Raw genomic sequence first — 144179 nt, 5'->3', positions numbered from 1 at the left:
AGATTCATCATGCAAAATCACGACTACTGGTGCTTGGAAAAGAAATTTGGGCATGATTTGAGTCTCTAGGAGGTCAAAAACACTCAAAAAATGACCTCTCTGCCCCTATTTTGACACACAGGAAGCAATATTGGGAGAATGAAGATTTTGAGGGGCAAATGAGCACCAAATTAAGAAATTCCACTTGGGTTGGAAAGTAGTCAGGCCATGCTTTCCAGCAAGCACACTTGGGCACATTTTGGACTCCTGCAGGTGCCTCAAAATAGCCTCCAAAGTGGCGTGGCACATATAGAATTGGGAGCGGTGCATATAGAGAAAAGGGCCAAATTCACCTCTGTTTCACGACATTTCGATTCGCGACTTTCTCCAAGTGGGCCTGCCCATCTACACTATACTTATTTCGGCACCTAAGGAAAAATTTAAAGTATTTCCACTAAAGTTTGGCTTCTATCCAAGTGGGAAAGAAAGGAGAGCAGTCACCCAAGACATTTGTCATTTTTGTAACGTTGCACCTGTAACTAATGGTTGGCTTTCCATTTCCAGTTTGTAATCATTTGGAAAACTCCCCAACTCTAGGTCATTCTATTTCCCAATGGCATAGTCTATTTATTGTATGCAAACCATTTGCAAAAGGTGGCTTGTAATTTTTGGGAGACTGTGGGAGAGAAACTCAGTTCTTCATTGTATATTTTGACAGAGGATTAATGAAAGGCAGCGGCTCTGTTTCATGAGATTCATGTGGTTGTGAGTGTAGAAAATGTGTCTCTTATGTTTCATATGCATTTCGTAATGTTTCACACTTCATTTCATATTCATTTCCAGTGAAAGTTTCTAAGTTAGATAAGGTAGAATTCATTTTTATTGCTCTACTTGTGGGAAAATTTCATGTTCAGTGTTATTCTTCTATTGAAAAGGATTCATGTACTTATGCCCTTTTCACCCTCCTAAGCAATTCCTCCATTCCGTGTTATTTCAAACTAAATTGCTAGACTTTCCGCCTGTCTTGCCTCACGAAGTAATCTGTGCCTTTGTATTAAATTCTCTGCTCATTGCTGTCCGTTGGTCCCATACCATCCCAGAAACTCAGTCGTTCATAAAAAATTGCTGCTTGTATCCATATTTACTTACTAGCCTAAGATCAATATTTCACTGTTAGTCATCTCAGACCATTTCGTTTACTTATTCGCTGAGCATGACTCGGAGAGAGCCCTCTCCTGTTCTGGTAGGGCTAGCTACCAGACTGAGCGTGGTTTGTGGTTACCTTGAATTTTGCCTTCCTTCAGCCTAAGGCAGATTTAGGTGCTAACACGGTATCCAAAATCGATGCATTGGTCTTGAAAAATAAGCGACTGATTAGTTATAAGGTGACGCAACTGAAGCCCATCAAAATACTTAGTTCCTATTAATGAGCCCTAAGGTTTCAGTGGCAACCAATTCAGAAGAAACATGGATTAGAAGTTCTAGTTATTGCGGTAAGAATATAAAGGATGGGATAGCCCAATTTTGATGATTGGTCAATTTTGAAAGGGACAAATGTAGGAGGATATGCATTCCCTCTAGCATGGGCGGATGTTAGACCCTACTATGGTCACCCCTTTTCAGACCCTATCCTACTATTTTTACCATAACCATTCCTAATTTACCTTTTTTGACATCGTGAAATCACTCTACACTGTCTAAACTGTATTATTTTATAGTGGAGGTAAGAATCACTAATAAGGATTGTTTTCATATATCTTTGGTTAGTTTAAGTAGGTGTTAAATGAATTTATATTTCTTGACTTATTAATTGAATGATCTATAGATGGGATTCTTAAATATAGGGAAGACACTTGAGTACATGGACAGGTCATCAAAGGCCCAACACCCAGTTCAACGAATACATCAAGCAACCATTTTGTACTTAGTTTGGTACTCGATTCATTACTCTATTTTAGGTTCAGTATCAGTCAACCAGTCAACTATTGACACCCCGAATATAGCTTCTCTTGTTCGTGAGCATGGTGTTAGTTTTCTTAATCCAAAGATAGCGTCACAAATGGAACAATTTAGTTACGATGTGGATGAAGTGATCATGGGGATTTAGCTTAGATTAAATTAGTCCAGATCACATATTTATTTACTTTCCTCAATCATTTTGTTGTAACCATTTTTTTAGGCCTGAATTCTTTAAAAAGGTCGAGTGTTTATATGAGAGGTTACACATGCACACAATGAACCAGTGACAAGGAGATTGTGACTAAATGTCATTTGACTTTGTTTTGTTTAAGGTTGAAACTCTTTGAATCATGTTCTATTGAAGGTTTTTAATATAATCATTTTGGCTTCTATATATATTTTTGGATTTATGTCTTCTTGATCTGTAAGTTATTGAGTTAAGTTAGACTTGTTCCAAGTTGTGGCAAGGGCCCACCACAAACCTCGACCAAGTTTTGTAACAATTTTGGTTACATAGAAGGTATGTTTTAAATTCATATAACAGAATTGTACTTGAATATTCATTTCCTTTCATTGGTGATTTCCATAATTTCTGTACTTAAAATCGTACTTAAATTTCATTTGAAAGCTATTGTCAATCTGAAAGTTATGATAACTTTTTGCGAGCCTGCGGATCATTGTCATAGGTATACTCTGTATCTATTGAATTCTTTGATTGATCTCAAGATTTTGTAGGCATTGAATAAGAAGGCTTCAGTTTGGGACGAATTTCTAAGGAACAAGTTCTTGCAATTTTAGGTTGAATCCTCTATTTTGAATGAAGTGACTTAACCATATGTGGATCTATATAATTTTGGCAATAAATCCTTGTAGATGATGTTTAGTTTGAATTCTTGTGAGGATTGATTAGGAATAGTGTGCCATTTGCAATGTGTTGATTATTTGATGAGCGATATGTCATTCATTTGATTTCAGAGTTAATCCTGAGTTACATTTATTGATTTAGAATTGGTGAGTCTTTTACTTACTTTCCGATATAATTAGAAAATTGCGTGTTATTTAATTACTTAGGTTTTTTTGAGTTAGAAAGCCATATGTTATCTTTTCATATGTTTAGTTAATTTTGAATGGATTTGTTAAATAGGAAATAGTGTGAATTATTTTTCAGGACATTGAGCATACTTTTGATTTCTAGCACCCTAGGGTTAGTTTGGTATAATGGTTTTTTAATGGAATGAATTGTTAAATTGATTTAAGAACATTGTTTGTGATGATTGCTAATCTTATGTCTGGAAGAGTCTTTAGCTAGTTTCACCATAATTGAGGATAAATTAGTAATTTGGATTGTGTAGTGTAATAGGTTTCTTAATTAGTAATTTAGATTATGTAGTGTAATAGGTTTCTTCACGTCAACAAATTGTGGTGTTATTATTTTAAATTAGGAACAACATTTGGTTATTCTGCACTTAAATTCACACTAAGTTGACATAGGGTAAGTATAGATCTTAATCATAATGCCTTGTAACTCAAATCTTATGAACTCTGGTTGACAATTTTAGATTTAGGGAATCCAACGACATATAAAAACCCTAATAATCACATGCTACTAAATATTTCCCATCATTAGCAGGGTTGAAGGCAGTTTACCAGGGAGCAATTCAAACACTGGGACAATCATGTTATGCAGTTCAAAGAAGACCATGGTAGTCTTGTCAACTCAGTATGATGCAAGGTCCTAATTCACAGTATCAAGGTTATGCTTAACAATCTCAAAGTAATTGGAACACATCCTTGCCTTGGGAACCTTGACAACAAGGTTAGAAAGGGCCTTACAAAAGAAATCCACCATATCCTAAATCTTTTGCTCACTATCCTCAATATAAATCTCAATGCTATCCATACCATTCACCTCCACCACAACCTCATTTTCACCCTAAATGGACCTCAATTCAACCTTTCCCATTACCACTTACACAAGCACCCCAAAGACCCATTCCCACTCAACTACCTACACAACCATTTTAAATCCCCAACAATAAAATACCACAATCCACTTACAATGTTGAGGTACAAAATCTTCAAACAATTCCTCTTTATCTAAATGATATTCAACTTAGATAAAGAAGAGTACTGCAAAAAATAGATTCTTCGACTATCTTTGAGAAATAATGTCCATAAGAAGAAGAATATTCAAAGAAGACTAAATAATTGTGGACTACATCTGATGGAGAACAACTGTTGGAACCTGAGATCGGGGAATTTCTACTATGTGTGTCATCAAATCCTTTATGCATCTAAGATATGGACCATCTTAGAGTAGAATATTTGAATGGCATGGCCGAAGAAGACATACAAAATGATCTAGATGAGCAAGAGAACCAAGGGAATCACAACTATATTGAACTTTGGTTTCAGACTACCACTGAGCTAGAGCACCACTCACTTCTTTAACAATTCTTGACATCATCTCAATCAAAGTAGTTGGTTTCTCATATTCTAATATATATCAAAGTGTATCTTTCAAACCTGCATATGACTTTATTTGTCATCATGTTACACACATGGTTTAATTGGAAGTATTCCTATACTTGAAGGATATTTCCTTTTTCAAAGTAGAGTAGGACATATATATAAAAAAATAAGTAAAGAGAAAAAAAAAGTCTTATTTTGAAAACTAGTTTATTGGCGCAATTGGACATGAGATTTACTTGAAAACCGTCAATTGGCGAGAAAAGTTCATAATAATTTTTGCAATTTCATGACTGTTTCAATATTTTATTATGGTTCTTCAAATCATTTTTGGTTCTATGCTCGAGTTGGCTGATGTGGAATTCCTTAAGGTCTACCTTCCAATGGATCTCGTCCCATTGAATTCAACACCTTAAATGGGACCAAGATTAGAGTTTATTTTGAGGGCCTTGGAACTTGAATACATTGATGGAAAGCCTCCTAGTTGACAATAATGGGAATACAACAATGTCTCTTGATTTTCAGATCTTGTAGGTGACTTGACTTCAACACATTCATTCGTCCTTGTCAAGATGCACTCAGGTACTTTGACACTCATTTGCATTGTCGGTGAGTTGTCTCACATTGGTTAATGATTTTCATCAGTGTTGGGTAATCCAATGATTTCTTTCCATGCTCGACTTTGGCATATTCATTCGCATGGTAAGAATTGTACCATGGATTTAGCTTTTGATGAATATTATATGGTTTAATGGAATCAATAATAGCTTGTGGAAGTTCATTTTATGATTCTAAAAGTTTCTTGTAGCAGTATGTTTGTCATTTTGTCATTCAACAATCGCATGATGAGCACTACTACAACTCTTCTTCACTCATTTAATTTTCCAATCAAATCAATAAAAGTACATCAATTTCAGTCAACATGCATTATGATTCATGGTTTCTACTTCAACACTCAGCACAAAGTCGAAATCAACAGATTAGACTAAGAGAAAACAAATTTGAAAAGAAGAATAGAAATAGTTGCAGAAATTGACATTTTCTACAACAACTACAAAAAGTTGCATTGTTTGTAGCTATTGTTATAGCAACCTGTTTTTATGGTTGTAACAGCCTATTCTATGGAAATTTTTGCATAGATATTGCAATAAAATGGAGCAAAAAAAAAAAATGAAACGTGGGGTTTTCTCAGAGTATGATAAATTGAGTAAGACGAAAGCAAAATTCTAAAAAAATGAAATTTTGAAGGACATTTCAATGGGTTTTTAAGGTAGATTCTTTCTTGTCATCATTGTGAACAATTTAGGACATAATTTGGGATTTTTACACAACAACCCCTTTTCTTTATCAAAAATGGATTGCGAAGGCATGTTGTGGTGAAAAAGGTGAAAACACATTGTTTCCCTTTTGAAGCACTCAATTTGGCATTAAAATGAGTTCATGACAAATGCTTTTTTGCAACATTGGATGGCGTGAAAAGTTGTTTGAGAATTTTTCAAAGCTCAAGATTCAAGAATTTATTCACTGATAGAATGGTTTTATTCCAACACCTACAACCCTACTTCAACATTTCACGTTCTTCCAAAAGCAAAATTGAGGTAAAATCATCTATAAAACTTTTTAATTTGTTAAAAGTTTAGGAAATTATAATGAGAAACCACTATAACATCCCTTCACCATAATTTCATTTTTCCACCATCTCTTTCATTATTGCAGACCGCCTAGTATTATCAACCATCCCTTTCATTTTTACTTATTTTGATTGTATTTTATTTCCACCATAAACTTATACTCCGTTCAAAAAGGAATATTTATGAAAGTACTAAAAAATCAGAATACAAGGTTGCCAAGTGACAATTTTGAGAAGTAGCTTGGAAAGTTTTCTTGTTAGAAATTGATTATGGAATCAATAAAGCTAGTGAAACCAAGAATTTGAAACATAATACAATGGCTTGTAATTCCTTAATCTATACTTATGGTTTTTTGGAATGCTTGGAAGAGGCTTTGAAATTATTCAAGTAAATCTGAATTTTTGTTCATGAGGCATTCACAATTATTGAGGATGACAGAAAAAAAAGGTGGTCACATCTTTCTTTCTACAAATAAGGCAGTTGAGAGTCAAAAGTTAGAAGAGTTGCGAAAATCAAGATACTATTTCAAGTAATTGAGGGAAATCAAGCAACAACTCTTGAGGGTCAAGTTCTGATTTAGGTTAACTCATTACTTTGAAGGTTGAAGGTATGGCATAGCTAGAAGTTGAATGGGTGATTGAATATTGTGCTTCATTAAGATTTCTCAGGCATATTCTAATTCTCAGGTATTTCATGGTTATCATAATTCAATTGTAGTACATATTGAATCATTTATTAGAATTATGAAACATTTTCATGAGGATGTTAGCATGGAAATGTGTGTATTTACCTTTGAGAATGAACTATTGGAATGGTTTGAGTCTTGGAAAGTGACACATATATACACTTGAACATCAAGTCCACAACCAAATAGAAAGTACCAAAAAGATTCAACAACATCGTGATCAACCACATCAAGGCAACTTACATCAAGACCATTTTATAAAGCATAATCTTCAAATTTTGTCAAAGGTAAAAAGGTAATATTTTATTTGTTTATTTGAAATAAACTACAAAACATAGAATTTATGGACATTAAGAATATATCTCATTTTTTGGGTGTGGAGCCTGATTATCTTCTATATTCAAAGGTATCGCCACATAGGACCCCAGTTTGAAATGGGGGCGGCAACACCGCCCGTAAAATATTCGCTGCAGGGGGGGTCCAGGGGGGGCGGCTGCGACCTTTGGGAGCCCCCCCCTGGCGGGAGGTTTCGGGGGCAGCGCCCTCGAAGCTAAAAACAGCTGTAAAATTGCCTTGTAAAAGTATAGTAATTTCTAGTCAATCTGGGCCGTTCATTAGGCGGATGATCTGACGGTAGAACTTATGTTTAGTTTAGGGTTTTGTGCCCTAGAAGGCAACCCCTCTCTTTGTATGAGGGTATTGTATTTCAGGCTGTGTGATAGATGTGTATTCTGTGAGTGAGAAACAGAGAGGTGAGACTGTGAGATAAAACAGAGGATATTACAGCGGATTTGCTGTAAGTTGTGTCTCTTCATTTTGCTGGATAATAGAAAGGAAGGACTGGCTATTCGGGGTGGACGTAGCCCAAACTGGGTGAACCACGTATATCTGTGTCTCTCTTGTTTTGTGCGTTTTCTGTGTTTATATTTCTGCAATATTTTATGTGTTCCATTGCTCCGTAATATATAATTTTCTAACATCATTCAAGTTGTATGGCCTCCCAAATCTATCATAGCCCATTAAAACCTATTATATCTCATGATATGCCATTTTTCAAATGACGAGCAGACCTCCATCCATCCTTTCATATCAATAATACTATCATTTGTGCATGATCCAAAATGGATCCTAAAACCTCTAAGTCTTCATATATCTTAACTATTGGAAACACTATCAGAAGGGAAAACAATGAAAGAATGGCATAAAATAGAGCTAAGCGCAGGCGAAAGTAACGCTGCACAGGAGCCGTCGGATTGAACCGATCAACAGTCCAAATCAAATTGGGATATCGCAATCGGGAGAAGTCATTGTAGTACATTGGAGACATCCCTATGGAAATCGCGATACCGATCAACACAATTTAACAAGGACCATTGATCGAGCACGCAGATCAACGACCCAGATTAACTCGCGATATCACATCGCTAAAACACAAGGGAAGACTTACCGGAGGCCCGAAGACCATGCGATATGCGATTGTGATATATCGCATCGCTAAAACACAAGGGAAGACTTACCAGAGGCTCGAAGACCATGCGATATGCGATTGTGATATATTGCATCTTAATATCGCATCGCAATGATACCGAGGAGTGAGGTCGACATAACAGACGACTTGCGATAAACCAGACTCGAAAGGTTTATAAATGCACTGTTATATTATTTGATTTTCGTGGTAAGTGGGATTTCGGGCGGGCCTCAGGTGGTAAGTGGTATTGGATGGGCTCCGTCTGATCCCATACACTGGCCGACATGTGGCTTCGTGCAGGAGAAAGAAAATCACCTTTTCGGGTGGGTAATCTCCGTGCACATAAGCCACTCGAAATGGATATTAGATGTTGGATTGGAGATCATGTAGATCAATGGTGGGCTTGCAATAACGATCAAAGGCGGACCCGAAAGGATTATAGGGTGGATTCGATATTATTTGAAGTCTGATAGAAAGCGTTTTGTCAGAGTTTCCAGTGTTTTCTATGTATTTCTCTGTGTAAATAGAGAAACGAATTTTTGGGATTTCACCCTCGCCAATGGTCCTTTTGGTTACAAACAGGTGGCCACCATACCTTAGGGTGTTTAGCAATGATTAATAAATGCTCCAGAAGGAGAGGAAGAGACAGCGGCCGGGAGCCAGAGAGCCCGAAAGGGGAGACGAACACACAAGCGCTAATAGGCTTAAAAGCCATTCAATGACAGAGACAAAGGAGGCAGTTGCTGAGACAGAGATAAAGGAGAAGACAGAGAGCAAGAGGGTGAGTCTATGTACTCTTTTAGTCTTGAGTATTTCAAGTAAATCCCTATTGTTTTGTCACCGTTGTGTTGAGACTCGGTTTGAGCTCACACTTGTAATAATTTGCTCTTGAAGACATAATATAGAGGTCAACACTGAAAGCTGGACCAGGAGACGTAGCCAGGAAGTCTGGTGAACTCCTTGATTATTTTGCTGTGTTAATGTGTGTGACTGTTATGTTTTCTAACTGCTCATTCTCTATATTATTCGCAATCTTTTCGATCCATTGCACTAAGTAATATAGGAATTCCTGTACATGAGTATGTAATACCTTTATATTGATTTAAGATCTCATTTTCAGATGAAGTGGTATCAGAGCTTTAGGTTTTGTTAAGGTTAGACAAGCTTGTGCTGGATTTTGAATGCTAACTAGATTAAAGCTCATATTAGGAGAAGGAGAACTTGTTGAGGCTAATCTAGAGATTGGAAGAGTCTATTCTCAGAGGAGAATGGCAGAAGAAACTCCATTGGGATCAGAATCTTAATTTATGGAAGGTTTTAAGGCACTCCAAGCCATGGTGGAAGAGATGTACATGGAATTTAAAAAGGGTCGAGGTGAAAGCCCCTCAACACCTAAAACAGACAAAGGAGCAGAGAAACCTTTCGTAGTTGCCTCTCTAGAAGGCAAACAAAAAGGAGAAATTCCTCCTCCACCAACTCCTCCACCATCACCTTCATCATCCTCATCATCTTCTTCACATAAAACTAGCCCTGAAAAGAAAAAGAAGAAAACTTCTTTGATTAAATTAGATGTGAAGTTTGATTTGCCAATTTATGATGGAGAACTTAATGCAGAGAAGCTAGATAATTGGATAAGACAAATTGATGTATATTGTAGGGTGCAGAACATTGATTCAGAAAGGAGAAAGATTCAGTTGGCTAGCCTTCGACTTGGAGGAACTGCACTAGTATGGTGGGAAGGCAAGACACAAGCTGATCTGAAAAAACATGGTAAAATCCTTTCTACTTGGAAAGACTTTGTTTCTACTATCAAAAAGCAATTCTATCCTTTAGCTTACATGCAGCAGGCAATGATGAGTTGGCAAACTCTTCGCCAGTTGAAGGGTCAGAGTGTACAAAGTTATACTCAGGAATTCAGGAAAAGAGCTTTAACTCTAGGAATATCATTAGACTCACCTGAGACTTTATTGAAGTATATAGGTGGTCTACATGGTTATTTAAAGCATACTATACTCATGTTTAATCCCACTAGCTTAGATGATGTATCAATTCAAGCAACACATCTAGAAGCTAGAGGTAAGAATGTAAACACAGAGGTTGGGGGAACATCTAAATATTCTGTAAGAAAGAGAAAGGAAAAGAAGAAACTGAAATGGAAGGAGAGGAAAGCAAACACTGTAAAGAAGGATAAACCTTCATGCACTAATTGCAAGAAAAGAAGGACACAATGAGGCACACTGCTGGTCTTTGCATCTAGAACTAAAACCCAAGAAGTTCGGTGGTAAGGAGAGAAAGAATGTTGCAGCTATTCAACAGGACTTGAGATTAGATTCAGGTGATGAAACAACAGTTACAACAACAGGTTGTCAACTTTGGAGAATGCAGAGATAGAGAAGCAGGTATAGGAGTTGCTCGAAAAAGGGTTGATACGACCAAGCACATCACCATGTGGATCTCCAATCGTGCTGGTGAGAAAGAAAGATGGTTCGTGGAGAATGTTCATTGATTATAGAGCACTAAATAAAATAACGATCAAGAATCGTTATCCTCTTCCTCATATTGATGATCTATTAGATCAATTGAAAGAAGCAATTTACTTTTCTAATTTAGACTTGCGAAGGGGCTATCATCAGGTCAGAGTTGCAAAACAAGATGCATGGAAGACTACTTTCAAGACAAAGCAAGGACTGTATGAATGGTTGGTTATGCCTTTTGGCTTAACTAATGCTCCTCCTACGTTTATGAGAGTTATGAATGATGTACTCAGACCTTTTATTGATGATTTTGTAACTATTTATTTAGATGACATTCTTGTTTTTAATAAGACATGGGAAGACCATGTAAAGCATGTAAAGTAGACTTTAGATGTTTTAAAAAGAGAAAATCTCTATGTAAAACTGTCAAAATGTGAATTTGGCAAGACATCTTTAAATTGTTTGGGTCATATTGTAGAGGGCGATGAATTGAAGATAGATCCCTCTAAGGTTAAAGTCATTGTGAACTGGCCTAAACCCAAATTTGCTACAGAGGTTAGGAGTTTCCTAGGGACAACACAATACTGGAGAAAGTTTATTGCTAACTTTTCATTGATTGCAGCTCCATTACATGCTTTAACAGGATTGAAACAGGTGTTTAAGTGGGGAGGCAAACAACAAAAAGCCTTCGACACCTTAAAACAGAAAATTAGTACAACACCAGTACTAGCACTGCCAGATCTTCAACATCCATTTGAGATTGAGACAGATGCTAGTGACTATGCCATGGGAGCAATGTTGATGCAACATGGTAAACCCATATGTTATCATTCTGAGACATTTACTTCTGCAGTAGTTAATTATCCCACATATGATAAAGAATTGTATGCATTAGTACAAATTGTGAAAAAGTGGAAACATTACCTAATGGGTAAGGAAACAATATACATACAGATCATCAACCACTTCAATATTTGCACTCACAAACTAAATTGAAGCAATCGAGACTTTATAGGTGGATGGGTTTTCTACAACAATTTCATCTTGTCATCATATATAAGAAGGGCATACACAATAAGGTTGCAGACATGTTATCAAGACCAATCATAAATGCATCTACTATACTTAAGCATAACTCATTAATGCATGAAAGTTACATTGAACAATATGCTCAAGATGTAGATTTTAAAGATGTATATGCAACTTTAAGTCATGGCAAACAAGTAGAAGAATTGGATTATTATGTAAAGGACCAATTCTTATATCATTTGGGAAAGTTATGCATTCCACAAACTGAAAGAATTAACATAATTCGAGAAGCATATACTTCTCTAATATCGGGTCATTTTGGTGTAAGTAAAATAGTTGCACAATTGCAAAGGTTCTGTTATTGGCCAAGAATGCATGAGATAATTTCTAGATATATCAAAGGGTGTACTATGTGTGCTACAAGCAAGACAAGTAATAGAAAATTAGGATTGTACACTCCACTTCCAATTCCTTCTTGTCCGTGGGAAAGTGTTTCCATGGACTTTGTTGGGGGATTGCCAAAATCTAGAAAAGGTCATGATTATTTGTATGTTGTTGTGGATAGGTTCAGTAAAATGTGTATTTTGATACCTTGTGACAAGTAGGTTATAGCTGAACAAACAACCAAGATGTTCTTTCAGAATGTATGGGTTCATTTTGGTTTACCCAGTTTATTGTATTTGATCGAGATTCTCGCTTTATTGGGAAGTTTTGGTCAAATCTATGGGAGTTGATGGACCCCAGGTTGAAGAAGAGCACAACATTTCATCCACAAACAGATGGTCAGATAGAGGTAGTCAACAGGACAGTGATCCAGTTGCTTAGAGGCTATTGCAGCAAGCATCCCAAGCTTTGGGATGAGCATTTGTGTTATGTGCAACATGCTTACAACTGTGCCAAGCACTCTTCTACTCAGAGATCTCCTTTTGAGACTTGTTATGATTTCATACCAAAGTCTCCCTTGGATTTTGTCTTTGGAAAAGACATAGCAGTTGATGGACACAGTGATGTGGAAAAAGCAACCAAGTTCATTGAACAAATCCAAGAAATTCACCAGGCAGTACAGGAACATGTGGAAAGAAGTCAAGCCAAGTACAAGGCAAGACATGACAAGCATCAGTTTGAGCATAGTTTCCAAGTTGGTGATCAAGGTTGGCTATACATCAGCAAAGACAAAATGCAAGGTGAAGGTAAGAAGCTAAAACCAATAAGGTATGGACCTTTCAAGATACTTGATAAAATTGGTGAAAATGCTTTTCACCTTGATTTTCCAGCTTATATGCAGATCTATTCAGTCGTTAATGCAGAAAACTTGAGATTGTATGAACCTTCATTGATTGAAGATCTTGAAGAGCAAAGTTAGTTGCCTTCTATTGAGGATCTGTTGCCTGAATATCTCAATGAGTTACAGGAAGATATAGTTCTGGACAAGAAGGTGAGAACTATGCGTGGAGGGGATGTTGAGTACCTGAGAATAGGGCTCAAAGGTTCAAAACCAAGCAAAGCACGATGGATAAAAGTTAAACAAGTGAGGGAGTTGTATCCTCACTTGATCGATGCCTAAAAACCAACTTTTGGTGGTCCAAAATCTTTTCAGTGGGAAGGCGTGATCCAAAATGGATCCTAAAACCTCTAAGTCTTCATATATCTTAACTATCGGAAACACTATCGGAAGGGAAAATAGTGAAAGAATGGCAGAAAACAGAGCTAAGCGCAGGTGGAAGTAACGCTGCACAGGAGCCGTTGGATCGGGCCGATCAACGGTCTAGATCAAATTGGGATATCGCAATTGGGAGAAGTCAGCGGAGTACATCAGAGACATCCCTATGGAAATTGCGATAGCGATCAGTGCGATTTAACGAGGACCATTGATCAAGCGCGCAGATCAACGACCCATATTAACTCGCAATATCACATCGCTAAAACATAAGGGAAGACTTAGTGGTGACCCGAAGACCATGCGATATGTGATTGCGATATATCGCATCAGAATATCAAATCGCAGCGATACAAAGGAGCGGGCCCGACACAACGGGCGACTTGCGATAAACCAGACCCGAAAGGTTTATAAATGCAACTTTATATTATTTGAGTTCCATGGTAAGTGGGATTTCGGGCGGGCCTCAGGCAGTAAGTGGTATTGGACGGGCTCCACCCAATCCCATACACTGGCCGACACGTGGCTTGGCGCAGGAGAGAGAAAACCGCCTTTTTGGGTGGGTAATCTCTGTGCACATAAGCCGCTTGAAAGGGATATTAGCCGTTGGATCGGAGATCACGCAGATCAATGGTGGACTTGCGATAGAGATCAAAGGCGGACCCGAAAGGATTATAGGGCGGATTCGATATTATTTGAAGTTTGATAGAAAGCATTTTGTTGGATTTTTTAGTGTTTTCTGTGTATTTCTCTGTGTAAACATAGAAACGACTTTTTGGGATTTCACCCGCGCCAGTGGTCCTTTCCGTTACGAACAGGTGGCCATCATACCTCAGGGTGTTTAGAAATGATTGATAAACGATCCAGAAGGAGAGGAAGGGACAGTGGTCGGGAGCTAGAGAGCCCGAAAGGGGAGATGAACAGACAAGCGTCGATAGGCTTAAAAGCCATTCAATGGCAGAGATAGAGGAGGCAGTTGCTGAGACAGAGAGAAAGCAGAAGACAGAGAGCAAGAGGGAGAGTCTGTGTACTCTTGTAGACTTGAGGATTTCAAGTAAATCCCTGTTGTTTTGTCACTGTTGTGTTGAGACTCGGTTTGAGCTCACACTTGTAATAATCTGCTCTTGAAGACATAATATAGAGGTCAACACTAAAAGCTAGACCAGGAGACGTAGCCAGGAAGTCTGGTGAACTCCTTGATTATTTTTCTATGTTAATGTGTGTGACTGTTATGTTTTCTAACTGCTCATTGTCTATATTATTCACAATCTTTTCGATCCATTGCACTAAGTAATATAGGCATTCCTGCACATGAGTGTGTAATACCTTTATATTGATTTAAGATCTCATTTTTAGATCCATGCATGTAAGTGTTACACAAGCAACAATGTTACACAAGCCAAACTTTTAAGTTAAATGTCCATATTTCTATCATTTTTGTGTGTTTCTTCATTGAATAAGTAAAATGTGTTAAGTTGCACAATTTGACATTTTCTGTAGCATCCTCCAAATTCTAAAGTGAAATCACAAGTTCATGAACTTTGAGCAGTGGCCCTAGCAAAATCAGAAGATGGATAATATAGAAAAATAATTATTAAGGATATCCACCCATTCAGCACAACAAAGGAACACTCTTGTTATTTTAATAGCTCAGTTAATGCATTGGTCAATAAGGTGAGCTAGTGATAAAATACACAACAAATCCAAGTGGCAGGGCATATCAGATAGTTATTCAAGTTTGCTAAGAAATGGAAAAGTAAGCTAACTCATTCCCAAAGAAAGAAGGATACATTTTGGAGCAAATATGCTGATTATTTTTGTTAGTTTCCTTCATTTGCACGAGGAAATGTAAATATCTCAGTGTGGGGAAGATATTGGGCGGATGATTTGTGGTCATTTCACCATCATTTGCAGACATCATTTTAACCATTTTTGTCATTCTTTCATATGTTGACTACCCTATTTTCCACAATTTATCGAAAAAATATCACAAACAATTCCAATGCTCAAAGTGGTTAATGAACTAATTAGGATTTTGCTTGGTTTTACTAAAGACAGTTTGGCCAGTTCACATTTTGTAGCTCAATTCAAGTTTTTGTAGCTATCTTCGTGATCAAGGTAGTAGAACCATTCTAGAAGGAAATTGGGCACATGGAATTTGTTTCTAAAATCTCCAAGATGGAATTGTGTTGGTCCAAGTTCACCCAACTTGCACGTGTGAACCTCCAACAAAAGATCCAAGGCAATACACAACAATTTTGACCAATCAGCTTTCTATGCATTTTATGAGAAAATGAAAACAAATTTTGAAAAACGAAAACATGGGTTTTCTTTAGAACGAGGCCAGTTACACTTCACAATAGTGATTTACTCAAATTTGTTATAATTTGGGATATTTTCTGGTTCTTTCGACCCTTGTTTTGCATATTGCGTGGGCAAATAGTTTGATAATGTGTCATTCAAAAGCACAGTCAACAAGAGGCAAGCACTAGTTGTTCTATAGAAAATTCATGGTAAGGAGATGTCACTTTAGATTCTATAATTAGGCAATGAACCCTTGGGTTGCTTCATTTGAAGCAAAACATAATCCAGAACTTGATATATTTGTGTTGTAAAAAAACTATGTTGGCATAGTCTAGTTAATACAATCTATATCATGGTATTATGACTATCATTTGTTGATTATTTTGCTTTCATGATATGATTTTTGAGCACCACATGCTACTCAAGAGCCCCCCCTGAAGTTGTGTAAGATTAATAGTTCAATTGTTTCCATTTATTTACTGTCTGCTTTTAATTCTTACATTTATTCTGATACTTTGTAGATGCTATATTTTATTTAATGCGATTTGATTACTTCTTGTTCATTTGTTTTGTTTTCCTATTGGTCAAGCATTTGAGAAAATAAATAAAAACCACCAAAAATAATTGCTTTATTTGCTTAGTCTCAATTCCATGGTGGACAATTAAGATTGGTTTTAGTTTTGCATGCACACATTAGTAATCTTGATATGCTTTCTACTCTTTGATTTCAAGTATTTATTTCTTTCATTAGGATGAGAATAAATTGCTTTCTAGATTAATTATAGATTAAAATTAATTTCAGAAAAATTAGTAGATGAGAATTGCTTTTAAATTCAATAGATTAATTTTTTCTTTCCAAGTGTAATAAGCTAGCGGTATTCTTCAATTCAATAGATTAGATTTACTTCAATATTAATAGAATAGATTTTGCTCAATTAAATTTAAAAAGTTTCCTTAGAATAATTTTGCTTTGAATTCCTTTATTTTTCAAGTTCTCATTTTGATGCTTTATCAAAGACAATCTTTGAGAAAGAACATGTGTATGTGCCCAATTAGATATTTTCATGAATAGATTTCATTTTTATCTTGCAACCATTTTCATTCTTGCCTCGGGATATTTTTCTCTTGAAAGTTATTTTCCTAACATATATAGTGCAAGTATGCTTCACGAGGGTATGAACCCCAGGTTTGACAATTAAATGCAAGTAATTTAAATGACAATTAAATTACCCAACAATCACATTTTCTGATATATTTTTTCATTTGATATTATGTAAACCTTCAAATGCTTACCAATTGCCTCATGAATTTTCTTTGATGTTAGCAACCCAAATTGTTTGGAAGAATTTTTTTTCAAAAAACATGCTTTAATTTATTAGCAATTATTCATCAATTATTTTATACATACGATTACATCAACAACCATGCTTATATTCATTAAATGAAGCTGGGGAGACCTTCTTGGGTATAAGAGCAATGAAAGATGATTTAAAGGCTCCTAACATTTTCCCCAAGGTCTTCAACTCTTTTATGACCTTCATAAAGTCTTCTTCTAGCATAACATAAAATCTCAAGATTTCCATGAGGCACCCTTCAAATACCTACACTCTTGTCCATCTACAAAGAGGCTAGGATAAAATTTAGATCCCCCTTTGAGATCTATTGCTTCAACCTTGCATTAGTCTCTTCATTGAAAAAGATAGTAAAATAAGTATATAATTTAATAACTTCTACAATAATTTTCTTTAATGAGCTTTGTATACATATTTTGAATGTGAGACACTTTCATATTGGATATTTTAGAGAATTTTCTAAAGATGCTTCCATCCTCTCTGTAAGTCCCAAATAATATTGGTATTCATCCTATGCCTAGCATAGTAATGGAAAAACTTGGTATTTTAATTTCTTCTTGTTGATGAACGTAACTAGTGTCGGTCTTCATAATTATATTTGTCAAAAGAAAGAAAAATAAACTTTTATTGTAAAAGTAAATTGACTTATTGGAGCATGGGTTGTAAAAGTAAATGGAAAAACAATCTTTCAAAGGTATGTAACCTTGAAGTATGTAAATTTCTTTTGTTGCAAAAGTAAATGGAACAACAAGTCCAATGGAACATCAATCTTTCAAAGGTATGTAAGCTTGAGGTATGTATAGCATGTTCATCTAAATTGCTTTAGGATTCAATTTCTTGTATGATTCTAGGGGTTTGAAAGTTCTCAATGTATCTAGGGATTGTAATCCCTAGATAACATATATGCGGGCCCCCGTTAAAAATCCTATCCCATTATAGGGTTTTTAAGTAATCCAAGATATATGACAATACTTGGCAAAAATAAAATTAAATGATGTCTAGTTTTTATACTCAAAATTCATCTTCCAAAAGGTTAATAATAATAATAAAAACCCTATATCATATCCTTGGATTTATATAATGTTGAAGGTATTTGCCAAACCAATGTTGCAGGTATGTTCTAAAAGAAATGATTATGGCTAAATTTAGAGGGAGCACTTCAATAAGTAAACTCTACAAGGTTTGTAAAAGAAGCCACTCTAGGTATGTATGAAAGTACAATCATTAAAAGGTACGATCATTTTGAATTTTTCTTTGTATTACTAACTCTCTCATATCTAGGTTTTTGAATCATCGAGATTCTTATTTAGGGTGATTAATATTTGAATTAAATCAACCCTCTCTTTACTATTTTTGTTCACTTTGGTAAATTCCTAACCTTGAGGATTCATTGTAAAATCCTATCCTTTTGATGCTTAGGTTTTTTTGATAGAACATATGATAAATTCTCTTGATGTTTAGGATTTATTGATGTTATAATGAAATCCTAGATTTTTAGGCTTTGTTGAATTAGGGTTTATGACAAACCCTTGTAAAGTTAATATAAGATCCTAGGAATGAAACCCTAGGTGAATATGCTTCTGTTTGATTGAAACCCTAACTTGGTCGAACTATTGTATATCTAACATCAGAGTTTTTATGTTTGTATCAAGGGTTTATGATAAAACCCTAGTAGAGATTGCTATAAGATTCTAGGGAATGATAATGAATCCCTGGATGTAAAAATTATTTCGCTATGATTAGAATGCTAACTAGATTTATTTATTATCTTAATTATTGAATCTAGGGTTTGTTACAAAAACCCTAGCAAAGAGGTTGTATAAGTCTACGGCATGAAAGGTGCAACCCTTGTTGATTACCTAACTAGATTTACGTTTTGGATATCTAAAGTTTAATTGTTTCGATGCTCCCATTATAGCATGATAACGTTATATTAATAAAGTTGACTTCATGTTCTTGTACATATATATTTGTGTTTGGTTGTACTTGTTGTTGAAGGTTTGCAGGTACATAGTCTTCAAGATGATGAAGATGCTTACCTACCTCATATTTGATGATGATTATGGAAAGAAGGAATTGTAAGAATGATGATGGCATTAAAATGAATAGATGGCCCTGTTGCCATAGAAATATTGATGTTCCTGATAGGTTGAAGTTTCTCCCATGATATGATGATACAAATAAAAGAACTTGTTTGGCTGGAAGAAAGAGGTTTATGTTATAAAAGAAGAAGGTTGGATAAAGAAAGGGTATATCTCCCGAATTAAGAGGGAGGCCATATTGTGACAGCTATAAGACCTTGAAGAAAGAATGATATTGGAGAATACCTAAAGCACTACAGATGGTTATTCATATAAACAAGAGTTAGATGTTTTGGAAGAAGTGTTGACGTTGAGTTTGGTGCTGTTGAAAATTAGGAAAATTTTGACGAGATATGTTTGGATAATATGATGATCAAAATATTTAAAGACCTCAAAAGTTTGTGCTAATTTGTATATATTTGAAAGTTTGTTACTAATTGGGGTTGTGATTATACAGGTAAATCTCTCCATAAGAAGGTTGAACATTTTGAAGCATGCTTGGACTAGTGGATATATCTGATTTAGTTGATAGGGAGAGATGAAGCATCTTGGGGTGACAAGATGTTTGGGAGGACATCTGGTCGAGTTGTGACGATGTTTAGATCCTGAAGAAGGGAGGGTATTGCTAGTCTTGTGGAGTTCTGACCTTGGATATGATACCTAAGTCCATGGGTTGGTGTTAGAACTGAAGCCCAATGGTACCTATATTGTCTAAAGCTTGGAACACACCTTAATCCAAACCAGTTAGAACATATAATTTTGAGTTCATCCATGTACCTATGTATATATATATGTGTGTGTGCGTGTGTAATTATGAATACCTCCCTAGTTAAGAGGGAGTGTTGAAGAATGTAATTAGTGTTAATCGTCATAATTATATTTGTCAAAATAAATAAAAATAAACTTTTGTTGTAAAAGTAAATTGACTTATTAAAGCATGGGTTTCATGCTTGGGTCATTGGTAAATAGGTGCAATCACCCATTGTGTGCTCTAGGATTTTTTATATTGAATCAAAGTCAAAATTATTATGAAAAGACCCTTCTTGGGTTCATTAGGTCGAAGAAAGATTTTTTTTTTTTTTTTTTTTTTTTTTTTATGTCTAACATTATGTATTATCCTCCTCCATCAAGTTAGTACTTACCTCCTATCAAGTCATCGCCTTCAACTATTCATATCATCCTATTGGTGGAGCTTCCAACAATTATATATAGAAATGACATCAACCCATTATGAGAACAATTAATCATGATATTGATCTTCAATTTCAAGAGAAAAAGGAATTTCGAGGAAGACATACAAGGAAGGGTTATGAAAGAGCAGAACTGAAAGTTTGATAAGCATTTTAGGATTGAAGTTTGCCAAGAAGGATTACAGGACTTAAGTTTTCCAAGAAGGATTCCAGGACCAAAATTTTTCTAGTAGGATTACACGAGTCGAAGGTACAAGATGATAGAAAGGGTCAATTTTCTCGAAGAGTTGCTTGATGTTGATTCGTGAAGAAATGAACCAAAAGATGTCTGATCTATTTGGAAGGTTGACTTGATGGAGGGAAGTCTTGGTTAAAGGGTCTTGGATATGTCTCAACTTGATTTGATTCTATTGAAGAAGAAGTTTGACTGGGTTTTCTCCTCAAAGAGGGGCTTTTCCCTGGCTTGGAGCATATCTCTGGTTTCTCTATTGTTTGAATTTTGATATTATTGTTTGGAATTTTCCTTGACGATGTACAAAGCATAATAATGATGATGAACTAATGTAATAAGAATCACAAGCACTTGTCAAAGTGTAAGAAAAATCATTAATAAAACCCTAATCATGAACTATCCTAGATTTCTCAACACTTCTTGACAACCAAATAACTATGCTCTTCATCCTCAAATTGGATTTTTCCCAATCCAATAATTTTCCTTTAGTAGATTCTTATGCCTCGAGCTTGATATTTTCCTCGTGCTACTCAAGAGCCCCCCTAAAAGTTGTGTGAGATTAATAGTTTAATTGTTTCCATTTCTTTCTTGTCTGCTTTTAATTCTTACATTTATTCTGATACTTTGTAGATGCTATATTTTTCTTAATGGGATTTGATTACTTCTTTCTCATTTGTTTTGTTTTCCTATTGGTAAAGCATTTGAGAAAATAATAAAAACCACCAAAAATATTTGCTCTATTTTCTTAGTCTCAATTCCATAGTGGACAATTATGATTGGTTTTAGTTTTGCATGCACACATTAGTAATCTTGATAGGATTTCTACTCTTTGATTTCAAGTATTTATTTCTTACATTAGGATGAGAATAAACTGGTTTCTAGATTAGTTATAAATTAAAATTACTTTCAGAAAAATTAGTAGATGAGAATTGCTTTTAAATTCAATAGATTATTTTTTTCTTTCCAAGTGTAATAAGCTAGTAGTGTTCTTCAATTCAATAGATTAGATTTACTTCAAGATTAATATAATAGATTCTACTCAATTAAATTTCAAAACTTTTTTTAGAATAATTTTTCTCTGAATTCTTTTATTTTTCAAGTTCTCAATTTGATGTTTTATAAAAGACAATCTTTGAGAAAGAACATGTGTGCGTGCTCAATTAGATCTTTTCATGAATAGATTTAATTTTTATCTTGCAACCATTTTCATTCTTGCCATATGATAGTTTTCTCTTGAAAGTTAATTGTCTAACATATATAGTGCAAGTATGCTTCAGGAGGGTATGAACCCTGTGTTTGACAATTAAATGCAAGTAATTTAACTGACAATTAAATTACCCAACAATCACCTTTTCTAATATATTTTTTCATTTGATATTATGTAAACCTTCAAATGCCATACCAATTGCCTCATGAATTTTCTTTTGAGTTAACAACCCAAATTGTTTGGAAGAAATGTTTTTCAAAAAACATGCTTTAATTTATTAGCAATTATTCATCAATGATTTTATATATACGATTACATCAACATACATGCTTATATTCTTTAAATGAATTTGGGGAGACCTTCTTGGGCATAAGAGCAATGAAAGATGATTTAAAGGCTCCTAACATTTTCCCCAAGGTCTTCAACTCTTTTATGACCTTCATAAAGTCTTCTTCTAGCATATCATAAAATCTCAAGATTTCCATGAGGCACCCTTCAAATACCTACACTCTTGTCCCTCTACAAAGAGGCTAGAATAAAATTTAGATCCTCCTTTTTGATCTATTGCTTCAACCTTGCATTAGTCTCTTCATTGAAAAAGCTAGTAAAATAAGGATTTAATTTAATTTTACAATAATTTTCTCTGATGAGCTTTGTATGCATATTTTGAAAGTGAGGCAATTTCATATTCGGTATTTTAGAGAATTTTCTAAAGATGCTTCCATCCTCTCTGCAAGTCCCAAATAATATTGATATTCTTCCTATGCCTAGCATAATAATGGAAAAACTTAGTATTTTAATTTCTTCTTGTTGAAGAAAGTAACTAGTGTCAGTCTTCACAATTATATTTGTTAAAAGAAAGAAAAAAAAAACTTTTATTGTAAAAGAAAATTGACTTATTAAAGAATGGGTTGTAAAAGTAAATGGACAAAAAATATTTCAAAGGTATGTAACATTGAGGTAAGTAACCTTGAGGCATGTAAATTTCTTTTATTGTAAAAGTAAATGGAAAAACAAGTCCATTGGAACATCAATCTTTCAAAGGTATGTAACCTTGATGTATGTATAACATGTTCATCTAAATTTCTTTAGGGTTCAATTGCTTGTATGATTCTAGGGTTTGAAAGTTCTCATTATATCTAGGGATTGTAAACCCTATATAATACATATATATTGGTTCCCCCTTAAAAATCCTATCCCATTATAGGGTTTGTAAGTAATCCAAGATATATGACAATCCTTGGCAAAAATAAAATTAAATGATGTCTAGTTTTTATACTCAAAATTCATCTTCCAAAAGGTTAGTAACAATAAAAAAAACCCTAGATCATAGCCTTGGATTTATATACTGTTGAAGGTATTTGTCAAGCAAATGTTGCAGGTATGTTCTAAAAGAAATGATTATGGCTAAATTTAGAGGGGAACTTCAATAAGGAAACTCTACAAGGTTTGTAAAAGAAGCAACTCTAGGTATGAATGAAAGTACAATATTTGTAGCTAATCTTCTTCATTAAAAGGTACGTTCATTTTGAAATTTTCTTTGTATTACTAACTCTCTCATATTTAGGGTTTTGAATCATCAAGATTCTTATTTAGGGTGATTAATATATGAATTAAATCAACCCTCTCTTTACTATTTTTGTTCAATTTGGTAAAACCCTAACCTTGAGGGTTCATTGTAAAACCCTATCTTTTTGATTCTTAGGGTATGTTGATAATGAAACCCTAACCCACTTAGGGTTTTTTGATAGAACATATGATAAAGTCTCTTGATGTTTGGGATTTATTGATGTTATAATGAAATCCTAGATTTTTATGGTTTGTTGAATTAGGGTTTATGACAAAACCCTTGTAAAAGTGAATATAAGATCCTAGGAATGAAACCCTGGGTGAATATGCTTTTGTTTGATTGAAACCCTAGCTTGGTCGAATTGTTGTATATCTAACATTAGAGTTTTTATGTTTGTATCTAGGGTTTACGATAAAACCCTAGTAGAGATTGCTATACAATTGCAGGGAATGATAATGAATCTCTAGATCTAAAAATGCTTTCGCTATGATTAGAATTTTAACTAGATTTAGTTGTTATCTTGATGATGAAATCTAGGGTTTGTGACAAAAACCATAGCAAAGATGGTTGAATTCTTCCTCTAAATACACCAATTTGAACTAAAAAAGAATAGAAGGGTTTTGATTATCACTTTCTATTTGAAGTATAAGCGGAAGTTGATTTGAAAAAAAAACCATCTCCATCCATGAATAATTATATTTATTTCATCATGATATTTTTAATTAATTAGAAACTCATCTAATCACTTATAAATTGCATCAGATCTAATTTTTAAATCACACAAAGTAGTAACAAGCTTCAAAATCTCAACATCAACAAGGACAACCTCGTATATTTTTCATCTTTCAATAACTTAATAAATATTCTTCCTCTAACTACACCAATTTGAACTAAAAAAGGATAGGAGGGTTTTCATTATCACTTTCTATTTGAAGTAGAATGGTAAGTTGATTTGAAAAAAAAAACCATCTCCATCCATGAATAATTATATTGATTTCATCACGATATTTATTAATTAGAAACTCATCTAATCACTTATAAATTGCATGAGATCTAATTCTGAAATCACACCAAGTAGTAACAAGCTTCAAAAGCTCAAGATCAACAAGGACACACTCCTATATTTTATGCAAGAAATAGTTAGTCAAGGGATCCACTCTTGTTCCCTACTTCCAAGCCTTAAATCTCCTTGTTGTAAAATTGGGATCTCCCCCAATAATGACATTTTCATTTCTTAAGACCCCCAATTCAAAGAATCCAATCAAGAACTACTTATTTTCATCATAGGGCCTATAACGATTGATCACCAGGAAGGATTTTTCCAACGCAAGTGATCTAGGCTTAGCACAAATATGTGTAGATATCAAGGATGAGCTAATAAGCCATATAGATTGATTCCAACCAATGTAGAACTCCCCAAAATCCCCACTACATTACTAAATAAATTTCATCCTTTAGAGAAGAAGTAATTATCCCCTTCATCTTCTCCTCTAACTTCCTCATAATTTCTTGAATTGAGAGAAACGTTGATCAATGTTTTAGTGTTGATTTTAATTCAAGAAACTAGCATTGAATTAAAATCACCACCCAAAATTTTTCCCTAAATACCCAAATTTGGGCTCGCCTCTACTTTTTAATGTTTCAATGGTTATGTCTGTGTCTTAAATTAATCAGATCTTTCAAAAACCTAGCTGACATCAAATCTTATGGTTCTTCATTCTTTCACACTGCATGTTACATATATCCACCTTGATTCATGTTCTTTTGAATGCATTAGGGTTTGAGGGGAGTTTTTGCTTTAGTGATGCAACATTAAGACTTGTATTACCATGACATGCATTGCAATTCAAAAACCATGAATTTATATTGCATGAGTGAAGATGAAATCATCGTTTCATCTTGTTTCTCATTCTATTGAACACATTAAGGTTTGGGAAATTGATGCTTTACTCGTGCACCTTTAAAGCTCTAGATTATCATGATTATGAATGAAGGTCCCAACCGTGTTTTAATTTGATCCTCATTCTCTAAGGTGCATCTTTCAACTCAAATATTCATGAACACTTCATGGCATTTTTAGTGTTACTAATTGTATATTTGTCATTTTGAAGGTTGGAATGTACATCAACCCCATTTAGTTAGCATGGATATTTGAAAATTGAATTGGTTTTCAAGTCTGAGCTCCTTTTTCCAAAGTAATGTAACTTCCAATACTTTATTTTTGGCTATTGCATATCATTTTGTGTTAAAATAATTTTGATGACTATGCAATATCGAAATTCTCATAAGTCTTTTGATCATGAATAAAGAAGAGCGCTTGTATATACATTGTCATGAATTCATGAGTAAATACTTAATTTTCACGTTATGTATTGAACTTGTAAAGACATGTGAGGCATATCAAACATATTATGCTTGCAATCTTAATCACTTATTAGGCATCCAAATCTTCAAGACTTAAAATTATAAAAGGTCATCCTATGTCACTAAATCTTGTTAATTCAGATTATGTTTTGGGAAAGCATGATAGTCTTTTAGAGTTTTGTGTATGCAATAAGCTTCGCCATTTAAGGAGATCTTGTAAGGATTGTGTCATAGGGCACGATTATACAAAAACCTAGCAACTCTTTAAAAGGGTTATGGAATACTTATAAATATCTTTGTCCATTGGGAATAGGACTTACTTTATATTCTGAGACGGAACTTACTCTATATTGTGAAAGAGCCTCTCATAGTAATACTCTATTTAGGAAACATCGATGCCCCTATGGGGTTATTGAATCATATTGAAACCAATGAATATCTTTTTTTGATCAACCCTAATCCTATAATTCATGGTATGTTGTTGCTTATTTGCAATACACATGTATAATGCAATTGTTGGCCCTCATTTTTGGTCCAGTTTTGCTTAAGAAAACATACTTAATTCTTATATTTTCCATCCATTTTCCATCACATCCACCTCATTTTGATGTATTTTATGCATATTCAAGTATTTAATTTTAATTTTGCAATTTCTAGAAGTTTTTATGAAAATTGAATTTCAAGTGCAATTTTTGGATAGAATCAGAAATTCCTGTAATAGCTATATGGATGTCATATTTGCAGGACACCTGGGCACGATCTGGATACATTTGAAAATATTGGGAATTAGGACTAAACTAACTCCACTTGGTTCGGTCAAAACAAGCTAAATTAGGCATGGTCAAAGCTTGTCAAACATGACCAGTCATCCAGAAAATCCCTAGGAAATAGGGCAGTTTTATGATTTCATGGGATTTTCCATATTTTTAGTGATAGGTTGGATGGATTTGACTTGGATAGGTGGATATGGATAGATATAGTTGTTAGAGATACTTTAGATTAGTTTGTTTCATGATCTTCTATTTAAGCCAAAACTTTGAAGGCTTATGTATGTAGAATTTGTATAATTTATGTGGAGACATTTGAATATTGGAAGTTAATTTGAAGAACCTATTCTACTTTCATTTTTCTGTTCAATGTGTGTATGATTGAGTGAATTTTTAGTATTTGATAACCTCTTCAAGTGTGCAAGGCAAGGGTGGAGGGCCCCCTCTCCAAGCTAAGTACATTTCATTGTTTAACTAGCTTGATTTTCATGAACTAGTTGCTTTAGATTTGTTTACTTGTTTTGCTTCATATTTTCTTACTTAAATTGATGTGTGATGGTTTATGTTTGCTGATGAATCTTAGTTTATTTATCATTTTGATATGAAGGGACAACAAAATGTTCAAGTTGAACCCTCCTTCTATTGAATTAATGAATAAAAACTAGAGATCATCTTTCTTGTTTTCAAGTAGTTTTATGCAATTCCAGTTTTCTAACACTAGCATTACGATAAATGAATTTGTGATGAGGAATATCAAGGATCTCCTAAGTTAAGAGCCTATTTCATTGTTTATTTATGTATCTAAAGTTGTTGTCAATTAATGGTTTTTGATTTCTATTCATCAAGTAATATTGTAGAAGAAGGATACAAATGGATCTCTTAAGTTAAGAGCCACTTCATCTCACATATATTGCAGAAGTGAATTAGAAATTATTTAGTTAGATTTATATTTGTAATATGTACTTCCTTAGTTCTTCATATTTTATCTTCTAAGCTTGACTATATCTGATATCCATACATTATGGGCATGCCTCCAAGTTTTACAAACCTGGATTGATAATGAAATACTTGTGTTAATAAATTAGCCCAATATTTTGGCACTGTTGTTGGGGAGGTATTCATCAACATAGTAAAATAGAATATAAAAACAAAATCTAAAAAAAATGACAAAAAAACAATAAAAATTCAGTTATGTTATGTTTTTCTTAGTTATGTTTCTTTATGCCTAGAAATAGAGATCAGAAAGGTAGATTTATTAAACAAAACCCCCCATCCATAGAAGTAGGACCATCAAGACTAACTACACCAATTGCTGGTAAACCAACAATAGAGGAATTAGAAGAAAAACAAAGAACAAGACAAAGATTAACTTTAATTGAAAGACAAACCTTGTTAGCCTAGGAGGTAAAAAGGAAACAAACTCCAAAAGCAACACCTACTTCAGAAAAACAAAAGAAAATTGTTAAACCAATAGATCAGCCCATTTTTGAGCCTATAGATCAACCTATTTTCGAAAATAAACAACAACTTTAATCTCAAGTTGTCATCAAAATAATTGAAACTATGACAGAAGAAGGGCAAGGATCTGTTATTCTTACTCTAGAACAAAGACTTGAATATGAAAGACAACAAAGAGAATGGAGAAGACAAAGAGAGGAAGCAAAAAGAGAAGCTGATAGAAAGAGTGAAGAGGATAGAAAAGACAAAATGATAATGAATAAGAAAATATTGATGATCAGGAAGCTACTTTTGGCTTTCCAATATTAGATACAAGTGCAATATTAGGAGAAGATGTGAAAATGAAAAACATTCCACCTTCTGTATTGCCTAACTTTTATGGAATGTCAACAGAAGATCCTAACTCATTTATGTTTGAATTCGACATCTTGTGTAGAACTTATGGATACACAGATGACACACACAAACTTCGTCTCTTTCCTTCTACTTTGAAAGCAACAAAATTAAAATGGTTCATAGGTTTAGGAGAGTGAACAATAACTTCTTGGGGTGACATGAATAAAATATTTCTTAAAAAATACCAAGCCTATTGTAGGCCTAAGGACTCGAAAGAGGATGTTTTTAGAATGACACAACAAGAAGACAAAAGTTTAGAGGAGTACTTGGAAAGATTTGCTTACAATCTTCAAAAGTCTGAACAACACTTGCTAAACCAGGATACCATTCGAACAATCTTTCTTAAAAGTATAAGAAATGAATATCTTGACATTCTAAATGTAATGGGAAAGGGTGACATTTCAAACTTTCCATTTAATGAAATTGCAGAACTATGTCAAAAATATTCTAGAGGAAGATCAAAAGCTCAAAGGAGAGATGTTAGTTCAAAAGCATCAAAATCAGTAGTATGAGGGGTAAAAAGAGCAGAGATAGGGAGCTTACTGGAAAACTTCAAAACTGATCTTCTAAGTACATTAGGGACACAAGTAGATGTTCTAAAAGCAAACAAAAAGAAACGGGAACAAGAACAAATCTTAGCAATCTTTTGTCCCAAATGTACAAAGAAGCATGCATTAAGAGAATGTCCTTTAGATAGTGTTCAAGTATGTGGCCTTTGCACAAAAAACCATTCAACAGAAAATTGTCTAAAGTTGAAAGAATTGCAAATGAATCCAATGGAAGAAGTACAAGGAGCAGAAGGTTTTTATTATGTGGCACCAAAAAAGCCTTGACAACCAAAGATTCCTCAGCAAGTCCCTCAAAAATTCCCTCAACAAAACTATCAGTGTCCTCCTCAAAACTCTTGAAATACCCCAATTCCATGACATGCTTGGCTTCCACAACAATACCAAAATCAACTTGCACAAGGTTGGAGAGGATATAGCTATGGAAACCAGCCACGTCAACAAATGTATCCTCAACAATACCAACAACAATACCAACAATAATCTCAACAGCCATTCCCATACCAACAGTTCAAACAATATCCACAATCCATGCCATTTCCACAATAGAATTCTGCACCATTACTAACACAACCACAATAGCTACAACTGCCTTCAAACCAGCCTAGACCAACTCAAATACTAGCTCAGCCAGTAGCAAATCCGAGCATCAAAATGGATAAACCTGCATACAATGTGGAAGAAGCAACATATTTTCCAACATACTCCATTCTTCCCATAAATTATGTCCATTTAAGGTCTAGGAAAGTACTGCATAAAAAGTCTCCTTCGATCATAGAAGAACCAGCTAAACAAGGAGAACAACTTGAAACATCACATTCAGAAAATCAAATTCAGAAAGGAAAAACTGTAATAACTCAAACAACACCCTATCCAGCGAGGTTAATAGAGCAGAAAATTCAAATGGCCCTTCCTGAATTTGTTATTTTGGATGAATTAAAAAATGCTTATGTAAAAATTCCTTTATTGAGGCAATCAAAGAAATACCAATTTATGCTAAAATAGTAAAGGAATTATGCATCAAGAAAACTGGTAAAAAGAAGAAAGATCCTAATACAATCTATGTCATCGGAAAACTAGCTAGCCTCATGTCTACAAAGACATTAGTAGAAAAATATATTGACCTTGGTATCCCTATGGTTACTATTTCAATAAACAATTTTTCAGTTCCAAACACATTGATAGATTTGGGAGCAGCTATAAATGTAATGACTACGGAGACAATGAAACATTTAGATTTAAACAACATGGGAGTATCCTGTAGACTTCCTCATTTTGCAGCCAAAAACAAACTTGGGAGGACATCCTCTAATCTTAGGCAGACTGTGGTTAGCCACTGTTGATGCCTTTATAGGATGCAGATCGGGAAGTATGATTATTGCACATGGGGATGAGAGAAAACACATCACACTTCATTCTCCAACACAAGTACCTTCTTTAGTATCATTGCTTGAAGGACAAGAACAACAACAAACTAAATCAGTTCCATGTATTAACCAAGTCTTTGACCTTAGAGAAGAAGAGGAGAATGAAGATCTATTGGAACTTTTCATCTCAGAACTGGATATTTCAGAGCAGCTTAGAGTAGCTCAGTATGAAGCTGCAAGTAATCTTTTGAACCACTGTTTTCAGGAAACCTGCACAATTCAATCACTGCAAGAATCATTCAAAAATATTTTTCCTGTAAACACAATTACCAATTCAAAAACTAAAACAATTGAGATTTATCATGGAAAACATTTGAACAATGATAACAACTTACAATCGTCACAAGAACAAGAGGTAATAGCATTATTACAGAAGCACTCAAAATCTTTTGCCTGGGATTACACAGATATGCAAGGAATTCACCCTAAGACATGTATCCACCACATCTATACTGATGATCATATTAAATCAGTAAGACAGCCTCAAAGGTGGATGAACCCCATGATGAAGGAAATAGTGAAAGAAGAACTACAAAAACTATTGCAAGTTGGGTTCATTTATCCTATTTCTGACAGTCAATGGGTTTCTCCCTTAGTGGTAGTACCAAAGAAAAATAGGCAGTGGAGGATATGTGTAGATTACCGGGAATTGAATAAAGCAGCATTAAGAGATCATTTTCTTCTACCATTTATTGACCAAGTCCTAAATTCATTAGTTGGGAAGAAATTCTTTTATTTCCTAGATTGGTTTAGTGGGTATAATCAGATTAGAATAGCAATGGAAGACCAGGACAAAACATTATTTACCTGCCCATGGGGAACATATGCATACAATGTTTTTCCATTTGGGCTATTTAATGCACTTGCTACTTTCCAAAGAGCAGTTCTCGCAATATTTGCTGATTTGATCCATGAATGGGTAGAAGTCTACATGGAAAATTTCACTGTATATGGAAACACATATGACGATTGTTTGAAAAAGCTTGAGAAAGTTATGAAATGATGCATAGAGACAAATCTGTCCCTGAGTAATGAAAAATGCTACATGATGTTAACATAATGGATAATGTTCAGACACTATATTTCCTCATTAGGAATTAAGGTGGACCTAGCCAAAATACAAGTCATTGTGAATTTAATGCCACCTACAACTCAAAAGGAGGTAAGAAGTTTCTTGGGTTATGCAGGCTACTATAGGTGATTTATTGAAAATTTCAGTAAAATAGCATAGCCTCTATTCAAGTTACTTGCAAAGGATGTTGAATTCCAATGGACAAATCATTGTCAAAATGCATTTCAAATATTGAAAGAAAAACTATTAGTTGCCCCCATTCTTCGAGGACCGAATTGGTCTTTCCATTTCACATATCCACTGATGCATCTGATACTGCTATAGGTGCATCGCTTGGACAAAAAGAAAATTTGTTTAATTATGCTATATACTTCATAAGTAAAAACTTAACACCAGCATAATTGAACTACACAGTGACAAAAAAAGAAATGTTAGCTGTAGTACATGCAGTAAACAAATTTAGACATTACATAATAGGCTATCAAGTGTTTATTCACACAGATCATTCAACAATCAAATACATAATGAACAAAGCAATCACAAATGGTATAATAAAAATATGGTTACTGTTAATGCAGGAATTTAACATTACAATTCAAGATCGACCAGGGAAAGACAACCAAGTAGCTGATTTCCTTTCAAGGCTTCATACACCTGGTGATCCAAATCCTGTTTCAGATAATTTCCTAGATGAACATCTATTTGCAATAATTGTCAAAACACCATGGTTTGCATATATAGCAAACCATTTATCCTCTAGAAAATTACCATCTCAGTTCACAAAGAAACAAAAACAAAAAATATTTCGAGAAAGTTCTAGATATAGTTGGGTGAATGGTGATCTCTTTTATGCTAGCTCTAATATGATAATAGGAAAATGTGTTAGAGAAGATGAAATATTAGAAATTTTGAAAGCATGCCATGGCGAGCCATGTGGTGGTCATTTTGTAGACAAGCGGACAACCTACAAGGTGCTGCAACTCGGCTACTACTGGCCAACAATCTTCAAAGACTCCAAAGCCTATGTCAAGAGGTGTGACAGTTGCCAAAGAATAGGAAGACCAATAATATAAGATGAAATGCCACTTAAGCCACAAGTGCTCATAGAACCATTTGAGCAATGGGCTCTGGATTTTGTGGGACCAATAAATCCACCATCAAATGGAAAGAAGTACATCTTGGTATGTACTGATTATGTAACTAAGTGGGTTGAGGCAAAGGCAGTAGCAAGAGCAACAGAAAACATAGTGGTCACATTCTTCTTTGAGGAAATATTTGTTAGATTTGGGGTACCAAGATAGATTGTAGCTGACCAAGGCACACAATTCACTTCAAAACTTGTTTGTGATCTTACAGAAAAGTACAAGATTAAACATAGAAAATCAACTCCCTACCATCCACAAGAAAACGAACAAGTGGAGCCGACAAACAAAGTCCTAGAAAATATTATGACGAAGACAATTGTGATGCAGGAAAGTTCCCTCTGTGGACAGAGGCAAACCCTCTAGCCCTAGAGTGGGTCTAGTCACAACAAAGACAATACCAAAGCAAATTTCCTTAGAAAGTTGATGTCATGAAGGCCTACCTTCAAATCATCATTTGATGAAGTCCCTGTTGTGTTGCTCCAGCTCTCATTCTTCTAATCACTTGTACCTGAAAACAACATATAGAGAACAACCATGAACATAATAGAATACAACAAAAACGATCTACTTAAAGAGTCAAGGAGCTTCAAGCTATCAATATGAAATTCGACATAAGATATAGGAAATAAGCCATTGATTTGTATTAATATAAACTGAAGTAAAACTTACAACCAAGCCTTGATGTTGTAAGTCTCCTTGAAGGGTCCTGTCAGCATGTCTCCGCAAGCATTCACTCATGAACTGTCTCCCAAAAGGACGAATAACTCTCTCTCCTACCCAAAAGGCTGATGCTAGAACACTCTTACAATCAAGCCAACTCCACTCAAAACTATCCCAAGCTAAGTTACATAAGAGGCTACTTCCACACTCTAGCAAAACTCTCTACCTCTATTACTGAATTCTTGAACTCTGAAGCTACCAAGCTAGCTGATCTCAGCCATGGAGGAGTTATTTATAGGAGGAAGAGCTTCCATAAGAGATGGGAGAAAGAGCTTATCCCTTTGAGAGGTTGCACAAAAGGTGGAACAACTATCCCAAAGGAGAGAGGCAAGCTCATCTGATCCAACAACGAACCTTAGGACCGCCCATGAAGCTGTTACACTTCAAAGCTTCGACGATTTGTTTTAAAAACTTTCCAAAAGTAGCTCGTCATGAGTGAAACATAGAGACAGAGTGATGACGTCGCCAGGGCGAGTTCAATCTTGGCCATCTTCACGGGTGGAACAACTACTGACCTGCGACGACCAAAAAACATAGGTAATAAAGGGTCTGCTCCGGGATTAGTGAACTGAGGTATTCTTCCTGAGATGACAAGGAAGACATTGGCACATAATTTGCAACATGACACAAGGCAGATGTCAATAACATAGATCGACAGTGTTTGGGATCAGGGAATGCGGGGTCAGTGACAAATTACTGTGTAACAGATGCCCCCTAAAGCATGAAGGCCGAGAGAGTCGGAGGGGTGAAATGATTTACGAATCCATCCAAACGCAAGTACAACTGATATCTCTGATACATGAGTACATAGTGAAAGGAAATACACGTGCATAAGGCATGGGCGCAGCCATCCAGAAGATAAACATAAACAATCTGTGGTATGGACACAACCATCCAATCAGAAGGAACATATGAAAGACTTAGGTATGGTCGTAGCCATGCAATCAAAAGAGTCATGTATTCAATCATGAACCAATCCGCGTAACTTGGACTTGTGTAATTGAGCCCAGGGTCTTGAATCCCAACCCGATCATGGTATAAATTCTAATATGTGAATAGATGTGCTAAAGTCGAGCATACTAGAAAATCACTTGATTACCGGTCAATGATGTAAACTGTTAACAAGTGCAAGAGAGACCACCAGTAATGTCAATGGTTCTTAAGGTACTGCTAGTACAATCCACGAAGTGTGAAGAAATAGCTGAATCGTACATCTATGAAATCATCCGATCGAAGGCCAACAATGAAAGCCTGTCGCCGAATGTGAAGAACTTGCCATTAAGGCATGCAAGCTCTAAGGTACCAAAAAGGAGTCTCCAGATTAACTTCTCGGATAATGACCTGAAGTCAACAGGAAGCGATCGGTCAAAGGAGGTCCATAATGTTTCCCACATCATCGACGTGAGACAAAAGAACAAGATGAATGTGGATGAGATAGAGAATCTGAGGAGGGTGTGTAAGGATACAAACTGCAGAAGGATTAAGCTCTTGAACATATCGGCAACAGGACTCTAGAGTTTGGTAGCATTTTGGTACCAAGGGATCAAAGGTCATGATGATGCAACAAGGATCAGATGAAATAAGGCAAAATGGATAACCCAAAACCTGGAAGGCCAACAATAAAGTGAGGATATCCCAACATGACACGAAGCAGAAAGAGTGTCGATTTTCAAGAGTGACAAGTTGCTGTAATAATTAATACAACCAACGAAATACTTCCAAAATTCCCCCCCACCAATTCTGGCGAGTACCCCAATTATTTTTGAAACACAAGCTTGAAGGGGATAATATATGATTGTAATGTAAGTTTGTCCTTCGGGCAAATCCGACTTAGTAATTTTTAACGAGCCCTAGGAAGGAGAAGCTCAGTCTCGTCATGATGACAAGTCCAATGTCGTTTAATAGTTTAACAAGTCTAACAAAGGTGTAACTCGGTATTTTTTCATGTTTAGAGAGTTTGAAAAAGACACGTAAAAGAAAACTCCACATGGTCCCTTTTTGTACGTTTGTCCCTTAAATCTGAAAAGGTAGAAAACAATACTTGAGAGAAATTCTTGACCAATTCAACCAAGGAGTAACTTTTTCGTAAATAATGCCTCCTAGCCCAAAAAAGGGGTAAACTTATACTGGGCACATGACATTTCGTATTAGTTAACGAGTTCGAAACGACAAGGGCTCGACCATATTTTCATTTTTTTAAAGGGTTGGAAAAGAGCTGAAAGTGGACCCCCCATTTTTATTCTCTTTAACAAGTCAACAAGGGAAAAATACTTGACAATCTTTTCATCTTTTACGAGTTAGAAAAGAGCTTAAATGTAACTCGTCCTAGAGGAACGAGTGGTGTAAAGGGTAGCAAATAGTTTTGGCAATGGTGGAACTACTCAAAACATGTAATGGTCAAGAGGCTGGTTAATAAAACCACTCATCGCTGCGGTCCCTCAGGAAAGTAAAAGCAACCAATTGAAAGCATATGATCGGCCAAAGAGATGGTGGCCATGGAATGAAACAACCAAGGCTCATCTAGCATAAATTAGCTAATAAAAACAACAATCACGAGATGTAAATCGGGCATGGGTTCATTTTTACACAAGCTTGAACCATGGAGAACTCTACTTGGATTCGGTTTCATGTTTACACAAGCTTTAAACGAAAAACTATGCTTGCTATAAGTTTGCATGCCCTCAACATAATGACTCAATCAAGGTACATGCCCCCCAAGATTCATTTCAATCAACTAGGTGGATGGAATGAAGGTTCACTATCGAGATCTTAGAAAGACTCGACTAGGATTTTACAAGATCTTAATCAAATACTCGATTTGGAAAAGGGAGTTGTTTCATTTTTTAGTGATGTTGACACAACAAAAGAACTATCCTCAAGACTATTGTTCCATTTTTTAACAAGATTGACACAAGACAAAGAACTATGCTCACACCTTTTGTTTCATTTTTTAACGAGGTTGACATAAGAAAAGAACTATCCTCATCACTTCTCGGTTTCATTTTTTAACGAGGTTGACACAAGAAAAGAACTGTCCTCATACAACTTGTTCATGGACCATATGAGAACATGGCTCCCAAGAGGTCTTCACTAGATGGAAGGACCACGTTCTGGGAGGAATACATGTCATTTCGTACCAAAGACAGGTCGGGTTCCAATGCCCCCAGTACATAATGTATTATACCATCTGTGTGATCATCAACAGATGTGGAGACGAAATGGGTAGCCACATAATTGACCTGTGATGGGAAAGGTACTGCTTGAAAAAAAGATCCGATAGGGGATGAAGGTTGTAAAGGAGGTGCATGGTGACCAATGAACAATAGTTGACCAATAGTCACAATTCTTCCTTCGTGCAGAAAACAAACCACATGAAAAAGCAAAGAAACTAGAGCTCCCATGACATGAACATAGTCACGTCTAAGGAGGAGATTGAAAACTAACGGACCTTGGAATACCATCACGTCTATATAGATGGTCTTTCCTCCCAAAGTAATAGGGAACTGCGGAAGGATCCCTAAGGGTTGACTGGTTCCTCTGTTGTGTTAGCCTCCTCTTGCAACAGGTTTCATATTTCATGATTGACAGTGGAAGTGCCAAAAATGTTCATCTTTTCCATACTGCAAAAGTTCCATTTTTGAAAGATTTCTCAATTAAGGGAATGCCAAACAGCTTAATCTTGGCTTCCTTAGGTTTAAATTTCTTGTTTAGGAATAGAGAAAGAAAATTTGTCCAAACAGTTTAAGCTTGGCAGATTAATAGCTAGGTAGAGAATAAAGGAGCCCAACTGTCTAATCTGGGCCCTTGGAAGCAATAAGGGTAGTTTTTAGATAGGAGGGAAGTTAAAAAAAAAAAGCAATCAGGGTTTGCAAGTCTAAGTGCACCCTTCCTGAAGTAACAAAAAATGCTAGGTGTATTAGGCTGGGTAGGTAGCCTGGGGTTGCAGAAGCAAGATTATCTTCAGTTTTGGCCTTGACAAAGAAGACTCATCCCATCAGTGGCAGAAGTACCAAAGCAGTGTTTTTAATGGCAGAATTCTAATATCATGTCTAATTTCCCTTCACTCCCCCTAAAAAGTCTCTTACTAACATCCCCCTAAAGGACCTTGGGATCTGCCCAACAAGTCCTAGTCTTACTTCATTTTTGTGAAACATCAAGGTAAATCTTGGCTTTCTTAAATGAAAAGAAGCCACATTTCTTGTGTAAAATCACTTCTCACTCTCATGTACCCCTATGTCTAAGTTATACTTTTGAAACTTAGCCTTCTGTTCTACTTTCACCTCACAAACTCACATTAACTCCTAATTTTACTATATAGCTCCCTAATTATTTCCCCATCCCCATTCACTACTAAAATTATATGAAATCCCCAAAAAATATTAAATAAACCCCCCCCTTTTTGGCATTATAGCCATATGTTTTTTTAGTCTGGGAAATAGTAGTCTATCTGGGGCTACTATTAACCCTTCCGCGTTCTAAACCCGGGGTTGTTTTAACCTCTGGTTAAAACAATAACCATGGTCTTCCCCTCTTTTATATACACCTAACCCTTGTAAGCGCTCATTATTAAAGTTTGGCGTTTAAACGTTTATTTTAAACGCTGCCGTTGCGCTTAACCCATAAACCCGCATTTTCCAAAGTTTTTGACCCCCCCGCGGCATATTATTATTTCATAAAACGGGCGGGTCCCGTCCCTAACCCTCCATCACCTTACCTGTCCCGTCGGCCGTCAGATCTGGCGCGCCCGAGATCTACGGTTGGCGGGTGTTTTCACACGCCCACATGCCGAAGGTTAGCGTCCGGGAGATCGGCGGTTTTCCCGTCGTACTCCCGCCACGCGTCACCTCCTCGGCTGTGGCGGAGCCCCCTCCTCCCAAACCACCCAGGCGCTAAAGCGGTGCGACAAAACCCGGATACCGCCCTCGCCTGCATGACATCAGCGCCACGTTTCACCACGCGTCACCTCCCTGCGCCCCGCTGCTGTACCTTGTTTCCCGCCACCTCATCCCTCACCTGCCCACACCCTGCCGCCCTGTCAGCTGCCACATCACCCGTCCGTACCCGGGACCCGCCAAGGCCATCATGCTGACGTCATTCGGGAAAAACGCCAAAAAGCGCCAAATAACTATTTTTTGCATAAAAGCGCGTGAATGACCGTTGTTTTTTCATTTCTATTGTTCCGTTGGTTAAGTGTTGGTTCTCCCTTGTTACTCCCGACATTCCCAAAGCTAAAAACGTCCAGCTGAGCTGCCGCGGCCTGCAATTTCGGCTTCATAGCCTACCTTCGCTCCAGCTCGTCCACTCTCGGCGCTGTTTCAACCAGGTATTTGTCATATCTTCCCCTTTTCGCTCCTGTTCTTTCATTTTATCCACTGCACATACTGTAAGCCTGCAAATTTCCCCAATTGGCAGCTCTGCCACGTTTAAATCTTCATTCAAAACCACTGGAAACCCTTCACTTCAGAAAAAGCCTCGTAAGCCTTCTGCCCATTTGCAAATTTCACTGGCGAGTTCCGTTTAGAGCTCGGCCTTCAGGAAAAATCTCGCAGCAGCTCAACATTGCCCTATTTTACCTTATTCCACGGTTTAAGTCAGTCCACTGAAACCATAATTGTCCTCGGCCCCTTTGCATTGTTCCTCACAGTCTCTAGCTCCAGAGAATTCACTAAGAGAAGGGAAGTTGACCCAAAATTCCGCAAAGTTGGTCTCTCACAGCATAAGCCCCTAAGCAGTCAAGCTACTGTTGCATTGAGTTCAGTTCCACCTACTTCTGCTAGTTATTGCAAGCAAGTTTGTTAGCCAGTTGTTGCATTAGCCCTCCTTTCAGCTCAAGGATTCAAAAGTTGCATAATGGCCACTCCATCTTCTCTGAACATCACTCCCATGAATCCACCAAGCAAAGATCTCGAGTCAATGGCCTTGGCTGACACAGATTATCTCATTCAAGACCTAGTTGGGAACATGAATCATCTGCATACCTACTGTTAGCTACCTATACCAATAGGTTTCATATTTCATGATTGGCAGGGAGAGGTCCAAATATGCTATGCTTTGATGATGCAAAGATCCCATATTTTCAAAAGAAAACAAAGCTGTGCATATAGCTTGATATAGACTCAATTTTGATGGATGGTCCAACTGCCTAATCTGGATCATGCCATGTTTTAAATTTCCAGTTGTAGAATAGAGAAAGAAGTCTGTCCAAACTGTTTAATCTTGGCAGACAAGTAGCTTAGGTAGAGAAAGTAAGGCTCCCAACCGTTTAATCTGGGACCTTGGAAGCAATAAGGGTAGCAGTAGATAGAAAATCAAAAGGAAAAAGCCAGAGGAAAGAAAAGGCAAATAAGGGTCTGCAAGTCTAAGTGCACCCTCCAAGAAGAAATAAAAAATGCTAGGCAAGTAGATGGGTAGGCAGATGGGGTTGCAGAAGTGTCATTCCTTACAGTTGAAGGTGTGCTAACCTATTTTCACAAAGCAAAATCAATGGATTGAGAAGTCCTTCTTCTCTATCAGGTTGCAGCAAGCAAAGAAGCATGTCTAACTTCCCAATTTTTCCCCTTTTTTCATTCATTACTAATATCCCATCATCAGTTGAGATTCATGGAAGAATTGGTGGTTTTATGATGGTTCTTAGTCCTTTAAAAGCCACATTTCTTGTCTAAAACTCTTTTCATTTTGATCTACTCCCTAAGCTAAGTTATTTTCAAATAAACTTAGTATTATCTCCCCTCATCCACTCCTTTCATCCATATTAATTTCTAACTTTATTATATAAACCCCCTATGTTACCCTTTCCCTAGTATTATAACACCATGGTGTATAAACCCCAAGCATTGTATAAATATCCCTCCCCTTGGCATTATAGCCATATGTTCTCTGTAAGGGATCAAAATGACATCTGGTCACTTTGATAAACCTAAGTCTAACCCCCCTCCCCTCTTCTGAATTCATTTGGCCCATTAAAACCTTCATTTTCTAAAGAAAACCTTGTAAAAGACTTTTTTTTACCCATACCCGCTTTAAATTGCAAAATAAACATCAAAACCCACTTTTATTCGCTTATCCAAAGTGTCGGGGCCGCATTATTTTTACATTGGAAAACATTACAAATCCGTCATATCCCAAGAGGTTTCCGCCGAGCACAGATCCGGAAAGAAATATTAAAATAATCCCGCCCCCTTCCGTATTGTCCGATCACCTCACTGATCCGTCAGCCGTCGGATCGGACCTCTTTGATCCGACGGTCCTCATCCATATCGGACCGGCCCCGACGTCCGACAGATACCTTCCGATATCTATCAGAGGGTGACGTCAGGCCTCCGCCACGCGTCATCCCCACAGCTTATCGGAGGTACGCCTGACAATTCCCCTTTCGTATCAAAAGCGGTGCGATGAGAAACCGCTAACCGCTTCCGGTTTCGGTCGATCCGCCCGGCCAACGTCACCACCACGTCAGACCCACGTCAGTGCCTCCCCGCCGTCGCGTCAGCTCCTTCGTCCGCCCCCGCGCTGATATGCCTGCCACCTCATTATCCCCGTGGACCAATCACACCTTGCCACCTCACCCGATGACGTCATGCTGACGTCATCCGACCTTGACCCCACCTGATGACGTCATGCTGGCGTCATCCAAAAAACGCGCCAATATGCCAAAAATCCATATTTTGGTCGATTTTTCACGTTTTTCATACTTTTTTCCAAAGCGCTGTTGCTTTCTCTGCATGGTTTTTTACGTCCAAACTTGCACCACCTTGCTGAAATCGATTTGGAGACCTCCGGCATGCCATTTCTACATACATTCGTGACCGTTGCTCGCTGTTTACCAGGTATTTACCCTTATAAATCCTTCATGTGCCTAATTTGTCTGTGAATTCCCTCAAAAAGCTTAAAAGACGAAGAAACTTGCAAATTCGCCGGCAAAATCCCTGTATCTAGTACCCATTTGCAACTGAAGGGTCGAAAATCATCAGCTGAGCCTTGTTTGCCCAAATTTCACCAAAAAACCGCACTCTGTTCGCGCAATCGCGAACCAGCCACTCAAACTACACCTGCCTGCTATAAGAGAAATATTAAGACCAGACAATAGTCTTATCTTCACCTTAAAGCAGTATTTCAATTGCTGCAGCTGATCATTTATCCTTCATCCCTGAATAATTCACATCTCTCTGATAAAGAAAACTCCTTTGTGTTGTTCTGCATAGCAACACCTATCTATAATCCTAGGAGAAACCATGGATCCACCAGTGGCCCCGGTGGCATTAAACGTTGCTCCATTGAATGCCCCTCAGAGACAATTGGAATGGCAGCCTCTGGCAGACATGGACTATCAAATTTCAGAGGAAATGCTGATGAGGACCAAGTTCCACATCCACCTGCTCAATGAATTGAAGGCCAAACATGAGACTGGAACAGATGTGTTGGGCATATGGGAGTCTTTCCTCCCTATTTTCAAGCTCCCTCAGGTTAGACAATTCCCTGATTTGATCCACCTGTGTGCTGAAAACTATGACCCCACTCAGAGGGCAGTTCTTGACCCTTCAGGCTCAGCTGTGTTTTATATCACCCCAGAAGCTATCAAAGAGATGCTCTGCTTCAGGACTGAGAAGAAACTGGTCCCTCTATCACTCATAGACTTGATAAATCAAGGAGCCAGATTGACAGATGCTCAGATCACCAAGTTAAATCAGCTGTACATTGACTCTGATTCTGTGATGTATCCTCCTATCAATCAGGTATACCTCAACCAATTGGGCAGAGATCTTGCAGACATGATTAGTCCCACTTTGGGCTACAATTCAATTGAGTTTGTTGATGAAACTGTGCTGGTAATGATGCTTATGTTTGCCCCTGGCAAGTCTCCTATCTGCTATGACTATGCCACCTATATATCAGACAAGATACATGAGCAATTAATGAACCTGGCAAGGGAAAAGGTGTTCAGATACACCTCTTACATTTACCACTCAATCTTATATCATCAACATCAGAAATTCTCTTTTCCAATAAAAAGAGTGGATGCCCAGGGCAATCCAAGATCAGTAGTCTATTGGTCCTCTGTTTTCCACTGTAGATTCGAGTCTCCTTATACTTATTGTGAGTTCATAGATCTCTTTATCCACCCAGCTATGTCTATGTTGATGAGCTCACCTCCTCCAAGGCTCACTGATGACATGCAAAGGATCCTGCAGTTATCCAAATCATACAGCATTGGGGACTGGTACTTTTACCAGAACCACACCGTCATCAGGATATATGGGTGTGAATTGCCTCCCTACAGACTACCCAAATATGTGCCTATGGGGCTGTTTGCTCTAGAATACTTCAGGCAATTTGGCAATGTTGATGTGCTTCACTTTTCAGGCAAAGGCAAGAAAGCACAGTTGAAAGTCAGGAACCAACTTGGCCACTTTGTCTATAACCAGAGGGAGGAAGGTTGGAGAGAAGCAGACAGGATGCTTGAGTCCCTTGGCCTTCAAACCAGTTTCCTCTGGAAACCTTATGACCCCAACCACTTCATAACTTTGAGAAGGCTCAAATATAAGCTGTCTGGCTATGATCATGTGAAGATCCCTCACATTGAAAAATATGCAAACCAAATAAAATGGAGGAGAGGTACCTTAGAAGAGCCTGTTACACAGGAAGAGCTGAATCAAAGAGCGGTGAGAAATCTAAAGAAGATGGCTGACCTTGAACTTTGTTCACATGTGTTTTCCCTTCCAAGCACACAATTGGGAGCAGTTGCATCCTCCTCGACTGCAACTCAGCAAGCACCCAAAGCCACTGAAGATATATCTAGCAAAGGCTAGGAAAAGGAAATGGAGACCGAACAACCACCTCATGAGAAGGTGCAGCAACAACAGCAGCAGGTAGGACAACAACAACAACAGGAATTACAGCAAGAAGAAGGGCAGCATGACAAAGAGCAGCCCCCAGAGCAAGAAGGGGCAGTTGAGGCCCCAATTTTCACTGAACAGCAGGCACAAAACATGCTCCCTCCTAGACAAGAAACATCAGCTGAAGCGTCAATCCTCCAAACTACACAAAAGGAGGATATAAGCAGAAAAAGGGATAGAGAGACTCCCTTGACCACATCAATAAGTCATGGTGAGAAGAGACAGAGATTGAATCCTTTCTCTGAGGAGGAAATGCCAATAGGGCAGTCTCTGGGCATGGGCCCACCTAGCAGAGAAGCATCTGCTAGCTCCTTCCAGCAGGGACAAGACAGAACAATAGGAGGAGAAGTCAACTCCTCAAGCCACCAAAGAGAAGCTGAAGGAGGAATCAAACAGCAGTTCATAGACATAAAAAGGAGGAATGAGCCAATAAAGATACAATTATACAATCATTTGTTGAAAATGGCTCCCACTAACCAGCAAAGACTGATGTCTGCATATGATGTTAGTGAAGGCAAAATGATCATGAGTCATTTCTTGCCAGCTGTAGCACAGCCCCAGTCCCCTGCAGATTATATAAGGACCAACCTTGAGGTCCTTGCCAAGGACATCCACCCAATGGACAAAATTGAATTACATAAGCAAACGGGTGAGATGGTGTATGCCTCCTTGGCAGACAAAACATTGGACAATTATAGGCTAGAAAATAGCCTTAATAATACAGCTGCACAACTTGAGTTGGAGAGAGCATCCTCTCAAGCAAAGGACAACAGAATAAGGTCCTTAGAAGATATAATTATTGAGATTGGGCATGATCCCAAAGATATCAAGGGCATACAAGAAATATTGAAATTGAGGGATGCAGATATGGCAGCTTTAAGAAGAAAGATCAAACTCCCAGCCACAATTCACCCTCAAACAGATGAAGTAGCTCAACAAAGGCATGATCAAGATGCCACAACTTTGTTGGTATCTGTATACAAGCAGCTAATTCAGACTCAAGAAAAGCTGGGAGAATCAGAGGCTGCACAGGCAGCATTGCAGGCAGCTTTGAAACAAAAAGAAGGTCAGACCTCCCAGCCTCCTCCTGAAATAATAAACCTTGAGGAAACTGCTCCAACTACTGTTCCTCCTCCTCAAAAAACAGAACAGCTAACACCACCCACCTCAACACCACCAGCAACAACAGAGCAGGCTCCAAGCCTGGATATGCAAAAGCTGAGAAATGAGATCCAGGCCTTGGAAGCACAAATGACAGAATTAAATGAGGCCAGGGAGAAACTAGCCAAAGTCAATGAAAGATATGACAAGTCCAAGCAGACTGTGGCAGAAAAGGGCAGGGAAATAAAAGCCCTCAAAGACAGGATAAAGGAGCTAGAAAAGGAGCTCCAACTGGATAAAGTGGTGGCCGAGATCAAGACAGTACTATGGGCTAATATTGGCCAGTCTATTACTGACCAATGGCAGTACATTGACACAATCCATGAGCAGTTGAAGCTCATCACAAAGGCACATAAGGAGATTCAGAGATCAAGGGCAGCTCTAGGCAATATGCCTGAAATTGCCACCAGGATGGTCAATGTGCTCAATAACAGAACAAGTTCTCAGTTAGCAACCATGGGAATTCCTAACAGGACTGAGACTATTATGTTGGTAAAAAGGGTCCTTACACTAAGAAACTTAGTGCAGACATTGGAGCGAAGGACCCAAGACATGCAGACCGAGGTGAACAGATTTATGGACAAATTTGTGGTGTTACAAAACCGAGGTCTCCCTGGCTTACTGAATAGTGCAGGGAAACTGCTGACCCATGAGCAGTATGCCAAGAGGGTCAATACATTTGCCACAAGTCAGATCACTGAAAGGCCCAGCACCTCAGAAGAAACAGGGCCAGCTACAGGGAAAAGTATCTACAACAGAGTAGAGAATTTATTCTTTATAATGAATGAGATAAAACACCTGTTTGAAGTGCCTCCTAACTTCTATAAATACACAGAGGCAGATGAGACAATGGAGGCAATTCTCAGGCATCAACTACCCACACAGGAATGGTGGACAAAGGCAATACATATGATCCTGTAGACCAGGAAGCCATTCTTCAAGTTTTTCATCAAAAATGCAAGGTGGCATGCACAGTTAGCAGGCATGAAAAGATAAAAGCTGAGCCAACTCAGCAGAAGTCTCGGCCAGCAAGTCAAGATGGAGAGCTACAGGTGACAGGGCCGAAAAGTTACAGCGGAGCAGCCACATCAGCGCATTTTCCAGCATTTAAAGCAGATCATTCCAACCGACTCAGTGGCCTCCAAAGGCCAAAATATCTTCTGACTGATGTAAATGAACATTTATGATGTATTAAAGACATCAATAACTTTTTATCTGCTGTTATGTACAAAGTTGGTGAAATATTCATTTCTCAGATGACTCAACGCCTTAGATATTTTGTAATACTGTTTGTATATATTTGCCCCTCGCACAAGCTTGCTGGGGTTGTTGTTGATTTCTATTGAAGAAGTTCTTATGCTGTAATCCTTTTAGAGTTTAATAAAGAAAGTGATGGAATTTCTCAAAGTTCTGAAGTGTTGAATGCGTTCTGGTGTTTGTTGAAAACTGCAGGATTCCTGTGTACCTCACAATACAATAAGTTTTCTTTAACTCTCTTTGTTATGTGTTTCAATCTTTTACAATCCATATATGTTTCTAATTTCTAAGTATTTATCAACAAAGAAAAAGAATAGCCTTCAGGATTTATTCATGCAATACCCTGAGCTCAATCTATGTTGTTAATGAATGTTTTCTTCAGCTATAATCTTGATAAGTGTAATTCTTAATTGCTACACTATCAAAATATATCTTTCACAGTGACCTTTGTTCCAGGAATTTAAGTTTGCTCCTGAGCAACATGTTTCACTTTCACATCACCAGCTTAATGGAGAATTCTTAAATTGCTTTCCATTGGCTGACCATACATCACCACTTAAGTTTAAATTTTGTTTGTTGAGATACCCAATAGGCCCTGCAGTCTGAACATTCTCACTCCAGCATCTCAAAACAGTTCACAGCTCTAGACTCCATTGCCCAATGCTATACTACTGTCTGAACACTACTTCTTAAGCACTGAAAGAAGTCCCTCAACCAAAACATAAACCAAAAACCTGAGCATAATAGCTAGCCTAAAACACTATCAAAACAGAGACAAATCATAAAGAGAGAGCCCTCTCTTATTACAGTTTGGCTAGAAACCGTAATCCAAAGATTGGTTAGTGGTTACCCCGGCTGTATTCCCTTGGGAGTCATAGGGAACAACCTGGGTGATAACATAATTGGCGACTCCACTGGGGAGTTCCTCAAGATTTTCTAAATTCTGTTTATCTCTTGAAAGCTGCCCATTCCCTTTGCTGCTAAGCTTTGGAAAATATACAGTAACTTCAAAATCTTGTCTGGCCTCTGTAGACACAAAAATATCCTGCAAAATACCAAAAAGAAGTTTAGAAACTGGCTCCTAAAAGGAAAACCAGACATACCAGGTCAAACCCTGACCATGAACCACCAGCTGTTTTTGAAAATCCTAATATAATCCCTAGGATCATTAGGAAGCAGCAGGGACAACAAACTCTTGCTGATTCAACTCCCGAAACAGGTTATCCAAACCTTGTTCCAACTCCAATCAAGGTTCTGTTTCGATCTACCCTTGATTCCCCCAGTTCCCCTTCTACATCTCAAAGCCCTCCTTTCACACCTTCATCCACTGCACATACTCCTTTAACCAACATCCTAGTTTCTACCCCTCCCATTAACCCCGTTGTCCCAGTCATCCCGGTCCCATTCACCCCTGTCAACCCCTTAAACCCTATGAATATGGCTAACAGATATGCACCCTTGCAAATACCAGCTAATGCTGCAGCTCTACCCCAAGACTACCAAACCAAAATCTCATATTTTGACTCCGCTGGCCCTTTGACAGCTGTTCAGCATGCCAAAAGGATGCAAGACCATTTTGAGACCTATGAAATAGATGATGACAGTGTGAGAATGAGGATGTTTGTTCAAAGCCTAACTGGGGATGTAAGAACTTGGTTTAGATCCCTGAATGCAAATTCCATCACAACCCCTGATGAGCTGTATCAAGCCTTTACTAACAGATGGGAGAAAAAGAAAGATCCTCTGCACATACTTGGGGAATATGACACTATCAAAAGAGGTCCCCAAGAGACTGTTTTGGAGTATTGTGCAAGATTTAACAATGTATATAACGCAATCCCACAAAATTTAAGACCCCCTCCTGATTTAGCTTTGTACAAATTCCCTGATGGTTTTGACCCTGACATGGCCTATCAGTTAAAGGAAAGAGACCCTCAAACCCTTGCAGAGGCCCAAAGGGTTGCTGTCACAGTGGAAGCTAACCTGATTGCCAAAAGAAACAGAGCAAGGTTGGAAAAGAGAACCACTTTCAAAGAGGAACCCTCAGCCTTTGATCAAAAACTGGATGCAATACTCACTGGTATGAAGAGATTGGGGGATAGAGTGGAATTGGTTGAGAGAAAATCATCATGGGAAGCACCACAAAACAACCCTCCTAGGAATCCAAATTTTAGGAGAACTCAAAACCCAAATGTTGGCAAGGCCACTGCTGACCAAGACATAAGGCCCCCTTTCCAAGAAAACTATGCTGAAACTTCCACATCAAGTGAACCCAATGAAGATTCTCAGATTAATTTAATGGGTCTAGATGGTGAAAGTCAAGTCTTTTTGACACAAGAAGACCATGAGGATGAGGTAATCAAGCTGTTCCCAATCAAATCAGGTGAATCCTTTGACTTTAAACAAGGCTATGACACTGCTGTTTATGAAGTCCATAAAAAATACAAGCTAAGGAGCAGAACTGTGAATGTAAATCAGCCTGAAAAGATAAAGGATAATCAGCAGCCTAAAAGAGCCATAGTCACAGAGCCTAATGACAAAACAAATTCACCTGCAGAAGAAGTAATTATTGAAGAGATCACTGAACCATTGTCCTTAAAACAGCAGCCTATGGCTACTTCATCCTCTCACCCTAATTTAAATGTTACTCCTCAAGAGATGAGTAAAAAAGACAAGTCCCAAAATCAAGATAAGAATCAAGAAGAAGAGTTAGTGAACAAGGAAAGGACTGTTATCCATAACCCTAAGACCCAATCTGATAAACCCTTTGACCTAGAAACTGAAATTGGCAAACTAAAGATAGCAATTCCTCTCTCAGAACTAGCCAAACATGACATCTATAAACAACAGATCAAGAAGTCCCTCCAACTTACTAGCAACAAAGATGATGTTAATGTGTTGGATGATACCCCAGAGCTACTTTTTGGTCCTGAGGTGGATGGAAAGACAGCAGGTGTAGGCATTTTACCTTTCTATGTCAGCCTGCATATTCATGACAAAATATTACACAATGCAATGTTTGACTCGGGTGCCTCTCACAACATGATGCCCAAATCAGTCATGGAGAGATTAAATCTAGATATAACAAGACCATACAAGGACCTGTTTTCCTTTGACTCCAGCCAAGTCAAGTGTTTAGGTCTCATAAAAGATTTATGTGTGTCTCTGGTTCAATACCCAAACAAAACAATTCTAATGGATGTTGTAGTTGCTGATATCCCACCTAAGTATGGGATGTTGTTATCAAGATCATGGGGAGCTAAGCTCCAAGGTTCCCTACAATTAGACATGTCATATGCCACCATCTCTGTTTTTGGGCAACCAAAAAGACTATACAGAGAAACAATCATGAAATATATGGTCAGCAGTGAAGAAAAGCCTCAAAACTTTCCCATATATGCTGTCCATTCAGACATAGACTCATACATTCTCTTCAATGACAGCACAACTCTCTCAAAAAATGATGTTGAAACCAAGATACTCATACAAGAGGAAGACACTAATGAAAGAACTACCACCCATGAAACAATAGTCAATCAATCACTAGACACTGCTGCTGCTCTAGTTGTCAAGCATATTCCATCAAGTGAGGAGACTGCCCTAGAAAACAAACAAGATGGCAAACCAGAGTTTCAACTCACAATTCCAGCACACAAGGAGGTCATTAAGTTCTCCCTGGAACAAGAGATCCTATGGTTCCTTGATTTTGATGGATTAGTCAACAAATTAGGGGCAGGAGCTGGAGTTTGGATACATAATAAACAAGACAGTCATGCAGAAGGCCGAGCCTATAGACTGAATTTCAAATGTACTAATAATATGGCAGAATATGAAGCCCTTCTACTAGGCCTCAAGCTAGTAAAGTTCTTACAAGCCACAAAGGTCTCAATTATGGGGGATTCAGATTTAGTCATCCAACAGGTGAAGGGAAATTTTGTCACAAATGACAAGAGACTGAGGTCTTATAGGTCTGCTGTGGCTGAAATACTAAGCTTCTTCTCTGAATTCCAAATCACCAAAATTTCTAGGACCCATAATCTTCATGCTCATAGTTTAGCCACATTTGCAAGTACCTGCAAGCTGCCTTTTGAGCCCCATCATTGCTTTACAGCTGAGGTGAAACACAGACCTTCTGTCCCAAACAATGTCAAAGACTGGCAGGTATTTGAAGATGATGCACAAATAAACAACTTCTTGACCTTGCAACAAGAATTTGCTGGACTAAATATTGACACTGAAAGAGCAAGTCAATCACAAATACCTGATAGAGCAAGTCAATCACAAATACAGTTTGAACAAACTAACCACCTAATGTCACCCAAAACAGCAAAACAAATGCTAAATCCAACTATTTTCAACAAGGAGAACATACTACAAATTCAACAAACCAATCATGAGGAATTAGCTGTGGTAAAGGCTGAAATCATAGAGATGAAAGACAATTTTCTCCCAACAGGACTAACTCCATTAGAAGACATCTTTGACTCAAATGACATCCCTAGAAAACCAAAAATGCAGCCCCTAAATGCAGCCATTGAAGAATGCAACATTGGCACTATTGATGAGCCCAAGATAATAAAGCTATCCGCATCTCTGCCTCCTGACCAAAAACCCAAATACATTGACCTTTTCAAAGAGTTTCAGGATGTCTTTGCATGGGGTTATGAGGATTTAAAATCCTATGACACCTCTGTTATCCAGCATACTATCCCTCTCAAGCCTAATCAAAAGCCATTCAAACAGAAATTGAGAAGGATCAACCCCATGCTTCTCCCTTCAATTGAAAAGGAATTACAAAAAATGTTTAAAGCTGGCATCATAGCACCAATCAGGTTCTCTGATTGGATTTCAAACTTAGTCCCTACAAGAAAGAAAACTGGTGAAATAAGGCTGTGTGTGGATCTAAGAAATTTGAATCAGGTATCCCTCAAAGATAATTATCCCTTACCCAAGAAGGATCACATTCTCCAAAGAGTGGTAGGTGCCTCAAGGATTTCATTACTTGATGGATTCTCAGGTTTTAATCAAATCTTAGTACACCCGGATGATCAAGACAAAAATGCATTTACAACCCCATGGGGAACTTTCAAATATGTAAAAATGCCTTTTGGATTGAAAAATGCAGGGGCAACTTTTCAAAGAGCAATGGATATTGCTTTTGCAAAGGAGATTCATGACTTTCTTGTCATTTATTTGGATGATCTCACACCTTTTTCAAAATCTGACCAAGAAAATTTGAAACACTTGAGGCAGATCTTCTTAACATGCAGGAGATATGGAATTTCCTTGAATCCCAAGAAGTCTCTGTTTGGTTTGGAAGAAGGCAAGCTGTTGGGACATATTATTTCAAAGGATGGCATTAGAATTGACCCAGACAGGATACAGGCTATCTTACAAATGCCCCACCCAAGAAATATCAAAGAATTGCAAGGATTCTTGGGAAAAATCAATTTCTTGAGAAGGTTTATCCCAAACTTAGCAGAACTGATCAGATTGCTAAATAACATGCTAAAGAAGGATTCAAAAGTGAAATGGACTGTTGAAGCAAATCAAGCCTTTGAAGGTATAAAATTGGCCCTTACTCAAACTCCAGTCTTAACAAATCCTCAATTTGATAAAGATTTCATCATTTTTTCCTTTGCCTCCCAACATACTATTGCTGCTGTTTTATTACAGAAAGATGACCAAGGAAATGAGAAACCCATTGCTTTCTTTAGTAGAGCTCTTAGAGATGCTCCCCTAAAATACCAAATCATGGAGAAACAAGCTTATGCTTTGGTCAAGGCCATCAAAGACTTTAGGATCTACATCCTCTATTCACATGTTATAGCTTATGTACCAAGTCCTATTGTCAAAGACATTCTCACCCAAGAAAATTTAGAAGGCAGAAGAGGAAAGTGGATTGCCAACATTTTGGAATTTGATATTGAGATAAAACCTACAAAACTAATAAAAGGGCAAGGTTTGGCCAAACTAATGACAGAAGCAAACTTCCAAGCCTTAGACATCAACCAGCTGGACAGTGAACCGGAGCTGGCGACTCCAAAGATCAATGTAGCCTTTGAACAATCCCCTTGGTACTCTGATATATGTTATGTGATACAAAACCTGTGTGCTCCCCCAGGATTGTCCAGAACTAAATGTAGGTTCCTAAAAATGAAAGCTTCTAAATTCTGTGTTATGGATGGAAATTTACTTTGGAAAAACCATGAAGGGATATTGTTAAACTGCTTAATTGAGAATGAAACTAACAATATCATAAAAGAATTTCATGCAGGTGACTGTGGTGGACACTTGTATTGGAAGTCCACTGTGGATAAAATACTGAGGGCTGGTTACTACTGGCCCACCATGTTCTCTGATGTCAATAAATTCACTACCTCATGTCATAAATGTCAAATGTTTGAGGGAAAGAGACAGTTACTGCCACTTCCCTTAAGGCCTATTGCAATAGAGAGACCTTTTCAACAATGGGGCTTGGATTTCATTGGGGAAATTCATCCCTCATCTTCAGGCCAGCATAAATGGATCTTAACAGCCACAGACTACTTCACTAAATGGATTGAAGCTGTTCCATGCAGAAAAGCAAATGATTCAACAATTGTTCAGTTTTTGGAGAATAACATATTGGCTAGATTTGGCTGCCCTGACAAAATAATAACAGACAATGCTGCTGCTTTCAGATCCAAAAAGATGGTGAATTTCTGCCACAAATTTCACATTACCTTGGGCCATTCTACTGCATACTATCCCCAAGGAAATGGCCTTGCTGAATCGTCAAATAAAAGCCTGGTGAACATTATAAAGAAAGTGCTAGAAGAGAACAAAAAGAATTGGCATAAGAAGCTGGTGAATGCCCTATGGGCAGATATACTAACAACCAAGAGATCAATTGGGACCAGCCCATATGAGTTGGTTTATGGATTAGAAGCTAAATTCCCTTCATCACTAGGGATTCCTGTCATGAAACTTCTTCAAGAAAGCCAAGCTGAACCAAATGATATGCAAAGAAGGATCAATCAAATAATATGCCTACAGCAAACTAGAGACCAAGTTTTCAGCAGAGTTCAAGTTCTACAAGAAAAATTAAAGAAGGCCTTTGACAGAAGAACTAAGGCAGAAGATTTTAACATTGGTGACAAAGTACTCAAGTGGGATTCAAGAAGGGAAGATAAAGGAAAACATGGAAAATTTGATTCCCTTTGGAGAGGACCATTTGCTGTCCAAGCAGTACAAGGAAACAACACTTATTTCCTCAAAAGTCTTAATGAAACTGATTTGGATGAAGGTCCTGTGAATGGCAGGATGCTGAAGCACTATTTTGACTATCACCCATAAGGGCAGCCTGATGTTTCCATTGTACATATTCAAGTGTATATATTACTCTCTGTAAGGATGTAAAAATGCAGTTTTTCAAGTTTATTAACTATCAGCAAAAGGAAAATAGGATCAGAGATCTACCAAGATGGGAAGAGCACAATTTTGGCATTTTTGAGGCAGCATACTGCAAGTATTGGTGATAACAGTCAAAGGCCAAGGCATTCTGACCTGCTGTTCTTAGTCTTTCTAAAGAAAAACCATCCCCATGTGGAGCCACTGTTAGCTACCTATACCAATAGGTTTCATATTTCATGATTGGCAGGGAGAGGTCCAAATATGCTCTGCTTTGATGATGCAAAGATCCCATATTTTCAAAAGAAAACAAAGCTGTGCATATAGCTTGATATAGACTCAATTTTGATGGATGGTCCAACTGCCTAATCTGGATCATGCCATGTTTTAAATTTCCAGTTGTAGAATAGAGAAAGAAGTCTGTCCAAACTGTTTAATCTTGGCAGACAAGTAGCTTAGGTAGAGAAAGTAAGGCTCCCAACTGTTTAATCTGGGACCTTGGAAGCAATAAGGGTAGCAGTAGATAGAAAATCAAAAGGAAAAAGCCAGAGAAAAGAAAAGGCAAATAAGGGTCTGCAAGTCTAAGTGCACCCTCCAAGAAGAAATAAAAAATGCTAGGCAAGTAGATGGGTAGGCAGATGGGGTTGCAGAAGTGTCATTCCTTACAGTTGAAGGTGTGCTAACCTATTTTCACAAAGCAAAATCAATGGATTGAGAAGTCCTTCTTCTCTATCAGGTTGCAGCAAGCAAAGAAGCATGTCTAACTTCCCAAATTTTCCCCTTTTTTCATTCATTACTAATATCCCATCATCAGTTGAGATTCATGGAAGAATTGGTGGTTTTATGATGGTTCGTAGTCCTTTAAAAGCCACATTTCTTGTCTAAAACTCTTTTCATTTTGATCTACTCCCTAAGCTAAGTTATTTTCAAATAAACTTAGTATTATCTCCCCTCATCCACTCCTTTCATCCATATTAATTTCTAACTTTATTATATAAACCCCCTATGTTACCCTTTCCCTAGTATTATAACACCATGGTGTATAAACCCCAAGCATTGTATAAATATCCCTCCCCTTGGCATTATAGCCATATGTTCTCTGTCAGGGATCAAAATGACATCTGGTCACTTTGATAAACCTAAGTCTAACCCCCCTCCCCTCTTCTGAATTCATTTGGCCCATTAAAACCTTCATTTGCTAAAGAAAACCTTGTAAAAGACTTTTTTTTACCCATACCCGCTTTAAATTGCAAAATAAACATCAAAACCCACTTTTATTCGCTTATCCAAAGTGTCGGGGCCGCATTATTTTTACATTGGAAAACATTACAAATCCGTCATATCCCAAGAGGTTTCCGCCGAGCACAGATCCCGAAAGAAATATTAAAATAATCCCGCCCCCTTCCGTATTGTCCGATCACCTCACTGATCCGTCAGCCGTCGGATCGGACCTCTTTGATCCGACGGTCCTCATCCATATCGGACCGGCCCCGACGTCTGACAGATACCTTCCGATATCTGTCAGAGGGTGACGTCAGGCCTCCGCCACGCGTCATCCCCACAGCTTATCGGAGGTACGCCTGACAATTCCCCTTCCGTATCAAAAGCGGTGCGATGAGAAACCGCTAACCGCTTCCGGTTTCGGTCGATCCGCCCGGCCAACGTCACCACCACGTCAGACCCACGTCAGTGCCACCCCGCCGTCGCGTCAGCTCCTTCGTCCGCCCCCGCGCTGATATGCCTGCCACCTCATTATCCCCGTGGACCAATCACACCTTGCCACCTCACCCGATGACGTCATGCTGACGTCATCCGACCTTGACCCCACCTGATGACGTCATGCTGACGTCATCCAAAAAACGCGCCAATATGCCAAAAATCCATATTTTGGTCGATTTTTCGCGTTTTTCATACTTTTTGCCAAAGCGCTGTTGCTTTCTCTGCATGGTTTTTTACGTCCAAACTTGCACCACCTTGCTGAAATCGATTTGGAGACCTCCGGCGCGCCATTTCTACATACATTCGTGACCGTTGCTCGCTGTTTACCAGGTATTTACCCTTATAAATCCTTCATGTGCCTAATTTGTCTGTGAATTCCCTCAAAAAGCTTAAAAGAAGAAGAAACTTGCAAATTCGCCGGCAAAATCCCTGTATCTAGTACCCATTTGCAACTGAAGGGTTGAAAATCATCAGCTGAGCCTTGTTTTCCCAAATTTCACCAAAAAACCGCACTCTGTTCGCGCAATCATGAACCGGCCACTCAAACTACACCTGCCTACTATAAGAGAAAGATTAAGACCAAACAATAGTCTTATCTGCACCTTAAAGCAGTATTTCAATTGCTGCAGCTGATCATTTATCCTTCATCCCTGAATAATTCACATCTCTCTGATAAAGAAAACTCCTTTGTGTTGTTCTGCATAGCAACACCTATCTATAATCCTAGGAGAAACCATGGATCCACCAGTGGCCCCGGTGGCATTAAACGTTGCTCCATTGAATGCCCCTCAGAGACAATTGGAATGGCAGCCTCTGGCAGACATGGACTATCAAATTTCAGAGGAAATGCTGATGAGGACCAAGTTCCACATCTACCTGCTCAATGAATTGAAGGCCAAACATGAGACTGGAACAGATGTGTTGGGCATATGGGAGTCTTTCCTCCCTATTTTCAAGCTCCCTCAGGTTAGACAATTCCTTGATTTGATCCACCTGTGTGCTGAAAACTATGACCCCACTCAGAGGGCAGTTCTTGACCCTTCAGGCTCAGCTGTGTTTTATATCACCCCAGAAGCTATCAAAGAGATGCTCTGCTTCAGGACTGAGAAGAAACTGGTCCCTCTATCACTCATAGACTTGATAAATCAAGGAGCCAGATTGACAGATGCTCAGATCACCAAGTTAAATCAGCTGTACATTGACTCTGATTTTGTGATGTATCCTCCTATCAATCAGGTATACCTCAACCAATTGGGCAGAGATCTTGCAGACATGATTAGTCCCACTTTGGGCTACAATTCAATTGAGTTTGTTGATGAAACTGTGCTGGTAATGATGCTTATGTTTGCCCCTGGCAAGTCTCCTATCTGCTATGACTATGCCACCTATATATCAGACAAGATACATGAGCAATTAATGAACCTGGCAAGGGAAAAGGTGTTCAGATACACCTCTTACATTTACCACTCAATCTTATATCATCAACATCAGAAATTCTCTTTTCCAATAAAAAGAGTGGATGCCCAGGGCAATCCAAGATCAGTAGTCTATTGGTCCTCTGTTTTCCACTGTAGATTCGAGTCTCCTTATACTTATTGTGAGTTCATAGATCTCTTTATCCACCCAGCTATGTCTATGTTGATGAGCTCACCTCCTCCAAGGCTCACTGATGACATGCAAAGGATCCTGCAGTTATCCAAATCATACAGCATTGGGGACTGGTAATTTTACCAGAACCACACCGTCATCAGGATATATGGGTGTGAATTGCCTCCCTACAGACTACCCAAATATGTGCCTATGAGGCTGTTTACTCTAGAATACTTCAGGCAATTTGGCAATGTTGATGTGCTTCACTTTTCAGGCAAAGGCAAGAAAGCACAGTTGAAAGTCAGGAACCAACTTGGCCACTTTGTCTATAACCAGAGGGAGGAAGGTTGGAGAGAAGCAGACAGGATGCTTGAGTCCCTTGGCCTTCAAACCAGTTTCCTCTGGAAACCTTATGACCCAACCACTTCATAACTTTGAGAAGGCTCAAATATAAGCTATCTGGCTATGATCATGTGAAGATCCCTCACATTGAAAAATATGCAAACCAAATAAAATGGAGGAGAGGTACCTTAGAAGAGCCTGTTACAAAGGAAGAGCTGAATCAAAGAGCGGTGAGAAATCTAAAGAAGATGGCTGACCTTGAACTTTGTTCACAGGTGTTTTCCCTTCCAAGCACACAATTGGGAGCAGTTGCATCCTCCTCGACTGCAACTCAGCAAGCACCCAAAGCCACTGAAGATATATCTAGCAAAGGCCAAGAAAAGGAAATGGAGACCGAACAGCCACCTCATGAGAAGGTGCAGCAACAACAGCAGCAGGTAGGACAACAACAACAACAGGAATTACAGCAAGAAGAAGGGCAGCATGACAAAGAGCAGCCCCCACAGCAAGAAGGGGTAGTTGAGGCCCCAATTTTCACTGAACAGCAGGCACAAAACATGCTCCCTCCTAGACAAGAAACATCAGCTGAAGCGTCAATCCTCCAAACTCCACAAAAGGAGGATATAAGCAGAAAAAGGGATAGAGAGACTCCCTTGACCACATCAATAAGTCATGGTGAGAAGAGACAAAGATTGAATCCTTTCTCTGAGGAGGAAATGCCAATAGGGCAGTCTCTGGGCATGGGCCCACCTAGCAGAGACGCATCTGCTAGCTCCTTCTAGCAGGGACAAGACAGAACAATAGGAGGAGAAGTCAGCTCCTCAAGCCACCAAAGAGAAGCTGAAGGAGGAATCAAACAGCAGTTCATAGACATAAAAAGGAGGAATGAGCCAATAAAGATACAATTATACAATCATTTGTTGAAAATGGCTCCCACTAACCAGCAAAGACTGATGTCTGCGTATGATGTTAGTGAAGGCAAAATGATCATGAGTCATTTCTTGCCAGTTGTAGCACAGCCCCAGTCCCCTGCAGATTATATAAGGACCAACCTTGAGGTCCTTGCCAAGGACATCCACCCAATGGACAAAATTGAATTACATAAGCAAACGGGTGAGATGGTGTATGCCTCCTTGGCAGACAAAACATTGGACAATTATAGGCTAGAAAATAGCCTTAATAATACAGCTGCACAACTTGAGTTGGAGAGAGCATCCTCTCAAGCAAAGGACAATAGAATAAGGTCCTTAGAAGATATAATTATTGAGATTGGGCATGATCCCAAAGATATCAAGGGCATACAAGAAATATTGAAATTGAGGGATGCAGATATGGCAGCTTTAAGAAGAAAGATCAAACTCCCAGCCACAATTCACCCTCAAACAGATGAAGTAGCTCAACAAAGGCATGATCAAGATGCCACAACTTTGCTGGTATCTGTATACAAGCAGCTAATTCAGACTCAAGAAAAGCTGGGAGAATCAGAGGCTGCACAGGCAGCATTGCAGGCAGCTTTGAAACAAAAAGAAGGTCAGACCTCCCAGCCTCCTCCTGAAATAATAAACCTTGAGGAAACTGCTCCAACTACTGTTCCTCCTCCTCAACAAACAGAACAGATAACACCACCCACCTCAGCACCACCAGCAACAACAGAGCAGGCCCCAAGCCTGGATATGCAAAAGCTGAGAAATGAGATCCAGGCCTTGGAAGCACAAATGAAAGAATTAAATGAGGCCAGGGAGAAACTAGCCAAAGTCAATGAAAGCTATGACAAGTCCAAGCAGACTGTGGCAGAAAAGGGCAGGGAAATAAAAGCCCTCAAAGACAGGATAAAGGAGCTAGAAAAGGAGCTCCAACTGGATAAAGTGGTGGCCGAGATCAAGACAGTACTATGGGCTAATATTGGCCAGTCTATTACTGACCAATGGCAGTACATTGACACAATCCATGAGCAGTTGGAGCTCATCACAAAGGCACAGAAGGAGATTCAGAGATCAAGGGCAGCTCTAGGCAATATGCCTGAAATTGCCACCAGGATGGTCAATGTGCTCAATAACAGAACAAGTTCTCAGTTAGCAACCATGGGAATTCCTAACAGGACTGAGACTATTATGTTGGTAAAAAGGGTCCTTACACTAAGAAACTTAGTGCAGACATTGGAGCGAAGGACCCAAGACATGCAGACCGAGGTGAACAGATTTATGGACAAATTTGTGGTGTTACAAAACCGAGGTCTCCCTGGCTTACTGAACAGTGCAGGGAAACTGCTGACCCATGAGCAGTATGCCAAGAGGGTCAATACATTTGCCACAAGTCAGATCACTGAAAGGCCCAACACCTCAGAAGAAACAGGGCCAGCTACAGGGCAAAGTCTCTACAACAGAGTAGAGAATTTATTCTTTATAATGAATGAGATAAAACACCTGTTTGAAGTGCCTCCTAACTTCTATAAATACACAGAGGCAGATGAGACAATGGAGGCAATTCTCAGGCATCAACTACCCACACAGGAATGGTGGACAAAGGCAATACAGATGATCCTGTAGACCAGGAAGCCATTCTTCAAGTTTTTCATCAAAAATGCAAGGTGGCATGCACAGTCAGCAGGCATGAAAAGATAAAATCTGAGCCAACTCAGCAGAAGTCTCGGCCAGCAAGTCAAGATGGACAGCTACAGGTGACAGGGCCGAAAAGTTACAGCGGAGCAGCCACATCAGCGCATTTTCCAGCATTTAAAGCAGATCATTCCAACCGACTCAGTGGCCTCCAAAGGCCAAAATATCTTCTGACTGATGTAAATGAACATTTATGATGTATTAAAGACAGCAATAACTTTTTATCTGCTGTTATGTACAAAGTTGGTGAAATATTCATTTCTCAGATGACTCAACGCCTTAGATATTTTGTAATACTATTTGTATATATTTGCCCCTCGCACAAGCTTGCAGGGGTTGTTGTTGATTTCTCTTGAAGAAGTTCTTATGCTGTAATCCTTTCAGAGTTTAATAAAGAAAGTGATGGAATTTCTCAAAGTTCTGAAGTGTTGAATGCGTTCTGGTGTTTGTTGAAAACTGCAGGATTCCTGTGTACCTCACAATACAATAAGTTTTCTGTAACTCTCTTTGTTATGTGTTTCAATCTTTTACAATCCATATATGTTTCTAATTTCTAAGTATTTAGCAACAAAGAAAAAGAATAGCCTTCAGGATTTATTCATGCAATACCCTGAGCTCAATCTATGTTGTTAATGAATGTTTTCTTCAGCTATAATCTTGATAAGTGTAATTCTTAATTGCTACACTATCAGAATATATCTTTCACAGTGACCTTTGTTCCAGGAATTCAAGTTTGCTCCTGAGCAACATGTTTCACTTTCACATCACCAGCTTAATGGAGAATTCTTAAATTGCTTTCCGTTGGCTGACCATACATCACCACTTAAGTTTAAATTTTGTTTGTTGAGATACCCAATAGGCCCTGCAGTCTGAACATTCGCACTCCAGCATCTCAAAACAGTTCACAGCTCTAGACTCCATTGCCCAATGATATACTACTGTCTGAACACTACTTCTTAAGCACTGAAAGAAGTCCCTCAACCAAAACATAAACCAAAAACCTGAGCATAATAGCTAGCCTAAAACACTATCAAAACAGAGACAAATCATAAAGAGAGAGCCCTCTCTGATTACAGTTTGGCTAGAAACTGTAATCCAAAGATTGGTTAGTGGTTACCCCGGCCGTATTCCCTTGGGAGTCATAGGGAACAACCTGGGTGATAACACCTATTGCCAGCTGAGAAATAGTTTTTTAAACAACTCTGACATGTATGGCATATGGGAGTCCAATTTGCCACATTATTTCCTCCCCTCTGTCAATATTTTTCCTAAGATTATTCACCGATGTGCTGCAAGCTATGAGCCAAGTCAGAGGGTTGTTAAGTCTCCATCTGGGAGCATACTTTTTTACATCACTCCGGACTCCATCAACCAGATGTTGAACTTCAAGCAGACTCAGATACTATTGCCCTTCTCCATGAATAACTTGCTAGAAGAAGCCTCCTGGCTCCCTGGCCCCAAGATTGAAAAAATTGCTAAGACATTTATGAGGGTAGATTGCCAACCTAAGGAACCACCCCCATTCCTTTATGACCATTTCAATGAGGTGGGCAAGCTACTTGTTGACATGATATCCTATGTGTTAGGCTTCACAACAAGTGAACATGTAGATGAGACAGTGCTGGTTCTGTTGTCTTCATTCAGCCAAGGACAACCTCCTGCTGTCAAGTATAATTATGCCAAGTTCATAGCAAATAAAATCCATGACCAGCTCATTAAACTAGATAGGCAGGGAGTTTTCAAATATTCCTCATACATCTATCATTTGTTCATGTATTATCAGTCTGAAAGCTTCCAGTGTCCCATCAAGAAATTGGATTCAAAGGGAGAAAGAAGATCTGTTGTCTTCTGGTCATCAGTATTCCATCAAGTCCAGCATTCTCCTTACTCATACTGTGAGTTCATTGACCAGTTTGTTTATCCAGTCTCCTGCCTCTTAATGAAAGCTCCCCCTCCCAGAATAACTTATGAGATGCAGAAGACATTGCAGCTATCTAAGAACTACAAATTAGGTGATTGGTACCTATACCAGGATCACACTGTCATCAGAATCTATGGCTGCGAGCTTTGTCCTTACAGGCTCCCAAGATATGTACCAATGAGGCTGTTTGCCTTGGAATACTACAGGCAGCTTATTAATTCAGATTTGACTCATTTTCACAGCACCAAGAAGAAGGCTCAACTGAAATTTAAAGACCACCTAGGCCCCTTCGTCATGAACAAGAAGGAAGGTTGGCAAGATGCTGACCTGATACTCAAGGATCAACTTAAGTTGAAAAGAAGTTTCTGGTGGGTCCCTTATGACCCGCTTGGATTTATCAATGCCAGAAGAGTCAAATATAGATTGACACCCTATGAACACTGCAAAATTCCACACATTGAAAAATATGCTAATCAAGATGCGTGGGCACAAGGCACTTTAGTTGAAGAATTCACTCAGGAGGAAATTTTGGAGCAAATTGCTAAAGATCTTGAAAAAACTCTTGACTTGGATTCTGTTGACCAGGTAACTTTCAAGGTGCCATATCAAATTGAAGAAGGCACATCTACAGCTGCAGCTTCACAAGCTACCCATGGGGCATCCACATTAGTAACAGGTGCAGTCAAAGGAAAAGAACCAATGGAGACAGAACAAGGAGTGGTCACAGAGCAGCCTGCTATTTTAATGGAACACTCCCAAGAACATACTCCTCCACAACAAATAGAGGCACCCCAAATGCCAATTTTACAGACTCCTGCCCATGAGGAAAGAGGCAGAAAATGAGACCGAGAAGACTCCACACTGGCTAGCGAGTCTACACAGCAGCTCAAGGCCAAGAGGCAAAGGGTTGACTCCCCAATTGAAGAAGAAGTCAGTGAGGAAATCCTTGGAAGTCCAGGGAGAGGCAGAGAAGGAAGTCAACATACAGCTACAAGCTCTTTCCAACAAGAGCAAGACAGACAACATGGCATGGAGGTATCTTCCTCTACACAACAAAGAAAGAAGTCAGTTGGCATTAAGGCCACCTTTAAAGAAATTAAGGCTCAAAATGAGCAGTTAAGAAGGCAATTGTATGACCAATTTCTTAAGGCAACACCTGCCAAACAGGAAAGATTAATGGCAGCGTATGACATTAAAGAAGAGAGGATGATTCTCACCCACTTCAAGCCCAAGGTTCAGCAGCCACAGTCAGTGGCAGACTATGTCAGGACAAGATTAGAGGTTCTAACCAAGGACATTCACCCCATGGATCAAATAGAGTTACATAAGCAAACAGGTGAGATGGTTTATGCCACCTTGGTAGAGAAGGCCACGCTGGCTCATGAATTGAAAGAATCTTTAAAGAATACCAATACTCAGCTTGATTTGGAAAGAATGTCCTCTACAACTAAAGACAACAGAATCAAAACGTTGGAAGACATTATTGTGGACTTAGGGCATGATCCTAAGGATCCTAAAGGTGTGAAAGCACTTATAAAAAGGAAAGATGATGATATCGCTGCATTGAAGAAGATATTGAGGTTGCTTCCTACTGAGCACCCTCAAACAGGAGAACTGGTCAAAGAGAAAGAATCTGAGGATACTTTGGATTTGCTGATGCAATTGAACCAGAGAGTAATTGAGATGGAAGGAGAGTTGGAGAGGGCACTACAAGGAAAGCAGGGAGAGTCGGCCTCCCAGCCACCTCAAACAGTTCCAACTGTGGTTACTATTCCTCCTATGCAAGCAACAACAACCCCTCCGGTTGTTTCAGCAACTACAGCAGCAAAAACAACAGCGCCTGAATCAAGCATGAGCGTGGATGATTTGAAAAAAGCTGTCAATAAGCTTGAACTTCAAGCAACAGAAATAAAAGAGGCCAAAGAAAAATTGGCCAATCTAGAAGGAAAATATGATAAGTCCAAAATGACAGTGGCTGAGCAGACAAGGGAAATTAAGGCCTTGAAGGACAAAATAAAAGCCTTGGAGAAAGAGCTGTCTTTGGACAAAGCCCTGGCTGAAATAAAGAAAATTCTGTGGGCCAAGATTAGTCAGTCAATCACAAGTCAATGGAGGTCAGTTCAGGCAATGTATGAATAGGTAGAACTAATTGGCCTTGCTCGGTCCGAAACTCAGAGAGCCAAAGCAACATTGGGAAACATGCCTGAGCAGGTCAACAAAATGATCAACTTTTTAAATCATCAGACTAAGGAAGAGCTGGCAGCATTTCACATCATGAATAGAACAGATGCCATATTAACAGCAAAGAGGGTGCTCACATTAAGAAGCTTTGTGCAAACTTTAGAAGCAAGATGTCGGGAAATACAAAGGGATGTAGACAATTTTGAAGTAAAGCTTGCAGCACTACAGACTAAAGGATTGCCCAGCCTACTGACCAGCGCTGGAAGGTTATTGACACGTGACCAATATGCAACCAGGATCAATAATTATGTCACAAATCAGCTTACTGCTTCATCAAGTTCTACAGCACAAGCAGGACCTCCTTCAGGACAGACTCTCTATGACAAGCTGGAACACTTATTTTACATAGAGCATGAAGTCAGCCATCTGTTTGAGATGCCACCTAACTATTACAAGTACACAGAAGCTGATGAGACACTCGTCAAGATACAACAACATCAGTTACCTCCCGATGATTGGTGGCAGGCAATGCTGGCCATTTTGCCCAGGTAATTTCAGTTGCTGCCCCTTTTTGTTTATTTCAAGTCTCAGTCAAACTGTGAGTCAGCGAATGGAGGCACGAAAGCACCGGACAGAGCAGTTAAGGAACGCGCAGAGTAGGTTGGAGCAGTCACGAAGCAAAGAGCTGGGACGGCAAGCCTAAGAGCGCAGATTTTTGAAAGCACAGTCCAGCTGACTCGAATGAACTCAAAGGTCAACATTCGCTGACAGAAAAGAACAACTGTTACATTTTTCTTTATTTCAGCATTTACTTTCTCATCAACCGCTCCTAAGAGTTGGTAAAGAAGTTATGAGCTATTAACTCATCATCTAGATATTTTTGTATCTAGTTTTTGTATATATACCACCCTCTGCATTGTAAAAAGGGTTGGTCGGCTAATGTACTCCAAGAAAGACTCGCACTGTATATTTTGGTATTTTCTATAATCAAAGATTGCTGAAAGCTTGGAGAATGCACTGTTTGATGTGTTGTTAATGGTTTGAAGAATTGAATGTGGAATTCTTGTGCTACAATATGAATCAATAAGTTTTCCTCACCTCTGTTATTTCAATTTCACATATGCTCAAGTCACTGAACAAAGGATTGGTTTAGAATTTGCTTAGCTGCACTCTATGCTCAGTTTCTGTGGCTTCTTAATGTTTTCCTCTTGATTTAGGCATAAATATGAATTCTGTTATGGCTCATGTTTGATCTATTTCACATATAAATGACTGTTATCTAGGAATTCTTAACTACTCCTAGATAGGGCTCATTTATCCTCTTTCTGCTAACCTGAATGAGAGATTCTTAATTTACCCTCATTCCTTAGCCTTTAATCCATCTCTTTTACCTTGAATGATTGTTTCATATGCAACTATCTTGTTCCATAATTCCTTCTTATGACCAAGAAAACACACCAGCAGCCTTACTCCATGACTCCATGCCCAATGGTTTGAAACTTATCACATTATGTTTTGCCTCTTTACTTGAAAGCATCATCCTTCCCACCAAAACACAAACAAAACCCCTTGAACTCAATAACTAGCCTAGAAACCTTATCAACAAAGCTAAATCAGAAAGAGAGAGCCCTCTTTGATTGTAGGTGGGCTAGAACCTATAGTCCAAAGATTGGTTTGTGGTTACCTCGGCCGTATCCTTTAGGAGCTTAAGGACAACCTGAGTGATAACATGTTGAAAGCCAACAGATTCTGGGTGATAGGCACAAGCTGTGGGTAGCCCAAAGCTTTCCAAGTAGTAGAAGACATGATGCTAACGTATGCACCTTCATCTAATATAGTGCCAGGTACTACCATATTATAGGTTTGTATGGTGATATGGAAAGGAAAATAAGATGGGAGGCGATAAGCAGTCAAGTGACTCCAATCAAAAGAAATGACAAAACTACTTGGTGGGGGGAATATATGATTGCCCCCATGCTCTGCAGGAATAGAAGAAGGACTCTCGTGAACAACTATGATGGGAGGGTCACTCTTCGATTCATGAGAATCTGAGGAGACGAGAAGAACATGAGCAGTATGATCACCACTCTCTTCTGGAACAGAGTGAGAAATTGGTCCAAGCGACACTTTTTTCGACTAATGGTTGGTCGGGAATAGACACAAGAGAGTCAGGCTCAGGAAGAGTAGGATGGGCAAGAGACGAATCCAAGTCAATCTCTTTATCAACCGAGAGAGGGCCAGAAGAAATCCTCTGATAACCAATAGGGAGTTGGGGTTGAGGGGTTGTAATGTTTTCCAAAACTTTGGAAGCTTTGTCCATAAGCAGACAAAGGTGAAGAATATAATCTCCTTCACATAACCTACAGGGAAATCTAATCTTCCCTTTCTTCTTACCATCGCTAGCCAAGAGTGTAGCATTGACATGATCTCCAGAGGTCAATGGGGATGGTCGATCCAGATTTTGAGACCATACCTCTAAGACTCTGGGAATGCCAGGACAGTCTCGGAGGAGATGGTCACCCTTACACAACCTGCAAGGGAATTTGACCTTCCGTGGAGGATCAGAAGGTTTTCCTATAGGAGGTGCATTTGGAGTAACAGTCGCATGGTCGACCCCTTGCTTAACTGACTGCTTCTTCTTCGTCTTCTTCTTCTTAGCCTCCTGGTTACTAGATTTGAAACTTTCACCAGGTGATGTAGAAGAGGAAGGTAAAGAAATAGGGGAAGAAGGTGAGAGGTCAACCTTAGAATCATCTTGACATGATTCGAATGAAGGAGACGACAGGGAAGGAGTTGAGACACTCGGAATCACTGAGGTAAAAAAAAACCAGACAGGTAAACCAATGGTTAACCCAGGGAGGGACAATGTTGCTATATAAGGAGCACTAGCATTTCCAAAGGAAGGATAAGGGCCAGGATTCCCTTCCGAGGGGAACCCTTGACTGATAGACTTTGGAAATGTTGCCATTATAATCGACTCTAAAGAATTACTAAGGAAGTCAACTTCTACTAGGAATATTTTTTGGGAAGTTAATTTTAGAACACCGAAATAAAACTTTGCGTTTACATGTTTTAAGAGTCGAGAAAAGGACGAAAGATGACTCTATCGCTTTCGATTGGAAATGAGCTCGAAAGGATAAGTGCTCAGATGATCCTTTTACTTTTTGAGAGTCAAAAAAGAACGAAAGTGACTGATCTGGAACTCTAGGAGAAAGGTTTACCAGGCAAGTATGAACTGCAGAATACTTCCCGGCGAACCAAGAAGTACGAGCAGACAATCTTCCTAAATGCTGTGTTCGGTGTATCAAGTCTGCAAGGCAGGTGACTCGGTTTCCTATGGAGAACATGATTGCAACCTAGTGGGGTCTACCATCATATACACGATGGTATAGGGAGCACAAGTCTGTACTAGCACTTATTGAATCACAAAAGGAGGAATCACCCAACCTTAGCGAAAACAACAGCCACTAGGTTTAAAGACGTCGGAACACGTCTCTAGCCTAGACCTTTAGATATATGAGCATTAAGTTTCAATGCTTCCTTAGGTTAATTCAATAAATCTTAACAGTTTATCTTGAAATAGATCTCAGTTTTAAGGCCCTACCAAATGCATCTTCAAAAACTCCTAGAATGCAACTAAATGAGTAAAGAAACCATTCCGTTTCAATGAATAACTAACTAAAGAGAAGTGAGAGGTTCATTTCAAAGCAAGAAAAGCAACAAGCAAGCAAATGCAAGGATGGTATTTTTCATCATTTCTCAAGCAAACCAATCAAGAGGAGAGAGCTATGCTTCTATCTTTCACTAACTTGTAAGCAATCTAATTAAGAAAATGAAAAATACATCCTTTTCTTTTCAACTTCTAAATGTCAAGAATTTACTAATGCAAAAGATTGTTCTCATTTCCTAATGAAAAGTGAATGCAATATTTTGATTTTTCAAATAAATGACAAGCAACCAAATGCAAAACTCAAAACAATGCTAGTTTTAAGCCTTTTTCAAATGAAATCATTCAATAAGTAAAGAGAAACATTCTACTCTAAAATGAATCAAAGACTCAAAACTAAGAATATGTTTCTTTTTGCAAAAACTGGAAAGCTTTCTCACTAACCGAGAAGCAATGTGATCTATACCAAGTGATGTAAGGAAACCAAATGAACAAGACTTGAAAGTTTCGATAACCAAATGTCACATACCAGTCAGGAAGATGAAAGAAAGTCAATAAGGAAAAGCCTCAAACAAAGAAAGAGATCTTTCCAAACACAGCTCAAAGATCCAAACGAACAAGTAACCTAAGAAAAGATAATGTTTCAAGAAACCCTAAGATAAACAGGTCACACAGTTCAAAAGGAGAAGTTTCAAGGGAATGAAACCCGGAGTCAAATATTCTAGCAATCAACAATTTGACACACAATAAATAGGCAGAAGACAAGCTCAAAAGGATAGGACACACTGGCAAATCAGCGAACAAAACTTCAAAATTGAAACCTACAGGAATCTTTGCTAGCATAAAACTGACAACATGCGCTGACAATGAAATGTTGCACCTCCCTAACTAGCCACTTTGTGATGTCATCGCAAAAGTACACCAGTTAACAGCGCCAATCCAATTTCATAGCTCTAATTGCGAGGCGATTTAATCGTGTCAAACAACAGAAGGCACAACTAATCAGATAGCACAGGTGCGACTATCTTCATGACTTCCATAAAATAAACTACGATGACCCTAAATCAAAGGAAAAATTTCAAAATCCAGCTGAGGGAAGGCCATACCTATCACTTATGATAGAGGGAAGACTACGAGGAGTAGTCAAACAACCCATAACATGAAGAATTCATCCCAAAAGTAAAGGAGACAATAAACAAGAAAAACAAAATCAAATCGAAAAAATACGGTGTTCCCCAGTATGGTCACCAACTTGTGATGCAGGAAAGTTCCCTCTGCGGACAGAGGCAACCCCTCTAGCCCTAGAGTGGGTCTAGTCACAACAAAGACAATACCAAAGCAAATTTTCTTAGAAAATTGATGTCATGAAGGCCTACCTTCAAATCGTCGTTTGATGAAGTCCCTATTGTGTTTCTCTAGCTCTTGTTCTTCTAATCACTTGTATCTGAAAACGACATAGAGAGAACAACCACTAACATAATAGAATACAACAAAAATGATCTACTTAAAGAGTCAAGAAGCTTCAAGCTATCAATATGAAATTCGACATAAGATATAGGAAATAAGCCATTGATTTGTATTAATATAAACTGAAGTCAAACTTACAACCAAGCTTTGATGTCATAAGTATCCTTGTAGGGTCCTGTTAACATGTCTCCACAAGCATTCACTCATGAAATGTCTCCCAAAAGGACTAATAACTCTCTCTCCTACCCAAAATGTTGATGCTAGAACACTCTTACAATCAAGCCAACTCCACTCAAAACTATCCCAAGCTAAGTTACAAGAGGCTACTTCCACACTCTAGCAAAACTCTCTACCTCTACTGCTGAATTCTTGAACTCTAAAGCCACCAAGATAGCTGATCTCAACCATGGAGGAGGTATTTGTAGGAGGAGGAGCTTCCATACGAGATGGGAGAAAGAGCTTATCCCTTTGAGAGGTTGCACAAAAGGTGGAACAACCATCCCAAAGGAGAGAGGCAAGCTCATCTGATCCAACAACCAACCCTAGGACCACCCATGAAGCTGTTACACTTCGAAGCTTTAACACAGACCGACAGTGTCTGGGATCAGGGAATGCAGGGTCGGTGACAAATTACTATGTAACAATACTACATATGAACAGGAAGGACTGGTCAGAAAAGTTAAGAGATGCACTATGGGCATACATAATAACATGGAAAAACACAACTAGCTTTCGTCCATACCAGTTAGTGTATGGAAAATAAGTCCTGTTGCCCATAGAATTTTAGATACACACGTTCAAGTTAGTATCAAAGTTAGGACTGGAATTGTCTGAAGCACAACAACAGTGGATAATTGAATCGAATCAACTGGATGAACAGAGACAACAAGCAGTAGAACACACAACTCTGGTGTAGCAGCAAAGGATGAAACAGCATGATTGATTCATTAAGAATATGACATTCAACAAAGGAGACTGGGCATTATTGTTTGACTCCAAATTCAAATATTTCATTGGCTGGGGCCATACGAGATGGAAATTTTTTTTGATAACATAGTTGTTTGGATAAAAACAATTGATCAAGAATCTACTTCATTTCTAGTTAACGAACACAGGCTTAAAGTCTACAATAAGCCTATCAATAAAGAAGATTTTGTGAAACAAATGAAAAAAGAGATTGACCTGGAAGTAATGCAACGACATAGCAATATGCCTTCTAGTACTCCAGAAGAAGAATAAAAAAATAATAATAAAAATATATTAAAAAAACAAGAAAAAATAATAAATAAAAAAATATAATAAAAAGTTTGCTTGTGAAAACCAGGCAACTGGCACAAAAAAAACATGAATTCATAGAGGAAAACCAACTAGTTTAGCCTGTGTGAATTCACAATTTTTGTTTTACACTCATGACAGTTTGATTTTGCAAAATGAACCTCCAAAACAAAACAAGACTTGAGGACAAGTCTTCAGATAAGCAAGGGGGAAGTTGCAAAAGAAACTCAGTTGAACAACTGAAAGTTTGAGCAGCTGAATTGAAGAAGGAGCTTGAATTGTATCTTAGAAGGGACCTGAAAAATTATTGGAAACATTGTGCAGAAGGGACCTGAAATGTTAGAAAAAAGCATGTATCATACTGCATAAGACTATACATGATAGTAGGGACCTGAATCATCAAGTATGAATTGCAGAAGGGACCTGAACGACATCAACAATCAATGAACCTGGATCAATGGTGGATGCAAGAACATGAAGTAGAAATAAAGTATACATTTCAATCTATCCTAGACAATTCATCAAAGACATTTGACCAGAAGACATCATCAAATACTATCAGGGAGTAAAAGTACAGCGAGTACAAACTTTTTCTCTTGAAATTTCAAAATTTTTAGAAATTTTTTAGAGATTGTTAAAATTGAATTAGTACCTGACATGCATATTTTATTTACATATTCATTTCACTGCCCTCATCATATTATCCTATTTATACATTCATACCCATTATCCTACATTTAATCCCATAAACATCTTCCAAATATTCATTTCATATTCTATATTCATATTCCATATTCCATTTAGATATTCCATATTCATAACCCTAAGTATTTTTCTTTTGAAAAGCAAAAGGGATTCAAATAGAGGGTCCAATAGTTGAAACCCTAGAACCTACAAAACCATACACATGATTAGTATCATGAAATTAATTTTAGATATGACCTAAACATGGTCATTTTAAAATTAAAAGACATATATTGAAATATATATAAACATGCACATTATGAAGTAATACAAAGTGAAGGAAATCGAAATAATTTATTTCGACAAGCTGTAATTAAAGCGCATAAGAATGATGCTATTGAGTGCAAGGGTTATCATAATGCAAATCATGTGATGACTATACAATGCAAACAAACATTATGAAATGTTTCAGAGGTATAAGACGCGGGTAATGGATATGAAGAAGGGGTACGATGATAGTTAAATGTGGATAAGACCATGTATTAAACTATAAACCATGAAATCAAACTATAATGAAATTCAAAGCGGCGATCAAATCACAATGCACCATAAAATGAATAACAATACGAGCCAGTGGTAATGAAACGTATGGTATGTAGAATATATGGTGAAATGAGTGATATATCAGTCAAAGGTCAAGTAATAAACGTCGAGACGTGGAGGTAAGTACTGTGGGTTGGTATGCAGAACGACCACGATGAAACGAAGGACAACCACGAAGGAAGCAGTCAGAAGATACAGCGAGTAGAACGGTCAACCAAAATTTGAAAACTCAACTGTGAATGTTTCAAAACAACACTGTGACTTTTGCATTCAACAAAGCTCATGCAATATACCTCCGCCATTTTCAAACACAGAGCATTGTAAAAATCACTTTCTCTCCACCATCACAGCCATTTTGCAGGCTCAGGGAGAGAAATGAAGTGTTGCATAAGCCATTAGTGCACATTTGCGAGCCTGAGGTGAGTGGTTTGAGAGAGAAAACATGGAAACAAAGGAAATCAAACTGAGAGGGAAAAAGCAAGACATATAGCAGTTGGAAATCAGTGTGATAAGAAGAAAACACGAAGTAGATTGAGGGATAAGCCGATGAAACTAGCAGAGAAAGCGGAATTAGTTAAAGAAGATCTCGTGAGCAACAAGGTAAGACCAAAACTCGATCTCCCTCAATAAACCCAACATATGTTTTATGAGGAAATCTCAATTTTTAAAATAAAACAAAAGTTAGACTCCAGGATGTAAGAAGCGCTCCAACCACAGTTTATTATTTGTTAAATGTTGTCTCTGCCATTAGTCAAGAAATAAGGTTTTTGAAACGGAGTTTAACAGTGACAACCATTATGAAACGTAGGTTGGTTGAGCCACGACATAGAGAGAATCAAGGCAATTCATTGTAGATAGGTAAATCAACTTGGATCCTCCACGTTCACTCATGAAATAACCAAATTGATTGATGAAACAAAATATTAGTTAAATTTTGATTGCATAAGTAATTGCTTTCATCGAGTTGAGTAATAAAACAGAGTGTTTAGTTGTAGTTTTGATTACATAAACACGTGTTTTCACTGAAGATTGGGTAATGAGACAGAGTGTTAAGTTGAACTCTGGTTCTATAAACATCTGTTTTCATCAAATTGGTCAACGAAATAGAGTTTTAAACTTATAGTTTGTTATGATTTCGTTGAATATACAGTGAAATATTTATGGTTGATTGCCTAAACAATGGGTATGATTGCACACACAGTGGCCTTAATTGTACAAACAATGAACGAGAGAATGACGCTAGTATGACATAAAAATGAGTTTGATAACCATAGGGAAGTTATAAGAAGAATGAAAATCGAAAAGAGGAGCTATGGTATGATTTTGTTTTTATATAAAAAAAATTTCAAAATCAAAACAGAGTTCGATTTTCATTTTTTTTTTAAACAATGACATGCATAAAGAATAAAACTTCATTTATATGGACAGAGCAGAGTTTTGTTGAAAGAATAATAGAATTAGGAATGGTTTTTACATCAAAATAAGCAAGATGTTTGTTTTTCTTTCATTCACTTCATTGTTGCAATGAGACAGAGACTAAACAAGTTTGACTTTATTGTTTCTGAAGAGTATCAAGAGAAAGGTAAGCCCTACTACAAACTGAATCAAAAAGATTTTTGTGCATGAATGATTGTTATTTCATTGTTAAAAATGAAGTTAATAATAGTAGAAGGGTATATCCACTAGTTTTCAGAAAACATGACCACCAGAATAGAACCGAAATTTCAAATTGAGCAATGGAAGAAGGAAACAGTAGAAAAATTATATCAAGTAGGGCTTATAGGGTTTCTACAAAGGTTTAATGGTCACAGTGAGAGTATAACCAGGGAGTTTGTGAATAAATATACCTAAGATCAAACAATGGTAGGAAACTTAAGCATTCCATTGACTCCGGAATACATATCCCAAGCATTAGATATTCCATTGATAGGGGAAAACTATCATAAAGGTCTACATTTCAAGGAGAAAGCATGGACTTTCTTCTTAGAAAAAAACAAGAAGGGAGCCTTCGATAGAGCTAAAGGCATACCCAAGGAGTGGTTCAATGAGCCAATGGGAGAGTTAGTCTTGATCATTCAAAAATTCTTCACATGTGATAAGGGACATAGTGTGGCACATTTGTATCACGTCAGGTTACTCCAACACATTAAGGGAGAAGTCAAAATAAAATTTCCATATTTCTTCTCCCGAAGTCTCATTAAGATGACAGAGTCAATGAGAAATGAGAACAAACCAAGATAAGCTCAAGTTTATCATCAGGGACTAATAAAAATTCTTGTAGAGCATCAAGTAGAAACTCAGGGCATAATTTAGAGAGAATTTTTAGTACAAAACCAGCATGAAGAATAAGTCATTGAAGACCATTACAAAACAGAGCAGGAAACTAGGGGCATCATGAATTCACCACTTTATCCCAGAACTAGGTCTAAGAAGCAAAACAACAATGTCATGGTTGAAAAGAAAACATCCATCATATCCAATCCTAGAAGGCATAGGAGAAAGAGCCCAATAGAAACAAGTAGCAAGGACCAAGAAGTACAAATTGTAGAAACATGTTCTACATAGAAACAAGTAGAGGATATAATCAAAATATTAGAGAAAGAAGCTCTAGAAAAAGACTCATATTTTGATGATGTGGCAGCCACATCATTTGCAAATTATACATAGGAACTAGAAAAAGAGTTGCATTTGAGAAAAATCAAAGAATTGATAGATCAACTAGAAATAAATAAGATCTTGAAAAAGCACTTGAAGAAAGAAAATAAAACATGCAAGAAAAATAATGAAAAGTTAGTAAGGGAGAATGCAAAATTAACTGAAGATGTAGGAAAACTAAAGAGAAAGAATGATATACATTGCAAACAAGCTTTCAAGTGGCTTAAATATAAGAACATGTGGAAGAAAAAATATGAGAAACACAAGGTCAAAGCTGCTATGTGTAAAGAAGAACACAACATGGGGATAGATTATCTGTTAGAGGCAGCAAAACAGGATGCATCAGGGTCAGGCACATGATTCACAACAGAGGTCAGGAGATCCAAGAGGAATAAACAAGCATGAGGACATGCTTGTAAATCAACAAGGGGGAGATGTTGGCCCTCATTTTTGGTCCAGTTTTGCTTAAGAAAACATACTCAATTCTTATATTTTCCATCCATTTTCCATCACATCCACCTCATTTTGATGAATTTTATGCATATTCAAGTATTTAATTTTAATTTTGCAATTTCTAGAAGTTTTCATGAAAATTGAATTTCAAGTGCAATTTTTGGATTCCCGTAATAGCTATATGGATGTCATATTTGTAAGACACCTGGGCACGATCTGGATACATTTATGAAGATCTTGGGAACTAGGACTGAACGAAATCCAATTGTTTCGGTCAAAACAAGCTAAATCAGGCCGGTCAAACAGGACCAGTCATTCAGAAAATCCCTAGGAAATATGACAGTTTTATGATTTCATGGGATTTTCCATATTTTTAGTGATAGGCTGGATGGATTCAACTTGGATAGGTGGACATGGATAGATATAGTTGTTAGAGATAATTTATGTCAGTTTGTTTCATGATCTTCTATTTAAGCCAAAACTTTGAAGGCTTATGTATGTAGAATTTGTATAATTTATGTGGATACATTTGAATATTGGAAGTTAATTTGAAGAACTTGTTCTACTTTCATTTTGATGTTCAATGTGTGAATGATTGACTAAATTTTTAGTAGTTGATAACCTCTTCAAGTGTGTAAGACAAGGGTGGAGGGCCCCTACTCCAAGCTAAGTACACTTCATTATTTAACTAGCTTGATTTTCATGAACTAGTTGCTTCAGATTTGTTTACTTGTTTTGCTTCATATTTGCTTACTTAAATTGATGTGTGATGGTTTATGTTTGCTAATGAATCTTAGTTTATTTATCATTTTGATATGAAAGGACAACACAGTGTTCAAGTTGAACCCTCCTTCTATTGAATTAATGAATAAAAACTAGAGTTCATATTTCTTGTTTTCAAGTAGTTTTATACAATTCCAGTTTTCTAAAAATAGCATCATGATGAATGAATTTGTGATGAAGAATATGAAGGATCTCCTAAGTTAGGAGCCTCTTTCATTGTTTATTTATGCATCTTAAGATGTTGTCAATTAATGGTGTTTGATTTCTATTCATAAAGTAATATTGTAGAAGAAGGATACAAATGGATCTATTAAGTTAAGATCCACTTCATCTCACATATATTGCAGAAGTGAATTAGAAATTATTTAGTTAGATTTATATTTGTAATATGTACTTCCTTAGTTCTTCATATTTTATCCTTTAACCTTGACTATATCTGATATCCATACATTGTGGACATGCCTCCAAGTTTTACAAACCTAGATTGATTATGAAATACTTGTGTTAATAAATTAGCCCAACAACAATTAAAGGAGCTAATTGGTATAAGTGGAACACAAAGCTAAATGAACACTTGATTCTATTTTTTCAAGTGAAAAAACAATAGGTCTTTCATTGCTTAAAATATTGTTACATATTCCATAGGATCTTAGCCTATAGTTTGTGCCCTTGGAGGATCACAAAATAGCAAACTGTTAATATCCAACAAAAATACATGATAAGTTTTTGAGCTATTAATGATCTAATAGATCTTTTTTCCCATAAGGAAGTCAAATAGGGAGATACGAGGCTCAAGAGCCCATAATCTATCCACCTAAGACCTAGAAGAAAAGTTTAGGGGGAAGCCAACAAAGAACAGAGGAACCAAGAGGGTCCTAATAGCTGAAAAATTCCCTTCAGAAAGAGAAGTAACCTGAGTTGCAAATGTTGCCATTGTCAAGAAAATCATAACCCATTTTCCCGTCCCGAACGGAGAGCCCCCTCTTTGAAAGGGAATCCACCAAGGAATTTTGTTCCTTGTAGATGTGACAAAAGGATATGGAGGAGAAGGATGTAGTCATTACTCAAATGCTTTCCCATCCAGTGGATGAGATAGGGGACAAATAAATGAGAATGCCTGTTAATCCAGTTAATGGCAGTTTTTCAGTCCAGGACAATCAGAATGTTATTGACATTCATCCATGCCTCACAACGAACCAAATCCAGTTAATGGCAGTTTTTCAGTCTTTCAGTCCCAGACAATCAGAATGTGATTGACATTCATCCATGCCTCATAGCAAACCACTCCCCATAAAGCCATGGCATTTTTTCAGTCCCGGACAATCAAAATGTGATTGACATTCATCCATGCCTCACAACAAACCACTCCCCATAAAGCCAACACCTCTGCTCGAATGTTAGAGCCCTAATGCCATGACCAAAAGATGTGGAATGTGTATTTGGCAACACCCTAAATGTGTTTGGAGTCGATATTGGTGAAGACTAATGCTAGAATTTCTTACATCAAATGGGTTATGAAGGACCATGATCTTAGTCGTGGCATCTTGGGAGGATGCAATTGTTGACAAAAAAACTACATTTTTAACTAAAAAATGACAAATATGCAATAATACTAAGACCAACCATATGATAAAAGGCAACAAGGAGGTTGTATCAAGCGTGCACAATGAAGACTATATAAAACATTGGGTATTATATCAAATGTGTTGGATCTCATTCTAAAATGTCATTCTACTAACATGTGATGCTTTTGATGTTCCATCCCTAGTTAACAAGCTGGCATTGACCCAACCATTTACATGAAGATGATGGATGCAACGATAAGGCCACAATAATATATTGCAGGCCTCAATCACAAATTAAAATGACAGGTGATACAATGACATGGAGATGGACTGTGGTTATTGCACAATTCATTGCAATGACAGGAGTTGTCATTATTACAATGATATCATTGTTGGTATAAATTAAATGCAAGCAAACATTACATTAAACGTAGGCAATGATATCAAATACAAAGGCTACGTTGAAGGCAACAACTAAGGAAATGATAGAAGGCAAAGGTTCTATCAACACATGCAATGATATGTCAACGTATGCAAAGGTTATATTTTTGTTGTTGTGATGTGTATATATCAATGACGGTAAGAGACCATGATAAAAGAGAGAAGGATATATTTGATTGCTGTAAAGATCACATTTTATTGCATGCTGATTGCGAATCGTTATATATCCATTATAAAAACAATGAAATGAGAACCAGTTAAATGCTACATGAAGGTTGTGATGAATAATCGGGCTGCGACGAAAGATTTAATAAAATAATGCTATGGGGATTATATTAGGATGTTGACATTGCCAAAGAAGACAACGATAGATATCATGTCTTTACAAATGCTACAACGAATATGTTAAACATTACGGGAGGCTATACACATTAATTGTTGTAAAAGATCGCTGTGAAAATAATGAGACACATGTGATAAAGGGATATTACATTGCGCCGAAGGGATAAAGTAATGCGATGTAATTTTATGCCAAACACTATAATTATTCCATATCAATGTACATGGAAGAGTCATATAGAAACACCGCAAAGGTTGTGTATCAATGATGAATATCAAGGTACATGGAAGAGTCATATAGAAACACTGCAAAGGTTTTGTATCAATGATGAAAAGGATCATATATAAAACAACGCTATAACGAATTATGTGTAAGTTGCATGTGAAGGATATATATTAAACCCTGTAAAATTATATATAAGTGGAATCATCATATACATTAAAATATGCAGTGATTGTATCAAAGGAGCCAACAATAACAATATATCATTGGAGCCACATTATGCATTAAAATACATAGAAATGGAAACCATATCAAGAGAAGACACTGAAGGACTATAACATATTTTTAGCATTCCTCACTGACATGAGAACGTTATCTGGGGCCACTACTGCAAGCAATAATAACTACTCTGGAAGCATTAGGTGAGGATTCTAAGTGTCAAATTTGTTAGGGAGGTTATTGGTAAGGAAAAATAACTAATCCTAAATCCAAGCTCAACTAACTATTGCACGGTGAAACGATCTCCAAGGCTATATTCCTTATTGTTGAATAATTTGCCAATTTTAACTATGCAATTGAACGATGGGGTGATGCCGGTGAAGAAGAAAGAGATTATTCTCTCTCTAAAAAAAACAAAGGGAATTATCTATGATTGATGCACACCTCTAATGGAGAATAATGAAGACTCATTCTGAGCTCCTCTCTATGAATATGGTACCAATTAGATATTGATTACCATAATGTATTTGCATAGTGATGTTGAAGAGTTGTGAGCCCTATTATATTTCTTCATCACGAGTTCAACCATAAATATAGTTTTACAAAGAAATATAAAACTTGAGCTCAACCATTGGGAATGAGTTTTTGAATCCACTTAAAGAGCTTTGAATTCATATGCTCTGAAAAGTCATCAAGGATATGAGAAATCTCTACCACCAAATATGGAATGTATTTTAAGAGATGAGACCTATTCTCTTCTAAAACAATATTACGAATGGTTTTGGACCAGAACTTTCAATATTCAAGAAAGGAAGTGTATGAGACCAGAAGGCTGAGAAAATTGACAAAATGGACAACACTAAAAGGAAATTTAAGCTCTTTGTTAAGTTGTATAATAAGAATACATTACTCAAAGCTTGAAGGCTAGTCTTGTGGCATCTTATTCATGATACACGGAAGGATGCTTGATATCATATTTTTATTTTATTTTATTAGAATGAAACATTTTATTTGGTGCCATAATTGTTGGTTGCATGCTTGCAAGAATGAAGCTAGATGGAGTTGGTTGGAGGACTACCCCATTACATAAATTCTTGGCATTGAGCCCATTGTGTTTTAGTTATCTAATTTTAAATATTATTGTTTTCTAGTGGTTTATTTGAGGACGAAAATGTTATTTATTTCAAATATCATAGTCATAGGAAGGCATAAAGAATAAATGTGAATTGGTTGTAGATATCTAAAATTCCTTTCAAAATTATAAAAAGAGAGTGAGTCACTGCCTGGAGTTTGTGCCTTGGTTTGTGGTAATGATCACCATCTTTTCATATTTTCCTTTGCGTGATTTCAATGACTAAGGTTTCACTATTGAAATGTTGATAAAGAAACTAACAAAATTTTCTAATAGATTGTGGGAATGTTATGAAGACCCTATGCATATGGATCAAGTTAATATATTGTAGCTCTTGTTAGCAATCTCAACAATGTTATAAACCTTCCATGAGTTGAATTTGATACCATTCAAACGTCAAAACTGCTAGAACAATTTCTCAACACATAAAACTCCATGATATGGCATTAAATCTTGTTAATTCTCTTTAGCACATTAAAAGTGTTATTTTATGTAAATACCAAATGATAAAAGTAGTTTGAGAATCATTTATAGTTTGAAAAGTTTTTAGAGTTGGATGAGAAATGGTGAAATTTGAAAGGTCATGGGAGAGGTGAACAATCACCCACCCATTTACATAAAATGACCCTCATGCCTCACTCTAAGGGGATTTTGGCATTTGAATCCTAGCTTAGCTATAACATTCAATATTTTGAGTGCATTTCCTCTTGGTAGTTTATAGATTGAATAATTGTGAGGCTAGGATTTTGCTTTAGAGATGACATGAACTACTCTCATCCCACTATTGGGTTTTGATGAACTTGTGGCACATGTATTTGGATGAGCAACAATATTAACTAGAAACTTTTCAATTATTGCATTGATTCCCATACATGTTAATGGCACTTGTAATGGCTATCCAATGTTTTTTTTTTGTATATGCATGTGTGTTTACCTACTGGTTACATGTTAATGAACTAATTTGTTGCATGCAACTTGTATGTTTGCTTTAGATATTTGCTCTTAATTCCATGCAAAAGCTACTAATTAATTGTGAACTATTTTGCAGTTGGTTTCTAACACTTTCCTACTTCTGTATGTCTTAGTTAGCCTTAACTATCTGATTATTTCTTAAGACTTGCTCCTTCTCATTATTTTGTTGTTACTTTATTGTATTATGTGTTGCAAGTTATCAATTGAGGGTTGATTTCATCCTCATTCTTTTGGAATTTTACACTTGGTCTCACGCATACATCTTTGTATTTGAAAGCCAAGAGAAAGCCATGAGGGCTTCACTGGTAGAGCAATACCATACCACGTGCATTCATATTGGGGAATAAATATTGAGGAAAAAATGACATAATATATTGTGCATATAATAGGGGGTAAAGGAATTTTATATTGGTAGGTATAAAAAATGGAGCTCAAAGTTAATGAAAAAATAGTAAGGCGTATGAAAAAAGTTAATGAAAAAATGGATACCTACAATGTCTAGTGAAAGTAGGGGTTTTCTAAATTGGGAAGGTGTATTGGTGTTACACTAAAAAATGTCACCTTGACTACGTACAGTTAGTATGGCTCCAATCAACAAGTCATGCTACCCTCTTAGGCAAGTCTCATGCCTCTGTTATCCATCTCAAACTCAAAGAAGAGAGAAAGTCTTGTAAAAATCATGTTTATCTCTGGGGTCGCAGGTTCTCTCTAGCCTTACCTGCGGGGACGCTGACCATGTTCACAAAATATGCGTCCATGGACGCTCTGTATGTTAAGGGACAGGTGCGTCCCTCTGTAAAAGGCAAAATGCGCGAGTTTTATCTTGAAAAAGTTACTTGTGGTTACTTCTAGAACATTCTAGAGGTCGGTTTGATGAAATGGATGCGCCTCCAGTTGGTTCATGTATCTCTATTAAGGGGGAACTTATCCCATCAATAAGGGAGCTATCCCACCCATAGAGGGGGATGATCCCATTGATAGTGGACCTGAATAACCTCTTTACAGCACTATAAATGAAGGCATTGAGCCAGAAGGAGAGGAGGTTGGAGCTATACATTTTCTTTGGGTAAATGCTGCAGGATTTAGGTCTTCCATTAGAGCCTTTGTGAGGAGAGATTGTCTTCACTTGATTCTACTTGGGAGAGGGTGAGCTTTGTCAAAGTAGAGGAAAACCCTTGATGGACCCTGGGAGGAACTTGCACAACACCAAGGCCAGGTTGTAAGAGTTTCTTTGTTTCGTTATTAATACAAACTGGTTTATTTTTCTCAATAGCTTGTGTTAATGAGTTATTTCATGTGTTCCTTGGTCTGCATGTTGAATATATGTTTTATTATATGAAATGCAAGTGCTTGGTAATTGTTTGATTGTTTGTGGTTGCAGGAATTGACTTGAAGGAGGAGCTCATCCGGATCGTCAAGAACGGACTTCAACAACAGCGTTTTGGAATAAGGTAAGCCTAAACACTTGTAGTTTTCATGTTGTAAAAGGTGTATTTAGAGAAAGATCACTCCATTTTGTCTTGTTTGTCATTAGAATGTCTTAGACTTCTAGGAAGGTCAGTCGTGTCCGCACCCTTGACAGATTCCGTGTGACAAATTGGCGACTCCGCTGGGGAATCCATTAATGAGAGAGTCTTTTCCTTTATATGAACTTTGCTTTGAGAAAATCATTTTTATTTTCTGGTTTTTGACTGTGAGAATTAGTATTTGGGTGGCTTAGCTGTAGCTTTAGTTGGCTTTAGTTTTTCTTCCTTTTTCCAGAAAGACGCAGTCTCTGTGTGCTGCACAGTGCGTCCTTGGACGCGCTGTTGTCGACTGCACAGTGCGGGGCCGCACCTGTGACAACTGCTGGCCTGCGTCTTCCTGTAAAAGTTAAGAAAATTCCATTTTTGCCTTAAATTACTTTTAGATTTTGTTTTTTCTTAGTGTTTTCTGCCCAGATCCTTTAGTACCCTGTCAAGAATTCTTACCTGAACTGGTTTTGTGAGCTTTGAGTGTTTTAGTGGTTTTCAACGAAGTTTAGACCTAGGGTTTGATTTTTGGAAAGGCTTTGTAGTGACTTTGAGCTTAGAAAGTTGTCCAGCCTTAGATATCTCTGGTTAGTCAACCTTCTTAGAAGTTGAGCCTGCCGTAAAGTCTCCTTGTTTGAGCAACTTGTCATTTGAGTTGTTTTGGGTCAAATTTCGAATTGCTTGTTTTTAAAGTATTGATTTCCATTTTCAAAAAGGACAAAAAGATTAGAATTTTGTTTTGACTAGTTTTTGGTTCTGCAATAAGCTAGTCCTTGATTTGATTGTGATCAAGTAAAACACCTTAGAAATAATCATTGTTAGTTTTGGCCTCGTTAAGATTGCTTAGAGTAAATTTGCCTTTAGTTTGCTTATGAGTGCATTTTCATAGATTTTAAGAGTTGTTAAGATTGATTTTTGGTTATATTAGATTTATTTGCTTTATTAAAAGAAAAATACAAAAACATCTTCTTAAAAGTCTTGTTTCAAGTAGCTTTTTGTTTTCAAAAGAAGAAAAGAGTTTTTTCGTGCATGTAAAGAGAAGTTATGTTTTTATGCTTGGAAAAGAAAAACGAATTGTTTCTTTGATTGTCTTCAATTAAGAAGTTGCTTTTATAAGGATTGCATTCTCTCAACTTTTTAGTTAAGCAATTCATCGAAAAAGTAAAGTAGTGGATAAATCATTTTAGGTGCATTTTGTAGTGGTTTCGAGTCGAGTCAACACACCACTAGTTTCACTTCCATCACCTTTTGACTTAAGAAACAACCTTAAAAGTAACGCTTAAATTAAAATCAATCTAGTAATCTTTATTTTTCTAGGGCTCTGAAGCACCAACATAGCTTAGGCTAGGGTCTTGGAGTAGGTGAGTACTTAACTCTCCAAGACTACAAAACCAAACAGATAGTCTATCTTGAGTAGAACAAATCCAATTGTTTCAGTTACATTCTGGGAAAGCTCCTCTTAAAGGAGAAACACGAGCTCGTGTCCGAACCAGTGAGGGGATCATTCCTCCCTCGTTGGGAACGACGCCAGGCAGTACGTATTACAAACGGTAAACCTCGGATTAACCATTGTCGAGGAGCCAGGGGTCACTTATCGGTAAACCTTGGATTGTTGTCAAGGAGCCGGTAAGGGGATTGGAGCTTGCTACTCTGCCCTTGCGTGCTGTCGGAGTTTAGACTGTTCCCCCAGGTGTAATTGTTGTGATTGGTAACCTTAGTGGCCATAATATCTAGGATTCTACCCAAGGTGACGGTGGAGGGAAGGTCCCACTGTACCTGGAGCAGACGTCGGTTATACTCACTTGGATTTTCTGGGGGGTTCGCTTCACTTCGAGACGGTTAAAGTGGAGGAACTTGGTCCAGTCTATTCATTAAGCAGGTTGCCGGGGTAACTGTTCCACCCACTATTTCTGTACTGAATCCTGCGAGGTTGGGCCTAATCACCAACTAGCGCTTTTGGTCCGGAAGACTACTGTTTGTGTGTGGTTTGACGCTCTAGATTATTTAGGCGTGTGCTTCAAATTTGATTGGTTCTTTAGAAGACTTTAGGTGGTTTGATTTGAAATTTTTTACTTTGTTTTCGTGTGTTGTAGTTAAAATCTTTAATTGTGGCGGAATTACCGAGAAGGTCCCGTCGTATTGCGGGCCAGTCTCCTGAAGTTGTATCTGTGGCCGAATTGTTGAGAAGATCCCGTGAACTTAGGGGTTCACCTCCTCGAGACGATCCCAGTTATTTAGAGGGTTTAAAGGTCCTTGTAACTCCTAGTGGCAGTAAAGTAGGTTCACCTGAAGAAGGAGAATCTTCTTTGGTAGTCCATCCAGATTACCAAAGATTAGAAACAGGTTACAATCCCGAAGCTGTTACAGTTTCCGAGCTTGCTGGTAGTTTTTCATCTGCCAGTGAAACAGGCGAAGAACCTGAAATTTCAGAACCTGTTACTCCAACTCCTAGTGTTCCTGATTCACCAAGAATAGAAAGAATTATCACCGAAAATCTTCCTGTTGGATTAATTGCTATAGAAGAACTTGTTCCAGAGGAAGAAATAGGCGTTTCTGATTCTGAAGATCTAATTACCCTTGATCTAAGGGAGCGTGAATCCATCTTTTACAGTCCTCCTAGAAGTGAGTCTTGGTACCTTGCATTAACCAATTTTTTAGACAACTCAGTAGGTTTTTCTACACCTCGTACTCCGGTTCCACCTAGAGGAATTCATTCTCCTGTAAATATGTCTGGTCAGTCGTCTGTGTTTTCGCAAAGTCCTGAATCATTTTTACATGGCGGTCCTTCTGTTCCTACTGGGTATCAGTCACTTTCTGGTACCTTTGCGGGAGCATCTCCTCAACCTGTTGATCATGGGTTATTAGTTGGAAACAGTGGTAATGTACCATTGAGTATAGGTGAAGTTTATATGATGTCAGGTTCAACTCCCATTAACCAACCTCAAGGTGGCCAATTACCGCCTGGGGGGCAACCTTCGTTAATGCCTGGGGGGCAACCTCAAGGTACTTCATTTGTGACTGGGGGGCAACCTCAAGGGTATCAACCCCAAGGGTATCAACCCCAGCCTCAATACGTACCCCAAAGTCAACCTCAGTATCAGTATCAACCTCAAGGATGGCAACCTCAAGGATGGCAACCCCAAGGGTATCAACCCCAAGGGTATCAACCTCAAGGATACCAACCTCAAGGTCAAGGTCAACCCCAGTATTCGTATTTACCTCAAGGTTATCAACCTACGGGTCAATACCCTGGTCAAGGTTATCAACCACCTCAAGGGCAATCATATGGGACTACACCTTACAGTTATCAACCCTATCCTCAATACGGCTATGGATCTCAGTATCCTCAACCTGTTACGAGTCAATACCCTGGAATGTTAACATGGGATCCGTCACAGGGTCAACAGATGTCGCAACCAAGTATACAGTCGGTACCTCAAGCAGGACAACCTGCAGTTCCTGGTCCACCCCAGCAACCGCAACTTGTCCAGTCAAGTGTTCAGACCCCTGTAACTTCTGTAGTTACTCAGCCGCCAATTGCACCGAGTACTCCACCTCACACGGCTGCAGCAGCTACCGCTTCATCTACCATGCTTACATCTGGAGTATCGGCAGCTCCGGTTTCTACTGTCCCTGTAACCGTTCCTCAGACATCTGTACCGTTGTCTGGACCCACGATTCAAACCACAGTCCAGATGCCTGCAGGTCAACCTGGTACAAGTACGGTTGTTACTACTCAACCTCAATTTGTTCAACCTCCGTACCAGGGACAGTATCAACCTGGTCAAGCTGCCCAACAACCGGTTTACCAGTATCAACCGTATCCTGGGTACAATTATCAACCACCTCAACAACCCCAGTACGGTCCGGTTAATCCTGGTTTTCCAGGAGGATATAATATCCCCAATGCGAATCCTGTTCCTAGTTATCCTGGATATCCTCCTCCTGGGGCTGGTATTGTGACTCAGAGTTTCCGAGATCCTAACCGGCAGTTACCATTTATTGCGACTTTAGATTTACCCGACTTGACGCGCCTAACGAACGATCCAATTCAATATCTTCCGTTCTGGCCGCCAATGCCAAATAAGTTGCCCAGCGATATACCCAAGTTCGAAGGTAAGTCTGGAGAGGATCCGTCTAATCACGTGATGACTTACCACCTCTGGTGTGCATCAAATTCCATCTCAGATGATTCTATCCGCTTACGTCTTTTCCAGCGTACACTCATTGGTCTCGCAGCCAAGTGGTACATTGAGTTGCCACGGGCTTCTTTTTACAACTTTAGCCAGTTAGCTACTTCATTCTTAACTCATTTTCAGTTACCAGTCAGATACGATAATGGTACAGAATTATTAACTTCGCTAAAACAATCGACATCCACGTACATTTCTGATCACATCCATGAGTGGAGACGTCGAAGGAGATTAGTGAAAGTTTTTATCCCGGACCAAATTTTAGCTGAATGGTTTGTAAAATCATTATTACCAAGAATTACTGAAGATGTAGCTAAGGCCGGCGTAGTTACTGAGGAGCAAGTCATTGCTCAGGCACAATACCTTGACTTAGTTTACACTCAGTCGGGTACGTTACACGAGAAAATTCCGGATCTTCCAAAGTCAAACCAAATCGCTGCTGCTCCTTCGGGATCTCATGCCGCTGATGGTATGATCGGTATCGTGACTACGAAGAGTAAGAAGAAGTCTTCCAAGACCTCCAATACTCCAATTATCACTTTGCCTGATTCTCCGACAGGAGAGTCTTCTCCTCCTGAACTTACCGCCGACATTCACGCTGTAGAGTCATCTACGGCCAAATCCAAAAACGGTGGAAAGAAGAAAGGAAAGAAGAAGGCTAAAGCAGACAAGGCTCCAAAGGAGAAAACGGAAAAGTCGGAAACTAATGACGAAAAGCGCAAACCTCGTTATCCTTGTCTCATTTGTGAAGAAGATCATTTTACGAGAGACTGCCCTCATCGGGCCGAGGTAGTGAAAATAGTTAAAGGTTCTCCGACTCCTGCTGTGTTAAAGAATCCATTCCCCGAGCAGGAAAATAAGATGATAGGTTCTTCTTCGAATGCCAGTGAAGAACCCATTTTGATGATGTCTCATGTCAGGATTGCGACTCGATCGCAAGATTATGGTAGTAAGGCTCCTGTTGATGGTAAAGAAGCAGAATCTTCTAACTCTAACCCATCAACCTCAGCTCCTGGTTCCGATCCACTACAGATCGAAAAACCTAACCCAGACTTAGTGATTAAGCCGCCCGCCAAGGGTGTACTTCGAAGGTCTGCTTTCAATCCACATGCGAGAGCAGCCCAGAATTACAACATTGTTGAAGATTTAGCTGTTTCACCTTCAGCAATGTCGGCACTCGAAGTGCTGCAATCATGTCCAGCGCAACGAAAATTGCTTTTGTCGGCTATTGGAGCTGTCGATGTTCAGGACCCGAACCTAATGATCTTTGATCTAGAAAGTAGTACACCGCGTCTCCCCCATCAAATGGCTTTCCAAATTCCAGTGATAGTCAAAAACAGGCCTATTCATCGGACTGTGATTGATGAGGGAGCTTCTACGTGTATTATGTCGATTCAATGTTGGAGATCGCTTGGTTCTCCTTCGTTGAACCAATCCCCCACCATCCTTAAGGCCTTTGATGGCCGTGGGTTCCGTCCGTTTGGTATTCTACAAGAATTGCCTATAGGGGTCGAAGGTAAAACCGTTAGTCTGGATGTGGAAGTGGTTGATGCCCCTCTAGACTACAACCTTCTTTTGGGTCGAAGTTGGTCATATGCTATGACAGCGGTCGTTTCATCGGTCTTCAGAGTCATTAAGTTTCCACATAACGGTAAGATCGTGACTATTGATCAGCTGACATACTTTTCATCCGACCCAACCTCTTTAGAAACTATCCAGCATGTTGGTAAAACGACAATCCCTTATAGGGACATTGGTGTAGGTTTAGTTAAGGATTCCGGTTTACTGGGAACTTTTCCTCTCCCTCCACTCAATGCAGACCCTTCGTTCGCAACAATTCATATGATCACGTCAGAAAACATTATTTATGATGATCCTTGGTATGTTCCCTCTGACTCTGAGCTAGACTCACTCGGTGATGTTATGCCGTTGAGTCCGTATGAGATTGCTTATGAAGCTCTTATGTCTTTTACCGACTTTCATTCAACCGACCAAATGAATGTGGTCAGTGAAGAGTCACTTTTCACCTCACCCTTAGAACGGATAACGTTTCCCGAAGAAGTGTCATCTGACGAACAACTTCGCGAAATCCTAAGTGTAGATGATCTACCATGGGACGATCTCCATCACAGATCTTCGTTTTTACCTAAGGATGATGCTTTGAAAATGATTTTTCATCTATCTTTACCGCTGAATATGTCAAAGACGCTCAGGATCCAACGAAACATTCTGATTCAGAGCTGAATTTAGGGAATATTTCTCGTACTATTCCCATTGATATTTCAGTGAAGCCCGGAATCAAGGAGAACATTCATATAGGTGCCGCATGTACTGACGAAGAAATTGAAACTTACAAGGCCCTATTCCAAGAATTCCGCGACGTGTTTGCCTGGTCCTACGAAGAAATGCCAGGAATCGATCCTGCCATTGTTGTTCATGAAATCAAAACCTACCCGGATGCTAAACCCATTCGGCAACGGTTGCGTCAGATTCACCCTCGAAAAGCAGCTGCAATCAAAGCCGAAGTCGAAAAGCTGTTGAAAGCAGGTTTCATTTATCCGATCCCGTTAACGGATTGGGTATCGAATATTGTTCCCGTCAATAAAAAACAAGGAACAATAAGAATCTGTATCGATTATAGGGATATCAATCGAGCTTGTCCAAAAGACAACTATCCTACGCCTTATATCGATCAAATTATTGATGATTGTGCCGGAAGTGAGATGTTTTCCTTCATGGATGGTTTCTCAGGTTATAATCAAATCAATATTCTACCTGCCGATCAACCAAAAACGGCATTCATTTGTCCATGGGGGACATTTGCTTATTGCAAATTACCTTTTGGCCTTAAGAATGCCGGTGCTACTTTTCAACGGGCCATGTCTTATGCATTTCATGACATCAAGCACATTGTGCAACCCTATCTCGATGATTTGCCTGCTCATTCTTTACACCGAGCTGATCACCTTGTCCACCTACGAGCAATCTTTATGAGGTGTAGGCATTATCGAATTCGGTTGAATCCCCACAAGTGTGTTTTCTGTATAGAAACAGGTCGATTGCTGGGATTTGTTGTTTCCAAAACCGGCATTCGCGTCGATCCCTCGAAAGTCGAGGCTATCATCCAATTGCCTCCTCCTTCGAGTTTGCGCCAACTCCAAAGTTTGCAAGGGAAAGCAAACTTTTTACGCCGATTCATCCCTAACTACGCCGAGGTCACTAAAGGTTTTACACGGTTGTTGAAACAGAACGTACAATTCTTTTGGGACGAGATTGCTCAACAATCTTTTGATGCACTGAAACACGCGTTGACCCATGCACCGTTATTGCATCCTCCCAACTACAACCAGGACTACTTCTTATACCTCGCAGCTTCGCATTCCACCATTGGAATGGTGTTAGTTCAAGAAGATGAATTCAAGGCAGAGCATGTGATATATTACCTTAGCAGAACCTTAAATCCAACTGAGTTAAAATATTCGCATGTGGAGAAATTGGCCCTGGCAGCCGTTCAAGCTGTCCAGCGTTTTCGTCACTACATTCTTCTCCGCAAAACTACTGTTATTTCGGATTGCAACCCTATGATTTATATCTTGACAAAACAACTGCTAGGGGGCAAGTACTCTAAATGGATCGTCATCCTGCAAGAGTTCGACTTGGAGTTTGAGAAGTCCAAGTCTAAGAAATCTTTAGTCTTCGCGGAATTGATGTGTGATTTCCCGAGTGCTGACACAGAGACTGTGGCAGAGGAGTCCATTGCGGACGAATCTTTGTTTCTTATTAGCACTGTAGATCCGTGGTATGGGGATATAATCATCTATCTCCAAACCCAAACCTTTCGGCCTGAAACTTCCAAGGAAAACCGTCGAAAAATTCGGTTTCAATCCCAGCAATACAGAATTATTGGAGATACACTTTATCGCCTGGGGGCAGACTTAGTTTTTCGACGTTGTTTAACTCACGATGAGGCTGAGAGAGTTTTGAATGACTGTCACTCTGGCGGTCATATGTCTGGGTATGCCACAACTCAGAAGGTGTTGCGCGCTGGCTATTTCTGGCCGTCTATGTTTAAAGATTGTATCCTTGCCGTCAGAAAATGCCACAACTGTCAAGTGTTTGATCGCAAGATGCGCGCTCCACCTGCTCCTCTCCACCCTATAATTGCCGCTGGTCCATTCGCCAAATGGGGCATTGACTTTATTACTTGTAACCCTCACTCGGCCGGGGGGCATGCGTATATCATCCTTGCGGTTGATTATTTTACTAAGTGGGCCGAGGCGATGCCTACATTCGACGCAAGCGGCAAGACAGCTGCACTTTTCGTATTCAATCATATCATAACTAGGTTTGGTGTCCCACAAGCAATCATTACGGACCATGGAAGCCATTTTCGAAATGTCATGATGACTGAACTTACAAGCCAGCTTGGTTTGCGCCACGATAGCTCTACACCTTATTATCCGCAAGCCAACGGTTTGGTTGAGTCAATCAACAAAGTTCTAGTCGTCATGATTCGACGGATCATTGGTATCCATCGAACGAATTGGCATAACATGTTATTTTCGGCACTATGGGCATATCGAACTTCAGTGAAAAATTCAACAGGTTTCACCCCTTTTCAGCTAGTTTATGGCTTAGAAGCTGTGTTACCTATTGAGTGCGAAATCCCATCACTTCAAATGGCTGTCGAATTACTTCCAGCTACTTCCGAAGAGGAGAAACGGTTGTTATACTTAGCTAAATTAGATGAGACTCGACGTGACGCTACTTTAGCTATCGAGACTCACGCGAAACGAATGAAAGCTCAGTACGATAAAAATGTAACCCCTCGAAGTTTTTCGGAAGGAGACCTAGTACTATTATATGATCAAGCAAACGATAAGCTAGGTGCTGGAAAATTCGTTCCCATGTGGCATGGGCCCTACATTGTAAAGCGAAAGCTAGCAAAAGGGGCTTATGAGTTAGTTGATTTTGATGGGGACTCTTTGGGCAAACCCAGAAATGGACTTTACCTAAAGAGGTATTATGCTTAAAATGGTGGATGGAGAAATTTTTAGATAGGTTAGATTTCCTTTCTAGCTAGCAAGTGTGTTAGTTTAGTCAGTGTGCTTAGCTTAGCAAGTGTGGTTTTTCGTCATTATTTTGGCTCATCTTGGTTTTACTCTTGATATTGTAGATGTCGACGCCTCTCCAAACATACATTGGATTTGCTGATGGTGCTTGTCGTAGTACACGGAATATCTCTTCCGCAGCTTGGGTTATCTATTCGCCCTCTGACGAGTTAGTTTCTATGCATGGGGTAAGCCTCGGTCAAACAACGAATAACATTGCAGAATACAGTGCAGTGGTTGAATTATTATCCGAATCTATTTCATTTGGAATTCGACGTTTGATAGTGAGGTTAGATTCTGAACTTGTTGTATTACAGCTTAATAGAGTTTATGCCATTAGAAATCCTGTGTTATTAAGGTTGTTTTTGAGAGTGCGTCTCTTGGAACGTGAATTTGATTACATTGAATATCAACATATTCCAAGGTCTTTGAATACATTAGCAGATGCAATTGCTTCTCAAGTGTTGGACAGACATTTATAATAATCATGCAAGTAAATTTAAAGACATTTCATCATACATGTTAAACAAGATAAGCCGATAATAGTGATATATAGATATAGATAGAAGTGTGTCCAAAAATATATACATCGTCTTCGATCATAGGTTTAACACACCTTATGATCGGCAAAATGATAGTGCAAAAAGTCAAAAATGTCACATGTGACTACAAAAGTGACTAGTCAATCACTGGTGGTGCTCTCTGTACGACACCACTGCGCGGGCTATCTTGCGCAGAAATCTCCTAAACGGTCCAGGGACTGCAACCACGAAGCGCTGAAGCCTCATTGGAATGTCATCCATAGTAGTCTCAGGTATATCTGCCGTGAGACGCTCTAGATCATGCTCCAAATCGGCTAGTACTTCTGCTGTCGCATCCTGTAAGGCCGGTGCCGGTGCAGCTGGATGTCGTCTGTCGTAAGGCCGGAGATTGGCTGGACGCTGTGGTCCAACATCTGCATTTTTAAAATTTTACTGTTACTTTGAGACGATATATATGAAAAATAAAAAATACATAATTAGAAAACTTGTGAAAATGAAAGTACCTCTGTCATCCCATTGTTCTCCCTGTGGAAGAACCATGTCCGGATCACCTCTGAAATCCATTCCGGCATATGGAAAGTCTTGTATCACAAAAAGCTGGCCCTCTAGCCAGTCGAAGTAACTGTCAGAGAATCGAACCACTGCAGCACCCTCGTCAGGATGCCGGGCCATCACCGCAACCCATCGAACAAGCTTTGGCTCCCGAGGACCCAAGTCATCAACAGTGAGTTGCTGAGGGATCAGCATAGGAACTCTCTCCAAGGCAAAGCTCACGACTAGAGGCCCATATCCAAAAGTCTTTAGTCGTCCGTTCTTTGCCTTGGTTAGTTGGCTCTTCATATGAGCCGACACAGCTTCGCACCAGTTGAAGATGGTGCCTTGGTAACAGTCAACTGCCATCCGCATTTGGGATCCGGAAGCAATGTGCAAGGCGGCCGCGCCACAAATCCTAGTGACCGTAAATGCAATAACTCTAAGTTCCGCCAGAGCGATGTGCTTTATCTCCACGCCTTTTTATGGCGAGTCCCTGGTCTGCACCACTCCTCGCGGAGATCATCAAGGGATTGGCCACCCGGCCTGGTCCCCGCAAGGTTGAGTTGCTCACCTCTGTTTGGCAAGCCAGTGAGAAAGTATACATCCGAGGGCTCTATCTCGAGCTGGTGCCCTCCAATGTAAAAGCATTGATCTTGAACGTTCCATCGCTCAACTAGCCATTCCAAAAATCTTACCTGGCCCCTCATGCCCGGTATGGTCCAATATTTGTACAATCCACATGTTCTTAAGGCATCCAGAGAGGGTTGGTGGTTAATCGCAGCTTCATCGTCTTCTACGTGCTCTCTCTCTCTCCAGTCTAACATGTTTTGGCCCTGCACATCAAAAGAGTCAATTAGAAATTAATTTGAGAAAATTTGGTGGTTTTTTGAGAGAGTTAGGGTTTTGAAATGCGCCCTTTGCGGAAGACGCACCCCGGCTTTTTAGCACAGGGCGTCCGGACGCAGCTCGCCTGAAGGCGGACTGCGTCCCCAGACCTTTTTCCCGTGTGAGAAAAAGTCGGGGGACGCGGCTCACCCGAAGGGCACCTGCGTCCGCCGAGGGGCGCATTTTGAACCCAAAACCCCCCCAAAAAATGAAACAGAGACCAAAAACAAAAAACTAAACGGATAAAAATGAAGAGTGGGATGTGTAAAATACCTCGGTGAAGCGGCGTTCGATTCCGACGGTCAGATTTTCCGCAGCAACCACGGGAAGTTTCTTGTCAAAAGCTCCTTTTTCAACCTCAACAGTGAAACGGTAAAAATGACATGGTAAAAGGTCTTTTTATAGGTTTTTTGGATGAATTAGTTCATTTTTTACCATGAAAAGATGTTTTCAAATGTATTTTTGCCTATTTTAAACAGGTATGAGTAATGTGTCGCTTTTGTGCAGGACGAAGGGATTTCAAGGGAAATTGTAATTTTTCACAAACAAAATTTCAGAGTCATCTTTTAAGCCCTTTTCTGACTCCTAAAACATGAAAAGATCGCCGAGTGTTTCTTTTTCACTCGTTAAAACGGAATTAAAAGACGGTCCCCTTTTAGCTCTTTTCTGACCGTAAAATCAGGAAAAGATTGCCGGGTTTTTGTCGTTTCAAACTCGATAAGGAAATAAAACGACGTGTCTTTGATCGCTTTTTACTTTTCAGGTCAACGATACTATTATGAAAGTACTCCTTGGTCGCAAGATCAAGCGGTTCCCCCAGGTATTATTTTATACTTTTTCGGGCTTGAGGGACACAAATATACGAAAAAGTTCAACGTGGAGTTTCCTTAAGTTTTTCAGACTCTCTAAAATTGAAAAACGCCGAGTTTCTCCTATACTGGGCTCGTTAAACTTTTACAGTAAAGGACCTGTTCAATTACAAACAGGAACGAACCACTCCTTCCTAGGGTTCGCATTTAAACTAGGTTGGACTCGTCCGAAGGATGAGCTTATAATCAAGCATATGTTATCCTCCTCAAGCTTGTTAAAAATAAAGAGGTACTTGCCAGAAATGGTGGGGGAAAAAGAGAAGAATGAACCTATTTGTCACCTTTTGCCTCAGAAGAAACTTTATTACCGCTCTTGAACACGACACTTTTCATTCACCTGGGTTGGGAAATCTTTTACCTCACAGTTGACTAAATCACTTTGAAAATCTTTAACCGGGTTCAGGGATCAACTTTGAGTTATTCGTCACCAAACCATCTGTTGTGTCGTTATGTGTTCAAGAGGTCTGCAAGCAAAACTTTCATCTGCAAAATACTTGTCATCCATTGACCATCCCTGAGTCAGTCCTTACAGCAACATTTCTTCAACTTGAACAATGATTTCGTGTTGCAGGCTTGCCTGCAACGGGTCGCTTTCTATCGACATCGACACATTATCTAGAAAGATGACTTAGGAATCGACAGTACCTTGAAGTCTGCATGCATCAATGGCAGGTTTCTCGCCTTTGACGTCAGTTTACATCATTGACTTTCGATCAGAGGATTCCGTGAAGTGTTCGACATCAAAACATCTATTCACATTTCACGGGTTGTGCTTGGTACTTTGAGAACCATTGACATTACTGGTGGTTTCTCTCACGCTTGTTAACAGTTTACATCATTGACTGGTAATCAAGTGGTTTCTACCATGTTCGACATCGAATCATTTAATCACATGGCTAGAATCGTACCAATTCGGGAAGTAGAAGTGAAGACCCTGGATCTAGTTTCTACCATCCAGGCTGCGAGGAGTTTTGTATTCATTATCTATGTAGACTAATCATAAACAGATGGCTGCGTCCATACTGTGTCTACAAAAGTCTATAAAAATGATGTACTGCAAGATCATTCCTGTATCAGAATAGTTAGTCCATTAGTTAAAGTTTTGAATCTGAGTATGGGAATGCCTACCTCAGTGATGATATAATCTTATCCATGTATTTTGTGTTGAAAATTGCAGGTTCCAACCAGGCAATCCTTGAAATGATAAAGCGCTTCACCCTTCCTAGAATTACAAAACCCTATTCTATTCCAGGCTTCGCACTTTAGGGGGCAATCTGTTACACTAAAAAATGTCACCTTGACTACTTACAGTTAGTATGGCTCCAATCAACAAGTCATGCTACCCTCTTAGGCAAGTCTCATGCCTCTGTTATCCATCTCAAACTCAAAGAAGAGAGAAAGTCTTGTAAAAATCATGTTTATCTCTGGGGTCGCAGGTTCTCTCTAGCCTTACCTGCGGGGACGCTGACCATGTTCACAAAATATGCGTCCATGGACGCTCTGTATGTTAAGGGACAGGTGCGTCCCTCTGTAAAAGGCAAAATGCGCGAGTTTTATCTTGAAAAAGTTACTTGTGGTTACTTCTAGAACATTCTAGAGGTCGGTTTGATGAAATGGATGCGCCTCCAGTTGGTTCATGTATCTCTATTAAGGGGGAACCTTATCCCATCAATAAGGGAGCTATCCCACCCATAGAGGGGGATGATCCCATTGATAGTGGACCTGAATAACCTCTTTACAGCACTATAAATGAAGGCATTGAGCCAGAAGGAGAGGAGGTTGGAGCTATACATTTTCTTTGGGTAAATGCTGCAGGATTTAGGTCTTCCATTAGAGCCTTTGTGAGGAGAGATTGTCTTCACTTGATTCTACTTGGGAGAGGGTGAGCTTTGTCAAAGTAGAGGAAAACCCTTGATGGACCCTGGGAGGAATTTGCACAACACCAAGGCCAGGTTGTAAGAGTTTCTTTGTTTCGTTATTAATACAAACTGGTTTATTTTTCTCAATAGCTTGTGTTAATGAGTTATTTCATGTGTTCCTTGGTCTGCATGTTGAATATATGTTTTATTATATGAAATGCAAGTGCTTGGTAATTGTTTGATTGTTTGTGGTTGCAGGAATTGACTTGAAGGAGGAGCTCATCCGGATCGTCAAGAACGGACTTCAACAACAGCGTTTTGGAATAAGGTAAGCCTAAACACTTGTAGTTTTCATGTTGTAAAAGGTGTATTTAGAGAAAGATCATTCCATTTTGTCTTGTTTGTCATTAGAATGTCTTAGACTTCTAGGAAGGTCAGTCGTGTCCGCACCCTTGACAGATTCCGTGTGACAATTGGGTTCATATTGGTAGGGGGAATTTAGAGTTATTTTCCAATATGTAGTCAAATTAAGGGTATTGTTTAGTGTGCCACGAACACATGTGCTATGCATGAAGTGCATTGAGTGAAACCCCTGTGGAGAAAGCCCACACATGGTGGTAGTTGGGCCCACAATTAGATGGGGTTCCTATCCCAAACGGTGTGAGGTCTGATTGGGACCTCACATTGGGGAGACCCCCTACTATTGGTAGTACATTTTGGCTTGTCAGTAAGTGTTTTTGTAGTGTTTGGTTTCTCTCTTGAGGTGTCCCATCCTTGACCAGTTTTTGCAAACGTGGAATGTGAGAAAGTATTTCTTCAAGTTTGCAAGTCCACAAGTCCAAAAGTTTCAATACTTATATAATTTTTCACCATGTCCTTTTGTAAACACCAATTACTTTTCTTCACACTTCCCATACTTAATTGTTTTCTCTATTACAGGAAGATTTCTTGCAAAGCTAAGTCTATAATAGAACATTTCGTGACCCAACATTTCCACATCAACCAAAATGCACTTGAATTTCCTCGACATGAAAAATGAACTCACCTTACCACTTAGTCATTATTTCAAATTGTATATGTGGGAGACCCATCATCACCCTATTTCTCAATATCCCACAATATCACATTTTCACATTCTCCATTTTAGCCTCCACAACAATCATAAAGCACTTCTTATAGTTGGTCAATTTTTACCAATCGTGTTTCTTATATGCCACTCAAGGAGCATTACAATTTCATTTCCATCACATCGAATCCCACTCTTTGATTAATATTGTTATTGATCTAATGTAATTTTCATAAAATCTCAGTAGAAATTAAAAATCTAATTGGTAACTACCATTAATTAATTGAAGGTATCAACTTATAAACTACGGGGAAGCTATGGTTAATTTCATAATACTAATGTCCTCATTAAGTGATGTATTTTGTTAACAAGGCTACCACCTACTCTTTAAACTTATGTAAGGAAGTATGTTGAGAAAATGAAAATAGGCATATTGTAGTGATACAATTAACAACCTGTTATGGCCAGCAACAACTCCCCTTTTATTTAGTTTTATTACTAATACTAAATAAATGGGGACCCTTCTAAAAAATAAAAAGTAGCACTTATATTTCCCTTTGAATAAAACATACTATCATAAACTTAGGAAAACACCCGTAAAACCCAAAAAACTTAAGTTTTATGATAAGTTCTGAATAAAATCGTTCTCTCAACAATAAAACATCGCATCGCAAAAGGTAATGGAGGACATCATATAAGCAAACTTCTGAAATTGCGAAAATGCGATGCCAGATCGTGCGCCTTTAAGACTCATCACACATCGTGGATTTCATATGCCGCAAGTATCACCTAAGACGAAATATCCCGATTTGACGATATGCGATAAGACATCTCGCAAATCGCATCTTGCGGACGCATAAGGTGATAAATGATTGTTAACGAAACAGATTAGCGATATTGCGATCTAAGATATTGCGAAGCAAATCACAAAATCGCTTTATCGCAGATCTGCAGGGCTCATGGTTCAATAAAGTATTTCTCGTAATCTGATACCAAGTTATGGGCATTAATGTTAATTTAGTGGTTAGTTGATAGTCATTTATGAGATAAGATTTAGATCTGATCGAAAGGTTGTTTCACATAGGGTGATATATCTGATATGATTTCAGAATTAAAGAGCTTCCCATCATCTTATCTCTTACCATTACTCTTTCCTTACTTGTAAATTTGCAGGAGCGGCAAGCAGAATAATATATGCAGTAATGTGAAAAACGTAATGGGAAAGAAGGGAAAAGCTCCGGTTGCTGAGGACAAAGAGATGACGCCCTTATACATAGACACCACCTATAACAGAGATGCCGACATAACCACTTGGGAAGGCATGTACAGTCTGCTCGAAGAAGAAAATCCCAGAGTTATGGAAGTTAAAGCAACAACAAACTCACGCGGGTCATCTGAGGCATCAATTACTGAACTTGCTTGTTCATTCCTGCACCGAATAGTGGCAAGGTCTAAGATACTTCCATACACAGACATGGTCAAGAGGGTACTAGACTGTGCTGATATAATAGGCAAAAAATTCAAGTCTTGGAGCCAAGACCTCATTGGGTCATTCACTCCGGAAGATTTAAGGCTTATGCATCATCTACCAGAGCCGTAGGCAAGCTACAACAAATAGTTCGTGGAGAATTTGCCAAGGAAAATGAAGATTTGACAGAGTGCACCAAGAACTAGTTGACAAGATAAGAACCATTGAAAAAGGAAAAACATGGTATGTACAGTACTGGTTCCCTCTCCTCCCCGTATTGTTTTGCTGCTGCTATGCTATGTAGGCTCTTTGGAAGGCCCGACATCAACAAATTTTCATCCGAGTGGCTACCCTTATTAGATGCAGCCACTATTCTACTATTATGGATTGGGCTCAGATATTGTCTGATAATTTAGCTTCGGCTATTTGGAACTACCGGTCCAAAAGAACTACCACTTAGAGGATTTATCCTCCTTTCTTTTAGCTGCTTATGTTATGGATGCAATCTGTTATGTTTCCAAATTTCCTTTAATGGGTTAGAAGTGGACTATACAGAATCCCTTGCCCATTCAAATTTATCATAAGTAATTGTGGGATTCCAAGTTTATCCCGTATTTTTATAGAATTTGTCATGGAGTCATGTTACCTCTTCATAGAATGTTGTATAATAGGGATGCCCCAAGATTTTCCCCCGAAGCGGAAGTTGACATTCTCCCTATCACAAGATTGTTTGGGGAAGAGTTTTTCACCTATGTCAGAGTATTTGGAAGCATTTCTTCCCCTCATGTGCTACCCTTATATGTACCTGATAAGTTATTGGCTCGAGAAATTTCCTACCAAACCTGCGGGGTGGGAGGAATGAGCAAAGATTTGAAAGACAAGAAGGCCATTTGGCTGCAATTTACTGTGGCCTATGGGGACTTTTCACTGTTTGATTTAGGTCATGCATTCAAAGAAGTAGACAATATGCTGTGTCTACGACTGTTCAAGTTTCCAGGGAGACAATTTGACCCTTTTGATGTCATTAAGAATTTTACTACTGCTGTCAAGATAAAGGTATTTTCTAAAGAAGATGATCTTTTTGATGATACCTTCCAACATAAAAACACACTGAAAGAATTTTTGCATATGGCTGAAATTCAATTTCCCCCATGGAATTCCAAGAATTCAAATTGTACAGAGAAAGGAGACTAGCTAACATCCCCTTGGATAAGTTACGCTTGGAACCAATAAGGGAGCCTACTCCCAGTATTAGTTTAAGTGGAAGCTCAGGTACAGACAAGTCCAAATATAAGTCTGGAAAAGAATCACTAGAACGCTCTAAACGGTCCGAGAGCGACCATAATAAAAGTGAAGGGTCAATTAGAGATACTACTCAATCTAAAGAGTGCCTAGAGCAACATGTATTGGCTACACCACAGGTAAAGGTTCCCCCTCCCATCATCCAACCACCAAAGCCAATAAGATCTGAGCTAGATAAATTGTGGGAAACATTCAACGAATTGATTAATACTGAAGAGAAGAACACAAAGACACCTGAGAGTACAATGCAGACAATGACAGATATGGTCACTGGAACAGTAAACAATGCTCCAGAAATGGAGCATACTCCCATTACCCCATCATCTAAAATCATGCTCAAGATAGAGGAGATTCCTCCTCTAGATGTATTTTATAGTCTGCAGCACAAGGCAGTGGTAAGAAGATAAAGAAAGAAAAGGAAATTGGACAACGTACTTTCACTTGAGCAGAGCAGCTAGATGTCCTTTGGCGAGACCCTACCACTAACCCTACTGAAAATCTAACTAATTTATCCCAGATGGCAGGAGCTTATGCTTCTGCTACCATTGATAAAGCGTCTGAGGTACATCAATTACTTAAGGATAGAGAGGAACAAATCCAAGTTTCACAACAACAGCTACAGCAAGCTAGTGCCAACCGAGAGCAGAGGAGAAGTTAGAAAAATTACAACAAGATTTTCAACAGATGCAGTTGGGGTATTAGAACAATTTGGCTGAAAAGGAAAATCAGTTATAGGATATGCTAGAAATGCATAGAGATGACCCCAAGCTCACAGAGTTTGTGTCAAACACCCTTGCCTTGAACGACCAACTCTTGCAACAGCAAGAGGCATTATGCTAAAGAATATCGCAATGGAGTTCCCATTGCGAGATGAGCGATAAAATTACCAATCAAGTCATGGACTTGCGACATGATTATGATTTAATTGATAGAAGAATTTTTTATTATTTGACATGGCAGGAAATGGAGGAAGGAAAGAAAGCAAGCGTGCTCAGAATCAATGAAGCCCACAAAGAAATGTTGTTTCATAAGTGGGACACACAAATTAGGAAGGCAGAACATGCAGTAGAAGAAGTAGCTACCACGAAAAACAACGTCATTGACTGTGTCAATGAAAACCTGCACAGAGAAAACCTCATATTAGAGACCGCTCCCAGATTTCTCTCAAAGGCGCAGCAACTGCAAACAAGCTGGCGACAGAAAGCTGATGAAAGGGAAGAGTCCATCAAGAAGTTAACCAAGTTGAATTGGGATACTTACTGGCAGTACTTAGTTAAACCACACAGTCAATGCATGACTCTCAAATGCCTTATGAACTCTACCACGAAGATAGCACCAACACTCACCGATTCTATTTTCGCAGGGCAACTAAAATCAAAGGTTGGCCAACCGACGCTCCTCAAGCCGATGTTGAATGCTTGTGATCTCAGAGAACAGATACATAGATAGTTAATTCCAGATTCAATTTTAGTTTTAGTTTTGATTTATTTTTGCCTTAGATGAGGACAGTCATTTAAACCTCCTCCTATATTTTTGTAATAAACTATTTTTAGTATTTAGGTAGTATTATTTTAACCCCTCTCATGCATTTAGAGAGGGGTCTTGAAATTTTTCAAAAACGTTTCCTCAGAACATGCACTTCTGCACTCTCAGAAGAGGTTTTGATGAATGAATGGAACGAGATTTATTGATGTCTGTGTTTAATGTCTGCCACTGAAATGCACTTTTGTACTCTTAGTAGATATTGAATTAGGAAGAGATAAATCTATATTGCTAAAGCTCATGAGTAGAACTTGTTATCAATGGTACTTTTATCTCTTAATGATTTCTTCTTATGTGTCAAAGTAATCTTTATGTTTAGTTATTTATATATGAAGGCTTGAATGTTTGAGTTATCATTTGGCACTTTTGTACGGTGGTGACTATTCTATTTATGCTTTAATGTATGAATGACTTATTATGCTATATGCTTCTCATAATTGTTTCGGCTAATTTCTCATATGAAACAATTCATTTTTAACGAATTCTTTTCTCGTAGCGATTGAATGATCTCTATTACCAATTGTTGTTAGAAACTATTTTAGATCGCATAACTGAAAAGTTAAATCCCGGGTTAGTTTTAGAATTAGATATTTCTGTTTATTAGAATACAATTGGATGTTTTAAATTAGACTTAGATTAAAAGCAATTTACTTAGAAATCTTTAAAAAAAGGAAATATCAATTCTTATCATCGCAAACACAAATTGGGAAACTGGTCCCATTATCCCCAGTCGGACCCACCATCCCAAACGGAAAAGGAGCTACTTTCAAGGTCCGGACTGGGTGGGTATCCCCCTGTTGTAGACTCGATTTTCAGGGCTTCAACACAACCTTGGACTCAAACACCATGAATTTTAGTGGTCTGTGGCTTATAAGTGGTATTCAACACTCTCACTAGAGGATAAATTCTTGAATAAAGTATATGTTGAAGAAAGTAGCTATGTGTTGAGAATTCAATAGGGCAATGAATATGTTAATTCTCTTAACTTGATAACTACTTGTGTTACCTTTTACTTATTAGCTTTGTTCGTTATTATTCCAATGTCAAATACATCAAACAAGTACCAAAACAATATGAATGATCACACAATATATAGGCTACAATCTAGGGCCAAAACCCCTCCTCTTGAGGGGAAAAACCGTAAATATCTTTTTATCTTTCATATCTTTCAATTGACAAATACCATTACCTAGACTCAGACAAATACCCTCCAAGATCAAGTTTACCATGACCTTCTACTGAAATATCTTCGACCTCTTAGTAGATTTGAAATTTTGCTCCCCAACAAGTGCTACAACTGTTGTCGTTTCTCTAGGAGGCTTCGATATACCTCTAATAACCATCCTCTTGAATTCTCTTGCTTTGTCTTGAGTCTTAGGGCTACTAAGATGCCATAAGAGACCTTCTCTTGCCTTCCCTTCTCTTTTGCTTTCAAAATCGAACCGCAAGAGATCTGAACGCAAAAAACCTCACTTCGATCTTCCTAAGAGAGATAGATAAGGCCTAGAAACACTTTGACTTATTCGACTTCTTCTTCTTCTCACTTCCTTCTTCGACTTCTTCTTCTTCTTCTGCTTCTTCGCATAAGAGATGAGTGAGTGAGTGATCCAAGAGGAGGATGAGTTCCTTTATATATAGGCTTCTTCAAGGGTGGACGTGGCTCTTCATGTAGGCTGACTTGATAACTTATTAGGTTGAATTGATCTTGGAGGTATTTTGACACTTTAAAGACAAAATATTTTTTTTCTTTACAATTTACAATGTGCCCATAAGGTCTTCAATATATGACAATGAATCTTATACCTAGGACAAACCTTGGAAGCACTCAATGGGTGCTTGATCGATAAAATAAAAGAACTTGAGCATGAAACATGTGCTCCAATAATAATAACTTATTTTCATTTTATATTTACAAGCATACATTTCACACTTATGAAAACCGAACCTAGTTACACATTTTTCAACACTCCCTCTTAACTAGGGAGGTATTCATAAGAGGTACATGGTCATTCTCAATCTAAAGAGATCTCATAAGAAGATTTAGATTGGTAACTCATCTTTCTAGCATCATATTAACCAACATTATTACATATCAAGGCGTTGACTAACAACTCTATCTCCCCACAAGATCAAAGCACAATGCTGGCGAGACCAATGATGTATAGACACCATTCATCATTGTCTCCCAAGATAAATACTCCTCTTGGGTGTTCAAAGACCTTCCATTGGACTATTCTTATCTTGGGTAGCTAATCCTCATAGAATATTGATCCATGACTACTCTTATCTTGAATGCCCTACCACGTTCTGAATGAGTATCGAATGCTAGATGGTTACCCAATCCTTCATTATTTATTCCCAAGTGAAGACAAGAATGTAGTGTCTATCTCTCCCTCTCAATTAGGTGGATCAAATCAACCAAACCAAGCTTTCCCCTTAAGTATACAAGCTTCTTGTTTAGAAGTGATTTTGTCAATATGTTAGCTACCTATTCATCAGTGGAGATATACCGTGGTTTTAGAACACCATTTTGTACTAGCTCTCGAATATAGTGATACTTGTTGTTGATGTGCTTTGTCTTTCCATGAAACACTAGATTCTTAGACAAGCAAATACAACTAATGTTATTACAAAGTATCATTATAGGGTTCATCAGTCCTTCAAACAAGTTGGATAACAACTTTCTTAACCATATTGCTTCTCTGCTTACTCCACATGCTACAACATATCTAGCCTCAACACTACTCAAAGAAATGGTGTCTTTCTTTCTGCTCATCCATGAGACCATGGAGGATCCTAAACTGAAATATCCTCCCGTAGTGCTTCTACCATCTTGTTCACTGCCTCCCCAGTTGGAATCTGAATATCCAATAATTTAAACATCATTCCTTCTATCATATTTCAAATAGTAATTAATGGTTCCTTGCAGATATCTTAGAATATGTTTTGCTTTTATCCAGTGATCATGCTTCGGCTCCACTTGGAATTGACTAAGTACATTTACTACAAAACATATGTCCAGTCTAGTATTCACCAAGTACATCAATGATCCAACAAGTTGTCTATACCTGGACGTATCCACAGGGCTTGATTCAGAAATCCTTAGCCTCTTCAAGTTTGTGATCATCAAAGTGGTCATATGTTTACAATCCATCACGTCAAAATTCTTTAAAATCTCAATCACATACTTTCCTTGACCTAAATATATTTCGTTTGGTCCTTGCTAGACTTCTAGTCCCAAATAATAATGCATCATCCAAAGATCTTTTATGTCAAATTATGCTACCAACTGCTTCTTACATTCTTCAATTCAACCTTCTACACATGTCAAGAGAAGATCATCTACATACAAAAGAATAATTACATGTTCATAATTTTCAACCTTAATATAAATGTCGAGTCAGAAGAACTTTTTGTGAAGCCTATTCTCTGTAGGTGTTGGCTTGAGGGGGCTTAACCTAGGTTCAACGTTAGTTAGCCAAACAAATCCCTACACTACTGGCCCTTTTAGCATCAGCCCGCGGAGCGTAGACCGAAGTCTCACCTGAAGCAGTATGGGGGGATGTTGGAACCAAGTTTCCGCACCCTAGGATGGTCATGATGTCTTTTTATTTCTTCTATCCCTGCCTTCACGTAGGTCACTTAGTTCTAGGGCTTTCTAGACTAGCCCTCTATTCTGCCTTTCCGTACCTCCATGAAAGGGTACAATTTGCCTTCACACAGCCCTAACCTGCGGCTTAGGTACTTTCACGCTGCTATGGCAGCGTACCGTGCAGATTCCCAAACTAGTTTGAGTGTCTTACTTATCTTATTAGAAAATCAGAGTTAGCACCACGTAAACAGATGTTCTTATTTGCGTTCACTTAACCAACGTAATTACATACATTTGCGCATCATATAAGCATTATAAATGAAATTCATACATAACATGTCAAGATGCATTAACATGAACAAAGACACAGAATTTGCAGAATACTTCTCTTTATTGATATCTTTTAAGTGATTATAGACTCTATCCACCCTGCGCACACAGCTGCATGGGTTTGCGCACTCAGCTACGGACTTCCACCCTAGGCCTCTGTGCACTTAGCTGTAGAGCCTCTACCTACGCTACGACCCAAAACTTAGACTTCTTATTTCAGAGCTATGACTCTCCAAGACTTATCTGAACTACTTAGAGCGAGCTTACTTAGCTCTTTTATACAATCCCATGGTCCGCGGACCATGGGTAGATCTTTTACAGCTGACTTTTATTTACAAAAATAAGGACGGACAACCCTTTATGACTCATGACACCTTCGCGCTCTGTGACCACAAATTGCAGAGACTTTACTATTTTATTAAAAAATTCGACCCAAAATATGGGCTTTTAGCCCCAAAACTATCCTTGGGGGATCCCGTTCCCAACAGGTCCCCAACACAAACATCATGACTCGCCCTCGAGTCACTCGGCAGGCACAAAGATCTTTGCGTGAAGACCTTCCAATTCGACTCGTATGACCACAACCTCAACTATGCACTCTGCGGCTGCCTGCTTCGCATCTTCGACCATCTTCTCGGTCACTACTCCTGAACTATCAACCTGAAGCTTTTGCTGAGTGGCTTGCAGAGTCACAAGCTTGCCTTCAATAGATCCTGTTACTGTGTAAGCCTCATCCAGCTAGGATTTCAGTCGTGCCTTCAACACTGCTTCCTTGTGCAGCATTGCATCCACCCATTCCTTCAACTTCTTGGCCTCCTGCAGCTTTGCTAGTCTTTGTGTCAACGCGAGGGTTTGCACTATGTCCTTAACCTCATCATAACGCTGTTTTAGCTCATGAATTTCCATCTCTAGTTGCTGTATATTGGGGTCCTCTTGCGAGCTTGCCAGGACCTCAAATGACTGCTAAAAAAGTTGCGTGGAGTCTGCTACTGCACTGTCCACCACCACTACTACTTCTGTGACAGTGGTCACTCGCTACTCCTTCACTGCTAGCGGAGTTGAAGGCTGGGCCTTCAACTGTAACTCCATGATTTGTAGGTTCAACTCCAACTAAACCCTCACCATCTCAATACAAGTGTTGTGCACCCCTGTGGCCAGCTTGCGGATGCGCACCTTTACTGGCTCCTCCTCAGGAATCACCAGCTCTGGTACCATTCAGTATGCCTCCTCAACAACCTGCATAATGCGCTTTCTCTGATTGGTCACCTCAGTCTCAGCAACAATGGAAGAATCTCGCTGTAGTGCCATTTTCTCATTGTTGATCCGCTATTCATTAATCACATGGAGGGCGCGATGCTCACGAGCCATCAACTCTGTAATCACTCCATCTTGCAAGAGGTGGAGCACTTCACGCAGGAGCATGGCTAGATTCAACCCTACTCCCTTAAGGGCACTGATAATGGGCTTGTCAGCTTCGTTCTCCATGGTCAGTGCTCCATTAGGCAGCACTATCGCACTGGAGGCCTTCACACACAACATCTCGGCAACTTCTAGCCAAGATGGTAGACACCATGCCAGCCTGCGACACATGGATCTGCAGCTCTTGCAACCCTGTCTGGATAGCCCCCAAGATTATTTGTTGTTGTTGCTCAAATTGTTGTAGGGCCTCCGCAGTGACATCTCTCGTTGTGTCACCGATGTCGTGCAGATCACCCTCTATTAGGGTGATAGGGTCCAGTGATGTCTTGGTAGCCTTTGATTTCTTCCTGGACTCTCCTTTCTCCTGCTCCCTTAGGCGCTTGATGTGGGCAGACATCTCTTATGGGTCCACGCCGTGCTATTCAGTATGTTCATCCATCTCCTTCTCTATCTCAGGTGAAGGTGACCTCACGCCTTTGTTAGAGCCTTGCTCTATCCCACCTGTCTTCTTCACTATCTGTTGCACGGCCTCGCGCTCCACCTAGGCCTTATCAGTGACCTCCTTTTTCCTCTTTTCGGCCAGATGTTCTATCTTAAGCTTGGCCTCCTCCTTCTTTCTCTGCGTGGTGGACTTGCTTCCTCCCATCGCCAAGTCTATTGTAGTGTGCCACTCTTCCAGCTATTGATCAAGTACCGCATCAATGGCGTCATCCGTTGCGAGATAAGGCAAGTCATACCATTTCTGCGCAGGGTCCTTCCACGCCCTGATGGATACATGATGGAAGTCTGCTTTAAATTATGCGTAGCCCTATAGGTTTGCATACACAGTAGGTGGCAGCCGAGGTTTGCGATTGATATCCATGCGAATGTTCATCTCTGTCAAGATCCAGAAGATCTTGCTGTCCTTGACTCATTGCGCATCCTTGGCCACCCACAATGAAGCATACTTCACTTCATTTGGGAGGTCTGGCGTGACTAAAGGGAATTGGCTGCCCTCTAGCAACTCCCACACTACCATCACAATCGACAGCAAGAGCCACACGTAGTGGAACGTCTTGCTGAGCTCCCGTGCTTTGTGGCAGTTTGCTAGGAACTCTCCATGAAGGTAGTTCGACGAGTTGAACTGGACTCCTTCAACGCACTGGGTTACTAGCGTGATGACTGGCGCCGACACCTCATCGGTGCGACACTTCCTCATCACTTTCCCTGCTAAGATCTATGTATCTACCTTTACAACATGGTCGCAGATGCTAGATATAACATATCCACAATGCTTCTTCACTAGTTTAAACTTTTCTTTCATAGAGTCTGCGAGGGCTTGCTCACCACCTTTTTCGCTAAATATCATGTCTGGATTCTCTCATGTGTAAGGAAATCACGTGATCCAGTGGATCAGCCTGTCTGTAATGGGTATTGGCTCCTCTAGCCACAGACACCCATCATGCACCAAGCACAACAGCTGCTTGATGACCAATACTGTCACCGGGGTGCGGTCGTAGTGCGGCACCCAAAGCAGGTTGAGCAACCCTGCCTTGTCTACTCCTTTGAGCCACCTCCATGGCTCCAATGTGGTCATTTCGGTATTTGTATCAATGATGTGGTGCATCAGCTACTCAGTCGCCAAGTGTGGGAAATTCTCGTGGTTGACCAATTCCCAATCTTCAAGTTTTAGCAATGGCACCTGCGCCAAGCGCTTTCCGTCGAAAACAATCTCATTCGGCAGCAGAGGGGTTTGCAAGGGGGTCTTGCTCTCATTGATGTACTTTGGTACCTTGGTCTTGGCCTTGTGTGGAGGGACATACTCGGGCAATCGAGTAATAGGGTCCGCACCCTGGGCTTCAACCTCCTCTAGTTTGACTCCCACATCCTCATCATCCATCGGGATGTCTTCAATGTCTTCCTCCTCCGGCTCCAAATTTATGGCTTCTGTGGGCGCTGACATAATGCTTTCCAACAATGCTCAAGATGTCTCTGGTAAGTTTGCAAATGCTGGAGTCACTTTTAAAGCCTCGAAGAATTCTCGGTTCATGTGTGCTTGAGAGCTCAACAACTCAATGCTCGAAATGCCAAGTGTTTTTCGATGGACAACCACTTGTAATTTGTAGGGCATTTTGAATTCAAATCTGACTATTCCCCCCAAATTCGGTTCATTAATGCCAGATTGGCAGCAGATTTTCAAAGATCTGAGCCATAAATTTTGTGTTAAATGCCGACGACCCACTCCATTTGGCCACATATCTACCGCCAAATCATGAACAATGATTTTAACGATCACTTTCTGGCCGACCTACACGATTTATCCCTGGGTAGCACAACTCCCTTTGCGCTGCCACGAACCCTATGACACTTCCTTGCTTCGCACAGTCTTCAAATCACGCAGCTCCCCACCCTGGGTAGTGTAGTTTATAGTACCATACCTCCTTTTAGCTGCCTGGAGTGCTAAGTCTGTGCTACCTTCATCTAGTTACATGACTGGACCACCAGTGTATGGATTCAATCGACTACCATTCACCTTTCCTGGGAAGGGATCTCCATTCAATTTAACCAGCTATACCGCTCCTCCGTCGGTAATTTCCTTAATGACATAGGGCCCCAATCAATGCATTCTGAACTTCCCTGGAAATTTATCAGACTTGCTGTCATATAACAAAACTAGGTCATTTACCTTAAAGGTGCACAACTTAATGTGTCGATCATGCCATGCTTTTTTTGTGCTGCTTTTGGACTTGTTGGTGAAATCTAGTGAGAAATCTCTCTTCCTCAAGCTCATCTAGATGTGCGAGCCTTTCCTCTAGGGCTTTGCGATCCGTCATACTCATGAGCACCATTATGCATAGACTAGGCATAATATATTCCATAGGCATTACTGCTTCAACACCATAGAAAAACCTAAAGGGAGTTTATCCATTCAACTTCTTGCATGTCATATGAAAAGCCCATAGTACTACGGGTATGCATAGGTCCCAATCACTTCGCTGAGCATTACAAACCTTGGTCAGCGTGTTATCTAGCATTTTATTGAATGCTTCCACCGTCCCGTTAGCCTACGGGTGATAAGGCGTGCTCTTCTGGTGATATACCTGAAATTCCTCCGTTAGCGCGCTGATCGTCTCATTCAGAAAGTGTGTACTGCGATCACTCATCAAAATCTTTGGACAACCAAATCACGTCAGTACATACTCAAAGAGGAACTTCACAGCAGTCGCACATGTGCAATCCTTCATAGGCTGTGCCTCCACCCAACGAGTCAAATACTCCATCACGGTGATAATGTACCTCGCTCCCGTCTTTCCTTGGGGCTGAATGGGTCCCACAAAATATATCGCCCATTTCTCAAAGGGTTGTAATGTCATCTATGGATTCAGAGGCATCTCATCCCTTTGCGATGGTCTTCTAGTCCTTTGACATAAATCACACGCCTTGCAATACGCTTTTGAGTCCCGATGGAGGGTTGGCCACCATAATCCTGTGCATAGAATCTTCTGTGTGGTCGCTCTCCCTGCATAATGTCCTCCCACGGCCCCCCGATGAGCGTCCATGAGGATGCTACTTCTTTCAAACTCGGGTACATATCATCGCAATATCTCATCAGACCCCATTTTATAGATATGCCCAACAATGACAAAAAAATCTACCGCATGCACCACTAATTCTTCCTTCTGCTGGACGGTGTATCCTTCCAGGGCAGTCCCTATCATTACGAAGTGTATGATATCCTCAAAATGACCATCCATGACATGCACTGCAAATAGCTACGTGTTAGGCAATCCTTCCTCCAAATTTGTGGGCTCTTCCCCTGTCGCGATGCGCGACAGATGGTTTGGTCTCACATTCAGTCGTTCAGGCTTCACAATGACTTCAAAATCATATTCCTAGATAAATAATAGCCATTTACCGATTCTCCCCCCGAACATAGGCTTATTGACTAGGTACTTTAGCACGGAGTGATATGTATACATCTTAAAATGGCCACCCAGCAAGTAGTGTCTAAACTTCTGGAGTGCGTATACCATGGCTAACCCTTCGTGCTCAGTGGTGGAATACTTCCTATTTGCCTTGGATAACCTTCTGCTTGCAAACGCAATAAGATGGTCCAAGTCTCCTCCGCCAGCCTGTGTTACTACTGCTTCTAGCACTGTACATGACGCGTCGACATGTACATGAAACTCCTTCTTCCAATCCGAGAAGACTAGGATCGACGCAGTGACCATCTTTTCTTTTAATACGTCCAGGCTCTTCTTATAGTCCTCATTCCAGCAGAATGTGGCATCCTTCTTTAACAACTTCTCCATAGGCACGGTGATCTGGGCATAGCCTTTGATGAACTTTTGGTAATAGCCTGTGTGTCCTAGGGTAGTGCAAATGTTTCAAACTCCTTGGCACTTCCAATTTTAGTATCACTGTGATCTTCACGAGATCTACCATTAGTCCTTGTATACAAACCACATCACCTAGCAGGGTCCCAAAAGGAACACAAAACAAGCATTTCTTCAGATTGAGCGCGATCTAGTATCTTCAACAGGTATCCAGCATCAGGCGCAAGCTTTCTACATGTCGTTTCACTAGCCCAAACATAGTCCAATCATCAAAGTATACTTCTAGGAACTTATGAATGAACTCCTTGAACGCAACAATGACTATGCACAAGAAAATTGCAGGCGCATTCTTCAATCCAAATGGCATTACAGTGTACTCAAAACATCCCCACTCAGTCGCGAAGGTCGTCTTGATCCTATCCTTGGGCACAATTTTAATCTGATGGTACCCAGAGAGCCCATCAGTGAAGGAATAAGCTTCTTGGCCACCTACAATGTCCAACACTTCATCCGTGAATGGAGTCGAGAAAGGATCATGTACGCAAGCATCATTCAACTTTCTGAGATCCACGCTGTTATAGACATTTTTGTGCCTTACAGCATTGAGCATGAAATGTCCATAATCTAAGGGATCCAAAGTCCCTAAACATGTTGTTCCTACCCCTAGAGGAACAAGGCTAACAAACCAAAGCAATTCACAAAAGTTCTCCACCAGAAACTGCTCAAAAACAAGTCAATTCAGGATCAATTCAGTGGCTCCACTAGCTGTTTGCGCTGAATGTCAAAGCCAACACTGGCTACCTGCGTTGAATGTCAAAGGCAACACTGGCTATCTGCGCTGAGCGGGAGTTGACATGTGGCAAGTTCATTCCACAAGGTGTCAAAACCCCAGGAAGCTTCCAAAATGACACTTGCCTCAAGGAATTCGACTGGTGATAAGTAAGAGGTTCCAAATCTCCAAGTGGAAGCAAGAACCTCCAAGTGGAATCAAGAACTGACAGAGGGAGAGGACACTAGTCAGATCTCAAGCTGACTCATCCTCTCTCCAAACATCTATATATGGATCTCTCCTCCATGAGATCTGAGGGCTGGAATTTTGTTACTGCAAAGAATTGCTGTTGGTTTGAGATTGGAATCATTGGGTGCTTAATGCTTTGAAGGGGGTGAAGATAGGAATTCCATTTGCTGGGAAGGAGATGCTGGATTGGAGCCCTCTGGGTTGTATCTCTTCCTGAACCTTGTTATTCATCAATAAAGCTATCTTGGTTTCTCCTATATACTGATGTATCTTTGATGTATGATTACATTAGTATGTTTAGTTTATTTCTAATCCTAAACTAGTTATGAATATGAATCCATGTCTTGTGTAGTGTTCTCTTCTTGTGATCTTGCAGAAACCTCTTGAAGTTGGGCGAGCGAGAAGGCAAGTAGCTGGGAACTCTCCAAGAGAAGAGAAACTGGATCGAGGGACAAACAGAAGACACCGGTTAGTCCATCCATCTCTCTCTTCATTCTTAATTCATAAAGGAAGAATACTAGAATAGCTGTCTCTGTTTGTTGCTAAGGCACTGTCACACCTTAGGTGGATAGGATCGTCCTGCATAGGCATTTTTCCCCACAACAAATTGGTGACTCCGCTGGGGAGATTTGTTTAGTCATTTTATTTGTGTTTCTATCATTGTTTGTTTCATAGACTTGACAGCAACAATCGAACTGCATCTGCTATTCCCAGATGCAAAGTAGACAGTTGCTGCTTTGATCCAATCACTGGACTTGTCTATGATCTGAACAATGGACTCACAAATGATTTGATGATCCTTTGTGATAGATCTTAGTAGTCCCTCAGAGCATCCCTTTGATTGTACTTTGCTTGTTGCTTTTTATTTGGCCTGAAACAGTAGATTAAATAGCAATCTGTGACCCAGAACCAGTGAGAAACGAGAGTTTCTCCTTCAGGGCAGACCTTGTGAAGGGATTCTGCATTTCAACGCAAGTCCCGTGAAGGCTACCTGCGCTGAATGTCAAAACCCCTGTGTTGAGGTTGCGCTGAACCAGTTTGGCCTTGTGCAGCTGGGGTTCTCTGCTCTGTTTTGCCCTGTTTTGATCTCTGATTTTTGCAGCCTGCAACCAGCATAGGTACCCGTCTAATAACTCCTTTTCTCTGCTTAGATTCCGCCTCCTTTTGTACAAAAAGACTGTTAGTGTTTTTATGTGTTTATGGCATCATTTGCAGTTTTCCTTTGCATGAGTGAAATAATCATCCTGTAGCCCTTGATTCAGATCTATTGATTGTGATCTTAGGAGAGAGTTCATTGGCTGTTTACAGTTGATTATACATTTGCTTTTGCTTATTGGTTTGAGTTTGTCTCTTTTAAGTGTCGAAACAAGTATTCATTTCGAAAATCGTTAAGTGTTGTAATCTCATCTACCCTCTCTGATTTCGAAAAAGTAAACTTGTTTGTATTGGTCATTTAAAAGCAAATTCAAAGTTGTACAAAAAGCTTTCTTTGTAGGCATCAATACTAAGAAAGAGGAAAACAAACACCTGCATTGTGCATTTGCATCTTGATAGTTTGCATGTCTGATTTAGGAAAAGTGCATTAGAGTGTGCTGATTTCTCTTTGAGAAAAGATGGTGTCTTTCTTTTCCCTTAGTAGCTAGGATTTTCAAATTTGAAAAGATATAAAGCTTGCTTATCATCTTTAGACTGCATTTAGGAATTGTATCATACATCTCGTGGTGAACCTTGAAAGGCAAACTTCTAAAAAGATCAACCTAAAATGAATTGAATGAACTTAACAACACTTTGCAACATAACGCACAACATAGAGGTCTAGGCTAGAGACGTGTTCCGACGTCGTAAAGCCTGGTGACTGTCGATCTCGTGGATGGTGGGCGATTCCTCCTGAGGGACGATAGCGCCAGTACGGATTGTGCTCCCACGTACCGTCGCGTATATATTGGGAGACCCCTATAGGCATAAAACCTTTATCCTTAGGAAACCGTGTCGGCCGCCCTACTGATCGCAATGCACTGAACACAGCATTCAGGAAGATCGACCGCCCGTACCCTAAAAAGTATTCTGCGGTTTTGTGAAAAGTTTGGCACACCCTCTGCCTAGAACTCCAGAGCAGTTCCTTTTGGCCTTTTTCAGACTCTATAACTGAAAAAGTCCATCCGAGCATTTGTCACTTCGGGCTCGTTAAAACATCGAAGGAGACTAGAGTCATCTTTAGCTTTTTCTCGACTCTTTAAAACTGAAAAAGCAAGTTGTGTCTAAGCATCGTTAAAAAATTTATTTTAAACGGAACAATCACCCTTTATTCCTGCGTTGATCTTTAGGTTGAAAAAATGGAGCACACCAACCAAGGAATCCCCCTTGGTGGAAATCCTAGTCCCTTCTCCTCTTGGGGAGATGTTGATGCGCCCCATATGGCCACATTGTCACTTCCAGGACTGACAATTGGCCTGCCGGTCTGGCTCTTTTCAACCAATGTCGTTCAGAACACCACTATTCCTGAACAGTCGAGTCAATAGTTAGACCAGACCAGAGTTTCCCACCAGCCTTCTACTTCATCTAATTCTTCGTCTCCTCCTTCCTCTTCGTTTAACGGAACTGGTAAAACAAAAAACCAAGTTCCTAAGGAGAAGAAGGAAAAGAAGAAGAAAGAGAAGAAGAAGAAGGAGCCAAAAGCGACTGGGGGCAAACAAGTGTCGTCTGACAAAAATCCACACACAGCACTGACTAGGCCTAAATCGCCATGTGTCATATGCAAGGGAGACCACTTCCACAGAGATTGTCCCTGCATCCCTCGGATACTAAGGGACTGGTCTCCCCGTTTGCACAATTTGGTGGCGTCAACCTCTGATAGCCATGTTGATAGCTCACCGTCAACTAGTGAAAGTGAAGTCACAGGACAGAGAGGGAAAGCTAGATTTCCCTGCAAACTGTGTGAAGGTGACCATGCCATCCACCGTTGTCCCTTCTTAGACGAGGCTAAAAGAGTTTTGGAAGATCGCCCGGTTTTACCAGTGCAACTTCCTCCTGGATATCAAAAACTCCTGCCAAGTCCTTCACTAGTTGAGAACCCGGCTGGCCCGCCCAGGTGGTCAGCCGAAGCACCTATCATTGAAGATGAACCGTCTGGATCCATGCCTGACGAAAGTCAAAAGGTTGAGGCGGCAGTTGACCCAGTTTTGCCTTCAGAGGCTCTATCTTCGAATGATACCATCACAGAGGAGAATAAAGACGACACCGTCCAAATTCTCTTCATCAACACAGACTCCGACGAACAAGGGGGAAATTTGCCCATTCCTTTATCGCAGGAAGGAACTTCGTCAGAGTCATATCTGGCCATCTATTCGGTCCCACCACCAAGCAACCTAGTTGTCTCGTTCGACTGGAACCAACTAGGCAGACCCCGGTTGCCAGCAAGCATACCATTCACAATTATCGTTCAAATATACAGAATGGTAATGGCTGGCACTATCATTGATGAGGGGGCATCTGTGAGTATCCTTTCCTCTATTGCTTGGAAAGCGCTTGGTTCGCCAGCGCTTTTGCCTGAAATGAGAAATCTATCAGGCTTTGATAAAGGAACCAGTCGACCTTTAGGGATCCTCCCCAATGTGCCCATAACATTGAAAGGGAAGACCGTTCAAATGAACGTGATGGTCTTTCAAGGACCTTGGGATTATAACCTACTCCCTGGACGAGACTATATATATTGCATGGGAGCCATCGTCTCCTCACTCTTTAGAGTAATGTGTTTTCCGCATGAAGGAAGAGTGGTCAAGCTCGTGGACCAACTTTCATTTCCCGGATCACGCATCACAAATAGTCATGTACCATCCCTAAATGGTCTCTTCACGCAAGAAATGTCTCAACCCACGGTCCATCCTCCTGATGAGCGCGAGTAATCCGGGAGGATATGACTGGAACCCAGGGGGCATGCGTCCTGGTCTGTTTCGACAGGAAAACTTTGGGTATAGGGTAGGTTTCCGCGGGAGAATATGACTAGTCCGTACCCCGTCCGTGGTTGGAAGAGGGGTTGTTCTGGAATAAGATTCTCTTGTCAAAGTTATGTGTTTGGCACTCATTGTCACTCACCTTTGTCTATTTCGGTAGATATCGCCGAAGAAGTGTTTTGTTGAAAGAATAACAGAACAATCTTTGGGTAGCCTGAAAGAGGTAGGTCTCTCCCGGTAAAACAAATGTTTTATCTGCAAATTGAGGGGTAACCTTGAAATCGTACTTTATACCTGGGGGCATGCAAACCTTTCGGAGTGCAAGCAAGGGGCGGCTATTTATTTTTAAAATTTTTAGGACCTCTAACCCTTTAAACTCATAGGATTAGTCGTTTCCGAACTTGCATAACGAAAGGATGCGGGGCATAGTTTTGTATGATGAAGCTCCATAAAAAACAATATCTTTAATGAGACTTTCTTATCATATGACTGGGTTATTCGAGCAGTTTTAGCACACAGTTCATGCTCGTTAAAAAATAAACGCAAGATCCGAGCAGTTTTAGCGCATAGTTCATGCTCGTTAAAAAATAAACATAAGATCGAGCAAGTGTTTCAATCCGGGTTTAAGCTCGTTAAAAAATGAACTACCTGGTAAATAACCACAGTGAATGTAATATCATCAGCCATTAAAGCCTTGGTCATGTTTGCACCGTCACCTCCACTTTTCCATTGGCCGATCGTTCACATCCATATGATTGTTTACCCATTTTGAGGAACAGATGCGAAGAGTGATTTCACCTAGCCATCCTTGTGACACTGCCATGATTGGAAAATTCCAACCTATACCTGGAATCAGCTGCTAACCCTGTTTATCACTCGTTCCTCAAAAGACGAGTCTTCTTTAAGCTCTTTTCAACTGACTCGTAAAATATGAAAAGATTACTGAGTCCTTGGCCTTCCAACTCGTTAAAGGGATAGGAAGAGCTATCCCTCCTCTAGATTTTAATCTTTTTGGACCTGAGGGATTATTGCACAAAAAGATTGAGCGCTTGTTTTATTCGACTCGTTAAAACTATCGAAAACTCATCCCTTCTGTATTGTTTTATACTTTTTTGGACTTAAGGGATTAGATGACGAAAAAGGACTTTTGGAGTTAACTTTATGTACCTTTTCAGACTCTCTAAAAATGAAAAGGACCGAGTTATCCTTGTCGTTAGACTCGTTAAAATCATTAAATAGCGACAAACTTGTCTTTAAACGAGAACGAGTTTCACTATCGCTAGGCTCGTTAAAACATAGCGATGGGCTTGCCCGAAGGGAAGGTTATAGAACAAGCATATGTTATCCTCCTCAAGCTTGACAAAAATAAAGAGGTACTGGTCAGCAATGACTGGGGAAAAATTGGGAGAAACTCAAGAAAACTTTGATGGTAGCAAGTCGCTCTTGAACATGACACTTTTCCTCCGTGCCACAATCGGGTTGGGTTGTTTCATTCACCGGTCACATCCATGGTCTCGCCATACCATCCATATTTGGGGTAATGCTACCGATCCATCACATCAGTGTCGCCACATGTTGAAGAGAAGTCGTTCAGAAAAGTCAACCGTGTCCCATCCACTGCCATACATTATCCTTCATCCTTTCATGACCGCCACCCTGAATCATATGTCACAAATCGTTTTCACCTCCATCAAAATCATTAGCTCCGTTCCGTGTCACTGATGTGGGATTCATTAGGGCCCTCCTTTGACGGATCGCTTCTTGTCGACATCAGCTCATTATCCAAGAAGTTGATCTAGGAACAACCCCTTCAGTACTTTGAAGCTTGCATGCCTCAATGGCAAGTTTCTCACTTACGGCGACAGGTATACATCAATGACCTTCGATCGAAAGATTTTACGTGGTGTTCGACGCCAAGTCCTTTATTCACACCACGTGAATTGTACTGCAGTACCTTGAGGGTCATTATCATTATCGGTGATTCCTCTCGCGCTTGTTAACGGTTTACCTCATTGACCGGTAATCAAGCGATGTCTTTCCATGTTCGACTTCAGAACATTTCTCACATGGATCGACTTGTACTTGGAGTGAAGATCGAACAAGTTTGAAGACCCCGGATCTAGTTTCATCCATCCGGGCTGCGATATATATTCAGGAAAGATAAAGACATTGACATGTACATCATTGCAGCAGATAATCATCCTACTCAAAGGATGATAATTTCATCAAAATTATCAGTCTACCATCAGACGATTGTCTGTTCTATGTACAAAAAAATGAATTTATAAAGCTGAGCATGGGAATGCCCGCCTCATCTAGATCATGAAAGTAGTATGAAAAATAATGTATTGTATTGTATCTTATTACAGGTCTCCTCCCAGCATTGGATGAACTTCGGATCCCCCTAATAAAGCATTTCACCCGATAAACGGCCTCATACTTTAGGGGGAAACTGTTATAGACATTTTTGTGCCTTACAGCATTGAGCATGAAATGTCCATAATCTAAGGGATCCAAAGTCCCTAAACATGTTGTTCCTACCCCTAGAGGAACAGGGCTAACAAACCATAGCAATTCACAAAAGTTCTCCACCAGAAACTACTCAAAACAAGTCAACTCAGGATCAATTCAGTGGCTCCACTAGCTGTTTGCGCTGAATGTCAAAGCCAACACTGGCTACCTGCGCTGAATGTCAAAGGCAACACTGGCTACCTGCGCTGAGTGAGAGTTGACATGTGGCAAGTTCATTCCACAAGGTGTCAAAACCCCAGGAAGCTTCCAAAATGACACTTGCCTCAAGGAATTCGACTGGTGATGAGTAAGAGGTTCCAAATCTCCAAGTGGAAGCAAGAACCTCCAAGTGGAATCAAGAACTGACAGAGGGAGAGGACACTAGTCAGATCTCAAGCTGACTCATCCTCTCTCCAAACATCTATATATGGATCTCTCCTCCATGAGATCTGGGGGCTGGAATTTTGTTACTGCAAAGAATTGCTGTTGGTTTGAGATTGGAATCATTGGGTGCTTAATGCTTTGAAGGGGGTGAAGATAGGAATTCCATTTGTTGGGAAGGAGATGCTGGATTGGAGCCCTCTGGGTTGTATCTCTTCCTGAACCTTGTTATTCATCAATAAAGCTATCTTGGTTTCTCCTATATACTGATGTATCTTTGATGTATGATTGCATTAGTATGTTTAGTTTATTTCTAATCCTGAACTAGTTATGAATATGAATCCATGTCTTGTGTAGTGTTCTCTTCTTGTGATCTTGCAGAAACCTCTTGAAGCTGGGCGAGCGAGAAGGCAAGTAGCTGGGAACTCTCCAAGAGAAGAGAAGCTGGATCGAGGGACAAACGGAAGACACCGATTAGTCCATCAATCTCTCTCTTCATTCTTAATTCATAAAGGAAGAATACTAGAATAGCTGTCTCTGTTTGTTGCTAAGGCACTGTCACACCTTAGGTGGATAGGATCGTCCTGCATAGGCATTTTTCCCCACAACACACGCATATCCTTATTTCATCCTTCTGCTTCTTCTCTTGTACCACCATTGGGGTTACACAGTCAGATTCTTCCACAGGCTCAATGATGCCTGCCATGAGCATCTTGTCTAGCTCTAAGCGGACCTTCTCCTTATATTTTGCATTGAGACGGTAAGGTCTTTGCTTAACCAGCTTCGTGTCGGGTTTCAACATGATTTTCATAGCACCTAGGTCCCCGATTATCCATTTTAGATCCGTAAACTTGGTAGGGAATAAATCCTGGTATTTGTGGAGCAATTCAACGACCTTATCCACCGTCGAGTCATCCCAGTAATCTCCAATCTTTGCGAATTTGGGCTTTGCTTTCGTACCAATGTTTACCTGTTTTGTTTTCAACGGTGCAGTTATATCTAGATTCTCAATCTACAGTCTTTCAACCTCGCGGTGACCTTCTGTTTTAGGGATGTTAATCTTTGGTGGATCCTCATCCTCTTCTTCAGTGGTTACGTTATAGTATTCTAGTGCATGACTCAGCTGAGTAGCCCATTCAGGTTGAATCAGGTCCAAAGGATCCTACGATATCCTAAATATTGTTGCTTTCACCTCTTGTAGCGCTTTGTCAATACAGTCAAACCCGTCTTCAAAGCTGGATGTCATTATGAATCCCTCGTGCAAAATATCCCATTCACCTGTACCATGGCGAAGCTTTGTTTCTACATACCAGTTCATTGGGACGACATCTAGAGTGTGACAAAACAATTGCACCCATTCAGGTTGGGGCTTCTCTCCATAAGCTTGAGCCCATTTGGCCAAGTGTGCGTGTGGATCATCCTGCCCATTATATTTGTTTGTTATGCGGACCTTTAGTTTCCCAAAGCGTGTTCTCATCATCCTCCTACAGTCACGCCAATCATCAAATCCTCCCTTGTGCGTACCCCACCATCTTGCGGGCATAGTGCAGTGCCAAGTCCAACCCCTGGAAGTGCTGCTTTTCTAGTACCTCCCTTTCAAATGCATCCAAAAAGATATCTACATCATTTAGGCCATCATAAGTGGGCAGATTTCTTACCTCTGACAACACACAGCGCATCAACCGGGTCATCATGTTACATCTCAGTGTAGTTACCTCATGTAACCGCTTCTTCCAATGCTCTAATTCTTCATCAAAGTCCGAGGTGCATGAACTCTCGTGATCCCATGCAATTCATCCATCCGCTGTTGGATTCACCCAATCTTGGTTTCACTCTATTATCTTATAGATACAGCCCAGATCGTCGTTGCTCTCATAATCGTGGACTGGTTCAATGTAGCACGATCCTTCAGAAGGATCTAGGGGCACTATTACACGGAGTGATTTCTTTTCAAATATCATCTTTCACTTCTTTAGGTTGATTACCCTGTTCATATCAGTAGCCCAATCAATTCCAAGGAGCGTAGGATATGGGTTGTTGTCATCCACAATTTCTATTACTTCAAAGTCAGCCAGCATGCTCGCACCTTCAATATCTATAGTCACCCCTTGCAGCTGCCCCATGGGATGATCTTCTATTGATTTGCCATCCTTAGCTGAATTGGATACCACTGTAGCGCGGGTCTCCCCATCTGCTCCCAAGTCTGTTTTGGTAGGATGTTCGCATCTGACCCCAGGTCCAAGATAACCTGATCCATCTCATATTCTACTATTTGCTCAGCCAGTCTCATTTCTCATCCCGTCCTTGTTTTATGCTTACCAATCTTTCATACTACGCGCAGATCACTCGGAGTGGTTCTAACACACCTATTTATAAGCTCCTGTAGCCCCTTCACAACCTTGCTATCGTGCAGTAACTTCATGCAGGTCTCTAGGAAGGTTGTAAGCATAGTAGGGTCCATTTCCTGATCAGGCTTATCCTTGCTTCCTGAGGTGGAGGCTTCAGTGAAGCTCTTCTTTGCCTCCATGAATGTTTCATGTGCGCGCTCCAAATCGAACTCAGTCTCCATCGTCAGAGCTTTGCGAACCCATGTGTTGTCCTCGGGTTGTTTCCCCTTATGATCTCCTATTGTGATTCCACTTCGGAGCACTATATTTACGTTTGAATCCTCTTCCCACTGCTCAGAACTCATCATTTTCATGTTTTGAGTTCACTGAGGTGGTAGCGCTCCTTTGTCTCGTATCCTCGCTGTCAACGTAGGACAATCCTCTGTCTCATGATCAAACAAAGTGCAATACCTGCACGACAGACATGTTAGGTTAGTGAAATCACAGGCATAATGTCCTAGTCCTCTGCAATTGTAGCAAATCAACTCCCCCCGGTCTCTTCCAGGTCCTCCTCTACCTCGGCCTCGTCCGCGCCCCTAAAAGCCTATACGCGCCATCCCCACACTGTAGTCACAGGGCCGCATTTTTGTCTAAACCCTATAGGTGGGTGTTCTATCCATCATCAACTCATAGCTTCTATAGTTTCCCTCATCATGCCCTACCGATCTACAGAAGTTGCAAAATAGTTGCTGTGGTGTTTGTACAAACTTCTGTAGAAAATGACAGTTATCTGTGGCATGTTTTCCTTCTACCTGACATATAGCGCACCATAATGCAGGTCCCGCGCTTCATCTTGCCTGAGCTTCCAACCTCAAAGGCATCAATCCTCCTGCTGCAATATAGTTTGCAAAGATTGGGCAATGGTCTTTGTCATGCCCCTGAAGCTTGCATTTCAGGCACCATACCTCTTCGCGCAACTCTTGTCGAACTGTTCTGTCCTACTTCAAACTTTGCATCTCAAGGCAAATATTTTTTCAACTGCGCATGGATTTGCTAGACCCCCAGATTCGGATCTTGCATCGACATTTCATGAGGTCTCATTGCAATATCCAAGGCCTCTGCCTGAGTCGTTATCTTCTGTTGTGATAGCAAAACCCTTATGTGTGGCAGGAGGGAAGCTAAAAACCATTCACGATGTTGTCCATTTGTTAAGTTCATGTTAGCTTCATGGATTTTACACTTCAACCTCTGATCTAATTCCCACGATGTGTCTCTTGGTTGCATCGCAATTTCCTTAAACCCCACAATTGACTGTGCTTCAGATTTAGGCCTACTTAATTCTTTGTTTAGCGTGGTCTAGATGTCTGCCACTCCAAAATTTGGGTTTTCATTAGAGTACTTGATATACCAAGTTAGCACGCGATCCTGTGGAGCACTAACCAATGTCGCCTTCTTCATGTGATCATCTGTAACGCTTTGAGCTTCCCACACAGCTTTTACAACGAACCAGAACTAGTTCGGGTCCTCGTTTCCCGAGCCTTTGAACAAAGGTAGCTTCACTAAATTTGCCATACTAAATTGTGGTGGAGGCAGAGGTGGTACGGGTGAAGTCGTAGGTGATGGTGGTGAAGTTGGAGGTGGTGTGGGTGGAGGTATTAGTCGTGGAAATCCTTGTCTTATTAACTGAATAGCACTTCGCGGATAAGCTTGCGCTACTCCCTCTTTGTCACCTCACGGAGGTGAAATCAATGGACTATATTCAGGACACTTTCTTCCTTTGTTCCTGTAAGTTTTTCCACTTTGCGTAATTCCAAACATCAAGGAAGCTGCATAACCTGCTTTTTGCACAATAGCATTTTAATCTAGGTATTCAAAGAGTTCAAGTACTTACCTCGCGGTCCCTTGAAAAAGCGTCGCTTCGCCTCGTTGTAGCTGACTGAGGTATCGACTTCAAATTTAGTTACAAATCCTTCGATGACGCGATCAAGCCAATGATCAACAACGTGGGTGATCTTATCCTCAGATGCTTTCAATCTCTGTACCAACTCTGGGGTCCAAACAATAGGACTGCCAAGTCTCCACCTTCCTTGGCTATCTACTAGCTTCATGATCCACTCGTATAGCTCAACCAGAAAGGAGCAGAAAAAGATCTTGTGGATCTCTGTATATAGGTACATGTCCAACCACTATTCTTTTGTCAGTTGCAAGTTTCTGTTCTCCTGTGCTGTGAATTCATGGATCTTCCTATCCAACCAGTCTCCGATCTCTTTCTTAGTTGGATTCCAGTGATACGACATCACACATCGCTTATGTAGATTCCGGTCCCAACAATGGAACCATTTTTTGGCTTGAGGGGGCCTGACCTAGGTTCAACGTTAGTTAGCCAAACAAATCCCTACACTATTGGCCCTTTCGGCTCAACCCACAGAGCGCGGACCAAAGTCTCACCTGAAGCAGTATGGGGGGATGCTGGAACCAAGTTTCTACACCCTGAGATGGTCGTGATGTCGTTTTATTCCTTCTATCCTTGCTTTTGCGTAGGTCACTTAGTTCTAGGGCTTGCCAAACTAGCCTCTATTCCACCCTTTGGTACCTCCGCGAAAGGGTATGATTGGCCTTCGCACAGCCCTAACTTGTGGCTTAGGTACTTTCTTGTTGCTATGGCAGCGTATCGTGCAGATTCCCAAACTAGTTTGCATGTCTTACTTATCTTATTAGCTAATCATAGTTAGCACTACGTAAATAGATGTTCTTACTTGCGTTCACTTAACCAACGTAATTACATACATTCGCACATCATATAAGCATTATAAATGAAATTCATACATAACATGTAAAAATGCATAAACAGGAAAAAAGACACAGAATTTGTAGAATACTTCTCTTTATTGATATCTTTGAAGTGATTACAGATTCTATCCACCTCGCGCAAACATCTACAGGGGTCCGCGCACTTAGCTGTGGACTTCCACCCTAGGCCTCTATGCACTTAGCTACAGAGCCTCTACCTAAGCTATGACCCGAAACTTAGACTTCTTACTTGAGAGCTTACTTAATTAGCTCTTTTTATACAATCCCATGGTCCACGGACCATGGGTAGATCTTTTACAACCAACTTTTATTTACAAAAATGAGGGCGGACAACCCTTTATGACTCATGACACCTTCGCGCTCCGCGACCACAAATTGTGGAGAATTTACTATTTATTTACAAAATTTTACCCAAAACATGGGATTTTAGCCCCAAAACTGTTCTTGGGGGATCCCATTCCAACAGTAGATACGCATCCATTCTAGCATACCATGCCCTTGGTGCTTGCTTGAGGCCATATAATGCTTTCTTCAATCTACAAACATATGCCTTCCTATATTTGAATTAAAATCCCAAGGGTTTTCTATATAGACTTCTTCATCTATGGTGCCATTCAGAAACACAACCTTGACATCCATTTGGTGGATGTTCCATCCCATCGATGCTGCCAGAGAGGTTAATGATCAAATCATTTTATATCTTGCTATTGTAGCAAATGTTTCTTCATAGTCGATGCCTTCAAGTTGAGAGAAACCTCTAGCCACAAATCTTGCTTTATACTTATCTATACTTCCATCAACTGCATTCTTGATCTTATACTTCTGCTTGGAAGTAACCACAGATTTGTCTTCGGACCTAGGTATGATCTCCCAGATTTCATTCTTCATTATAGATTGATACTCTTCATTCATGGCACCCTTCCATTCTCGATGTTCTACAACCTCTTCAAAGGTGGATGGTTCTGCTTCTATTAATTTTTCATGTATGCAACATACCCAAAATATTTCTTAGGTCTCTTACTTTCTCTGAATGATCCTTGTGCTGCCCCATGACCTTTTGCATAAGTAGTGTGGATTTCAACCAATTAGGTCTTTTCCTTGTTTCTGGAATGACCACGGGTTGAACTTGTTCACTTGGCCCTTATTCTTCATGGTGTGATCCTTCTCCTTCCTTGTTAATTCCCTCCTCAAATATCAGAAGTTCTTCGTCATCATAATCTATGGAAAGTTATTTTGACTTGTTGAATGCTATACTCTCATCAAATATGACATCATGACTAACTTCAATGTGATGTCCATATTTCATATAGATTCTATAGGATTTTGATGAGTTACTATACCCAAAAAAATATTCCCTTCATATCAGAAGGATCCAACTTCTTAGTTTTGTCCTTTGGTATATGAATATACACAAGATACCCAAATATTTAGAGATGATCTACAAATGTCTTCTTCCCAGTGAACACTTCTTTTGGAGTCTTGTTATCTAGAGATATACGAGGACATCGATTTTGAATGTAGACTGTTGTCTTTGTTGCCTCTCCCCACATAAACTTAGGTAGATCTTTCGTGTAACATTGCTTTTACACTTTCTTCAATGGACCTGTTCTTTCTTTCTATGACTCCATTTTCTTCGGGATTGTATGGTACTATCGGCTCCCTCTTAATCCGAGTCTCCTTACAGAATGCTATAATATCTTTTTACATATATTCTCCTCCATTATCAGATCTTAGGATCTTGATTCTTCTTTCTATAAGGTTCTTCACTTCAGCCTTGAATTCTTGAAATTTTGTAAATACTTCATCCTTGGTTTTCATTAAGTAAACCAAGGTCTTTCTTGAATGATCATCTATGTATGTGACATAGTATATATGGCCTACCACGTGATTTTTGAGTCATAGGGCCACACACATCAGAGTGAATGAGATCTAATATTTCTTTCGACCACGAAGCATTGCTTCCAAATGGTCTCTTGGTATTCTTTCCCAATGCACATCCCTTGTAGACACCTTCATGATCCTCCTTCAAATTTGATATTCCACCTACTATGGAATTTAAAGTTGGAAGTACTTTGAAATGTATATGACCAAACCTTCGATGCCAAAGTTCATATGGACTAATCTCAGTGTGAACTAGGGCTTGGTTTACGAGAGATATTAGTCTGTAAAGCCTTCCTTCTCGGATACCAATAACTTTTGCCTGATCTATGCTTGATTCTTTTCCCCAAACAACTACTTTTCTATCAATGAAGGATACTCTATCTACTTTATCTTCTAAACTTGAAATAGAAAGTAATTTTTTGTGCAAACTTGGAACAAATATATAGAATGTTGTTGAGGTGGATGTTTCTTCCATATTTGAGTTTTATGGAAGTTGATCCAATGCCTTTCACTTGATAGCTTTTGTTGTCTCCAAGTTCCACAAAGTAATTGGATTTTCCTTTTGATAAGGTCTTCAATTAGTGGGAGTGGCCAGTCATGTGCCTTGATGGAACACTATCAAATTCCCAGATGTCTTCATCTTGAAATGTACTAGAGAGAGTCGAGAAGAGACCTTCATCCCTTTCTTTGAATGACACCTTATTTTAAGAGAATAAGAAACTCCATGCTTCCTTGATACCTTTCTTGAGATGGCTTGCAATTTCCTTGATGAACTTCTTTATTATAGATGAGATCTTCATGATGCCCTTAGAGAACCAAATCTCTCATACCATGTTGATAATTTAATAGGCAATTAATATGTTAATTATCTTAACTTGATAACTGTTTGTGTTACATTTTACTTATTACTTTTGTTCGTTATTATTCCAATGTGAAATACATCAAATAACTACCAAAATAATGAGAACAGTGACACAGTATATAGGCTACAAGCCAGGGCCAAAACCCCTCCTCTTGAGGGGAAATCTCGTAAATCTCTTCTTGTCTTTCAAATATTTAAATTGACAAATACCATGACCTAGACTCAGACAAATACCCTCCAAGATCAAGTTTACCATGACCTTCTGTTGCAATATCTTTGACCTCCAAGTAGATCCGAAATTCTGCTCCCCATCAACTATTGCTTCTTCTTTAGGAGACTTCGATCTCCCTCTAATAGCCTTCCTCTTGACTTTGCTTGTCTTGTCTTGAGTCTTAGGCCTACTAAGATGCCCTAAGAGAACTTCACTTGCCTTCCATTCTCTTCTGCTTCCAAAATCGAACCACAAACAATCTCAACGTAGAAACCCTAACTTCGATATTCCCAAGAGAGATAGATAAGGCTTAGAAACAATTTGACTTTTTACTTCTTCTTCTTGCACTTCCTTCCTCGACTTCTTCTTCTTCTACTTCTTCACATAAGAGATGAGTGAGTGAGTCATCCAAGAGGAGGATGAGTTCCTTTATATGTAGGCTTCTTCAAGGGTGGATGTGTCTCTTCATGTAGGCCGACTTGACAACTTATTAGGCCGACTTGATCTTTGAGGTATTTTGAAACTTTAAAGACAAAATAAAGTTTTCTTTACAATTAATGTGCCTATAGGGTCTTCAATATATGAAAATGATTCTTATACCTAGGACAAACCCTAGAAGTGCTCAATGGGTGTTTCACCTATAAAATAAAAGAACTTGAGCATGAAAACCATGCTCTAATAATAACAATAATTCCTTTTCATTTTATATTTACGAGAATACATTTCACACTTATGAAGACCGAACCTAGTTACACATTTTTAACACTATGGTTGGTCTTCATAATGTTTGATGTATTTATAATACTATATAAAAACATGAAAGAAAATTAAAAAAAAGGAAATCAACAAAAACCACCTAAAATTAAGATCCTTGAAAATAACTCATACTCATGTAAATAACATATTTACCATAAGCTACTACCCACCATAATTTAAGCAAGTATTTGCATAAAACATGGAATAAGGAATAATATGTAAATAAATATACTTACTAGGAGTTACTACCTATTATTATTGACATAAGCTTCAACTCTTTAACAAATATGAGTAAAATTGTGAATGTGTAGACTTACTAGAATTTAATGTACAAAGAGACGCGATTTAATTTAAGAGACATGTATCTTGGGTATCCTGGGTATAAAATACACTTGAAATTTTTCATTTTACACATTCGCTTATCACACACACACACACATATCTCTTACACATGTGGTCTCACATATCCTAAGTTTTCAACATTTGTGATATTTATTTTCCTTTCATGGTTATTGGCCGAATTTCTGAAGTGTGATTGCTAGAAGAAGATAAAAGAACTATAATTTATATTCAGAAGCAATTACCATAGTTCAAAAATAAAGTACTTGTATCAATTGTACTGAAAAATCAACATGGTATCAAATATTTGGTGAAGCAAGGAGGCTGAAGATCACATCTAAGCCTATGTAAGGAATTAAGTTGATCTTTGTCTGCCAGCAAAGTTAAATATCAGGGGAACAAGTTCACGAGAAGGCTATTACAAGAAAACATGCTAGGATTGGTTGATATCATGTGATTTGTCTCTGAAAAATCTTGAAGGACTTATGTCAGAGGGAGAAATTGTGGAAGAAAAAAATTGCCTCTGGGAGAAGTTAAAGAGCCTCGCACTATATTTAAAGAGAATAGATATCTTAGTTCAACATTATGGACGATCATTGACATTATTAGGCTAGGAAGTTGATATGCTGAAAGGTTGCAGTGGTAGAGAGAGAAGCCAAAATTACCACAACGGGATATGTCGTAGTGTGAGCACCTAGTCAGGATGATAGCTAAGCAGGAGTGGTGATAGACTTGGTGAAAGGGTTGGTGTACTTGGTGAGCCTTAGTATTGCACCAAGAATGTTGCAACTCCCATGGGCTCCTCAAATCTATTTATCAACTCGGTGTTTGTACAAACTTCGAGGTGACAATGCTATATAAAAAGTAGATGGAATTCTACTCATGCCACCCTCAACTAGGTCATCTGATCATTAGTGTTCCAAGACCATTCTTCTACTGAATTAGGGGGAAATTAATGACTAAAAGTGCAATTCAAAAGCTAGCTCTAATGTAGAAAAAGTAAATGTTTTTCAAATCTAACTTGTAGATGTTACCAACTTGTAAATGCTATTGAATCAATTCATGAAAGAGCACAAGAGATATGTTATCCACAGAAAGGAAACTACACTAATTGCAATCAACCATCTAAATATCAAATTCAATTGTAAGCCAAAAATTGTTCTACCAACTCATAACTCAAGATTTCATGCATCATCTATCTAATTCACACTTGCATATAAAGTAATGTTATACTTGTCAAAACTGTGATAAAGAAACTAATGCTATTCTTTCTTGCAGTGAAGGAAAAAGGATGGTTGGAATGACCTAACTGCTACCTCTAATCATGGAGTCCAAGCTGGGGGGTCATCCTACCTCTAAACTAAGTCAAACTAGCATTATAGGTCAAAACAAGGGAAAAACAGGCTGCTACAGGCATGCTACAGGAAGCTGCTACAAGAAGACCTGCAATGCTACAGGAAGGTTATCGAGAATATTTGGAAGGTAAGAATAATGAGATCAAGGGATGACAATATGGATGAAGGTTGTGGTAGATGGATGGAAGGTGACCAACATCCCTAGACAAGCTCAACACTTCAGGAAGGCCAATTTTGGACTAATAGGGCTACTCACAGTGACCTAAAAGGCATAGCTCAAGAACAATGGTTGAGATTCATCAAAAGAGAGTGGAGAAGTCCTAGATGGAGATGGTGGAAAGGTCCCTTTTTTGCAAGTCCAACAATCCTACAACATCACATGCACCTTCTCTTCTTATCATTCACAAAATATCATAACCAATGGTGGAAAAGATAAGTTGAATTTAGAAACTATCTAACTTATGCCAAAAACTCTGATCTATGCAATGAATTAACTTCTAAGCTACAACCATTATATGCAAAACAAGATAACTAATGTATGCTTTTTCCAAGAAATCATCAACATAGTGTTTTTGGGTTGTGATTGTAGATTCCTTTAATCAGGCTCCCATGAGAGAGATGAGATAGAGGCAACGATCAAAGGCTTTGTGAGGAATTTTATTCTACTAAATTGCAACAAATAACAACATTCTAAGCTGAAAAGGAATATCAATACATAAGAGGGACCTAAGGTACTGGGTTTGGGCCCAAACCCAAGAGATTCAACCCTTTAAACTAACTCAATGATGGATCAATAAGAAACTTCTCATTATCATTGAAGAAATGTCAAATACATCACATAACAAGTCAAAAATTGCAGTAACAAGTGCTTGAACTCAATATCTTCTTAGATGCAAACAAAGTTCAAATCCTAATGAGTTCTTTGGCATGTTTATTTATACAAAATGGTAGCTACCAACAAATCCCTAGAAAATAGAGATGTTTGTCTCCCAAAACTCGAGAAAGGTGGATCTAGATCTTCCTTGAACTACATTAGCTTGGTTGCCAATGACCTCATCCTGCTTGGCTACCAATGACTTTGAGTTTGTGAGAGAGAAAGTGGTGATATTGGTTGATTGAAGGAATTAAGGAGGTGGACAACATCCTAGAATCTCTCCTTGCTATCTACTCCGAGCTCCTGCATTGAAATCATCTCAAAATTGCTACAAGTCCTACATTTAAACCATATTAGGCCACATGACATAACAACACATATTTCAACCCTCTCACTAAGAATAATATAACAAAAATTGTAAATAAATGTGATAAAGAGATGATTTTAAAGTTGGAGTATGGCATTATGACCCTTATGATATACCTATTGATGAGCCTCATCAGTACCAACATGGTATTATTGGTTATGGAAAAGTCAGTTATTTTTTGAGATTTCTCTCAAATAGTGAAGTATAGTTGCAGATTAAGATTTGGCAGAGATTACTGAAGAAAGAAGAAGTTCATCAAGGTATTGCTTCAGTTTGGGCTCCTTTATGACTATGGGCATGAAGAAGACATCTGTCACACCTTGTATTGCAATGGTCAAGTATATTGCAGTTGGATGGCAAGTTGTGAAGCAGTAGGGTTTCAAAAACTACTTGCCAAATTATTTGATCAGGTGTAGGTGAAACTACTTGCATAATTATTTGATTAGAAGTAGGTGACATCATGATGACAGGTTGGGGCACCTTGAGATGTCTTGGCATTATGAATTATGTGTTGTCCTTTATGGAAACCTACCTGATGAGTTGTCCTTGATGACAACCTACTTGATGAGTTGTTGTTTGATGGAAACCAACTTGATACAGATGTCAACAGGATGTGTATACAGATGTGACAAAGTGTTTTGACAAAGGCATAACAGTTCAAAGGTAGAGGAATGATAAAGTTGAAATTTAAAGAAGTATATGTGGCTTCTGTTAAGAAAAGCCACATACACACGTGAGTATGAAGAAGCAATTTGCATACAATTTCCACACCATGGTATTTCTCTGTGGTATTGAGCCCAACAATGGATGTTTTGATCTCGTCTAAGAAAACCATCGGCTGGAGTATGGTTTTTACTTATGGTATGGGATAAGGGCTAAGATATATAAGGGGATGAAGATCAAAGTGACAATGTGTGTGCAAGTGATGAATATCTTATGAATAGTTAGATCTGAAGAAAATATTCATGTAATGAGATATTGATGTTTTGCTTGGTCTAAAACTAAGTATGCGCCTGAGAATTTGATGATGGATCAGATACAATAGATCTGAGATGACAATCTTGATTATGAGGTGAGTTGATCTGTGTTGATAGTGTCTTAACGCATGAATTTTCTGTGTATGCCGACGTCTGGGTATGTCTGAATTTCTGTGTTGCAATGAAGGTCTGAGTCAAAAATTACAACTATGTTCGCAGGTTTTGTAGCCTGTAAGGTGCGTACACATGTGAGTGTGATATTGGTAAGTCACATACACGTGGATTTGTCTCCTAAAAAGCACGTACACACATAGATATTCTTTGAGGAACGCATGTATAGATGGTAGGGTTTTTATGAAAAGAATGTTTGATCAGTTTAATCAGTCTTGTTGTCTTTCTATTGTATGTCAATGAAGTCTTCTTGATGATCTGGGCTTAAAAAATGATATTTTGATTATGATTTGACTCATTGAAGAATGATGAAGACACTTGTTGTTTGCGATTGAAGTTTAGTAAATATTCTGCGATTGTTTCAGTATGATGCAGTGGTTCTATGTATGACATAGTGTTTAGTTCAAGATGACAATGGTTCACTTTCAATATTTAGTGGTTTAAGATCCAAAAGTAGGTATGCTTCATGGAAAGAACATACACATGCGGGTTTGCTAATGTAAAGTAGCATTCATATTTGACATATGGTTGATCAGGGTTTGCAGTAATAAAATTTGGTTTCAGTGGTGTGCAATATGTTGATTGATATTTTGGTTATAGTGATCTAACTATTATGGTTGTTTAAGTTTTGGTTTCAATTGATTGGTGTAGTTTTGGTTGATTCAGAGATTGGGTTTTAGTTGGGTTAGAGATTGATGATTGAGTTACAGTGATAAGTTTCAGTTTAGATGATTGGTTTTGGGCTTAAATGTTGGTAGTGGGTCCAATTTGAAAATTTGATGAAACATGGCCTATAGTTGTGTTGTGTTGTACCAGGTGGATCTAGTATGAAAATTTATGAAACGTGGTCCCCAGAGGTATTGAGGGTTGGAGCCTTCAATGAGGGAGTTGAAGCTTCCTTCTAGTGGTAGCTAGTAAACGAGATTCAGGGGGTTGGAGCTCCCTTCTAGTAGGAGCTGGAAAATGAGTGAAGGTTGTAGCCTTCTACATGTAGGTTCCTGTGTATTGGTATGAGTTTATGCTAGTACTAGATTCAGGGGGTTGGAGCTCCCTTCTAGTAGGAGTTGGAGAACGAGTGAAGATTGTAGCCTTCTGTAGGTGGGTGCCTGTGTAATAGTATGAGTCTGCGCTAGTACAAGATTGTAAGAAGTTTTTCTTTATATTAAAAGAAGACAGAGACGAAAACAATGGTGGTTTTTTCCCACATTGGGTTTCCACCTTAAATCTTGATGTTCATGTGTGTTGTTTATGTGTGATGGATTATTTTGTTCTTATTGCACATGGTTACTATTTATTTAATGCTTAATGAAGTATCGATGCACTGACTAAAGATAAACAAAAGAAGAATTAATTGAAAAAGTAAGTTTACTGGTTACACGCTAGTTGTCTTAATAACAATTGTGTACACACGCGAGTTACCTTCAGTAAAGTCGCATAAAAAATTAGGATATGAAGTTGAAATTTTTTATGATTTGAAAATACTAATCCACCCCCCAACAGCCCCCCCCCCCCCTCCCTCCTCCTCAGTATTTTTCCAAACAATTGGTATCAGAGCATGTCCTTTGGCAGAAGCTTGACCACTTCAACGAGATCTGTCAAGATGAGTAGTCATGAAGGAGTATTTTCTATCAGACCTACTGTATTTAATGAAAAACTAAATTTGTCTTTTGGGAAGTGAGGATGGGAGCATACTTGCAGGAACTAGGAGATGATGTATGGGAAATGGTTGAAAGTGGATATTAATACCATCCTATATTCCTTCAGATACTGCAGGAAAGGAATAGTATGAAACCAATGCAAAAGTTGTAAATTCCATCTTGGGAAGTCTGGTCGAGTCCGAGTTTGTGAAGGTAATGTAGCTGAACACAACAAAGGGAATGTGGGATAAGGTTATCTTAAGTTATGAGGGCGACACCAAGGTAAAAAGTGATAAACTTCAAACATTTATAATACAATATGAGACATTGAAAATGCACGATGATGAAAGCATTGCAATATTTTTTCTTAGAGTAGATGAAATTGTTAATTTCATGAGAAATCTTGGTGAAGAAATAAAATATTCTACTATTATTGCAAATATTTTAAGATCTTTGACTTCGAAGTTTGACTCCAAAGTCTCTACTATTGAAAAATGTAGGATCTGAAAAGTCTCACACTTGATCAACTCCATGGAATATCGAAAAATTTTGAGATGAGGAAAGGTGGTCCTTCAAACATGAGAGAAGCAACCTTCAAATCCAGTGCAAAAGGAAAAGAAAAGTAAGAATCAGGTTATGTATCAGAAGAAGAAGAGGCAAACTTCGTAAAGAAACTCCAAGTGGGCATGGGAAGTTTCAGAGGTAAGCTCCCTTTCAAATGTTTTGCTTGTGGTAGAGTTGGGCATTATGCTACTAAGCGTCCCTATAAACAAAATCAGGAGAAAGGAAATGAAGCTGCAAAAATAAAGAGGAAGAGGTTTGAAAACAAGAGAAGTTTTATACACATGAATACAGTGATGGTCTTTCAAATGGTGAAGAAGGTGAGTCCAATCAAGATTGTCACTTATGGCATTTGAAGATAAAAGTAATAATAAGTTTGATGTCCTAGAAGAAAATGGTACTTTTATTGAAAACTTTGACATAAATATATCAGATGCAGTAACAATTACAGATGTCAACAAATATTCAAGTTTGGGAGCAACCTGCTTTCTATTGATCAAGAATGAAGAAGACAAAGCATCATCAGGTATGGGTTTTTGTTCAAAATGTGATCCATTTTCTTGTCTATGAAATAATGATAGTGATGATGATAGTGAAACCACTGAGCTTGCACTTATGGGTAAAAGTGAAAGTAAGCACTCTAAAGAGAAAATAGATTAAAAAATGATGCCTCTTGAAGCAACAAATCAAGACAAGTTAGAATCAATGGAAAATGTAGATGTTCCTATGCTAAGCAAAGATAATTATCAACAATGGAAAGGAAAGATGAAGTATAATCTAATGAATCTCAATGTCTGGCATCTAGTGTGCAATGGTTACACTAAGTTTCCTCCATTAGACAAGGAAGTGCAAAAGAATAGTAAGGCTTTGAGTAACATCTTTTATAGCATATCTTATTCAATATTGAATAAGGATATGCATTATACTTCTGCAAAGCAAGTATGGGATAAGATGCAAGAAATACATGAAGAAGTCCCAAAGGAATATTTCTTAGTTAATCTTATATCTAACATTCTGTCCAAAATGACAAATGAAGATGCTGGTTCAAAAGAAGACAAGTTAGAAGATTTTTTTTTTTTTTTTTGATCTTAGAAAAAAACTTGATATTGATTTGAAAAAGATTGATAATCTTAAAGATAAGTTGTAGGCTTATGATAACAAGGATCATGATGGTATGGTATCTAACCAATATTGTGAAGGTCTTGAAGTTGAGGTCATCTCTCTAAGAGCAGACCTTGAAAAATCAGATAAGTGGAATGAAGAACTACTTCAAGCATTTGAAGAACAAGAAAATGGGCTGAAAGAAGAGATTCTAAAATTAAAACAACAAATGGAAGAAGGAAGAAAGGTTGAAGAAATTATGAAGAAACATATCTAGAAAAGGAAAAGCAATATCAGGTTGAGGTAAATAAGAAGAAAAATATAAACATTTTCAATTTCAAGATAATACTAAGATTTTGGATAATATTCTTAGTAGTCAAAGGTCTCCTGCCATCAAATATGGTCTTGGTTTTCATGAAACTGTTGAAGGAGAATCTAGTTCACAAGCTGAGGCAAGGAATTCTAATGCAAAATTTGAAATGCTCAACAAAGAGATAAGAAGTCAACCTCATCAAAAATCAAGGAAAGAAAATCTTCAAAGGAAATCATTTACTCCTAACTATATAAGTGTTAATCGATTTTCTCCTCTGATCAATAATGTTGAATGTTCTATATGTCATAATTATGGACATGTTGCAGCCAATTGCAGAAGTAGAATGTTTCAAGCTAATAACCATCTCACAGAAAGATCATCAACTTCCAGGTACTTTAAGGGATATTGTTTTTCTTGCAATATGTTTGGTCACAAAGCCATTGATTGCAATAGAAGGAATATGAAACATATAAGATGTTATGCTTGTAACAAGTTTGGGCATGTAGCAAAAGAATGCAAGAACAAGTCTATGGATCGCCGCAGACAACATGGTAAGCAACCAGATAAGAACATTAATGTCAGAAAACCTGAAAAATATGGATCCATCAACTTTTCTCATAATAAGCAAGAAAAGGAAGAACATATAAGGTGTGGTGTTTCTCTCTAATCATTTGAAGATGAAGATGAATGATACATAGATAGTGGATGTTATCATCACATGACTGGAGATGAGAGTAAAATGGAGTCTCTCTGGAAAAATCATCATGGTAATGTTATTCTTGGAACTAATGTTTCAGCAAAAGTACGTAGACAAGGTAAATCCAAAATCAATAAAACTAGAGCAACACCTGATGCTTTATTAGTTCAAGGACTAAAGAAAAATATTCTTAGTGTAGGTCAAATGGTATAAAGGAAATATAATTGTGTTTACATCAACCAAGTGTAAGGTTATGAATGAAGTAACTAGAAAAGTCATAGCACGAGAATATAGAAATCAAGACAAAATTATATGTGTTTGAAGAAAGAAATTGTCATAGATATGAGAAAGGTTCAGAGTAAAAGAATATGGTGCCTATTATAGTCCATTATTCTTAAATGAATATTTCTATTAGTGACTGTAGAAGTGGTGAGAGGTACTTGAACTCATCAAAAATAGAAGATGATTATCAGGTTCTTAGGATCAATGATGTGTAATCTCAGGGGGAGTAATACACGTTTTGTCTTGATGATGACTCCCATGGTTTATTTTATTTTTCATGCTCCTTATACTATTGATAGTGGCTCTAGTGTAGTAATAGTGCACAGGTATAGACATAACAAACTCAGGGGGAGCTGAAGGTGTGAAATTTCATTATTTCACTTTCTGTATGTGAACCCTATAAAGAAAAGTCGTGAGTATACGTGAGTTCTAAACTGGACATTCACGTATATCTTGGTATGATGAAGAAACAGTGGGACAAACTCAAGACAAGGGTCTGATATGCTTCAATCAATTATTTTTTGGCTTTCCTACTGTGATGGTTGATGGTTACAACCTGTTGATGCTATTTGAAAGTGCTTTAGGCTTGTATAAGTTTTTGATGACTTGATGGATGATTGGTTGATGAAGATACTTTGATGATTCTTACTAATATATGAAACGATATGATCATATTTGACAATGAACAATTGGCACAGGTTCAGGGGGAGCATTTACTATGCTTCTAATAATGCATTGTTGGCATTATGTTTTCCTTAGAAGTCCTTAATACATAATGATTCATGAGTTGCTGATCATGGTTGATGCTTATCAGATGTGGGATGTTAGAAAACTCCCTAGTGATGATACATGTATGATATGTTGGGGATTGCTGTGGAAAGAACATGTAGTTCTTGCTATGAATATTTGATGATGATGTTGTTGTCATGGATGATGACTATGGTACTTACACATGTACATGATATGATATGGTCATTATTACTTGTTGACATGGCATATGCTTAGTTGATGCATGAAAAACTATGTTTTGATGAACATGGATTAAGGATTTTATTACAAAGGGAAAAGAGAAAATTATCTTTGACAAGGTCAAGAGGAGGAATTGATGGTAGATATCTATGCTGCATATTTGGTCATAGGTTGATGTTATTAAAACTACATTGTCCTATCTTGCGAATTAATGATGGAAATGTACAGGTTTTTGTTCTTGGTGCTGCTGACAGATGCTTATGGCGCAGATCATATGTGGTGTATGATAGTTGCTGATGACTATCATGGTCTTATTTGTCTTGGTTATAAATGTCATTTGATGTAAAGATCATGAAAAGACCTATGATGTAGTCATTTTCAAATTCAGTCATGTATGGACTATTGTGGTCAAGTCCTTTTGGACATGTGATGTAATTTGTAACCTCACTACGTGAAAACATGAAGCTTGGTTACACTTTCATGAGAAATGCCTTTGAAAAATTCACAATCTAAATTTTTCGACCAAACATTTATTTTATTTTATTTTATGTTAATTTTTTTATTTTATTTTATTTTTTATTTATTTTTTATTTTATTTATTTATTATTATTATTATTATTATTATTATTTTCTAGTTAAGACTAACCAAAGTACCCACGGGGGATTTGAACCAGTGACCTATCGCAAGGAGTGCCTTAACAGCGCACCCATTCACCGTCAATCCAAAATGCCGTGGGCCTATTTATTATTATTATTATTATTATTTATTTACTTATTTTTTTTTGGCAAAATTTTCTAAATTTATTTAGACAAACTATTAGACTAACATTTAGCTGAACTTTTGGCCATTTAGACTAATGCCGACCATTAAACAAAATTTTTGCTGGAGTTGAAAAAATCGACAAAAAATAGTTCAGTTGAATAAATGATTCGGCTGAACTATCTGTTTGGCCAAACTATTATTTTTGGCCAAATTATTTATTCGACCAATACCTTTTTTATATATACGATGGGCCAAACCCTGCTGTGAATTTTTCTACTCTGTTGATTTTTGAATGTGGTATGTTGAGGGCTGTGAGATCTGTTGATTTTTGAATGTGGTCTGTCGAGTGTTGTGAGCTCTATTGATTTTTTAATCTAGTTTGTCGAGCACTGTGAGCTCTGTTGATTTTTTAATGTGGTTTGTCGAGAACTGTGAGATATATCGATTTTTTAATGTGGTCTATCGAGCGCTCTGAGGTTCATTCATAATTTAAATTTATTGCTCTTTGAGCATGGTTGGTTTGAATCGAAGTCCTGCCGAAGCTAAAGCTGAGCACTGCGATGTTCATTCGTAATTTAAATTTTTTGTTTACAATAATTTTTTAATTAGAATTTTTTATAATGATTTTTGTTTTTTTGCAGCTTTGTGCCACAGGCATTTTGGTTGGTTGCACTTATCGCTGGCAGCTTTCTCAGCCTCCTCGTCCAGACCAATAAGTCGCCCAAGGCTCATAATGAACTATCTTCTATGATGATCGTGAATTCATAAAAAACTCTCTACCCAAATTAAATTTCAATGAAGACATTGATTGTGATGACGTAGAAGCTTTATAATGTGAAAAGAGGCATCTTGAAGCTCCATTGTTTGCAGAACACGGAAGTGCATGCCATCATTTTATCCATGTAATTGTCCAACTTGTAATGGTTTAGTTTTTTGTTTTTCAGTTTCTATACCATAATAAAATAAATCTTGGCTTATTACAAGAAGCCGAGATTTTATAAGTTCAATTGTCGAACTAGTTTTTGAAAATGTTATGATCTTTGAAATCGGTATCAATTTCTCTTATTATATATTTACTTGCACTTGTAATACCATAACATTCCAAGAGACTGACATTCGGATTAGCTTATTATATTTTACATATTCTATGGGTAACTTTTCATTGAACAAAACACATTTATCTAAACACCTGTAAAGATACAGAGTCCATCTCTTGATAAATCTGTTCATGAGAAACTTATGCATTTAAAAACTTATTAAACATTATTTCTAGTCATCTTAATTTTCAGAATAATATTCAACAATTTGTGGAATAAGAGTAAGGTCGATTTTTTAGGGTCATTTTTGTCACTTTAATTCTTGACTATTTTTGAATTGAATATTTTGAAATAAACAAAGGAGATTCGAATTTTGGGTTCTCTTCAAGACCTGTTTTGATGTCTTCAACATCTTCCTTCTTCATCTCTTCCCTTAGTTTTTCATTATTCAATATTTTATTCATGTCGTAGATGTATTGATCCAATGCATTCCTCAGTTCCACTCTTTCTTTCTAGTCTTGATCTCCATTTTTTAGATTCTCTACCTCTACAATCATTTTGGCAATTTCATCATCACTCAACCTTCCGTCTCATTCGTCATGGTCATCGCCTTATTTAGCCCACTTGACTTATGCTCTACTAACACCTTCAGAATTTTTTTGGCATCGATCTCCATACCCATGATAACTTTGAAATCTCCTCTAGGTGCACATGGAAGTCCCTCCAAAAAAAATTCACCCAAAGGATAATTGTCTTCAATATTGGGCCTTTCCCCTTCATAGACGTCTATTAGCACTAAATCCTGTTTTTCAACTCCAATAAAGTAGTTGCAGTAAAGTAACATCTCTCAACTAAAAACATACCCTATAATATATAATGTGTAACCAGTATACACAGAACTCTATTGAGATTTATGTAATTCAGTTTGATAGTTATAAAGAAATACAATGCATATCAATGAAGCAATGATTTGTAATATCAAATTTATTCGATATAATCTATCATTGTGCTGGTTAAGAAGTGATAGTTGAATTTTGTATTTCATTTAATGTATCGTTTTTCATTTTGAGCTTTCCAGTTCTCTATTTTTATTTTTAAATAAAATTAGACTGTGTAAGTATTTAAAAAAATGTTGTAAATGACCCATTTAACCAAGTCACTCGACAATAATAATTTCAAAGGACAATAATATTATCAATGCATATTCCCTCAATGTTACCTCTAGCTCAGATTCCCCCAAATCATTGCTTTCACATTATCAATTTCAATCCTCCACATTATCAATTTGTTCCAGGTCACTTTTTCTTCCCTTTACAACATGACTGCTTCATTTATGTTTTTTTTTCATTATGTGTAATTCATTTCAAGCTTCCCTATTTTCTTGGAACATGGATCTTATTAGCTTCCTAAGATGAGGCATAATACACTTAATTGAAGGTTCTTGTACTTTCTCTTTTCAAGTAGTAGTTTCTTTTTGAGATACATCTTTTTCATTTCTATTTTGTTGGGTGCATGAGATTGAAGCTAATTAGAGTGTTGGCATTTCTTTGTCATCTATTTTTGGTGTTTTAATTTTAATGTTATTGGGTTGACTTGTTCTACCTTGATTTATCTTGTAGAACAACCTTGATGCTTCTTGGTAACATACTTTCCTTGCTTTTGTTGTTATATGTTCATTTATGTTTCCTTTTTCATTATGTGTAATTCACTTCAAGCTTCCCTATTTGCTTGGAACATGGGTCTTATTAGCTTTCTAAGATGAGGCAGAATACACTTAATTGAAGGTTCTTGTACTTTCTCTTTTCAAGTAGTAGTTTCTTTTTGAGATACATCTTTTTCATTTCTATTTTGTTGGGTGCATGAGATTGAAGCTAATTAGAGTGTTGGCATTGCTTTGCCATCTATTTTTGGTGTTTTAATTTTAATGTTATTGGGTTTCTAATTAGAGTGTTGGCATTTCTTTGTCATCTATTTTTGGTGTTTTAATTTTAATGTTATTGGGTTGACTTGTTCTACCTTGATTTATCTCATAGAACTATGGTCCAAATGCTTGGAACATGAGTCTTAATAGCTTCCTAAGATGAGGCAAAATATGATTAACTGAAGGTTCTTGTACTTGCTCTTTTCAAGTAGTAGTTTCTTTTTGAGAGACATATTTTTCATTTCTATTTTGTTGGGTGCATGAGATTGAAGTGTTGGCATTGCTTTGTCATCTATTTTTGGTGTTTTAATTTTAATGTTATTGGGTTGACTTGTTCTACCTTCATTTATCTTGTAGAACAACCTTGATGCTTCTTGGTAACATAATTTCCTTGCTTCTGTTGTTATATGTTCATTTATGTTTCCTTTTTCATTATGTATAATTCACTTCAAGCTTTCCTATTTGCTTGGACATGGGTCTTATTAGCTTCCTAAGATGAGACATAATACACTTAATTGAAGTTCCTTGTACTTGCTCTTTTCAAGTAGTAGTTTATTTTTGAGATACCTCATTCATTTCTATTTTGTTGGGTGCATGAGATTTAAGCTAATTAGAGCATTGACATTGCTTTGTCATCTATTTTTTGTGTTTTAATTTTAATGTTATTGGGTTGACTTGTTTTACCTTGATTTATCTCGTAGAACAACCTTGATGCTTCTTGGTAACATACTTTCCTTGCTTCTATTGTTATATGTTCATTTATGTTTCCTTTTTCATTATGTGTAATTCACTTCAAGATTCCATATTTTCTTGGAACATGGGTCTTATCATCTTCCTAAGATGAGGTAGAATACACTTAATTGAAGGTTCTTGTACTTGATCTTTTCAAGTAGTAGTTTCTTTTTGAGATACATCTTTTTCATTTCTATTTTGTTGGGTGCATGAGATTGAAGCTAATTAGAGTGTTGGCATTGCTTTGTCATCTATTTTTGGTGTTTTAATTTTAATGTTAGTGTTTTAATTTTAAGAAGGCAACATAGATATTAAATTTACTAGAATAAAATTGGGTCTATCATTTTTCATTTTAATTTTTTTCCCTCTTTCTTAACTATATTTTGAAAGAAGCATATATAAATAGACCCATTTAGGCCATATAAGTAAACATGTATTATAGTTTTAGTAAGCAAATTTTATAATAAGGTAATATAAGTGTTAAATTTACTAGAATAAAACTGGTCTATCATTTTTCATTTTTTTTCCTTTGTTAACTATAGTTTTTAAAGAAGAATATAAATAGACCCATGTATGGCATATAAATAAACATGTATTATAGCTTTAATAAACAAATTTTATAACAAAGCAGAAGAAGTGTTAAATTTCCAAGAAAGAAAATAAAAAATAAATTAAGAAATAGTTTCAAACTTGGGTGATTTGAAGTTAAGTTGAATTAGAAAGATTTGTATATGTGGAATGAACATAAAAATAAATTAGTAAATACTTTCAACCTTCAGTTGAGTTGTAGCTAAGTTGACTCAATTAGAGATTTGTAGTTGAGTTGAATTAGAGATCTCTAGTTTTTTTCTTCTTGCAATTCTCCAACCATCCAACCATGTAGAAACAACATTTCTTGCTACCTAGCCTTCCGACAGATTTGTCTAAACAATGATCTTTTGCACAACCTAACAAAATTCATTTGATTGAATTTGTTTTTTATAGGGATTAAAAAACCCATTAAAAATGGTTGAAAAATGGACATTATGCATAGAAGTTTCTTGTTATCCCAATCGAGGGAAAGTAGTGATTACTTATGTGCTATGAAATATTGTGACAAACAAAGTCCTTCAACGGAAAATGAATGTCCTTGGAAAAACAACAAACAATGAAGCATATTATATTGCATTGATAGAAGGTTTAGGAACAACTAGGGAGTATCGATCCAATGGAATTGTAGTATTCACCAATTCTGAACTTGTGCGTAACCAGATGAAAGGCACGTACCAAGTTAAAAAGGAGAGGTTAAAACAACTGCATGGAGAAAAAAAAATATTGTTAGTCAATTTCAATCATTTAGCATAAGACATTGTGCAAATTTTAATAGGGTGTCTAGTGATCTATTATATGGGGCAATGCCAATTCAAGATTTGTGTGTGAAAGATGGATTAGTGTTACAAAGTTATACATCAATTTTCTTTGATGAACATTGTAAGATATCTTTAATGTGTGTGATTTTTAGTTATAAATGTGTCATTTTTAATGACCATTTTCTTTTTCAATTCTATACCAAGAGTGCCCCCACTATGTAAGCACAACTTGGTGAATTTGACATGTTTTTGAAAATTTTGTATCTAATTTTCTAAATGTGTGTGCTTCAACATTTGTGTTTTTAGTCTTGAGTATATTTTAAATGAAGAGCTTCGAATTGTTACATTAGTTTTCTGAATTGTTTCAATGTTTTTAAATAACAATTTTAAGATCTTAAAATGCATGATGTAATTTCAAGGGTTGCATCAATTAAATGCATGAGGTAACTTCAAGGGTTACAACAATTTTCTAAATTCTTGATCTTTTTAAATAACAATTTTAAAAAGAATTGTAAATGCATGAGGTAACTTTTTAAATATCATGTATCTATATATCTATAGATATCCATATCATGGATGAGAATTTGCCACATGATTCTTCGAGGTGAACATCAATAGAGTCTCATGCTTCTATTAGAGGGGGAGGTCAAGGTCATGGATCAAAGATAATATCAAATGAATCGGGGGAGGTCCATCGTTAACATCTGTAGATTTTAGCCCCGTACAGAAATTACCTGCATATGAATTCTAAAACACATAAAATAAACAATAGCAAGAGCATAGCACATAAAGCAAATATACACAAAGATTTTCCCCTGGGTCCCAAAACCGGCATTACCAGATTGATTTTTCATTATGTTCCTTTTAATGTTACAATACATATATATACATACCAAAGCATCCAATACCATGGACCGAAAACTATCACTCCCAAAACCATGTGCAAAAACCATGCACAAAACCATAGGTAGGTCCGCCCACCTAATATGGGGTCCAAAAATAATTTCCCCGGGGTGCCACCTCGGACCCCGTAGAGGGGGGCTTACCACCCCCCTCAAACCCCCTGTGACTAAGGGAGCTAGTTGTGGAAATAATATAACACAACCCAACAACATCATGGTATATATATATGTGTGTGTGTGTGTGTGTGAATTTACTTAAATGATAAATAAGTAGAATCATATGTATGTGCACATGTATATTGAATTGATTTTCTATTTTTTTGGGATGCTTCGCTCACTATGTTGTCGTTTGACGATGGTCAACATTCTCAAGGTGGTCATCAATCTCAGGTTCATCAACATTTTGCAAGTGGTCAACATTATTTTTGTAAATTCTCTCTCTCTCTCACTCTCTCTCTCTCTCTCTCTATATATATATATATATATATATATATATATATATATATATATATATATATATATATATATATATATATAATAATGTACAAATTTGTAATGTAAATGAATTGTATGTACATATCCGTGTACATGTCTATATTGCATACATGTATGAATACATTTGTTCACATTTTTTAATATTTATGTAATTTTATATATTGATCCAGAGGGTAAAAATGTTGGTCCAAGTAGATGTAAGTGAAGCCGAATAGTTCAAGAAGAAGGTCAGACACCAACTACCACTTATCCATCTGATATTTCAGATGAGCTTCCTTGGGAGACAAACATCCAACAATGCACATTACAAAAGTGAAAAAGTCATTATTCTAAATTGAG

Source organism: Pinus tabuliformis, chromosome 4_1 (assembly GCF_031772625.1).
Source record: "Pinus tabuliformis cultivar Carrire ecotype Pingquan chromosome 4_1, CPIR1, whole genome shotgun sequence".
In the NCBI taxonomy this organism is placed as follows: Eukaryota; Viridiplantae; Streptophyta; class Pinopsida; order Pinales; family Pinaceae; genus Pinus; species Pinus tabuliformis.
This window is presented reverse-complemented; position numbering follows the sequence as displayed.